The following is a 124,674-nucleotide window of genomic DNA, read 5'->3' on the forward strand; positions in this document are numbered from 1 at the left end:
TACTTCCTGAACAGGCTGAAAATTGACGTCCTTCAGCCCCAAAAACCCACGAGCTGAGCAATTCCCCTCCTCCAGTCTGGGGCCCCTTTCTTGTACACCAGAAGCTGGATGAAAGATCAAGTGTTATGTGCGGTATTTTATTTTTTTACCTCCAAGGAATGAGAACAGTAACATATTTAACTTGTAAAGTAATTTTATTTTTAAAAATATGCCATGTGTATCTGACTCCTCTAAGAGAAGCAAACGCTGCATTCAATGAAAATATTTTTAACAATAAAGAGAATGACCTTTCCGTAGTCTCTTTTTGGTCATTGTACCTACCGGAGTGGAATCAGGGCTGCTGGGACTGAGACCCGGGAGGTGAGGAAAAGACCCCCCCCACTCCCGAACCTTTTCCAAACCAGGAGCAGCCCGGCACTTATATTCCATTATTAAGAAAAGGCCCGGCTGGGCAGCTTTGCTTAGGAATGTGGGGATTTATTTTTTAATGCGTTACCAGCATAAAAGAGACAGCTTTCTATTGTGCTCACCTAAGTGCGTCTTTGTTTAAAAAAAAAAAGGTTTCTGTGTTATGTCAGTCAAGTTTCATGAGTCTAGAGGACCCACCCCATTTGGCCCATCTAATTAGAGTACTGAAGGCAGAAATGGGGCGAGGTTTGCTTATATTCTTTATAAATGCATACTTTCTAATCCTGCCCTATTTGGACAGAGTGAAACTGAAAAGATAGAGTTTGATTCTGAATAAAAAGGCTGCCAAGTTAGGAAATGAACATGTCCTGGGGGAGGCTGGATTCCAAGAGCTGTTCTCCTTACCAGCTTGCCTAATGGGGAGTGAACACTGCTGATCCGCTGGGTTTTAAACTCTCGGGGAACCAAGTTTGAATAGAACTAGTCTTTGTGGGGCTGGGAGATTGGAGACTAAAGTTCTTTTCTAGTCCTACATTTACAAATCCTAGACTCCTTCTTAGCACCGTGTGTGTGTGTGTGTGTGTGTGTGTGTGTGTGTGTGTGTGTGTGTGTGTGTGTTCCCAGACATCTCAAATAGGAGAAATCTCAAGTTTGCCACATTATCGACAGTCAATCTTGGAACATCAGCTGTAGGCACTTAGCATGGACCCTCCAGCATGAGATGACTAAATACCCCATGAGATGATGTTCCAATGATGCCTTTGGATGCATGATAAGGTGACTTCACCAACTCCTTTTATCCGCCACCTCTCCAGGAATGACCTGGACCAATTCCTCCATCTGTATCTTCCCTTTATTTTGGGGTTGTCCCATTCAAAGTTTAGTATCCTCACACTACTTTAAAAACAGCTTCAAAGGGGGCAGCTAGGTGGTGCAGTGGATAGAGCACTGGCCCTAGATTCAGAAATACCTGAGTTCAAATCCGGCCTCAGACACTTGACACTTACTAGCTGTGTGACCTTGGGCAAGTCACTTAACCCCCACTGCCCCGCAAAAAAAAAAAAAAAAAAAGAACAATGGCTTCACCAAAAACCAAAATAAACAAACAAAAAAACAGCCTTAAAGTTGTGTTTTAAATGCATATTGAAAAGCATATTTCCCATCATTGACATCCTTCAGCTGAGAGAGAAGGCTAACAATTTTTTTGTTCAGTCATTTGTCAGCCAGGAATTATCTCAGCTGCTCTCTTGTAGTTTTTAGAGTTTATGAAGAGACTTTTTTTTTAAAACAGAAATAGAATATTTTTTTAAAAAGGGAAATCAAGGCCTCATCCATAAGAGCTAAAAATAATTTTTTGCCTCCAGGTTCTGAGCACTTCTGCCTAGAGCCAGCAAGGTCTGGGCCGCAGACCGTAAAGCTCATCTCTCCTCCACGATTCCTCTCCTTGCCCATCCCTCTTCCTTCCTCCCTGCAAAGCATTTTCCTCCAGATTTCCATTCCCACCATCAGAGACGTGCACGGGGCTGTTCTGTGGTCCTGTTGCCATTTGCTCGGTGTCTTTTTCAGAATCCATTAGGAGCAGGTTCGTTATTCTAGGCCTTAAGCAGAATCGTCATGTGGGATGGGGAGCAGAATAAATAGAATGTGTTAGGAGCCTGGGCACACCAAGACAGCAGCTGAAGAGGGAGGGTTGAGAGCCAAAGGGGTCTTTGGACACAGGAGACCATCGTCCATTCAGAGGATGCTTAGATGGGTCTTGAAGATACTCATGCTTTCAGGGTCCTTGGGTAAGTGTATTCTTGGGACTATATACTCTATCAGCCGGTGCACCAATTATTTTAGTTCAACAAATGTTAATGTAGAAGATACATCATAGTGGGAAATGGGAATACAAAGATTTTTTTTTAATACGTGATCTCTTTCTACTGAGTGGGGTAGGGGGTAGGATAGTCATATGTACACAGATAAATATAGAGCCCATTCAGTCATTTTGCAAATGAGATATCTGAGGCCCAAGGAAGGTTAGTGGAAGAGTCAGGATTTGAACCCAAGTCCTCTGATTTGAAATCCAGGGATCCTACTTTGGCACAATGGGGAAAGCTGCATTTCTTGCCTGGCACAGGGGAGGAGGAAATTATAATACTGTACAAGGGGGCAGCTAGGTGACGCAGTGGATAAAGCACCGGCCCTGGATTCAGGAGGACCTGAGTTCAAATCCGGCCTCAGACACTTGACACTTACTAGCTGTGTGACCCTGGGCAAGTCACTTAACCCCCATTGTCCTGCCCTCCAAACCCAACCCCCCACCCCAAACAAATACTGTACAACAAATACTTATTAAGCAGCTACTATGTACTTGTGCAGTGAATAGAGGGTAGGGTGTTAAAAAATGTAAATACAAACAGGTCCCTGCCCTCAAAGAACTCATCACCCAACTGAAAATGCATAACATTACATAAAATCATTAAAGGATTACAAAATAAATTGTGATGCCTGAGCAGGATGGGCACTAGAAGGAAGTGACATTTGAGTTGGACTCTAAAGGGTGGGTAGGAATTCACTAGGGAGAGGGGAAGAGGAATTACCAGGAAAGGAACGTTTTTATAACCAGAGGAACTGTCCAGAAATATAAAGGACACCCCTTGAGAGGGCTGGGCTCCCTATACCTAGAGGTCTTCAAGCAGATCTGAATGACCACTTGGTACAGGCTGGACAGGGTGGCCTCTGAAAATCTGGGGTTCCATGACCAGGACCATGTGTAAGAGAGATTACTTTGCCAATGGTATAAAGTCAGAATTGGAGGGTGGAGAATGTGAATGAATGTAGGAAGGCTTTTTTGTGACTTCATTTGGGGTTTCTTGCAAAGAGACTGGGATGGTTGGCCATTTCCTTTTCCAGCTCCTTTTACAGATGAGGAAACAGAAGCAAACAGGGTTAAGTGACTTGCCCAGAATCATGCAACTAGTAAGTGTCTGAGGCTGAATTTGAACTCAGGTCTTCCTTACTGGGGGCCAGGTTATCTAGCTGCCCACCTACAAGGAGGATATTGCTGTTAATTGAGAACATGGTAATAGCTTCATAAGGGCCTGGACCTTGATTTTGTTGGGAACTCCCAGGTGAGGAAATTCCCTCTACCCATGCATGCCTCCATCTTCTCTGGAACTTCTGGTCTTAGAGAGTTGCCTAAAGCAGTCTTGCCCAAGATCACATATGTTAGGACCTGAACCCAGATCTTCCTGGCTTCAAAGTCAGCTCTCTACCAGCTCTCTATGTTGCCTCTGGACTAGGGTCAAATCAGTGGGAATGCAGGAGGGGTCAGATTCAAGAGAAGTTGGGGAGGTGAAATTGAGAGGACCTCATAACTGATTGGATATGAGAGGTCTAAGGAAGAAGGCAGAAAGCCCCCTGGTTTTGAATATGGCTAGGGCCACTGGAGAAGGAAATGGCAAACCCCTCCGGTATCTTTGCCAAGAAAACCACACGGACAGTACCGTCTACAGCATCACGAAGAGTCGGACACAGCTGAATGCCAGAACAACAGAGCTGTATATGGGCTTGTCTGTGGGGTGAAGGAGGAATGGGAAAAAGAGAGGGGGCAATTGGCTTAGAAGGATTAAGGAAAGCCCTTGCTGAAGTATTGGGGAGATGCTGGGTCTTTTGTAAACATGACCAATGGGAAGTGGAAGACGCATGAGAAAGGAGATGAGGAGAGAGGCAGGTGCAGGAATGAGCAATAGTAGGGACCGTGACCTTTGGAGAAGGAGGAGACGAGCTGAGGGATGGATGGCAAGTAGGAGGCCAAGTGATCTGCTCTAAGGACACCTAAGGAGCAGGGACGGAGCCCGGAGATGGGAAGGGCGCCTCGTTGGGGTCCAGGTGTCAAGGGAAGGCCTTAGAAGATGACCAGTGGGGGGCGGGGAAGGATGGAAGATGCAAGGAGGGGTAGGGTTTGATTGATGGGGGCGGGAGTGGGAGGAGCTCTGGGTCAGGTGCGGCGGCGGAGCCCTTCCTCGTAGAGCCCAAGGAAGGAGGCGTGGCGGTGATGATGCTGGGGGCGTGGCGCCCGCCGCGAGGGCGGACCCTGGGCGGGGCCTAGGGAGGCGGGGCCGCGCGGGTGACGCGCTCGCTCAGTCGCGCTGGGCTCTGGTGAGGAGCAGACGGGCCGTTCCGGGTCGGCGAGGAGCTCGCGGAGCTCGCGGGCGGGGAGGATGAACACGATCAAGAACGTGCCGGCGCGGGTGCTGAGCCGCAGGCCCGGCCACAGCCTGGAGGCGGAGCGGGAGCAGTTCGACAAGACGCAGGCAAGGGCAAGGGCAGGGGCCGGGATGGGAGCGCCGGGAGCGCGGGCAGCAGCGCGCCCCGGGCACGGCAGCGCACCCGGGGCGCAGTGCGCCGCGCAGCGGGGCCGGGGCTGGATCGGGGCCGGGGCGGTGAGGGGAGCGCTGAGCCTCGGGGTCCCCGCGCGCGCCAGCCCCGCGGCTCCGGGCCGGGGGCGCCCGCCGCTCCCTCCTCATTGTGAGGCCGGGGGTGCGCAGCGCGCCCGGGCTCCTCTCCCCGGCTCCGGTGTCCCGACGCCCCGCCGTGCACCCAGCTTGTCCCCAGCCGGCATCGTGGGCTCTGGCGCTGGAAGGGACCTTGGAGGTCAGCTAGGCCGGCGGTGTCATTTTACAAAGCAGGAAACTGAGTCCCAGGGAAGGGAAGGCGCTTGTCAGGGGGGCTCACACCAGCTTTCCGAGCCTGGCCTCCTGACTCCGGGTCTGGCACCAGCCACCCCCCTACCTCCCCTTCGACGCGTGGGGACTCCACCATGCTTGTGTGTCCATGTGACTGGATGTCATTTCTCGTGTGTGCTTTCCCACCGATGTAAACGTGTTGGGGCTTGTGTGTGTGGCCCCCGGTGTTTGTTTCCTTCCATAAATGTAGAGAGAGCGGGCAGCCTGGACATTTCCCCGGCTCTGAGCTCTCCGCATGGATGGGTGATCATGTGTGAATGTGTAGACCCGTCTGGACATCTGGGTGTCTGTAGATGGGAATGGTCCTCGGTGTGTGTTTGCTACATAAAATGTTTGGCCACCCAGGGGAACATTTGTATCTTTGTGAGCTTGTGTCACTTTCAGTGTGTGTGTGTGTGTGTGTGTGTGTGTGTGTGTGTGCACATTCCCATATGTAAATGTTTTCCTGTCCAAACAGCTCATTGTTTTTAGATGTTTCTATGTGGATCTCAGTATGTGTGTTCATATGTAAATGTCCAGCACCATCCAGACATTTCAGTGTAGTTGTGGGCCTTTTGTTCAGGGCCCTATGTGTTTATTATCTCTGGGTATTTGTGAGGCAGAGCCTGGGGAAGGGGCAAGGGGACAGTGGGGTGGGGTGGGGTGGGGTGGGGTGGGCTATCTAAGAGTACTTGCCCCTTTCCAGGGGTCTTGAGACTGAGGAAGGGGCCTGGTCGATGTGAGGGTGGGGGAGTGGGGCAGGTCATCCAGTCACCCCCTGCTGTGTCTCTGGACCCTTATTCCTCTTCCTCTCCTAACCCAAAGCTCTCCCAGAAAAAGGAATGTCCAGAGGTTTTCTTGGCTTGAGTAAACACGGAAGCCCAGTTGGGGCTCTGCTACCTCATGTCAGATGACCGAGGCCCTGGCAGCTGAGGGGAGCAGAGGTGAGGGCTCTCTTGCTCAGCCCCCTCCCAAGGAGAGCCAGCCCAGGTGCTCAGTCCACAGGGATTCTGGCCTTCTGGGCTATGAGTTCATCCATTCTATGATAGTAGCTGACATTTACATAGCACTTTAAAATTTGCAAAGGGTTTTGCCTACATGATTTCATTTGAGCCCCTCAAACAGTGTGACTTCCTTCCTCACATGTACTTGGGAAGGGCGGCCAGGCTGTCCAAAGCATCCCGGATGGTTTGATTGGCTGACAGCCCTCTGCTGACCCCTCCCTGCCTCTTAGGCTCCCAGACCCTGATCTGGAAGAAATCCCATTGAGGCCAATCCCTTCCTTCTACAGAAAAGGAAACCGAGGTGCAGCAGGGTTATGGAATTTAGGATTAGAGGCAGAGCTGGTTAGGGACCTCAGTTGCTCCCTGCTCCAAGTCCTTCTGGTGAGGAGATCTAGGCCCAGAAGAGTGAAGGGGCTTGCCCAGAGGCACCCACTTTGTGAGCATCGGTGCTGGGATATATAATCCAGCTCCTTTGACAGTGATGTGACGTGTTGTGGAAGGGGGGTGGGGGGGTGTCTCTGTGGCCCTAAAGGGCAGGACTGGGAGCAATGAATGGGTGGAAGTAGACAATAAGGACTGTCCCAAAGTAGGCCGGGTGGCCTTTGGAAGGCCTCCCTCACTGGAGGCCTTCCTGCAAAGGCTGAATGGTTAGGGATATAACGGAGGAGATTCTCAGTCAGCTGTGGGCTGCTTTTTTAGCTCTCTGAGCTCTGAGATTCTGTCAACACCTCCTGGGAGGCAGCGGGACCAGGGCGAGAAGATAATGCCCATTTTACTGATCAGGAAGCTGAGGCTCAGAAGAGTAGTTGTTATAGTAAATGTGAGAGCCATTGGGAACCCAGGCCCACCTGACAGCTCTATCCACAGCACCGCACTGCCTCTTGTCCCTTCTCAGATGCCTTCATCGTTGTGTCGGGGAGGTTTGGCAATCTCAACCTTTTGTATTTGCAAAGAGAAGTTGGAGCCTCTTTTCCAGGCTGGCTCACCAGGAATTACAAGGCTCTCTTGCACTCTCTCTATCTCCCCCTCCGGTCTCCAAGGTCTTTGATTCTCATGGTAGGACCATATTTCCTTAGCGGAAGCTTCTCGCTTCCTTTCCTCTGGACTGGAGTTTACCAGAGAAGCCCATTATCTCGTCAGTGCCAGGGTGAAAAGTTTTACGCATGTGGTCAGACTTGTTTGCCTGAGCTCTGGCCCAAATACAAACATGTGCACACCCTCTTATTAAATACCTGCTCCTCACAAACACTTCCGGTCCCATGCAGGCTTCCCCCAGCTCCTTCCTGGGCTCCAGAGCCTGACAGGCTGGGACAGTTCTGAAGCCTGTGTATGGTTAAGTGATGGAGGAGCCTTTACTGAGAAAGCACCAAGCACCAATCAAGTACCAAGCAGTTATTAAGCACCTACTGCATGCTGTGCGTTGTACTAAGCCCCATAAATACAGAATCATTCAATTAACTAGCCTTTGTTGAGGGCCAACTATGTGCCAGGCAACCCCCCCCCCCACCATGTATGCAGTCTCCTCTATTAGAATATTAAACCCTTTGAGAGCAGGAATTATCTGACTTTTCTGTGTATATTCCCAGGACCTAATAGTGTTTTGCATTTATAAGAGCTTAATGAATGCCTTCTATTTGTTCACTGTGCTAGACCCTCTCGAGAGGGACCAGGCTGGGACTATGATTTCATTGGTTTGGGGTCTCCTAGATGAGTCTGCTAATGCAGGTTAGTGCCTAGAGCCCAGGGTCACACTTGAACCCAGGTCTCCCTGGCTTTGGGGCCAAGCACTGAAGATACAGGCACATAAATGAACTCATCCCTGTCCTTCAGGTGATCCTGTTCTGTCGGGACAGGGGGGTGGAGGGGCACACGATGTATATTTGTAGGTGATGGGGTGGGAGACAAAGAGCCAGGATGATGGAGCCAGAGCTAGAAGGGGCCTCCACCATCATCTAGTCCCCATTTTACAGAGAAAGAAACTGAGGCCCAGAGAAAGGAAGAGGCTTGCTCCAGTGACCGCCAGAGCCAGAATGAGAACCCAGGGCCTGTGGTCCTTGAATCTAGCATCCGTGCCTGCATCGTCGTCCAGTCCCCTTTTGTTTGACATCCTCGGCAGTGTTGGCGTGGCTGGGGCTCAGAGCTCTGTGTGCTCCTCCAGGCCTGGAATGTTCCTCCTTCAGACTCTGAAGCTTTCCTGACTGCCCCCCCCCCGCCCCTGCCCCTGCCCCCAGAAAAATTACTTTATTTTAACTTCTCTCTTGTGACCTTGAGCAAATTCCTTAGTTCCTTTGGATCTCAATTTCATCCTGTGTGACATGGAACTAGGCGACCCCTCTTCTGGGGTTCCTCTGTCTCGGAATCTGGCAGCCTGTGTAGACATTCTCTTTATTTCCATAGAGCTGGAAAAGAACCTCAAAAACCACCCCGTCGAACCTTTGCATTTTTCATTTCATTTTATTTTTTGGAGAGGTGATTGGGGTTAAGTGACTTGCCCAGGGTCAGTCAGCTAGTAAGTGTTAAATGTCTGAGGCCGGATTTGAACTCAGGTCCTCCTGAATCCAGGGCTGGTGCTCTATCCACTGCACCACCTAGCTGCCCTGAACCTTTGCATTTTTTTTTTTTTTAGTGAGGCAACTGGGGTTAAGTGACTTGCCCAGGGTCACACAGCTAGTAAGTGTTAAGTGTCTGAGGCCGGATTTGAACTCAGGTACTCCTGACTCCAGAGCCAGTGCTCTATCCACTGCGCCACCTAGCTGCCCTGAACCTTTGCATTTTACAGATGAGGAAACTGAGGCCCAGAGAAGTTAAGTAAAGTCACCCAGGGGGTCATAACAGGTGGAATTCAAACCCAGGTCCTCTGACTCCAGAAGGGTCATAACAAGCAGTTATTAAGGGCCTACTGTGTGAAAGGCCTCGTGCTAAGTCAGCGCTGTGCAAATATTATCTCATTGATTCCACTGCCTGCCCTTTGTGCCCATCCTGTCCCCCTCATAGAATGTAAATTACTACATGACAGACCGTGTTTTCTGATTTTCTGTCTTGGTTGTCTAGCCCAGTGCCTGGCACACTGTAAGCACTTCATAAATATTGAACTGAATTGAACTGAATTTGTGTTTACCTAACCAAGTCAGCTGAGAACTGAAGTCAGCCATTAAGGCTACTGTCCCTTCTTATCAGGACTTGGAGTCAGGAAGACTTTGAGTTCAAATCTGACCTCCTACACTTATTAGCTGTTTGACCCTGGGCAAGTCACTTTGCCCCATTTGCCTCAGTTTCCTCATCTGTAAAATGAGCTGGAGAAGGGAATGACAAAATGGTCTTTGTCAAGAAAACTCCAAAATAGGGTCACAGAGATTCTGACACGACTGAGCAACAATCCCACCGAACTGAGGTTGAAATATTCCTTGTGTCAAAGGCACCTGTGAACAATTGAGACTGGCCATCAACAAGTTGCTTCCCAGTCTTCCATGTTTGCAGAGAGCCAGCCCTCTGACTTCTTTGACCAGTTAGAATCAAGTCCCTACAAGGAACCTGTGCCCCCATTTTCACTATGAAATGAGAAAAATGCAGTGGAGCCACCCCCTTCCTCACACGATTAACAGTAACAACTTAGGTGTAAACCTTGGGATGCCAGCAGGCCCCCACCTGATGAGCACTGAGAATCACCTGCCCAGAAATGGCCCTGGAGATTATTAATTTATCACCATGATTACCATCGTCAGCCTACGGTGTCCTGCATGTTCTTGGCCCTGACGTCCAATTCATAAAAACTGAATGTGGTTTTTAAAAATTTAAGCCCTTTTAAAGGTACTGGAGCGGTGGCCCTGAGAAACGTTGATTGTTTGGACATAATGTCAGATAGGCAAGGATGTTCCATAGGACTCACCATCTCTGAGAGGAGTCAGGACATGGTCCTCCGTTCAGATTCTATTTTTGATCTTCCTTCCTTCCTTCCTTCCTTCCTTCCTTCCTTCCTTCCTTCCTTCCTTCCTTCCTTCCTTCCTTCCTTCCTTCCTTCCTTCCTTCCTTCCTTCCTTCCTTCCTCCCTCCCTCCCTCCCTCCCTTCCTTCCTCCCTTCCTCCCTTCCTCTTTCCTCCTTCCTTCCTTCCTTTTTTTGGAGATTGGTTCTTTCTGTTTTGCATAGGCTAGAAATTCAGTGGCCATGCATGGATTGATTCCTACGTTAATTGGCCCAGAAACTTTAACCTGCTCCATTTTTCTGACCTGGGTTACTTCATCCCTTGGTCCTGTGCTCCCAGAGGTCACCATATTGGTGCAGGACTCATTGAGGACACCTGATTGGCTTTTGCCCCATTGTAGCCGAGTCCTCCCAAACTCAGAGATCCTCTCACCTCAACCTCCCCCGGTAGCGGGGATCAAAGGGGCATGCCACTGTGTGTCTGGCCTTATCCTTTTTTTAAAAAAAACTTGAATTGATAGCACCTGCATTTCCAAATAGATCTTTTTCTCTTCCCCTCCCCCAGTGAACCATGCCTTGTAATCAAGATAATAACAGGAGAAAAAAAAGCAGTTCAGTGAAACTGCGATATTTTACATTCTTAGTCCCCTCCACACCTCTACACAGAATCAGTCAATCAAAAAACATTGGCCCAGTGCTTTCTCTATATGTCTAGCACCATGCTCGGTGTTGGGGATGCAAAGAAAACCCCAACAGTCCCTACCCTCAATGAGGGTAACATGTAATAAGTATATACACATACACACCATGTATACAGAGTGGACAAACACCTCTGACCCCTTTAAGTTGGGTTGATACCGTGGACAAGTCACTTTCCTTCTGGGCCTCAGTTTCCCCATCTGTAAACCAGAGGAGATAAAGCCCAACTCACAAAAGGATGTTTGGGAGGATCAAACGAGGAGGGAGGGGGAATTCCTTTGCATTTAGAGGCTCTAAGTGTCAAATGCTTTAGCAGTGTTTAAACTCCCACTGAATGCCATTTGTTATTGAGACAGTGGGTCAAAGGTGAATCTGGCAGCTGATTCTGGACCTAGGTGTTCTCCAGGACTCTTGGTGTGTGATAGCTAAGGGACTTGGTGGAGGTGATGATTCTGGGGTGCCTCTGGGTCCCACCCACTGTTTTTCCAAGGCCCTGGTGAGATCATGCTGGGAAAGATCTCTGCCAACCTAAAAACCCTTGGGAAATGTCAGCTCTCACTGTTGTTTCTGGTGCCCTTTGGCCAAAGTTCTGCGATTTCAATAAGCCCCTCATTGTCAGCAGAGGTGGCAGCCCACCTCGAACCTATCAATCCATAGGCATTTATAAAATACCTACTGCGTCCTAGGCACTGAGGGGACAATTGGAAATAAAAAAAAAACACCTTCTAAAAGTTTACTTTCCATTGGAGGAGACAGCATGTGGGTGTATAAACAGATACATAATTATGCAACATCAATGCTATACCAATACATAAATACAATATAAAAACCTTTTTGGGGGGAGGCCCAAACTGCTATGGGGGTGGGGGTGGGAGATCAGGAAAGGGCTCATGTAGAAGAAAAAGAGGCTTGGGCCAAGCTCTGAAGGCAGTTAGAGAGGCTAACTGAATAGGTCAAGTCAATAAGCATTTATTTATTAAACCCTGACTGTGTGTTAGGCTCTGTGCTAAGGACTGGGGATACAAAGAAGGGCAAAAATAACAACAACAAAAACCCAACCTAGCTAAGTCTTAGGGTGTTGCTTAAGGCTCAGAGGTAGAAGGACTTGCCCACGAAGCTAGTCAGTGTCAGAGGCTAGATTTTCACTTACTAGTTTATATGTCACTTGTTTGGACACATGGCTTATCTCCCTTATTAGATTACCCTCCGTTTTCTTTTTTTCCTTTCTTTTTTTTTTTTGCAGGGCAATGGGGCTTAAGTGACTTGCCCAAGGTCACACAGCTAGTAAGTGTCAAGTGTCTGAGGTCGGATTTGAACTCAGGAACTCCTGAATCCAGGGACGGTGCTTTATCCACTGTGCCACCTAGCTGCCCCATTTTCTTTTTTTAAGGGATGGGACTCGGTGAATGTTTGGAGGGAGCAGGGAAAACCGTTCATTGGCTCAGGAAGGTCAGAGAGTTGTCAGACACGCTTTCGTTCATTCGTTCTTCAGTAAGATTCATGCTGCCCCTTTTGAAGGCTAATAAATAACAATAATGTGCGTAGTGTAGTGGATATAGAGCCAAGCTTGGAGTCGGGATTCAATTAGTCAACAAGAATGTATTGAGCGATCACTAAGAGCTGGGTTCCAGTTCCACTGTTGAGGTATGTTGGCTTTGTGAATCTGGGCAGGTTCCTAACTTCTTGGGGCCCCGGGCAATGCTCAAAGATGACAAGTTATACAGTCAGTTGATGAGTACAGGAACTGTCCACCAAGTGTGCTGTGTTCCTTACTGCCCTCCCCTCACAGAATCCCTCATCTGCCCAGAAAAACCCATTGATCTTACCCTCTACTGTGTGTCCCCGAATATCAGTCACCACAACCCCGGGAGATGGGTACCTAATTTTACAGATTAGGAAACTGAGGCTTAGAAAGGCCAAGTGACTTGCCCAGGGTCACACAACTAGGGAATAGAGCCTACCTTGCCCTGCTTCCAAGCCTAGCATTCTTTCCACTCTACCATGAACAAAAGGGTTCAAGTTGAGGAGATGGAATTTAAGTCCCATCACCTCGATCTCATTCCAACAATATCTTAAAGCATAGACATCTCCCTCAAATGGAGTTGGGATGGGGAGAGGGAGGAAGATCCATGAAATGAGATCTCCCTAGACGGCCAGTCTGGTGACAAGGAGCCTGGAGGGTGGCTTGGCTTATTGGGTTTTGTTGTGTGTGTGTGTTTTTTTTTCCTGGTTGGGCCTCACTTGGGAACCCGAGAGATGAAACAGTTGCTTGCATATCATTTTTCTCGAAGTTTCCCAGCCCTCTACCCCCCTGGAAAGCTGAGCAAAAACACCTCCCCCCCCCCCACCCGCTCCACAATGATGTCTTGGCTGGGTATGGAGCCTGTGCTTTCATTTAAAACTTTCCAAGATGGATGGGTGAGGGGCTGTGGGAATGAGGCTTTGTAAGTGGTTAATATTTAATAGGATTGCTCCCAGGAATATCAAATGAATGCCCTTCCAGATTGAATTGCCGGGAGGAAGCCTGGAAACTGAATGTATATATAAGTCAATCAATAGAACATCTGTCTATCTAGCCATCCATCCGTCTGTCTGTCTGTCCATGTATCTATCCATCTGTCTGTCGGCCTAGCCCTCCATCCATCTGTCCAGCCAGCCAGCCGTGTGTCTACCCCTTCTATCTACCCATCTCTCTGTCCACACATCCATCTGTCCAGCCAGCCAGCCATATATCTCTCCATCTCCCTGTCTGCGCCTTCTTCTGTCCATTTGTCCAGCTCCCTGCTCTGCTTGTTGACTGACTGACATGGTATCATTCTTCCCTTCCTTCCAGCAGCCATTGTCTAATCCTTCTGTCTCCTAGCAGGGTGTTTTCAGGTGACAATCTTGGTTTCCTGAGAACCCAAGGGCTTGGTAAACCCCAAAGTGCTATTTCAGGGGTTATTATTATTAGCCACTCAGCTGCTCACCAGACTCCCTTTCTTTCTCCTTTTGGGCCCACGTTGGGCTGGGAGGAGGGGGGAATGTTGTGGTGTAGGGTTTCTGGCTGGGGCAGCCTTTTCAATGTGCCCATCTCAGATGCTGATAAAGCTGCAGAAATAGGAAGCTTTGGGGTCAGTCCTAAGCTGTGAGGTGGGGTGGGGGTGGGGCGAGGGCTGTGAAGTCATATCTCACTCTCTCCATTGCTGGGGCTTATGAAGGTCGCAGTCTGGGGGTGGAACCAGCCGGGAACTGAACTCTGTGTGTGTGTGTGTGTGTGTGTGTTTATCTGAGGTGGGTTTATCTGTGTGTATATAATACTCAGGTGAGTTCCCAGAAACCCTGCTCTGTTCTGTCCTTCCCAGTCCCCTTGGTGATAGCATGCACTTTAGAAGTGAGAGGGCCTCACTGGATGCCTTGGGAGGTGCCTGCCACCCCTGTCACCGAGGGCCTCAGACTGAGATGGGGGAGGTGATGCCATCTTCTCTCTGGGGAGGGAGCTTCTCCCTTCCCCTGGGATGGGTTGGGAGCTTCAGAAACTCCAGGCTCAGATCATGTTTCTGACCCCAGCTGTGACAGAGGGTCTTTGCTTATTCCAGCCTCAGTTTCCCCATGGGATTCAATTCTACTGATTAAGTGTGTATTAGTCACTAACTCTGTGCTAGGCCTTCTGCTAGGCACTGGGCACATAAAGACAGAAAGAAACTGTCTCTGTCTTCAAGGAGCTTATTTTCTATCAGGAAAGAACACATGTATGTAGATAAGGAAACAGAAAGCATTCACAAAATCATTTCCAAAGGGAATAAGCTCTAGCAGGTGGGGAGATCAGGAAGAACCTCATGTGGCCTCTAAATGGTGCTTTGAAGGAAGTTAAAGGGTTTGAATAATTTGAAGGATTCTAAGTCATATAGGTAAGGAGGGAGGGCATTCCTGGCAGGGGGGACTGCCATGCAAAGGCGCGAAGGTGGGAGATGTACATGTCATATATGAGTATATACTGACAAACGGCTACCTCTCAGGGTCAGAGTCCAAGGGATGGCCTATAAAATATAGTAATTAGGAAGTGCTCTGTGACTTTTGCATCAGATTCAGCCAAACTGGGCTGGTGGGGGCTAGGTAGCAGGTAGTGGGGGGGGGTGGAGGGCGCTGAAATGACAACTTATTGTCACAGCTGTTTTTGAACAATCTGATTCTTCAAGGGATCCTTCCTTTAGGAAGGAGCTTTAGCAAATTCATTTGGTTATGGTGCGGTAGAGTTGGTTAACAAGCATTTATTAAGCTCTTGTAGTGTGCCAGGAAGAGTGTAAGGGAAAGAACACTGTATTTAGAGTCACTGGGGCCTTAGCTTGAGTTGTGGCTCTCTTGCTAACTGAGCAAAAGGACTCAAAGATTAAAAGAAGGTTGCGGACTTTAGATGTTATTTTACAAATGAGGAAATAACCCCAGAGAGGGATGCAGCAGGATAGGGAAAATAGATAAGGATGTGCAGCCACCAGACACAGATTCAGAACCCCTGCCTGCCACCTCCTGCCTGGAAGCACATTTGGACAAATTTCTGAACCTCCTTGGGCAGCAGTGTTCTCATCTGTGGAATGAAGGGGCTAGAAAAAAGCCCCCCCCCCCTTAGAAATCACTGATCCTATGCTCCTCAGTCAAGTTCAAACAGGGAAGAAGTAGCAGAGTTGTGATTTAGACTCATCGAGGTCCCCTGACTTCAAATCAGCTCCCACTTTTTCCATGCTAATTACCCTGAGAAATTACATCTAGAAACAGGGTAGGAGCTCGTGTCAGTATCACCTACTCCAACCATCCGTTGGAGGAGATAACCAGCTGAGCCACTTTGAGCCAGTTCTTCAATCACTCCTGTTCCCTTCCCTTCTCTTCTCTTCTCTTCTCTTCTCTTCTCTTCTCTTCTCTTCTCTTCTCTTCTCTTCTCTTCTCTTCTCTTCTCTTCTCTTCTCTTCTCTTCTCTTCTCTTCTCTTCTCTGCTCTGCTCTGCTCTGCTCTGCTCTGCTCTGCTCTTCTCTCTCTCTCTCTCTCTCTCTCTCTCTCTCTCTCTCTCTCCCCCCCTCCCTCTCTCTCCCTCCTCTCTCTCTCTCCCTCTCTTCTCTTTTCTCTCTCTCTCTCACTGTCTCTTTCTGTCTTACCTCCTCAGTTTTCTTATCTGCAAAATGGGGGTACTCCCTTCCCTGCCTTCTTCCCCAAGTTGTTGTGAAAAGGAACCAAGATTATGTGAATCACTTTGTAACCACAAAGCATTAATTATACACGTATAAGTCATTATCATTATTGTTCTCTCTTTGCCTTGGAATGGTTGGGGACAGGCCCTGGTGGTTCACTGGTCTGACCTGCCCTGCCAATGACACTTTCACTCTGATGGCTGCTAGAGCAGAAATCTGGTCAAAGATTAACTAACATTTATGGGCTCTCTAGCTGAAGGGCTTAGGAAACAATGGGAGAGAGGAAGGAAGGCAGCCAGCCAGACCCGAAGAGGAGCTGGGTGCCCCACGTGAACCAGCTATTTGCCAATCTACCCCCTCCCTCCTCCCCTCCCTTATTTATTTTTTCTTCCAGTTAAGCAAAGCTCTCTGTTACACTGACCTCCACTGAGCATATCACGGGCAACCAGATGGCTCAGCGTCTAGAATGTTAGGCTTGGAATCAGGAAGACCTGAATTCAAATTCTGCCTCAGACACTTAGTAACTCTGTGATTCTGGGCAAGTCATTTAACCTCTCTTTGCCTCAGTTTTCCTCATCTGTAAAATGGGAATACAAATAACAATACCTACTTCCCAGGGTTGTTGTGAGGATCAAATGAGGTAATAATTTTAAAGCACTTACCACAAAGCCTGGTACATCATAACCTCTATAATTTTGTCATTCGAGTCTTTTTTCAGTCATGCCCTACTCGTTGTGACCCCATTTGGGGTTTTCTTGGTAGAGATCCTGGAGCAGTTTTGCCATTTCCTTCTCCAGCTCATTTTACAGATGAGGAAATTGAGGCAAACAGGGTGAAGTGACTTGCCCAGGGGCACAGGGCTAGTAAGTGTCTGAGGCTGGATTTGAACTCAGGAAGATGAGTCTTCCTGACTTCAGGCCTGGCACTCTATGCACTATGCTGCCTAACCTTTATATAAACATTAGCTGCTACTGTTATTATAATTACTAAAGGAAAGGGAGCTTTGACAATTTGTTAAGCACCTATTACTACGGTTCTTTTTTTTTTTAACCTTTTTTTTTTTTTTTTTTGGAAAGCCAATGAGGGTTAAGTGACTTGCCCAGGGTCATACAGCTAGTAAGTATCAAGTGTCTGAGGTCGGATTTGAACTCAGGTCCTCCTGAATCCAGGGCCAGTACCCCATCCACTGTGCCACCCAGCTGCCCCCCCCCCCCATTCCTCGCGTTCTTAATCAGTCTAGTGAAATCTTCGGAGCTCCATGGCTTCTTGTTGCTGATGACATTAGTAACTGAAGGAAATGCTACATTTCAGTTAGAGTTTAGTAAAAATAAAGATCTTCAGTTTTTCCCCATTCAGATTTCCAGGCCCCTCATCTCTCACAGACCCCAAGTTCAGAACTCCTAATGGGGAGTCAAAGGGGGCCCTTGGGATACAGAGTGTCCTCTGACCTACTTTGGGGCTAGGATAGAGCATGAAGGGCCTTAAATATACTAAAAGGTAAATTGAGGAGGAGGAGAAGACCACCCATTACTGGCTGAGTGCAGAGGAATGAACTCTGGTTGTGGAGTCAGGACCTGGGTCAGTACTACTTTGGGGAGGTCACATAACTTCTCTGGGCCAGTTTCCCCTTTTGTGAAATGAAGGGGTTGGCCTGAAATCCCTTCCAGCTCTTCCTCTTTGATACCCAAAACATAGACAGTGGGTAGCCAAGATACCCCAGGTCCTATCCAAACATCTTGGCAAACTGGGGATGGCCTCATAGGAAGAGAGAAGGCACAAGGTTCACCCCTGCACTCATGCAAACCCCAAGAAAGATTTTCCCTCTACTGTGTGTGCATGGATGGATGGATGGATGGATGGATAGAGGGCTGGTCTGCTGTGCCCTCCTTCCCTCAGGATCCGCCCAGGCTGCTAGCTGGGTGACTGTCACTTGCCATACTGGAAGGCCTAGCAGAACCCTCCCCCCAATGGGATCCACCGCCTTTTTCCATGGCATCGTGGGAGATGACTACTCAAGGTGGGAAAGCCCCCTTGGTAGGTGTGGGGGGAAGACAGGATGTGACTTCCTTGGCAGAAATGCCATCTGGCCCTCTTGGGATCATCATGCTAGGTTTGGCAACGCTGCCCTCCCTGACTCTGCCCTGACACCTCTACCCTTGGACCTCAGGGCTGCTGTGACTGTTTCCATCTGAAAGTGGCCAAGTGACTGGAGATAGAATCAGGTCCGGTCCTGGCCAGCTGCAGGACAGAGCTTCAGTAAACCAGCCTTGGAGCCTGGACGGAGAGAAGTTTTGAGTCCTTCCAGATAGCCCTGGGGGATGGGGGATCTGACCTGTCTGGGCTTTTAGGGGGAAGAAGGATTAGCCATGGTCTGCTTGACCCCAGGGTGGAGTATCAAGTCAGCAAGCATTTATTAAGTACCTACTGTGTACCAATGTTTTGGGGGTGGGGGGGGAAGGGGAGTTACAGAAAAGCAGATTTTGCCTTGGTGAATGAGAGCTGTTGAGAAGTGAGACAGGCTGCTTTGGGGGTGCGGTCTCCCCCTTCCTCCCCCAGAGGTCTCCAGAGAGAGGCTGGATGACCACTAGTTCGGGTGTTGTAGAGAGGATTCTTGGTCTGCTGTGGGTTGGACTAGATGCCTCTGAGGTCCCTTTTAAATCTGATTGTTCATAAAAAACCCAACTGACCAAGTCATAGCAGCAAGCATTTATTAAGCACCTACTGTATATCAGACATTCTGGTGGGGATACAAGAAGGGGCAAAACCCCCCCACAAAACCCCAAACAAAAATCAGCCCCTGCCCTCAAGAAACTTATCATCTAATTGAGCAGCTCCCTTCATGGGAAGATGTTGAATTCTTTCTTATTGAAGTCTTAGAAGCTCTGTGGCTCTCCAGAATCCTTCCTTTGAGGATATAATAATAATAATAACTAATAATAGCAGCTAGCATTTTTATCATGCTTTAAGGTTTACAAAGAAATTTACATTACCTCATTTGATCCTCACAACAACCCTGGTAGGTAGGTACTAAGATTTTTCCCATTTTATAATTGAGGCAGACTGAGGTTAAGTGACTTGCCCAGGGTCACACAGATAAAGCGTCTGAGACTGCATTTGAACTCAAGGTCTTCCTGACTCCAGGCCCAGCAGTCTCCCAGTCGGGCCGCCTCACTGCCTTGGATGTGCTTAGAGAAAGGAGCTATAGAAGAAAATGGAGTCTATTTGGTTTAAAAACAAGATCCCTGTCCTCCCAGGAGTTTGCTTCTTTCGCCATGACTCAAGCAGCGGGCCGTGGGCCACCGGGCCCGGGTGGTGATGTCACCTGGGGTCAGGAATGAGGCTGAACAGCCCGTCACCCTGTTTGTCTCTGATTCATCATTCCATTGGAGTCCCTCCAAGTTGGCCAACCTGTGGGAAGACTGACTCCCTTGTCTGGCCCAGGGATAAACCGTGGGATTCTGGGCAAATCATTTCCCCATTCTGGGTCTCAGTTTCTTCATCAGAACAATAGGCTTGTTGAGGGGACTATTTGTCTCCCACCTGAATGAGCGTAAATGTCCACACATCATAGAAATGGGAGTCAAGATGAGAATTTAGGTGCAGATGGGTTTGAAGGGGGGAGTTTAAGTAGAAAAAAGGAGGGAGGCAGCCTGGTATGAGGGAAAGAACACGGACTCTGAAGTCAAAGGACCTAGGTTCTAATTCTGCCTCTTCCCCTTACCAGCTGCGTGACCTTGGACAAGTCACCTAACCTATTTGGGCCTCAATTTTCTCATCTGAAAAATGATTAAATGGTTTTTGGGGTCTCTTCCAGCCTGGTTCCTGTGACCTCTGAGGACGAAATCCTCACTAGGTCATAGGGCATTCATCCTTCAGCCATCTTGGTCTCTTGAGATTGTTTACACCCTTCCATGCTCTTGAAATAGCATTTGTATAAGAGGATCAAGTGTTGGACTCAGGAAGGCCTGAGTTCAGATCCTGCCTATGATAGATACCTCATAGGAATGGCTTGACATTCTACAACCCATTAAGACTGGCAAAGTATTTACTAAATCCAGTGTCTTATTCAGTCCTCACAGCAACCCTGGGAGGCAGGTGGGGGTGTTATTGCCACTTTTGTTGTTGTTAAGTCATTTCAGTCATGTCTGACTCTCCATGCCCCTATTAGGGTTTTTCTTTCTTTTTTTTTTTTTCTTTTTGCAGGGCAATGAGGGTTAAGTGACTTGCCCAGGGTCACACAGCTAGTAAGTGTCGGGTGGCTGAGGCTGGATTTGAACTCAGGTCCTCCTGAATCCAAGGCTGGTGCTTTATCTACTGCACCACCTAGCTGTCTCCTAGGGTTTTTCTTGTTAGAGCTCCTGGAGTGAACTGTAGCTTCTCCAGCTCATTTTACAGATGAGAAAACTGAGGCAGACAGGGTGAAGTGACTTACCCAGGGTCACACAGCTAGGAAGTATCTGAGGCTGGATTTAAATGCAGGTCCTTCTGACTCCAGGGCTGGTGCTCTATCCACTATGGTGCCACCTAGCTGCCCTGTTGCCATTTTACAGATGAGGAAACTGAGGCTGACGGGGTGAAGTGTCTTGCCAGGGACCACACAGCCAGTAGATGTCTGAGGTGGGGATTCAGACTAGGCTCTTCCTGACTCCCAGGTCCTGTGCTATCCCTACTATGTGCTGCTCTGTGGAGCTGTAGAACCATTGGTTGTTATTGTCGGTTGTTATTGTCAGTTTTTTCCCCTGAGGAGCAGGACAGTTTAGGAGCATGGGACTCCCCTTGACCTTATGCTAACACTGACTCAATAGCAGATTGAGAGCAGGAAGGGACCGTAGAGGTCATCGAGTCCATTGCTTTCATCTTACATGGGAGAAAATGAGGCCCAGAGAGGTCTACCTATTTACTCAGGATCACACAGCGCTTAAGGCTTGGGACCAGGATTCAAACACAGGTCTCGCTTCTTCAGATCTGGCCCAGAATGCACTGCCCACTGCACCTCCCTGCTCAAAGAGACCAGCCCACAGGGACTGAAGAGCAGGGGACACAGGTGAGGACGCCTGCCTGCTTACCTCTGCTAGACCTGAAGCGTCAACACCCCAGTTAACTTGTTAACCTGGCTCTGGGTGGCAGCCGCAGATTCTAGGCTTTGTTAGGGGCAGAACCTCCAGGCTTGCTTTTGGGGTGCTAGCGGGCTACCTTGCATGTGGACCTCCTCCAAACGTCATGGTGAAAACATTCAGGGAGCTTGTGCGTGGTTTTGTCTGTGTATGAGCCTTTTACCCTCCCAGGCCTGTGGAAGGAGGGCCGCTCCTCCCTCTGATGTTTAATAAGCATAATCATAATCACAATAATAGCTAATACTTACCTAGAACTTACTATATTCCAGGCATTGTACCAAGCACTTTACAATTATGATCTCATTTGGTCCTCATACCATCCCTGTGAGGTAGGTGCACTTTCCCGAGGAAGAAACTGAGGCAGAGAGAGGTAAAGTGACTTGCCCAGGATCACACAGCTAGTCAGTGTATGAGGCTGGATTTGAACTCGGCTCTTCCTGACTTCAGGCCCAGTGCTCTCTGGGAGGCATACCCATGTGTCTCTGAGGCTCTCTGACATTCAATCTCATTCTAGAGCAGAGGTTCCTAATTCAGGGTCCAAGGACCTGATTTGGGGTTCATTTGTTTTCATGATGTTTATTATTCTTTGGATTACTGTGTTTCAGTAGAATTGGTTTCCTTTGGAATCTCTTGCATTTTTTTTTTCTTTTTAGGGCAATGAGGGTTAAGTGACTTGCCCAGGGTCACACAGCTAGTAAGTGTTAAGTGTCTGAGGCCGGATTTGAACTCAGGTCCTCCTGACTCCAGGGCCGGTGCTTTATCCACTGCACCACCTAGCTGCCCCCATCTCTTGCATTTTTAATATTTTCTTTGATGCATTTTTAAAATGGCATTCTGAGAAGGGACTTGGCCGGGCTGTCCAGGGGATCCAGAAACCAAGGGTTTGGGGTGTAAACAAAAACGCTTAGGAAATCCAGAATGAGTTCAGTGGTCCTGTGAATTTAAATGTAGATACCAAAGGAAACCCAGATCCTGCCCTCAGGAAGCCTTTGCTCTCCTGGGTCTGGGAAGTAGCCTAGAGGGTTTCTTTCATTCCTGGGGAAATGGAAACTCCCAAGGTCAGTTTCACTTCAGTCTTCATATGGCTAGTTTCTGGCACGTAGTAGGTGTTTAAAATTGATTGATTGATTCATGTACATGGAATTTCAGAGTTGGGAGTCAATCAGTCAAGTCAACAAGCTCTCATTATTAAGCACCTGGCATCAGTAGGGCACTCTGCTAAGTCCTCCATATATAAAGAAAGGCAAAAGACCGTGCCTGCCCTCAAGGAGCTTACATTCTAGTGGGAGAGACTGCATGCAGTTAAGTACAGGTCCACCAGATGTGTACAAGATAAATTGGGCCTCAGAGGCCATGGTGTCCAGTCCCTGCCTGAACAGACGCCTCATCCGTGCTTATGCAGCTTTTGCTGCTCATTTGAGAATGAGCCCATACATCAGTCCAGCCCGACGGGCTTTGGGGACGCTCTGACCCTAAGCTCTGTATGTGTCATCTTGGGTTTCACCAAATCCCCAGGCTCTCCCCAGCAGGAAGTAGGGCTCAGGAGAGCTTAGAGCATCTGAGCTAATGAGGCCGAGTGAGAAGGGACAGAGCTCGGCCTGGACCAGGCCGGGAAGAGGGAGGCCCTTTTAGGCTCCCCTGGGGGTTCTGAGAAAGGCTGGTCAAGAGAAGGGCTCTTGGTCACAGGAAGTTCCACACACTGTCGCCTCTCAGTAAGGCCAGATGAAACACTAGCGGGCCATGGGCTCAGGAAGACCTGGCTTCAGATGCCAGCTCCTACATTTACTAGATGCATGACCCTAGGCCAGGCAGTTGGTGTTTCTGAGCCTGTCTGTCAGATGGAGGTGTTATCTGTAGCACCTGCATCAAAGAGTGGGTGTGAGTCCCAACAGGAGATGATTTCTGAGATAATTCTGCCCTTTGCAAACTGTAGGTGTTCTCCAATCAATCAATCAGCAAGCATTTATTAATTTACAACTGGGTGGTTTAACTGGATAGAGCTCTGGGCCTGGACTCAGGAAGACCTGAATTCAAATCACTAGCTGTGTGACCCTGAGCAAGTCATTTTACCCTGTTTGCCTCAGTTTCCTCTTCTGTAAAATGATCTAGAGAAGGAAATGGCAAACCCCTCCAGGATCTTTACCAAGAAAACCCCAAATGCAGGTCGTGACCCCACTGAAATGACTCAATAACAGCATCATCTTCTATTTTAGTTATTTCAGTTAGAAATGATTCTGAGTCACTATCCTGCTGTTATTCTTTGATTATTAATAATAACATTAATAGCTTATATTTTTATGTGAAGAGAGCTATGTAACTATAAGCTGCTATTGTTGTTATTAATAATCAAGGAATAAGGGGCAGCTGGGTGGTGCAGTGGATAGAGCGCCGGCCCTGGAGTCAGGAGGACCTGAGTTCAGGTCTGGCCTCAGACACTTGACACTTGCTGGCTGTGTGACCCTGGGCAAGTCACTTAACCCCAATTGCCTCACTAAAAATTAAAAAAAAAAAATCAAGGAATAATAGCAAGATAAGGTTTGCAAGGCATTTTACATATGTTATGTCATGATCCTCACAACAACCCTGGGAGGGAGGTGCTCTAATTATCCACACTTTACAAATGAGAAAACAGGCTTCCAGAGGTGGCTTGCCCAAGGTTGCCCTGTTGGATTCGCACTCAAGTTTTCCCAACTCCCCCAGGGCTCTACCCACTGCACCATCCTGCCCGTTAAACCCAAAGCTCTAGATAAATACTTGCTGTTGTTATTCTGGCCACACATTAGTGTCTGTCTAGGTATTCAGTAGGTGCTAAATGTTTGCAACTTCCTGCACCGTTTCTATTGATCCCTCCCACAGTGTTCCTTGATCAATCACTAAGTCTGGGCTTCTCATGAACCACCTTTCTATAACGTCTCGTGTCAATGACCTGGTCCTGAACAATTGTCCTAAATCCTTGCTTTTGATGATGATGAAGATGAAGAAGAAAGCAGGAAACAATCCTGAAATCCTCAGATTGGGTAGGGGAGGTTTTGTGTTCCAAGATGGGTCAGCTTAGAGAGAGGGTCTCTAGAAGGGGCTGCTGAGGCTGCTCTGTGAGTGTGAGTGTGTGTGTGTGTGTGTGTATGAGTGTGTGTGTATGTATGTAGGAGTGTGTGTGTGTGTGTGTGTGTGTATGAGTGTGTGTGTATGTATGTAGGAGTGTGTGTGTGTGTGTGTGTGTATGAGTGTATTTCATGGTGCACAGATTTAGAGCTGAAGGGGCCTTAGAGGCCACATAGTCCAACCCCCCTCATTTTACAGATGGGGAAACTGAGGCTCGGGGAGGGTTCAGGCCTTGCCCACAGTCACACAGAGTATGACAGAAACCAGATTGGAATTCCTTGGATTCCAAACCCAGCCATCTTCCTGATGTTGGGAAAGAGCCATCTCGTGGCATCTCGTGTCCCTTGTGACTAAGAAGGCAAAACTGCCGCCCAATTCTGGCCCCATCCCGGGTGACTTCCCCTCCCCTTCCTTCCTTCTGCTTCCATTGTCTGGCAGTGACTGTTCCCTGAGTCAGGGGGGGGGTGGTCTGGCCTCCATCTCGGGCATTTGCCCTCTCCCCCAGGCCAGGACCTGCTTGTCACCGGACCTGCAGAGCCAGGGGAACCTGTGCAAAGAGCAGAGAACCAGTCAGGGCAGAGCAAGAGGCTTACTCAGCTTCCGCGGGTACCCGGCGTTGGTCAGAACCCTTCAAGGAGGCGGGAGCCACTCATTCAACCCAGCACTGAGGGCCTGGAACTCTGCAGCCATGGTGGGCTTCCTGCCTCCTGCAGCTTACACTCACTTATGTAAATACAAAAGAGATGCAGAGTGATGGGTGGAGGGGTCAATGGAGGGGGGGGGACACCAACAGCCAAGGAGATTCAAAAGGGCTTTTTGTAGGAGGTGCCAGAGTGAGTTGAATCATGGATTGAGCTAAGGATTCTGGGAGCCAGGGGTGAGGAGAGCATTCTGGGTATAAGGGTAGCTTGTACAGATGGGGAAACTGAGGACCAGGGAGGTTTCGTGCCTTTCCCACGGTCACACAGAGAAACATACTCAGGGTATGCTGATAAAGGGTTACTTCTCAGAGGTGGCTTGTAGAGTAGAGAACCCAATTTGGACCCAGGACCCACATTCTAACAACAACAACAACAATAATAGCTAGTATCCTCACAATAACCCTGGGAGGTAGGTGCTCTTACTATCCCTATTTTACAAATGAGGAAACTGAGACAGGTAAGATAGTTACACAGATAGTGTCTGGGATAGGTTTTATTTTGGGTTTTTTGGGGGTTTTTTTTGGTTTGGGTTTTTTTTTTTTTTTAGTGAGGCAATTGGGGTCAAGTGACTTGCCCAGGGTCACACAGCTAGTAAGTGTTAAGTGTCTGAGGCCGGATTTGAACTCAGGTACTCCTGACTCCAGGGCTGGTGCTCTATCCACTGCGCCACCTAGCTGCCCCTGGGGTAGGTTTTGAACTCAGGTCTTCCTGATACCTGTGCCAGCCCACCTAGCTGCCTCCCATTCTGCTTCTGTATGACTCTGAGCAAGTCACTTCATCTCTGTGCCTCAGTTTTCACCTCTGTGAAATGGGGGGAGTTGGACCACATCATGATCATGATGATGATGATGATAAATAGCACTTTAAAGTTTGAAAAGGATTGTGGACATCATTTCATTTGAGCCTCACAATATCTCTGCAGGCTAGGCCCCTATAGGTATCACTGTGACCATTTTACAGTTGAAGAAACTGAGGCCCTGGAGCTGTCAGTGGCAGGATTTGAGCCTGAGGATTCCTGACTCTGAGGCGTTTGGGGACCTGTGATCTTATGCTGCATGTGGCTTGCTTTGTAATATTTGCTTGCACGATGTTCCCCACCACCCCCCTGTTAGACTGTAAGCTCCTTGAGGGCAGGCGCTGTCTTTTGCCTCTCTTTGTATCCTCAGCACATAGTAGGTGCTTAGTCAATATCTGTCACTTAATGAAAGTCTGAAGAAACTGCTTTGAAGATGCCCACGTCCCACCTGCTCTGGTCCTGTGCCCAGGGCATGCCACGTCTCTGCAGTACCTCCTAGATGGGAGCTTGGCCACCTGACCCGAGGCTGCTTTTTCCTTCTATGGCAACAGTGTCCCTTAAAATGCTCACTGGTTCGTTTTACACAGTTGGTCGTCATTCCAGGAACTGGTTCTTTTGGCACCTGTGAGCCTCCTTGGAGCCAATCAGCTGGCAGGGGGAGGATGGGGGCTATCCTGGGTAGACCTGGGGAGGTACCAAATTACCACCTCCATTCCAGTGCCCTGGGCACCTGCTGGCACCTGGGTGGTTTTTTATTTATTTGGATAAAAAAACAAAGATGGGTTTGTTCCTAGAAGCATTGGCAGGCGTCTCTCAAGGGGTTCAGACTCCCATGAGCAAAGGACGGTCTGTGCTTCTCAGAATCACACGGCTAACAGGCACCTCATCGGTCATTTAATTTAGTCCAGCCCAAACCTGAACGAGGATTTGGAACCTGGATTTCACGGGGTGGCTATCCAGCCAGAGTTCTCTAAGAAAATGAATGGATGGATGAGCAAACATTTATTAAACACCTACTATGTGCCAGGGACTGTGCTAAACACTGGAGATGAAAATACAAAAGCAAGATGGTCTCTACACTCAAGGAGATGATGTTCTAAGATGCATATGGGAGGGAGGTGTTAGCCAGAAGTAGTGGTTTGGAAAGTTACAGGGATGGTGAGAGAAGCCACAGAGGGTGGATTGACCTCTTTCTAGTAGCAGTGTCCATGTTGATTTGATTATGCTTCCCCGGCCAAGGAGTGAAAAGGAGGGGAAAGGCAGTGTGGTTTGTGCCCCTGGCAGCAGGGGGAGGGAGCAGAATGTGCCCTGTGTCTGGAGCTACCTGGAGTGAGTGGGTAGGATCCCTTTCAGCTGGGGAGGGGTCTCAGAGGAAGCAGTCCCCACCCCCCCAGCCTTGAAGAAAGAGCAGTTGAGAGGGAGGAAAAGAGCCCGTTCCAGGCAAGAGCCAATCAGAAGTCCCTTTGAATAGACGTAAAGCATATCTTGTGCCTAAGAGCCGGAATGTGTAGAGCCTAGAATGCCCCACTAGAATTGGAATCAGGAAGACCTGGATTCAGATGTTGCCTCTTATTTCTTACTGTGAGACTATAGACAAATCATGTCTCTCAGGCTCCATTTCCTCATCTGTAAAAATAACAATAGCACTTCCCTCCCAGGGTCCCTGTGAGGATCAAATGAGATAACATATGCAAAAGGTGTTGCAATCCTTACATTATTATTACAGTTGTTGTTGTTGTTTGACCTTCGACAAAACTGAGCATCCCTTTCCTCATCTGGGAAATGGGACTGTGGTTGCACCTGTCTTGAGGGGTCACTCAGAGGATCAGAAGAGACAGTTTATGCTGAGTGCTCTGCAGACCATAAACCCCTGATTTAAATGCCAGTTCTGACTGATGAGTCAGCAGGTTGAAGGTGAGCGTGGCAGTGGATTCTGGACTCAGGTCTCCTGAGTGTTCCTGGTACAATTGCTCTCTGTGGGTCCAAGTATATTCTGCAGCTAGGATTTACTTCCTGTGTTGTATTGTGAGGCCTGGGGACCCTGGGGAGCCTGGGTTCCTGTTGTGGGCCAGAGAAGGATGTTTGTCTGCTGTGGGGGGCTCCCAGCTGCCCTTGGCCAGGGGTTCCGCCCCACCCCCCTCTTGTTGCCTTCCTCCCGTCACACGTACACAAATACACCCTGTTTATCCTACAGGTCAGGACTCCCCTCATTCTGCAGAAAGTGGATAAAATACTGGACTTGGAGTCAGGGAGACCTGAGTTCAGATCTTTCCCCAGACATTCACTAGCTCTGTGACTGACTGCACATGTTACATTTTCTCTCAGCTTCAGTTTCCCCCTTTGTAAAATGAAGGGGTTGGGATTTGATCACCTCAAAGGTCCCTCCCTTCTAGCTCTGAATCAGTGATCTTACCTCTCCCCCTCCCTGTGCCGTAGTCCCCTTATCTGTAAAATGAGAGGATTGGACTCAAGGCCATCAGAAGTCCCACCAGATCTGAATGTTAGACTCCTGTGATCCCTGGGCATAGCAGAAAAATAGTGGAGAGAGGCAGCCACTGGCCTCTGCCTGACTGTAGATCAACAGTCATCTCTTTCCTCAGGGACCAGTGGGCCCGGGGTATCTCATGTATTCCTCCAGGGGAGAAATGTGGCCAGAGCCTTGGAAACTACTTGATGCGCTGGCTCTTTCTGCTGGGCCTCAGATGGCAAATGAAAGGAGCAGAGAGGCCTAAATGTTAGAGCTGTCCCCAAAGCACAGTGTGGTGTCTCGAGAAACAGGGCTCATCAGCCAGTTGTTCTGAGGCGTGTCTGTGGTATTGAGCAAGGAAATTTGCCTGCGGGCTAGAACAGCAGAGGAAACTCAGAACCCTCCAGTTTGGGCTCCTGTGTTTCTGTGAGTCCCTACTTCCGGTCTCGAGTGCAAAATGGAGAGACTCATTCATTCAGTAAGCATTTATTAAATACCTACCATGCATGCCTCTGTGGAAAGTCTTCCTTCAGTGTAAGAGGTGATCCTATGTTCTTGGTAGTAAGTGGATGAATGGATGCAGGGGTGGACAAAACAAAGAATGAATGAATGACACAGCATTTTTTTGGGGGGTGAGGCAATTGGGGTTAAGTGACTTGCCCAGGGTCACACAGCTAGTACGTGTTAACTTTCTGAGGTCAAATTTGAACTCAGATCCTCCTGAATCCAGGGCCGGTGCTCTATCCACTGCGCCACCTAGCTGCCCCCCCCCCACAAAGCATTTATTAAGCACTTACTGTATGCTAAGCCCCGAGCTAAGGACTGGGGATACAATAGTAGACCTTGCATCCTAGCAGGAAGAGACAGTGCTTCATAGGGGAGTTGTGTCCAGGAGGGGGCATTTGGGTTTGGAAACTTACCAGCTTGGTGAGTGGACTCATCCAGTGACTAAGCTGACACACCCTTTCCAGTCATGATGGCAGTAATGATTTGACTATATATTCAGAGCTGGAAAGCAAGAGTGGGTTGGGAGTAGTGCTTGAGGAGTAGGTTCATGGTGACAAGAAAGAAGATGATGGCTAAGGAAATTGAAGCGTGTCTGACCCAGCCTCCCGACCTGCCAACTGGATTCAATTCAATGAGCGCTTATCAAGCACCCCCTCTGGGCACCAAAGACATAAAGGAAAAAGTCAAACCAAGCCTAAGGTCCCTGCCCTCAGCAGGCCTACAGTCTAAGCAAAGGATTTGTATCCAGAGGCTTCTCGTTGTTGTTGTTCAGTCATGTCTGTTTTGTGAACCCATTTGGGGTTTTCTTGGCAGAGATACTGGAGGGGTTTTCCATTTTCTTCTCCAGCTCATTTTACAGACGAGGAAACGGAGGCCAACAGGGTAAAGCGCCTTGCCCAGGATCATATAGCTAGTAAGTATTTGAGGCTAGATTTGAATTCAGGTCTTCCTGACTCCAGGACTGGTGGCTCTGTGCACTATGGCACCACCTAGCTGTGCCTAGTCAGAGGACCCAGGTTCAAATCCTGCCCTGGCTTATTACCTATTGACACTTGGGATAGGTCGCTTCACTTCCCCGACCTCAGTTTCCTTATCCATAAAATGAAGTTGGCTCTAGAGGTTCTAGATGATTCCTAGAACCTTTTCTGCTCTAGAACTAAGACTCTTTGCTTGTGTGAACACTTTTAGCTGGGCACATCAAGGAAGGCTTCTGGGAAGAGGTGCCATCTGAACTGAACCCTAAAGATTGAGGAGGAGCCTGAAAGTTAGAGAAGGAAAGAGACTGAAATCTCCCCCATCATCTCCTTGAGGATAGGGACCATCTTGCTTTTGTATTTTCATCTCCAGTGTTTAGCACAGTCCCTGGCACATAGTAGGTGTTTAATAAATGTTTGCTCATTCATTCATTCATTTAGCCCCTTGGCGACCTGGCCTCACTCAGTTTATAGAGGTCCTCTGCCCCCAGAAGATTAGACACAGCAACCCATGAAGGGTAGGGTCTTCGGAAGCCAGAAAGCCAGAAGGATGGCTGCCTGCATCATTGAATGGAGTACTCCCATCAGGGAAAGCATAGCTGCTGAGTGCTAAGGACACAAATAAAGGCAAAAACATGGTCCTTGCCTTCAGAGAACTCAGTCTATAGAGTTATGGTTAGATGGTTAGATACAGCTAGTGTGTGTGTGTGTGTGTACACACAAGGGAAGGGAAGAAGCATCTATCAAATACCTACTGCTTGTGAGAGATACTGCTGAGCACCATACATACACACCAGTGTGTCCATACACACATATGTATATGTATGTAGGTATATGTGTGTGTATACTCACACATACCTACACAATGAGGCAGCGAGGTGGTTCCACGTATAAAGTGCTGGGCCGGGGGGCCTGTTTTTCATTGATTTTTGTCTCCTCACATAGTTCCTGTCACAAAGCAGGTGATCAGTAAATGCTGCTCAGATTGCTTGGGTCAGGAATCTTCTTCCATCCCCTACTCTCTCATTGGGTAAGAGAGGGACCAAATGCACATTAGAATAGAATTATAGGAGGGGCAGCTAGGTGGCACAGTGGATAAAGCACCAGCCCTGGATTCAGGAGGACCTGAGTTCAAATCTGAACTCAGACACTTGATACCAGCTGTGTGACCCTTGAGCAAATCACTTAACTCCCATTGCCCCGCTCCCCCCAAATTTTTTTAATTAAAAAAATAGAATTATAAGATTGTTGATTTTTTTTTTTTTTTTTTGCTGGGGGGGAACCTTAGAGGTCAGTAAGTCCAACCCACTCATTTTATGGATAACAAAACTGAGGCCTTGGAGAGATTAAATGACTTGGCCAAGGTCACACAGCAAGATGCATAGGACCATGGATTTAGACCTGGACAGGATCTCAGAGGCTACCGAGTCCAAGCCTTCCCCCGCTCCTATGAAGCAGCTGAGACCCAGGAAGGTAAGTGGTTTAGAGGCCATAGACCCCAGTTCAGAACCTCTGCTCCTCACAGCCTGTGAATCAAACTGTAAATCTGGCATTTCCTTCATTCCATTCCCTCTCATTACCTTGTCCTAGGCAGATTCTGTGGTCCAGGGGGGAGGAGGGGAGCCAAGGGGAGGGCAGGGCCTATGTCCTTTCACTCCCTGTTGCGGCCCTGCCCTGGCTTCTCCTGGGACGAGGTTTGGCCGGCCCAGCCTGTTTCCAATAGCAGGGCCCTGTGAAATGTAACAAGCCCCCACTATGCCCAAGGACTGTGCCTCCTTGTGTATGGTTTCCTGTGCCTGGGGAAGCCGGGGCCCTCCTTCCCTCGGAGCCGCCCTCCTCGTCCTGAGACATCTGCCTGCCCAGCACACAACGGGGCTGTGTTTGCCAGGGGGGTGGCAGGGCAGGGAAGGCATCCAGCCTGTCTCCTCCAGCGCGTGCACACACACACACACACACACTCGCACGCACACACTGTCACACAGTCACGCTCTTCACAAGACACTGGGCTGAACTGGGCCCTGTTCTCTGCCCCTGCCCAGGGGCTGAAGCCATAGTCTGGGATGGCCCCAGAGAAGCAGGGAAAGGTGGGAAGAGATCCCACAGGCTCTCAGCCAGAACATTCCCCTCGGTCCCCCTCTCTTACCTGGCCTCCCACACCTTCCCTTCTCTCCCCTTTGCCCCCTACCCCCGCCCCCCCCATCATTCTCTCCACCTGACCCAGCCAGATTTTCTCTAAAGGCATAAGGAAATCCTGCTCCTGGGTGACCTGAGATGTGGGGGGAGGAGGGTGGAGAGGCCAACTGATTTCTGATGATGCCTGAGACGGTGGCTTCCTCGGTCAGAGCAGCCCTCGCCATTGGCTGGCATGGGGAAGGAGCTGGCAGTGAGGTGACCACACACCACCAAGGACCCAGGACATGGTGGCTTCTTCCTCTGCCCCTCTTGTGGCAGATGCTCTAAGACCAGATCATCTCTCTGAGCTCAGATCCCTTTGTAGGATCCTTGACTTTAGGGTTGGAAGGTACCTCTAAGACCACATAGACAAGACCCACCATTTTACACATGATGATATGATGAGAACCATTGAGCCACAGAACTAGGAGTTCCTTGGGAGGGGACCTTGGAAGTTGTTTAATACTCCTCCCCACCCCCATTTTAGAGGTGAAGAAACTGAGGTCCAGAGAGGTTAAGGACTTGGCCAATCTAGTAAGTGACGGTCAGAATTCAAACTCAGATCCTCTAAGTCTAAACACAGTGCCCCCTTCTGCTACATATAATAACACTAGTTTGCTTTTGTTCAATTCATGGAACTTTTCATTGGTTATTTTATTTAATCCTCATTACTGTTCTGTGAGGTGATTGTAAGTTTTATTATCCCCCTTATTCAGATGAGCAAAGTAATACTAAGGAAGACCAAGTTGCATGTTGTCTCCTCCATTAGACCGCTGAAGTCAGAGACTGTCTTTTTGCTCTTCTTTGTATGCCCAGAAGTTAGCATGGTGCCTAGCACGTTGTAGGTGCTTAATAAATGCTTATTGACCTGACTCCAATAAATGGCTGGAGATCTCACTCACTTGATAAGGCTAAAACTGGCACACAGGTCTTCTTGACTTCAAGTCCAGGGTCCTTTGGGCTAGAGCACCACCCACATTATAGCACAGTGGAAAGAGCAGTCAGAAGAGCTGGGTTCACATTCTGCCTCCGATGTTTTCTGCTTCTGTAACCTTGAGCAAACCTTCAAACTTTCATGGACCTCGGTTTCCTCTTCTGTAAAGAGAGGGAGTTGGACTAAAAAGGCCTCTAAGCTCCCTTCTAGCAATAAATCTCTGAGCCGAGCCTCCCATCCCTATCACGAAGGACTTGTCCTTCTTCTAGATCTGGAGTCCAGGGGTCAGGGGTCCAGGATGAAGGAGACCAGAGCTAGGTGGTTCTGCCATGTTGGTGAGGTGAGAAGGAGCCGTCGCAGTCTGCAGAGTTGGTTTAGACAGGAAGATGCTTGACCCCCGGGGGAGACTGGGAAGGAGACCTTTAAACAAGAGAGATGGCCATTGATAGCAACCTGAGAGATCGGTGTGATGTGGCTGCCGAGAAAGCTGATGCGATCTGGGACTGCATCAGGAGAGTCGTGGCATCCAGGGGATATAGTTGCCTTGGTCAGACCATACTGCGCTGTTGTATCCAGTTCTGGGCACCACATTTTAGGGCACGTACAGGAAGTCACTTAGCTGGTGAGGAGCCTAATAACAAAGATAATGATGGTGGCAATGATGCTGATGTCAGCTCGCATTTATATATAGCATTCACTTTGTGCCAGGCACTGTTCTGAGTACTTTACTATTATTATTTCATTTGATCCTCACAACAACCCTAGGAGGGAGGTGCTCTTTTACATTTATGGGGCAGTAGACAAAGCACCGGCCCTGGATTCAGGAGGACCTGAGTTCAAATCCGGCCTCAGACACTTGACACTTACTAGCTGTGTGACCCTGGGCGAGTCACTTAACCCTCATTGCCCTGCAAACAACAACAAACCGATATTGCTAACAGCAGTATTGTAAGATGGTCTGCTGTGAATGACTTAGTTATTTTCACCAATGCAATGAGCCAAGGCAACTATGAAGGACTTATGAAAAATGCAGTCCATCTATAGAGAAAGAACTGACGGTACCTGAATACGGATGGAAGTATATTTTGTTATTGTTAGTTCCTTTTTCTAAAGTTTTTTTGTCTGCTCTGTTTTGCACAACTGCACATGTATAACTTATATTGAATTGCTTGAGTTCTTAAGGGGAGAATAGGGAGGAAGGAAGAGAATTTGGAACACAAAGTTTTTAAAATCAGTGTTACAATTTGTTTTTACATGTGAGGTGGGGGGGGATTCTAAATAAATAAATATTTTACATTTACATGGCCATTTTACAGATAAAGAAACTGAGACAGACAGAGCTGTCAACTTGCTCAGGGGTCACAAAGCTCCTAGCTGAGGCCGGATTTGAACTTGGATCTTCCTGATTCCTGTCTTGGTTCTCTCTCTACTGCACCATCTAGCTGCCTGGAGATGGGTTAAGGAGCCAGAATCTCAGAGTGGACTTCAGAAAGGCTTGATAATAGCTCTTTGTGTATTTGAGCACCATCACAGGGGTTAAGGGATCTGTGTATTTTGTCTGCATGGGGAAAACCTTTCTGGTGAGAGCTGGCCCACCTTCGGGGGGCGGGGGCGGGGCTTCCTCTCCCTGGAGGGTCTTCCAGCAAAGTTGGGGTGACCACTTGTCAGAGCAGATGGATTCCTGTGGAGGTGGAAGATCTGCCAAATCTGGAATCTTCTGTTTAGATCCAGACGATTGGGCTGGGTGATCTGCCAAGGAATCAGTCTTAGCCAGGATGCTTCACTTGCTGACCGTGGCTCTGTGCTAGGTGCTATGGACTGATAAGTTGCACAAGACACCCAGGCTGTCCTCAGGGAGCTTCAATCTAATTGGAAGGAAGCACATCCACAGAGACCAGAAGTGGGAGCCTGCCCAGGAGGGGCTCAGACCAACCCTGGAGAAGGGAGGGTGTTTTCACTCTGGGAGGGAGGGAGGTCAGAGAGGCTTCATGGAGAGAGCAGACCTGAGCCAGGCCATGAAGGAAGGAAAGTGGGGAGGGTGGGGGGGACATCAAGAGAAGGAGATGGGTTGGAGGACTGAGAGAAGAGGCTCATCCCAGCCCATGGAGGCAGGAGAGGGCAAGGTAGGAAAGGTGACAGGATTCCACTTGAGAGAACCCTGTCAAGTCTCTGGGGGAAGACCGAGGCTCATGAGAAAGGGGAGGGCAGTTTTATCACAGAATATCAGAGCTGGAAGGGGCCTCAGAGACCCTGTGATCCAGCCTACAAAAGACACAGCCCCCAAGAAGCACCCATCCAGGGAAGGGGAGCTGCCCCGTCCAGAGGCAGCCCATCCACTTTGGGTGACTAGGGTTGTTGGGATGTCTAATTGAGTAGCCCCTGCAGTTTCCTTGGCTGCCTCTGAGCACAGCCCCTCTGCCAGGCACTTACATAGTAGGTGCGGGAGATACAAAAACAGAAATGAAACTAGTTCTTGCCCTGGGGGAGAGCTTACGGTTCTGTCTGAGGAGACACGTGCATTTATATTTTCCAAGTAGAAACAGAATGAATACCCACTGACGAGTCTTCTCTGTGTCTAGCTGGTATCGTATTAAATAAAACCCACTCTATGTTTGATGTCTTGTAAGCCCAAGGGCTTGCAAGGGAGCTGCGGGCACCCCTGGCAGGGAAGTTCCAGGCATTCGTGTTTCCAGGGAAGAGCAGTTGAGCCAGGCTAGTGTGATGAGGGAGATCAGGGCTACTTTAGAGGAGTTCCCAGGGTTACCTTCAGGGGAGGATGCTTGAAGGATTTGAGAAATCTGCAGAGCAGCCCAGGTCCTTCCAGTTCCATCAGTATTCAGTCCTCCTATTAAATAAGAGCCCCCCATGCAGGACTGAAAAGACCAGAGCATCCTGATGTTTTGAGATGAATCAGGGGAAAGCTGGCATCCCTTGGGGTTCAGTGCCCAGTGGTGCCCTGGGTGGGTGGGGGGGATCAAGGCTTCCAGTAATTTATACAGTTGAGTTACAGCCTCAGATCTCAGAATCTAAATGAATCAAGGGCACAATGGGCGCCTGTGTGAAAGGAGGTCAGAGTGACTGAGAGCTGGTGTTGGGAGGGCCTGGGCAGAGCGGGCTGCGCTGTGGTCAGCTGAGGGCTTGGCCGTGTGGCATGGAGAAATACTAGAATGTTGTGGGAAGAAGCCCGGGATTTGGGGTCAGAGGACCTGCTAATTCTAGCTCTGCCACTCACCATGTGGGGGACCTAGAGCAGATGCTCTAACCTGGCTGGACCTCGGTTTCCCTCTCTGTAAAAGGAGGGAGATTGCCACGATAACCTTTACCTCCAAATCGATGATTCTTCTCCCTCCCTCTGTCCTCTGTGGTTCTGTGTCTTCCTTGTAGGTCTCTGGGTTGGTTCTGAAATGGTGGGAGAGTCTTGGACTGACCTCCCCTGGTACTTCTCATAAGAGTAGCTAACATAGGGGCAGCTAGGTGAAGGATTGGGTAAAGCACCATCCCTGGATTCAGGAGGACCTAAGTTCAAATCTGACCTCAGACACTTGACACTTACTAGCTATGTGACCCTGGGCAAGTCACTTAACCCTCATTGCCCCACCAAAAAAAAAGAGTAGCTAACATTGCATACATTGCATACATCATCTTGTTTGATTTTCACAACAACCATAGTCAACAGTATGTCCATTTTACATGTGAGGAAACTGAGGCTCACAGAAGGTACAGTGACTTAAATTTGCCCTAGTAAATGTCAGAAGTGGGATTTGAACCCAGGTCTCTGCTGACTCCAAGTTCAGTGGTCTACCTACTGTAGCACACTGTTATTTATAGGGAGGCATACAGGGAGATCTATATGAGCAGAGAGATGTCGAGGCAGTAAACTGGACAAGATTTGGCAGCTGGTGGATTCTGGGGTGAGGGGTGTGGCTTTGTACCTTGATTTGAGCCTTGCTCTGAAGGCCCATCATCCCCTGGGCTGTCTGATACATAGCCTGGAGGAGATCGCGTCTACCGGGCATTGGCCACACTCTTGTGCCGCCTTCATTATTTATTATTTTCACTAACCAAGAGCTGATTTGTTCATTGCTCCTTGGCATGAATCTCATGTTCTCCGCCCGCTTCGACCGCACCCCTCCCTCAACCTTTCCCCCATTGCTGAAGGATGGGGTCAGGGCGGGGCCTGGGACTTGGGGTCCTCTTGCTTTTCAGGACCTGCATTGGCTGTGGGGAAGATGGGTTGACCTTTGGGGCTGTGGTAGAAATAGAAACCGAAATTGTTCTCTCCCTCCTCCCCGTCCACACAGCCCCAGCCCATCATTCTGATACAGCTGTGATAAGTGAAGGCCATCTGTCCAAACCACGGGAGCCGTGTCTGGGGAGGTGTTTGTTTGATGCTTGTCCTCCAGCTGGAGCTTGGCCACACAGAGCACACCCAGCTTGTTTGCCCCTCAGCCTTGGTCTACTCTGACAGACCTCCTGAGCCTCACAGATTCCCTTGGGGAGGGGCGGTCACATCTCAGTTTCTTCATCTGTAATATGGTAGGGCTGGACTTGACAGCCTCCGAGATCACTTCCACTGGACATCTGTGGTCCTAAGGCATCTCACCGGTCTGGACCTCAGTTTTCTCATCTTTAAAATGAAAATTTTGCCTTATATCAGATGGTCTCTGGGGTCCCTCTTAGCTCTGGGCCTTGGCAAGCTTCACCTCCTCTGGCTCTCAGATGATTTTAGCTTTAGAGGGAAAAAAGTACCAAGACATCTTCAAGTGTGACCCCCTCATTGTACAGAAGGGAAATTGAGACCCGAGAAGGTGACTTACCTACAGTCACACAGTGTCTGAAGTGGGATTCGAACCTAGATCTCCTTGACTCCAAATTCAGTGCTCTATCCACTACACTGTGCTGATGTAGTCAATAAACATTTTATTTTTGAACAAGACACTTCCCCACCCCCTTTGTCTCCTCCTCCTGGCCTCCCTTACTTCCTTCTAGTATCAGCTAAAATCTTAGCTTCTGTAGGAATCCTTCCCCAACCCCTTTTGATTCCTGTGACTTCCCTCTGTTAATTATCTATTTATCCTGTAGAGAGCTTGATTGGACATATTTGCTTGCTGCCTTGACCATTAGACTGTAAGCTGCATGAGGTCAGGAACTGTCTTTTGCCTCTTTTTGTATGGAACTTAGCCTAGTGCCTGGCACATAGTAGGTGCTTAATCAATGTTTATTGACTGACTTAGTTAAACTATCTGGTATTGCACGTCCTTGTTTTTCCATGCTTCTGTGAGCTCTTTCACGGTGTTCATTTCAACGCAGAAAGCATGTAAGTACCTACTATGTGCTGGGGTAGATTAGGGAGGAGAGAGACTTAAGCCTGGGAAGCCAATGAGGAGCCTGGGGTTCTGGGAGGATGGTAGTGCCCTTGACTGTAGTTGGGAAGAGGGGAAGTTTGAGGGGGGAAAGGGAATGAGTTCTGGGGAGTCAGGGGCCAGGAGATGTGTGAAGGAGGGAGGTTAGGACTGGATAAATACCTCCCTCTGCCACCATCCACTTCTAGATGATAATTGAACTTGTGGGAGTTAATGGCGTCACCAAGGGAAGGAGTGCCAAGGGAAATGAGAAGAGGGCCCAGGACAGAGCCTGGCCAGCTTGGATGGATGCCCAAAATGCATTGGAGCTAAAAATGGGAGGGGGGGACAGAGAAGGGAATGAGCATTTTTATGATGCCTACTATGTGACTGGTACTAGACCAAGCTCTTTAAAATTATTATCTCATTTGTTTTTATTTTTTTGTTTTTGTGAGGCAATTGGGGTTAAGTGACTTGCCCAGGGTCACACAGCTAGTAAGTGTTAAGTGTCTGAGGCCAGATTTGAACTCAGGTCCTCCTGACTCCAGGGCCAGTGCTCTATCCACTACGCCACCTAGCTGCCCCCAAAATTATTATCTCATTTGATCCTCCCAGCAACCCTGTGAGGTATATGCTGTTACAATCCCCATTTTGCAGTTGAGGAAACTGAGGCAGACAGAGGTTAAAGTGATTTTCTCAGGGTCACATAGCTCCTAAATGTATGGGACCAGATTTGAACTTAGGTCTTCTTGACTCCAGGCCCAGCTCACTCTATCAACTGCACTGCGTATGTGCCTCATGATAAGAACCCTTCTCACAGTTGCCAGTAGGGGATGATGAATTTTTAGCCACAAGAACTCTCAGATTCATTTCAGTTCAATCATCAAGCATTTAATGCCCTACTATGTGCTGGGCACTGCAGGTACAAAGACAGTATAAACTCCTTGTTCTCAATATTCTTTTGAGGGAGTTGTTGTTGTTTAGTCTTTTTTGAGTCATGTCTGATGCTCAGTGACTCCATTTGGGGTTGTTTCAGCAAAGATACTGAGCGGTTTGCCATTTCCTTCACTAGCTCACTTTACAGATGAGGAAACTGAGGCAAACATGGTTAAGAGACTTGCACAGGGTCATAAAACTAGTAAGCATCTGAGGCCAGATTTGAACTCAGGAAGATGAGTCTTTGGCACTCTGTGCCCCATGGCGCCACCCAGCTTTCCCTAATTCACTTCTAAGTTCCCTTCCAACTCAAAATCCTATGATCCTCTTAGTGAAAAAAGACTTTTGCCTACTCAAGATCTAGCTGGGAAAGAAATTGTGGGAGTGCAGAATCGCTGGGAGTCAGACAGACCCACCATATCCTGGCTGTGTGACTCTGGCCAAGTCACTGCTCATCCTCCTGTGACACGCTGAGATGATGTCATAGACAAGTTACCCATCTACATCAGTCAAGAGCTTCCACACTGGGAGTCTCCTGTATCAGTGTAATCACCAGTCAGGTTTAAAAGAGAGATCTCTGCTGGCTTTCCAGCCTTTGGTTCTTCTTTGCTGTGATTGTGTCTTGTGGGAGTTCCCTCCCTCCTCCTTAAACTCCTGGGTAGAAGCAGAATTTGTGGTTTTCTCTTGTCGGGGTGAGACACGTGGGGCCTGTGGATGGCTTGGTTTCCTGGGAGGTCCATAACCATGCAAGTGAGAGGCTGTGGGGGTGATAAAGAGGAAGGAGCACCAGCTGTGAGCTCCTACAGGCTGTGGAGAGAGGTGGCTAGGAGGTAGCTTTGCCCCAGGGGTGGAGACCAGTTATCACTGTGGTGTGACACTGAGCCATCTGTGTGAAAAGAAACAACAAAGCTGAATCCCTCCCTTCCTGGGGGGAGGACAGAGAAGAAGGGGATCCTTGTGTGAAGTGTTTGGCTCCTGTTTGGGGAGAGTGGGATGTGTGGACTTCAGAACTTGGATCATCAATGGCTCCTGGTTTTTCTAATATCTCCTGGGCCCTGACAGCTCAGGTGTGGGTGTCTGTCTGTGTCTGTGTCTGTCTGTCTCTCTGTCTCTGTGCCCGGGAGAACACTGGAGAGGAGGACAGAGAGCAGAGAATGAACACTTTGGCATTATTTAGGCAGAGAAACGATATCAGGACCCATTTATCCAGAATATTGCTATTTCTCTGCTATCTCCATCAATATCTGGATGTCATGGGGCAGCTAGGTGGCGCAGTGGATAGAGCACCAGCTCTGGAGTCAGGAGGACCTGAGTTCAAATCTGGCCTCAGACACTTAACACTTACTAGCTGTGTGACCCTGGGCAAGTCACTTAACCCCAATTGTCTCACAAAAACAAAGCAAAACAAAACAAAAACAAATATCTGGATGTCTAGCTGGAAGAAGGAATTTAATTTCTTTTCTCAGCTCTGGGGATGATTCCTTTTGTGAGCAGGTTAGGTGGCAAAGTAACATGAATGAGCCTCTGGATTAGTAAGCTCTGGTTTTGAATCCTGTCTCAAACACTTACTAGCCTTGTGACCCTGGGCAAATCACTTAATAATCTCTCTCAGCCTCAGTTTTTTACATTTATAAAATGGTGATCATGATAGAGCCTCTCTCCCAGGGTTATTGTGAGAATCAAAGAAGATAAGGCCTATAAAATGCTTTGTAAACCTAGAAATGTCTGTTATAAATGATGGTGGTCAGGAATGGCCATTTTGGACAGATAGCTGACCTCTGCTGTTTTCTCTTTCATAGGCGATCAGCATAAGCAAAGCCATCAACACCCAGGAAGCTCCAGTGAAGGAGAAGCATGCACGCCGTATCCTTCCCAGAAGTCTCTGCTCTGGATCGGGGCGGGGGTGGGGTAGGCAAAGGGGCGGGCTGGAGGGAAAGGAGAGAATGTCATCACAATTCCTCTGTCCCTGGCTTGGGGAGGGGGATATTGTAGTAGGGTTGAAGTCTGAGGGATGAAAGAAAGCACACCCATCAAGAAATCCATTCTTTCTGCAGTTTGGTGAGGCTTTTCATCATGACCATCATGGGATTCTAGGCTTAGACCCAGCAGGAACCTAGGGAGCCATCTTGTCCACCCTGTCATTTTGCAAAAGAGGAAACTGATTCAGCCCAGGAATGTTAAGTGATTTGCCCAGTCACACAGCTGGTGACTGCTATAGGGAGAATTTGAACCCAGATCCTGTGGCTCCAGAATCCTAGAACCTTTTCTCCTATACCAAGCTTTCCTCATCTCCTTCAGGCTTTCATTCCAGTAACAGAAAGAAGGTGTTTCCTCAGGCCCATGAACTTCATCAGCACTGACCCTGGAAGGAACTTTGACTCAGCCCTGGGCATTCTGGGGTAGTCTGTTAGATTCAGATTTCCACTGAACTTATTCCCACCCTTTAGTTCATAGGATCCTGTGATTTAGAGCAAGACCTCAGAAGTCATCTAGTTCAGGCAGCTGAGGAAACTGAGGCCTGGGAGGATTAAATCATAGGGACCTTAGAGGCCACCCAGTCCAACCCCTTCATTTTACAGTAGGGGATACTGAGGCCGACAGCAATGAAGGATTTACCTAGGATGACACGATCATAGATTTAAACTCAGAATGGACTCCAGAGTCCACTTAACCTCCTGAGGAAATGGAGATCCAGAGCAGCAGACTTACCCAAGGTCACACAAGGAGTACATCACAGAGATGGGTTTGGAACCTGGGCCTTCTGACCTCCCACCCAGCTCTCTGCCCTTTGCTGCCACAGGTGGTCAGTGACAGAGCTTGGCCTCAGACTCCAGGGTCTCCTCCAGACCCAGGTTCTAATCCTGCCTTTAGTAGTATGAGCTGTGTAACCTTGGGCAAGTCACTTACTCAGTCAGCAGACATGTATAAAGTCCTTTCTGGGTTGCAGGCATTATGCTCGGAGCTGGGAACATGAATATGAAGAATGAAAGGATTCCTACCGTTGAGGAACTTACATCCTAACAGGGGAGATGACAAACACATATAAGTATATAAACATTCAGTATAAAGAACACAAATAAAAACAAAGGGGAAAGAAATGAGCATTTATTATGCACTGCCTGTGTGCTGGGCCCTGTGCTAAGTGCTTTACAAATGTTTCATTTGATCCTCACGAAAACCCTGGGAGGAAGGTGTTGTTTGTTATCCCCATTTTACAGATCAGGAAATAGAGGCAAACAGAGGTTAAGTGACTTGCCCAGAGTCATACAGCTGGATTTTAACTCAGCTCCCTGACTCTAGGGCAACTGTCCTATTCACTGGGCCACCCAGATGCCTACATCTAGTAAACAAGTTAAGTCAGGGAGGGCACCAGCAGAGGCTTCATGTACAAGCTGGCCCTTCATTTCTTCTTCTTTGTAACAAGGGGTTTGGACTGGATACCCCTTAAGGTGCCTGTCAGTCCTAAATCTTTTTTTTTTTTTTAATACCTTTCTACCAGTGGACAAGGGTAGGGCAGGAGACGTCAGGGAGGACAGCGACTTGCAGCCTTTGACTGAGCACCGAAGCTGTTCCACCCATCTTCTATTACCCCCCTAAAAGGTTAATTCATTCCCCAGACCCTTATTAAGTTTACCTACTGTGTACATGCACCCTTGGATGTCTGAGCGTGAGCCTCTTCCCTCCCAAATTGACCTTGACCTCTGAGAAGGCATCATTCTGGGCACCCACCACGAAAAGGGGGCCTTCACCTTTTGGTCCTATGCCATCGGCCTACCCCTGCCCAGCAGCTCCATCCTCAGCTGGAAGTTCTGTCATGTTCTCCATAAAGTCCTTCGAGACGGACACCCCAACGTGAGTAGAGCGCCAGCTTCCTCCCGCCCCGTGGGGAGCCCGGGTACAGTGGATAGACTTCCTGCCCTCCCCTGGGCCGAGGGGAGATGTCATCCTGGAGGACCTTGGGGTCTGCCCTTCCCCTGGTCTCAGGGCAGTGACCGCGCCCCGATGGCCCCTGGGGTTGGCCCTTGGGGACAGAGATGGCCAACCATTCTCTGCAGCCACACTGAGAGCTAGGACTGGGGAAGGACCCCAGACCGGGCCCTTCCTCTCCCTACAGTGGTCAATTCTCTGCCCTCCTAGGTTCTCCATGATTGCCAAAGGTATCGGAGCAATATCCGGGAGATTGGAGATCTGTGGGTAAGTGTTGAGAGCCAGGCTTGGGGTGGGGGGAACATAGCAGAGGGCAAATCCACTGGCTCCCTTCCCCCTTCCCTTTCTACCCTCCACATGGTTTTTAGTGGCCATTTACTACCTCACTGTGACTTTGGGTTCACTGAAAGGCAGTGTGGGGTCCTGGCTGTGTAACCCTGGGCAGGTCACCTCCCTGTCCCTCAGTTTTCCTCATCTGTGAAATAGGGATCACCTATCCATAGAGAGTGAAGTTCAGACAGGATTTTTGTGTGTGTGTGTGTGAGGCAATTAGGGTTAAGTGACTTGCCATGGGTTACACAGCTAGTAAGTGTTAAGTGTCTGAGGCCAGATTTGAACTCAGGTACTCCTGACTCCAGGGCCAGTGCTCTGTCCACTGCGCCACCTAGCTGCCCCAGTTCAGACAGGATTAAGCCTTTGGCAAACCACAAAGCACTGTTGAGGCATCGTGGCTGAAGAGAGAGGGATGCACCCGGAGTCAAAAAACCTGGGTTCGAATCCCACCTCTAACACATAGTAACTGGGACTCTGGGTAAGGCACGGAACCTGTCTCTACAAAGTAGATTTATGTAGCCCTGGCCCCTTCCCATACTTGGGTTTCTGAGTCCTTTCCAAGCCCCAGGAGGAAGCAGAACGGTCTCCTGAGTGAAGAGGCCTTTTTTCCTAACCCCAGCTGGCACAGGGGAAAGAACCCTGTCCCTGGAGTCAGAGAACCTGAGTTCAAAATGAGAGGCCTGAAGAAGACAGCCTCGGAGGTGGCTGCTCCTCCCTTGAGATGGTTTGTGTTGGCTCATCTTGGGATGGAGGATGGGAACAGCTCATTAGCAAGTTGTGGTTTAACATGGGAGGGTCCCTGCAGGAGGACTTAGCCTAATGGAATGTCATAACCTAGGAAAGGGCGTGCCCTTCTTAATGCCTTTTTAAAAGAACAAACCAACACTGCTGGAGGCCCAAGGCCCATCTTGGAGTTTAAGCCTGGGTAGCTGCCCAGACCCCGAGGGAACTGGGGGCGAGAACCCCTCAGTCTGGGGTGCCCACGTTGGCCTGTGTCTGGGATGTAGGCCTGGGTCTGTTTGTCACCCGTCAGTCCATATAGGTCTGCCCACTAGCATTCTTAATAAGGCATCCTACGCAGAGCTGGCCCATTGCCAGGGGAGAGGCACCCTCTCTTCCCACGTGTTTCTGGGGTGATGGGCAGCTAAAGAGGAGGGCAGAGAACCTTGGGAGAGAGCAGTGAAGGTTACAGGGGGTTCCTGTTCCTACCAGCAAGGAATCTCACGATCCAGAACTGGGAAGGACCCCAGAGCAGACTGCCAGAGCTGGGAGGGGCTGGGATGGTGTCAGAAGAAAGATGGGTCCTAGGACATAGGATGTCAGAGCTGGGAGGGGCCTTAGAACAGGGAATATCAGGGCTGGGAGGGGCCTTACAACAGGGGATGGATGTCAGGGTTTAGAAGGGCCTTTAGAACATAGAAGTTCAGAACTGGGAGGGCTCTTCAGTGGCAGAAATGGAAGAAGCCTTAGAACACTGAATGTCAGAGGTGGGAAGGGCCTTAGAACAGAGAGGGTCAGTGATGGGAGAGAGGGATGGGAAGGGCCTGAGAACAGGGAATATATATGTATACATAGAAAATCTAGCCTCGTACACACATGTCATTGGAAAAGGGAGTATTTTAATACATAAATAATGTCTTGTATTATGATGAAAACAGTTTTGGCCTCAAGGACCCACTGGAAGGGTCTTGGGGATGCCCAAGGTTCCTCAGATCACACTTGGAAAACGGTTTTATCTAGTCCAATCCTCTTGTTGTACAGATACGGAAACTGAGGCACAGGGAAGGTAGGGGATTTGCCCGAGGTCCCAGGATCACAAATGCTTAAGGGGAGAAGGGGGCTCAGGGGCCTCCCCTGTAGCCCTTGCCTCCAGTGTTCCCTCTTTAACACCGCCTGCCAGTGCTTGAACACCTCCGGGGTGGGCCCCAGGACCCCTGGAGGCAGCCCCTGCAATGCTGGGTCAGCCTCAGTCTGCCTCTTGTAACCTCCACGCCTGAGAGGAGAGCATTTGGCCACCTGACAGTGTGGCACAAACACAGCAAGAACACAGAGTCTCTTGGCTGCTTCTGTTCCTCTGTCTCTGACTCAGTTTTCCCATTTCTAAATCGGCCTCATAAGGCATGATATTGCAGTGCATGACCAGGCACATTCCCAGGTTAACTTGTTCTGATTCTGCTGATTTCTTTTCTTTAAAAAAAAAAAATGTGGGGCAGCTAGGTGGCACAGTGGATAAAGCACTGGCCTTGGATTCAGGAGGACCTGAGTTCAAATCCAGCCTCAGACACTTGACACTAGCTGTGTGACCCTGGGCAAGTCATTTAACCCTCATTGCCCCACAAAACAAAAAAACAAAAAACAAACAAAAAAAAATGTGCATGGGGCAGCTAGGTTGCACAGTGGATAAAGCACCAGCCCTGGATTCAGGAGGACCTGAGTTCAAATTCAGCCTCAGACACTTGACACTTACTAGCTGTGTGAACCTGGGCAAGTCACTTAACCCCAACTACCACACACACACACACACACACACACACACACACACACACACACAAAGAAAAAAAATGTGCATATTTCTGTAGGCAGCATGACTTAGGAGGTAGAATCAGCCTGCAGACCAGGCGGTCCTGGATTCAGGTCCTGCCTCTGACACATCATAGCCGTGTGATCTTGGGCAAGTCTCAGTAGTACCTCAGTGGCTGTCCCGGGAGAGCCTGGAAGGCCTTCCCTCCTCATCTCTGATTCCTGGCTTCCCTGGCTTCCTTCAGGGCCTAGCTCTAGCCCCACCTCAAGCCCCACCTCCGGCCAGAAACCTTCCCTCGGAAGTGATCTCCAATTTATCCTGGTCACAGCTGGTTTGTGCATGGCTGCCCATTAGACTGGGAGCTCCTTGGGAACAGGGTAGGGCCTTTTGGTTTTCTTTCTCTTTCTTTTCTTCCTTCCCTCTCTCCCTCCCTCCCTCTTTTCTTCTTTCTCTTCTTCCTATCTTTTTCTTTCTGTTTCTTTTTCTCTTCCTTCACATCTTTCCTTTTCCCTTTCCTTCCTTCTCTCCTTCTTTCTATGAATCTGCCCCCTCTTCCTCCCTTCTGTCTACATAGATGTTTATACACATATACATCTCTATATATTATGTGATGTATGTGTTGGGTGTACACATATTTATGTATGTTAAATGTGTACACATGTACATACGTTTTTTTATATCACACATACATACACACACACACTGCCCTATAGAGCACCCCCCCCTTGTAACCAGGAAGTACAGCTTAATAAAACAAGGCAAGTCTAACAGTGTATGCCCCATTCTGCTCCCATGTTCCACCACCTCTCTGGGAAGAGGAGGCAGGCTTGCTTCCCCTTTTCCTGAAATCACGGTTAGTAGCTGCATAGACTGGGTTCTTCATTCAGGGCTATTTTCTTATACGTTTATGCAGTCGTTGCGTGAATTACTCCCAGCATCAGTTGATCCAAGTCTTCCTAGGTTTCTCTGACTTCCTTGTATTCTCTGTAAGTTCTCCCAGCACTGTGTCGTTAAGCCATTTGTCCAGCCACGCTTGCCTTTTCTCTTGGCAGGGCCACCTCCATGACCGCTATGGACACCTTGTGACCATTTACACCAAACTTCTGCTGACCAAGATCTCCTTCCATCTCAAGGTAACTGGCTTTCTAGACTCTGCGGGCCAGGAGGGAGGGGGCCTGCTGGGGTCTTCTCAGCCCAGTTTCAGAGTTCCTCAGGTTAGGGCAGAAGGAAGGGTCCAGCTACATCTGTAGACCCCTCAGGTGCTCCTACGCCCCCACGTTGTCATCGCTCCTCCATCTTCCCAACCATTTCCTCCAGTTAGACATTGGCAAAGGGACATGAAGAAACCAGGGCCATCATAAAACTGGACAGAAGCCTCAGCCCACTGTCCCCTTCAAAGTGTCATGTCAGTGCTGGTCAGGGAAGAGTGATTGAGCCCATTCCCCAGCATCCAGACAGGTTCAGAAGGTGGGAAAGGAAATGAGCACTTATTAGGCACCTATTGTGTGCTGGGTACACAATAGGTGCTTTAAAAGTACACACAAAGGAGGCAACTAGGTGGTGCAGTGGATAAAGCACTGGCCCTGGATTTAGGAGGACCTGAGTTCAAATTTGGCACTTACTAGCTGTGTGACCCTGGGCAAGTCACTTAAATCTCATTGCCCTGAGGGGGAAAAGTGCACACAAAATCCTGGAAGGTTGATGTTGTTATCATTCCTATTTTAGAGTTGAAGAAACTGAGTCTGAGAGAGCTTAAGTGACTTGCCCAGGATCAAACAGCTATTAAGTCTAAGGCCAGTTTTGAATTCAGGTCTTCCTGACTTCACCTAGTGGAGAGAGAGTGTTGGACTTTAGGGTTAGCAAGACCTAGGTTCAAATCCCACTTCAGACACTTGCTCTCTGTGTGTCCTTGGGCAAGTCACTTGTCTCAATTTCCCCATCTGTGAAATAAGGGGCTTGAATGCAATGGTTCAGTTCAAAATCTACCATCCTGTTATGTTTGATTCTAAGCTATTTGAGAAGGATTCTGTTATTTCTCAGCTTTGTTTCCCTAGTACCTCACATGGAGCCTTGTTTTTGTTTTTGTTTTTGCTTCTCAACCCTTTAAAAAACATTTTATTGATACATTTGTTTCAATACATCATGGAAATTCCCATTATACTTATAATTGATGTTTCTCCCACCCCTATACTATCCATGATAAGTAAAACTTTAGACCAATAATTACTTGAAGCCAAAGTTGTAACAAGGGTGAGACAGCTGGGGCTTTTCCCATGGCACTGAAATTTAGAAGGCATGAATAGTGCTTGCACTCCTTCAGTAGGCTAGAAATAATTGAGTTTAGCAGCCAGCTAGCAAGAATAATTAGCCTTATCCTTCCCTGCCCCTCCCACCCATTCCAGATGAGCTTCTCCCTGCCACCATAATGACAGCCTCCCCAACAGCAGCATGCTGGGGGCCTGGGCTCTGTACCAGGGAGGCTGGCGTCCCAGGTTCTCTGTCTGTCCCACTCCTAGGCCTGGTGTCTCAAGGTTTTTCTTATACCCCAATGGAATTTGTTTTAAAATGTTTATTTGAGGGTGGATTTCATGCTACTTGGACATTATTATCCCCATTTTACAGATGAGGAAACTAGGATAAATAGAGCTTAAGTGACTTGTCCAGGATCACACAACTAGCCAGTGTGTGATACTGGATTTGAACTCAGCTATTCCTGATTCCAGGCACAGTTCTCTATCCACTGAGCCACCTGGCTGCCTCGAAATGAAGATATCTACAAAGTAATGAAATGTGAGATCGTTTGGGAGGGAGGGCACTGACAGGGAAAGTTTCATGCAGATGTTAAAGAAGAAATAGGGGCAGCTAGGTGGCGCAGATATTCAGATCCTTTTTTTTTTTTTTGGCAGGGCAATGAGGGTTAAGTGACTTCTCCAGGATAACATAGCTAGTAAGTGTCAAGTGTCTGAGGCCAAATTTGAACTCAGGTCCTCCTAAATCCAGGGCCAGTGGTCTATCCACTGTGCCACCTAGCTGTGACCCTGGGCAAGTCACTTAACCCTCATTGTTCCACCAAAAAAAAAGAAGAAGAAGAAGAAGAAATAGGTAATTTTGTTTTTTGTGGGGAGGAGATGCTAATGGTTGGAGGGAGCAGAACCTCAGGTAGAAAGTAGTATTTGAGCTAAGCTCCGAAGGGCACCAGGGGATCCAAGACGTGGAGATGAGGAGAGAAAGCCTGACACACATGGGCAACGACCTGTGCAAACACATGGAGGTGGGAGATGGCCAGGAATTATAAATGTATTGTTTTGGTTTTTCTCCTCCTGAGTTCACCTTGCATTGGTAAATGTTTGTATTTAATTTACTATAGTGTTTTTGTTTTTTGTTTTTTGTTTTTGAGGGCAATGAGGGTTAAGTGACTTGCCCAGGGTCAACACAGCTAGTGTTAAGTGTCTGAGGCTGGATTTGAACTCAGATCCTCCTGAATCCAAGGTCAGTGCTTTATCCACTGCACCACCTAGCTGCCTACTGTAGTGTTTTAAGAAGCTGCACTTGACTTTAGAATCTGGATGTCCTTTCTGGAGTTGCGCCTGGCCCTCCTGGTCAGTGTGTACTTCCTGGCCGTGTTTGATTGGCCTTGGGAGCCAGCACAGTGGTTTATCCTGCTGGAGCTGCCCAAGAGGCTGATGAGATCTGGGACAGGGCTAGGCTTCCTCTAGGGATGTGGGACAGAGGGGCGGCATGAGGCTTCTGAGTCACAGCCCAACCCCACTCACTCTCTCTCTCTCTCTCTCTCTCTCTCTCTCTCTCTCTCTCTCTCTCTCTCTCTCCCCCCCCCTTCTCTCCCCCCTTCTCTTCCCCTTTCCTCTCCTCTCTCCCTCTCTCCTCTCTCTCTCCCTCCTCTCTCTGTCTCTCCTCTCTGTCTCCCCCCTCTACCCTTTTCTCTTTCCCCTCTTTCCTTTCTTCTCACTCTCTCTTCTCTTTATCTCTTCCTTCTCTCTCCCTCTCCTCTCTTTCTCCCCTCTTTCCTCTTTCTTCTCACTCTCTCCCTTCTCTCTCCCTCTCCCTCCCCTCCTCTCCTCTCCTCTCCTCTCCTTCTTCCTCTCTCTCACCACCCCCTCTCTCGGCAGCACCCACAATTCCCCCCTGGCCTGGAGGTGACCGATGAGGTGCTGGAAAAAGCAGCTGGGACAGATGTCAACAACATGTGAGTTTTCTAAGGGCTCTGGGACTTGGCCACCAAGGGTGAGGCCGCATGAGGGCCTGGGGCAGGGGCAGAGGAGGGGGGTTTCTTTGGGCGCACAGTCTCTGAGACAGAAGGAAGTGATGCTGGACTCATCCGTCATCTAGACGTGTTTATGGGCCCACTCATTCATCTTACAAAATGTTCTGCTTCCCCTGGTGTTTCCCTGCTTGTTGTCCTGGGGCCCTCAGAGCTTCCCTCAGAGCCGTTCCCACAGGCTCCTTCGGCCTCCTCTTAACCAATGACACACATGTGCTGGCCAACGATGCATCTGTGTAAATGAAAGAGGACAGGGATCTACCCTGGGCAGCTCCTTGGCCCCAGATGGGCTCATACCAAGCTCCAAAAAGGAGAACAGTGCTGGATACAGAGTCAGGAAGAGCTGGTTTTACATTCTACCTGTTCTGCTTCCTAACGGTGTGACCCTGGGCAAGTCACTCACCCTCTCTCTGCCTCAGTTTCCTTATCTGTAACCTGGGGATAATAACGGCAGCTCCCTCCCAGGGCTGTTGTGAAAAATCAAACGAGATAATATCTGTGAAGTGCTTTGCAAACCTTAGAACAGTTGTGGTGGTGATGATGCCCCTGCTCTTTCCTGACTGTGTGAAGTGGGCAAGTCACTTTTCTCACATTTAACATCGGAATCATCCCAGCACTTACCTGACCAGGCTGTCTGCTGGGAGGCTCAGAGGAGGGTTTGTCAACTTAGGTGCTCTGTCAGTGGCAGTTATCCTAGAGAAGGGAAACATCCCTTCTGGCCTTTTCTAGCCCTAAAGCCCGGGGCCTCTGGACAGAAAGGGGCCAGAGAGCTGAGACCAGGAGAGAGCTAGGCTAAGAAGGGCCTGAAGGATCCGGGCCATTGGGAGGAGAGGAGAACCCCAGACTCCCAGGAACCTGGTCACTGGCCTCCTCCCAAATCCAGCCATCAACGAGCTTGGGGAACTCTGCCCTTAGCTTTTCTTTTCTTTTTTTTTAATTTTTAATTTTTTTATTTTTGCAGGGCAATGAGGGTTAAGTGACTTGCCCAGAGTCACACAGCTAGTTAGTGTCAAGTGTATGAGACCGGATTTGAACTCAGGTCCTCCTGAATCCAGGGCTGGTGCTTTATCCACTGCACCACCTAGCTGCCCCCTGCCCTTAGCTTTTTTTTTTTTGGTGAGGCAATTGGGGTTAAGTGACTTGCCCAGGGTCACACAGCTAGTAAGTGTCAAGTGTCTGAGGCTGGATTTGAACTCAGGTCCTCCTGAATCCAGGGCTGGTGCTCTATCCACTGTGCCACCTAGCTGCCCCCCTGTCCTTAGGTTTTAACAACAGCAGCACCAGTAGCAGCCACTCCAGAGCCCAGAGAACCTTAGAATGTCTCTGATGCTCATGGTGGTGTAGCCTGGGTGGCTTCCTAGGGAAGGGAGGGCTTCCAAGTCAGCCCCCTTTGACTGATGCTTGAATCCTCACTGAGAGCCACAGAGGAGCATTTCATGGATGGGAAACTGAAAGATAATAACTCAGAGATATCAAGTGACTTGACCAGTGTTACTCAGACAGAAAACATCTGAGGCAGGATTTGAACCCAGGCCTTTAACTCCAAATCCAGTACTGTTTGCACCATGCTAGGCTGCCTCATACTTAGGAAACACACACACACACACACACACACACAGAATCTCTTTCCCTCTTCTTTCTGTCTCCTCTCTTTTCTCTGTCTCTTCTCTTTCTTCTCTCTGTCTTCTCTTTCTCTTTCTCTCTCTCCTCTTTCTCCTCTCTCTCTTCTCTCTTTACTCTCTCTGTCCTCTCTCTCGCTTATTCTCCTCTTCTCTCTGTCTCCTCTCTTTCTTTCTCTGTCTTCTCTCTCTCTGTCTCTCTCTCCTCTCTTTCTTCTTTCTTTCTTTACTCTCTCTGTCCTCTCTCTTATTCGCCTCTTCTCTCTCTGTCTCTTTCTTGTAAACTTAGTTATGAAGTTTTAAGAAAGTTTTATTTAGGGGGCAGCTAGGTGGCACAATGGATAAAGCACCAGCCCTGGATTCAGGAGTACCTGAGTTCAAATCCAGCTTCAGATGCTTGACACTTACTAGCTGTGTGACCCTGGGCAAGTCACTTAACCCTCATTGCCCCACAAAAAAAAAAAGAAAGAAAGTTTTATTTATGCCTTTTGTTTTTACATAACAAATTATTTTCAAATCACTCTGTCTTATTTTCCTTTGTAACAAGGTAAAAATGTGGTAAGGTAGGAAGAGCAGAATGGATTTGGAATGAAAAGACCTGAGTTCAGATCTCACCTCTGATGTTGACTTCCTATGTGGTCTTGAGCAAATCACTGAAGCTCCCTAGGCCTCATTTTCCTCATATAAAATAACAGGGTTTGACAAGATGGCCTATAACGACCCTTTGAGTGCTCTAGAGTTATTACCCTGAGCAAAGTCAGCTAGCCAATGTGCACACCATTCTGTATCCATAGGCCCCTAACTGGACTAGATGATCCCTAAGTTCCCTTCCACTTATACATCTTGAATCCCCCGACCTGTGCAGCCCCCACTAGGCTATACCACCACAGGCCTGGCCTCCCCCAATCCTGTTCTCATCTTTCTCTCGGTCTTTAGATTTCAGCTCACCGTGGAGATGTTTGATTATATGGACTGCGAGCTGAAGCTCTCGGAATCAGGTGAGCCCTCCCAGGAATGGTGATCCAAGGTCCGGGTTTCTTGGATTCCCAGAGTTAGGATTGGGGCTGGGGTGGGGAGAGAAGAAAGAGGGTATGTTGCCAGCCCTGTTAGCTCAGCCCTGAATCCGTACAAAGCAGTGAGTATGTGAGGCCCAGGTAAAGGAGGGACAGCATCTCCTCTCCTGGGAGCAGGTTGGACAGATTTCCAGGAAGGTTGTTCACTAGGCCACATTTCCCAGGATGGCAGCCTCTGCTATACTCTCCCTCTCAGACAAGGACAAAAAGATGCAGGTTACTCCTTCAGGCCCCCGATCAAGCAAATAAGCCAGGGAACCTTAATGCTGATGACTGCCTGACATGGTGTGGTCAGAGGGCTAGACATGGAGACAGGAAGTCCTGGAATGGAATGGAGACTTAGTAGTGTGTTCCCAAGAAAATCATTTCCCTTTTTCCATGCCTCAGTTTCCTCATTTATACAATGGGGATAATAATAGCACCTACCAGACACAGGGCTGTGAGGTTCACACTTAAGTAGCTAAATCCAACCTCAGACACTTACATAGCTGTGTGACCCTGAGCAAGTGACTTAACCTCTCTGTGCTTCACTCTCCTCATCTATAAAATTGGGATGATAATAGCACCCTACCTCCCAGGGTTATTATGAGGACCAAATGAGATAACCTAGTTGAAGTGCTCTGTGAACCTTAAAATGCTATCAAGGGGCAGCTAGGTGGAGCAGTGGATAAAGCACTGGCCTTGGATTCAGGAGTACCTGAGTTCAAATCCAGCCTCAGACACTTGACACTTACTAGCTGTGTGACCCTGGGCAAGTTACTTAACCCTCATTGCCCCACCAAAAAAACAAAACAAAACAAAAAAAACCCCGCTATCTAAATGTTAGCTATCATTCCATGGAGATAATGTATAGAGAGTATTTTGTTAAAAAACCAAAAAGATACTAGTCAGTTCCCTCAAGGACTACATTTGAACATGGTCCTATCTGATAAAGACCAAGAAAGGAAAGAGGCAGACGAGACAGAGAGAGGCCTGAGCGAGTTTATAGGATCAACTTCTTCCCCTGTCCCTAGCAGCAGGCATCCATGTTCAGACTTTCCCAGGCAGAAGGGCAGGAACAGCAGCCCTGGGGGGAAGCTTCCTTAGTTTGACCTGCCTGGGCCCAGACAGAGTAATTGGGATTTTTTAGGTGGCAACTTCAAAGCCATTTGTGGCGATTCAGTTTTGTTTTAAAGAGGAAGGGAAGGGGCAGCTAGATAAAGCACTGGCCCTGGATTCAGGAGGACCTGAGTTCAAATCCGGCCTCAGACACTTGACACTTACTAGCTATGTGATCCTGGGCACTTAACCCTCATTGCCCTGCAAAACAAAACAAAACAAAAAAATTTAAAAATTAAAAAATAAAATAAAGAGGAAGGGAAGAGGCAAATTGGGCTTGGGGTTGGAGGTGCCTTTTGCCCTATACAGTGACATTTGTGGGATCTGGAGAGGACAAGAGTGTCTGGTTGGCTCTCCCATAGGCCTGGGAGCTGTGGCCCGGAATAGTCACAGAGCTGGGAGGGACCCCAGAAGCTATCTCATCCCACCCATCCCTGACCAGGAATTCCCCTCCACCACATACCTGATAAGCCCTTCTCTGCTTGAAGACCTCCAATGATGGGGAACCCACAACCTCTTACATCTGTCCACTCCCCTTTGGGAAGGCTCTGGTTGTTGGGAAGCTGGTCCTCATCGAACTAGTGCCCAGGCACATAGTAGGTGCCTGATAGATGTTCATTGATTGATTACTCCATTGCAGCTTGCCCCACATTGCTCCTGGGTCTGTCCTCTTGAGCCAAGTAAAGTTAGTCTAATCCCTCATCTTGGCTCCCAAGTGGGCTGAACTGGGGACGCAAGTGTCCCATCCATGCCTTTGATACCTTGCAGACAGCCTGGACTTGGAGTTGGGAAGACCTGGGTTCAAATTCTATTTATTACATGACTTTGGACAAGTCACTTCGTTTCCCTGGGCCTCAGTTTCCTTTTCTGTAAAACGAGGGCCTCGGGCTAGATGAAGTTCCATCTGACTGTAGCTAGAGTATGCTAAGAGCCCTTGGCTACCTGCTCCTCCCCCTGCCCTCTTACCGAGGCTTTCTCGTTTGTCAGTCTTCCGACAGCTCAACACAGCCATCGCCGTGTCTCAGATGGCATCGGGCCAGTGCCGCCTGGCCCCCCTCATCCAGGTGATCCAGGACTGCAGCCACCTCTACCACTATACAGTCAAGCTCATGTTCAAACTCCACTCCTGTGAGTCCTCCTTGCTTCTCTCTCAGCCTCCCTGACTCCTCTCTCTGCGGTCTCAAGTCCCCCCGGGGTTTGCCATCCATGCAAGTGGCGGGCCTCAGGGCCTGGTTCAAGGTTCCATGAGAGCCTTCCAAGCCTGGATGAATGGGTTAGGCGAGGCAGCTCCCGCCAACCTCATTTATCCATCTCCTACTTTGTAGATTATAGGGGGCTACTGTTTTTTTAGCCCTCCCTGAGCCTGAGCTCCCCCTCCTTCTTACTCACAAACACAGCCATGCCCCTCTGACCACAAAGCCATCAGCATGAGCTCCTGAACTGTAGGCTCATTTTGATGACTTGATTTTAGTATTATTAATGACTTAGTAACATTAATAACTCCATAACTTAATTTTAATATTAACCCATGCCAAGCATTTATTTTTTAATAAACATCGTTTTCTTAATTGCATAGTGCACTCCAAAGACAGCTAGGAATTAGGTTTGAATCATCTACCATTTTTGTAATACCTGTATCACCTCTGCCTTCCGTTATCACAGATAATTAATAAGTGTTTGTTGAGTGAAAGAATAATTGAGAATTGGCTGTTAAGTTCATGTCAATTTAGCAGACGGTCACTGAACACCAGTAAAAAAAGAATGCTGGGCTCTGAATTAGGCCAGACCTGCCTTTGAATTCTTCCTCTGAACACTGTTTCTCTGTGACCCAGGAGAGGTCATTTCTCTTCTCTGGAACCTCAGTATATTCATCTGTAAAAGGGACGTAATGATACATGTGATATCTGCGTCCCAGAATTGTTGTGATGCTCAAAGGAGAGAGGGCAGCTAGGTGGTACAGTGGATAGAGCACCAGACCTAGAGTCAGAAAGACTCCTCTTCACGAGTTCAAATCTGGCCTCAGGCACTTAGTAGCTGAGTGACCCTTGGCAAGTCACTTCACCCTCATCTGTAAAATGAGCTGGAGAAGGAAATGGCACAACACTCCAGGATCTTTGCCAAGAAAACCCCAAATGGGATCATGAAGAGTCAAGACAGGATTGAACATCAAAGAAGAGAGCTTACGGGAAGCATTTTGCAAACTTTAAAGTACCATAGATGTAGTGGTGGTGTTGTTAATAGCCCACCTGCCTGGACAGTAAGTTGAGGGTTTTTATAACCAAGTTATTACTATTTGCCAGGCCCAGAGCTGATCACTGGGTATATAGAGACAGACTGCGACAGTCCCTGACCCTCAGAGATGGGCTATAGTTGTCATCATCCCCTTTTTCCACTACAGAGATGGAGAGGCAAGGGAGGGAGGAGAAGGGCTTTGTGTGGGAGTTGGGTGGGGCCAGGTGGATTCCTGTTGGGGTCTCCATCCTCCCACCCCCAGTGGCTCCATAGAAGTTGACATGATGCCTTCATGTCTAAAGCAAATGCATTTGCAACATGTGGTTAGTGGTAAGAGCATCGGACCAGGAGGTTATCCTGGTTGAAAGTCAGCAGAGCATGACAGGTAGATTCATGGACCTAGAGACAGGAAGACCTGGGTTCAGATCCCACTTCTGACACTAGCTGTGCAGTTAGGAGCCTCACATTCTGAATCTAGAAAATGGAGGTAATGAATACCCTGTGCTCAGCATGGCATACTGATAGGGCTCCAGCCTTGGATCAAAGAAGACCTTGATTCAAGTCCTGGCCATGGCACATTCTGGCTCTGTGACCCTGAGCCAAGGTACTTAACCATTCTTAGCCTCAGTTTACTTATCTGTAAAATGGGAATTATGATACCTGGAATACCTTCAAGTCAGCATTCATGAGTATTACTATTGGGAGAACCCAAAGTCCTATGGTTGGCTTCAGTACTTACTGGCCACGTGCCCTAGGACCCATCACTATTTTTATCTGAGTCTCAATTTCCTGATCTATAAGATGGAGGAGGTAATATAAATAAGATTGTAAATGTATATAAAGTGTCATTCTCGCTCACCCAGGTCTGCCAGCCGACACACTACAGGGACACAGGGATCGTTTCCACGAGCAGTTTCACAGGTAACAGGAAAGAGCAATGCCCTATGGCACGTACAAGAGAAAAGTGGTCTGGGTTGCCCTCTTTGGCTCCTGACCTGACCCCCCTACTGTGGGGGTTCCAGGAAGGGGGAGGTATTGGGATTTGATAGGTCAGCACTTGTATGAAGGAGGCCTGTGTACAGGCTTCCCATCATGTTTGGAACACACTCGGTCCTCACCACCACCTCATAGAATCCTGGGTTCCTCTGAGGCTCAGCTCATGAGCCACCTCCTCTGGGAAGCCTTTCCTAATCCTCTTCATCTGTTAGTTCTCTATCCTCAAATGATCACATATATCTGAGGCTCTTCACAGTTTTTGTATCACGATCCTCTCTGGCCATCTGGCGGAGCCCTTCTCAGAATAAAGTTTTAAGTAACTAAAATAAAATATGTAACATTACAAAAAGAAAAGCCATATGTTGAAATAAAACTATAAAAATATTTTTAAAAACAAGTTCAGGGGCAGCTAGGTGGCACAGTGGATAGAGCACCGGCCCTGGAGTCAGGAGTACCTGGGTTCAAATCCGGCCTCAGACACTTAACACTTACTAGCTGTGTGACCCTGGGTAAGTCACTTAACCCCAATTGCCTCACTAAAACAAAACAAAACAAAACAAAAAACAAAAAAAGTTCACTCACCTCTGGTCAGGAACCCTTATCTGCATACATTCTGTTTTGTGTCCCTACCCCACAGTAGACTATAAGCATCTTGAGGACAGGAACTAGTTCATCTTTTTTATCTTTGTATCTCCAGTGCCTAGCACCATTTCTTGGGCATGGCAGTTGCTTAATCAATGCCTGTTTGAATTGAGTTCATTTTGAAGTATAGAAGAAGAAATCTTGAACATTAAAGGAGAAAATAATAAACTGAAAAACTAAAGGCAGGTTCTTTCAGAGTGCTAATAATAATTATAAACCTTTATCTAACCTCATTGAAAAGAAAAAGGAAGAGGAGCAGCTAGGTGGTGCAGTGGATAGAGCACCGGCCCTGGAGTCAGGAGGACCTGAGTTCAAATCCGGCCTCAGACACTTGACACTTACTAGCTGTGTGACCCTGGGCAAGTCACTTAACCCCAGTTGCCTCACCAAAAAAAAAAAAGAAAGAAAGAAAAGAAAAAGGAAGAAAATCAAACTACTAAATAAAAAAAAAATGAACAAGGATAAATTGCATTGGAACTCCTTATTCTGCTAGTTATATCCCAGACCCCTTTGGCAGTCAGTCTGATGAAGCCTATGAACCCCTTCTCAGAATCATGTTTTTACATGCACAAAAATAAAATACACAAGATTACAGAGGAAACCAATTATATTGAAATGCAGTTGCTAAAATGTAAAAAAAAAAAAAGTTCACAGACCCCAGGTGAAGAAGCCCTGCTCTAATCTAACCCATCCAGTTTCTAACCATCAACCTCTCTCTATCCATAGCCTCAGAAACTTTTTCCGGAGGGCCTCAGACATGCTTTACTTCAAGCGCCTCATCCAGATTCCTCGGCTGCCAGAGGTATCTTTGCTCCTCTCCCTGAAAGCGGCAGTAGACCCTTAAATGAGGCTGTGAGGTGCTGACCCTGGCTAAGTGCAACACAGGGATCTGTCCTTCCCTCCAGTTAGGGTGCCCAGAGATCCCCAAGCAAGTAGGGTGGGATGGATTTTGGATTCTCAGCTCTAGGAAGGGATTTGTCATTTCAGGTGGTTCTGAGATAGAGTTAGGGGAACAGTGAGTGACAAGTGACTGAGACCAGGCCATACAAAGATGAGTTGAAGATTGTGGAGCCACTTAGCCTGGAGAAGAGAAGATTTTGGGGACCATGTGAGCTGTCTTCAGATATCCAAAGGGCTGTTGGATATGAGAGGGATTGGTCTTGTTCTAATGGGTCTAGACAACAGAACCAGGAGCTATGCGGGGGAAGGGTGCGGGGACAGATTTTGGCTGGGTGTCAGGAGTATCTTCCTCCCAAGGTAGAATGAGCTGCCTTGTGGTGGGGTCCTGGGTTCCTGTCTTTAAGAAGTGGTGGGTTGGTTAACCATTTCTTGGAAATGTTGTTGAGTATACTCTTTACCAAAAAAGTGCATTGATGTCTTGTTTTTTAACACCACTTTGATTTCCAAATATGCTCCTCCCCTCTACCCTTCCCCAGAAGGCCAGCTCTTGTAACAGAGGTGGGGGAAGCAGCTTAGAAGTGACCAAGTCTGATAGTGTATGTAGTGCTCCATACTCACAGCCCCCCACATCTGCAGAGAAGGGGGGAAGGTGCTTTTTCTTCCTGAGAGGGGATTGTTGTTCAGATGACCATTGAGGTCCCATCCAACTCAAAGGCTCTCACTGACCGTCATGCATTTTTTTCCTTCCCTAGGGTCCTCCCAATTTTCTGCGGGCCTCGGCTCTGGCCGAGCACATCAAACCAGTGGTGGTGATTCCTGAGGAAGCCCCTGAGGATGAAGAGCCAGAGAATCTCATTGAAATCAGCACCGGTCCCCCAGCTGGAGAACCCCCGGTGAGAGCCTGTTAGCCATCAGTTCCTTTAGAAGGTTATCACATGTATGGCCTAGCTGTGGCATGGGGAAATGGAAAAGGTGGAGAGTAATCCCAAGAGGGTCTCTCTGTTAGGCCCCCAATCTAAGCCCCTGATGGATTTGTTGAATGAATGAATGAAGTGAGTGAGTGAATGAAGTGAATGAGTGAATGAATGAATGAATGAAATGAGTGAATGAGTGAGTGAATGAATGAATAAAAGAATGGAGTGAATGAATGAACGAATGAAAGAATGAAGTGAGTGAATGAGTGAGTGAATGAATGAATGAATACTGCTACTATCCCTTATATCTCTCCTGGAGTGGAAGGAGTGATGCTAAGTGGCTAAAAAGTAACCATGGCGATCTGATTTGACTTTCTGCAGGTGGTGGCGGACCTCTTCGAGCAGACATTTGGACCACCCAATGGCACAGTGAAGGATGATAGGTGAGGAGCCCAGAAACTCAAGGAAGAGGAGGGGAGACTCCATGTGCAGAGCTAGAATTGAGACTCCTGCTTCAGTCTGGAAGGATGCAGGCTGAATGGGGATGCCTCTCTCTTCCCAGGGTTTAGTAAACTCATGAAGGTGACATCATGGTATAATGGATAGGGCATTGGGCTTGGAATGAAGAAGACCCGAGTTCAAACCCTGCCTCAGACATTTAGTAGCTGTGTGACTGTGGGCAAGTTTTTTAACCTCTCTGGGCCTTAGTTTCCTCATTTGTAAAATGAGGGGGTTGGACTCAGTAACGTATGGGCGGTCCCTTCCAGTGCTCTGAAGGGCAGGGGGGTGGGGAAATAGGAACTGTTCTCGAGATCCCAGTTACCCCTTGTAATCTGAACAAATAAACAGGTACACAGTAAATTCACAGAACAGTTTGGGAAGAGGGGGTTTCGGTTAATTTTATGCCCTGCTAGATGGAATGTTTGTTAACTAAAGACCTCTTTTGCTTCACTCCTTGTTAGAAATTTTTCTATCCAGTGTGAGCCCATTTTCCTTCCCTGGCAAACAGGGAACAAGGACTTTAAGTGAATATTTGCTGACTGAGGATCTTATGGTGTCACAATTCTGAAGATCCTTTCTCATACGTTTTGATTCAGAGTCATTAACTAGTGGCTCTGGTACCCAGGGCAATCACCACATTATGTGGAATCCTTCAGGTTAACCATTTAATCAATAAACAAGCATTTGTTAAGAGCCTACTATGTGCCGAGAGGAGTTTATGGAGTAGGGGGATGGGAGTGGGGGCAGGGTGATGCAGACCTGCATTTAGTAGAGTGGAGGCAGTGGGGCCGAGTGCCCAGGACAGAGCCTCCGTGGGAGACCCACCGCTAGGATGGGGTATGAATGCCACCTACGCAGGGCCTCACCCCAATGCAACCTGACCTGCCGTGTGCCCACAGGGACCTCCAGATCGAGAACCTGAAGAGGGAGCTTGAGATGCTCCGGGCTGAACTAGACAAGATCAAGCTAGAGGTGGGTTTCCCCCCTTGATGCCTCAATCATCATCAGCAGCGTCTGGGGGGACAGGGGGTTGCAGTGGAAGGAGTGCAAAGTCACCCACCAGCCTGGGCATCTGCAGAGACCTGGGTTCAAGCCCTGCCTGGTCTGACCTTGGCCCTGGGCATCTCACTTAAATCCTTTCTTAGCCTCCATTTTCCCATTTACAACAAGGGAGTCTTGGCCCCTGTTACACAGACCTCGCTGAGTTATTCTGGGGCTCAAAGGAGATGATGCCCACAAAGTGCATTGTGGTTGTTGTTATCATTATAGTCATCATGAATTATTTTTATAGCAGTTGTGAGAATCTCAGGAGATAATGGATGGGCTGTGCTTTCTAAGCTTCAATGTGCCATAGAAACGCCCGCTATTGTTCTTAGAGACAGTTCCTAAGAGCCAGGAAATCCTGACTTCAAGTTCTGGCTCTCGGCTGTGTGACTCGGCAAGTCACTTAATACATCTCAGTGCTCTCAGACTACTTTGGACATTTTTAAGTTGCAGAGCAGGTGCTGGCCCTCATTGGTAGAGGGAAGACTAATAGCCTCCTAAAAATAATAGCCAACCTGCATATAATAATTGAGGCAGCTGGGTGGCTCAGTGGATAGAGCACCAAGCGTGGAGTCAGGAAGATCTGAGTTCAAATTTGGCCTCAGACACTTACTAGCCACGTGACACAGGCAAGTTTGCCTCAGTTTCCTCATCTGTAAGATAAATTGGAGGGGGCAGCTAGGAGGCACAGTGGACAAAGCACTGACCCTGTATTCAGGAGGACCTGAGTTCAAATCTGGCCTCAAACACTTGATACCAGCTGTGTGACCCTGGGCGAGTCACTTATTGCCCCGGAAAAAAACTGGAGAAGGAAAGGGCAAACCACTCCTGTATCTTTGCCAAGAAAACCCATGAACAATATTGATGTGATATGGTCCACAGAGTTGGACACGACTGAGTGACTGAGCAACAATATAATAATGATACTGTGTAGCAATATATATTCAAACTCGTAATGAGATAGGGACTGGAGCTGTGACCTCCCAGAAAAGGAAACTCCCTCTAACAATGCAGGCTGGCACCCGCTCTGTGACCTTAGAAAGTGTTGCCCGGGGGCACCTAGAGGTGAGGAGATTTGCCCCCCCACACACACATACACTCGGAGGCCCTGGGGATGGAGGGAAGGGGGTGCACAAGGGACCCAGACTCTCTCCTTCCCCACCCCCAGGCCCAGAGGTACATCACGCAGCTGAAGGGGCAGGTGAATGGGTTGGAGGCCGAGCTGGAGGAGCAGCGGAAGCAGAAGCAGAAGGCTTTGGTGGACAATGAGCAGCTGAGGGACGAGCTGGAGCAGCTGAGGAAGGCCCGGCTGGAGCATGAGCGGGCCCAGGGCCTCTACCAGGAGGCCGAGAGTAGGTCCTGACCCTGGGCTAGGGGGGGGCCAAGCAGAACATGCACGCACACGCACACACACATACATACCACACCCATGCACATGCATACACACATGCACACCACCTCCTTCCCCACCACAGGAGGGGACTCTCCCTCTGCCGGGGTGGTCAGTGCTCAGCCCTCCGGCGCCTGCCATTGTCTCATGGGGAGAGCCTGGAGGCCCGAGGTCGATGCAGTAATCCAGGCATGATGAGGGCCTGCACCAGAGTGGTAGCGGTGCGTTTTGAGGATGGGCAAGAAACGGGCACAGTTGTAGGTAGTAGGAAAAGAGGCAGGAAATATGGAGAGACCAAAGATTAGTGAGCGTGGGGATAACAGGGGGTGATCTCTTGGAGGAGAGGAGATGGGATGGGCTGGGCTCATTCATGCAGGTAGAGGAGTTATCTTTGGTCAGAAGAAAGGCCTCCCTCATCACGGGAGATGGGTGAAGGAGAAGAAAGGCATGGAAGGGATATGAATGCGCACAGAACTTTGTCCTTGGGAGTTAGATCTGAATTCAAATCTTGCCTCAGATTCTTACTGTGTGACCCTGGGCAAGTCACCTACCATCTCTCAGCCTCAGTTTCCCCATCTTTAAAATGGGGATATAATGATAGAGCCTACCTCCCAGGGTTGTTGTTGAGGCTCAGATGAGATAACATACATATGTAAAGTACTTTGCAAACCTTCAAACTCTCTATAAATGTGTGAGGAGGATTGGTCATTGCAATGATGCACTGCCTCCCCAACCTGTATTTCCCCCCTTATTCCAGAGAAGGCCAGTGCAACCGAGACACGGTACATCAAGCTGAAGGAGAAACACAGTGAGCTGATCAATACCCACGCTGAACTACTCAGGAAGGTACAGGCTGCCCCCCACCCTCAGCCCAGTGAGACCCACTGAAAGAAGGGCAGCAGGCAGGGCCCTTGAGCCGCTATTGGTCACTTGATGGCTGACCTCAGCCAAGTTACTCCTAAACTATAAGCAAAAATAAAACTAGACTCGGCATGGGTCAACAAACACCTACTATGTGCCAAGCACTGTGCTAAAAACCTAGGATCTCTGCCCTCAAAGATCTTCTGTTCTAATGGGGGAGACAACATGCCAATAGCCATGTACATTGATCAGTCAATCAGCAAGCCTATATGAAACATGCTCCCTTGTCCTAAGGCATTGGAGATGGGCAAAGCTGGCGGGGCAGAGCGGGGCTTTCTGGACAGTGACCTCATTCTCCCTCCCCATCTGATCTCAGAACGCTGATACGGCCAAGCAGCTGACGGTGACCCAGCAGAGCCAGGAGGAGGTGGCCCGGGTGAAGGAACAGCTGGCCTTCCAGATGGAGCAAGTGAAGCGGGAGTCGGAGATGAAGGTATGCGTCTCCCTCCCATATGCTCCCTGGGCACCCTGGGTCCCTCGAGCCAAAGACCAAGGAGGGAGTGGCTCATAGATCACTGCCCCTGGGGAGCCCCCAGTGGGGAGGTGCCTCCCTTTCCCATGCCTCCCCAGACCCCAAGCCCACAAAACATCCTTCCCTGGTCTTGGATTGGGATTAGATCATGCACTTGAATAAAGTCCCCAAACAGTGGAGCCGCCCCCATGCTCTGTGCTCCCCCCACCATCCCCAGTGGCCCCCCACTGCCTTGGGTGACACCTTCTCCTGTCCCAGTTAGAGGACCAGAGTTACCAGCTGGAGAAGCTAAAGAGAGAGCTGGAGGCCAAAGCAGGAGAACTGGTCCGGGTCCAGGAGACACTGAGCCACAAGGAGCAGGTATGAGAACCTGGGAGGCAGATTTTGTTCTTAGACTCATTTTATGGATGGGAAAGAGGTTAAGTGACCTGCCCAGAGTCAAGGTTGGATTTGAACTCAAGTCTTCCTGGCTCTTTAAGCCCCGTGCTCCACCTAGTGGCTACTTAAAGAGTTTATTTGGTCTATTAGAGAGGCTGGGCCACATGTAGATAAGTATTGTATAAGGGAGGGAGGGAAGGGGAAAGATTGAAAACACATGCACACTACAAAGATTTGGGGAAACAACTTTCACCTGGGAAATTAGGGAAGGCTATGTGGGGGCGGGGAGGGGAGGGCTGAGGTGAGCTTTGAAAGAAGCTGAGGATTCTTTTTTTTTTTTTTTTTGGCGGTGGGGCAATGGGGATTAAGTGACTTTCCCAGGGTCACACAGCTAGTAAATGTCAAGTGTCTGAGGCCAGATTTGAACTCAGGTCCTCCTGAATCCAGGGCCAGTGCTTTATCCACTGCGCCACCTAGCTGCCCCTGAAGCTGGGAATTCTTAAAGGTGGCAATGAGGGAGGGCATTCTAGGCATGAGGGATGGACTGGACAAAAACATGGAGATGGGAGATGGCAAGTTGAGTTCAGGACCCAAAGAATACTCTAGTTTGGCTGGACTGTGAAACACATGATGGGGAGGGGTGGAAGTCAGATTGTGGAGGACCTGAAATGCCAGCCTGAGTCTGTATTATCCAAGAGACAAGAGGGAGCCAGGACTGCATTATATAGTGGAATTAAGTCCTGGACCCAGAGTCAGGACACGAGTGCTCTCATCCTGACTACCTATGGGACCTTGGACTTTTAGGGCACTGAGCCTCAGTTTCCTCATTTGTTAAAAGGTTGGACTAGATGGCCTCCAAGATCCCTTCTAGCTCTCGATCTATGGTGCTGTGACACTGAGTCATTTTGCTTCTCTGTGCCTCGGTTTCCCCATGTGTAGAAAGAGGGGGTTGGGCTCTATGACCTCCAGCTCTCCAGTCCACCTCAAACAAAGGTCTACCCCTAGGGACAGGACGCCCCTCTTGGTTCTGGCAAGGGCAGGCTGGGGTTCCTCCAGCCCACACGGTAGAGAGAAGATGGGGTGCTAGCAGAGAAATAAGAAAGCAGAAAGCCCCTTCCCATGGGTAGCTTACTCTAGTCGGGTATGGTTGGATCGCCCCCTGGTGGAAGACTGTGCTAGGCAGCCAAAAGAAATGAGATGGGCCTTGCCTGGTGAGGAAAGCGCTGGACCTGGAGACAGTAAGACCCAGGTTCAGATCCTCCCTGGAAGACTTTCTAGCTGGGTCCCTGATGCAGGCTCTCTGAGCCTCCCTTTTCCTCTCCTGTGAAATGGGGATCAGAATACCTGTGGGGGGGGGCAGCTAGGTGGCCCAGTGGATAGAGCACTGGCCCTGGAGTCAGGAGGACCTGAGTTCAAATCCGGCTTCAGACACTTGACACTTACTAGCTGTGTGACCCTGGGCAAGTCACTTAAGCCTCATTGCCTTGCCCAAAAAAGAAAAAGAAAAAGAATACCTGTAGGGTTGTTGTGGGGCCCGACCTGTAGTCAGGAAGACTTGGCCTAAATCCCGCCTCTGACACTGACAAGCTGTGTGAGCTTGAGCACTTAGTTTCCTCACGTGTAAAATGGAGACGATGTCTGAGAGGCAGCCCCGGGGTTAGGAACACCCGAGTTCAAGTGCTGACTCTAACATATACTGGCTGTATCACCTAAGGAAAGTCACCTGACCTGTCAATACCCTGAGCAGCTGTCCTCTAGACTTTGGAGTGGCAGAGAAGGTAGCAACCTGCATTAGTAGAAAGAGTTTCCTACCTGGGAGTTCTCTACCTTCATGACATCCTGGTTAACAAAATGTGCCTATCTGGGCATGGTTGGGAGGCTCAAAGGAGAGAATGGATGGATGAATGAAAGAAAAAGCATTAATTAACTGCTTACTACATACCAAGCACCAGGATTACAGCTAGGAAAGCAGAAAAGTCACTGGTCTGGAAGCTCTTGTGCTCTAACAAGAGTCGAATGTTAGAAAGCACTGAATAAATGTGGGTTAATATTATAGTCCCTGCTCCTGGGAGCTCCTCTGATGAGGGGAAGAGGGACTGCTATCAAATGAGTGTGGGGGGGGCAGCTAGGTGGCACAGTAGATAAAGCACCGGCTATGGATTCAGGAGGACCTGAGTTCAAATTTGGCCTCAGATACTTGACACTTAATGGCTGTGTGACCCTGGGCAAGTCACTTAACCCCCCCCAAAAGCAAACAAAAACAAACGAGTGTGTGTGCATGTATGTCCACACACATGGATATACATATTTTATACATACACATATGTTTTATATACATACAAATGTATACGTGTTTTTATATATACTCTCTTTGCTGTTTCTCTGTCACTAAAGGAATGTTATATGTATGTGTATACACATGTATCTATAAAATGAGAGCTCTATAGATATATATTTTATGTTTATATGTATATTCTACATATATATGTTTGTGTGTCTAAAATGAGAGGAGACACACACACACAAACACACATACAAGGTGACACAGTCTTGGATTATGTGAAGAAATAAGAGCTGGCCAAGACTCAGGAGGGTCTGGGGCCTCTAAACTCCCACTTTAGAGGGCCAGTCCGTCAACAACAAGCTGCCTACTATGTGCCAATGGGGGGGGGGCAAAGTCGGTCCCTGGTCTCAAGGAACTCACAGTCTAATGGGGAGACAACAACCAACCATGTACCAAAAAGACATATATGAGATTAATTGGGAGCAATCTCATAGGGAAAACACTCCTTCCTCCTCCTCCTCTTTCTCTCTCTCCCCCTCCCTCCCTCTTCCTTTCCCTTCTTTCTCCTTTTCATCTTTCTCCTTTTCTTCTTCCTCATCCTCCTTGTCCTTTCTCCTCCCATCCCTCCTCCCTCTCTTCCTCCCCTTCCTCTTCCTTGTCCTTTCTTTCTCTCTTCTCTCTCTCTGTTTCTCTCTCCCTCCCTCTCTTCCCCTCTCCCTCCTTCCCTCTCTCTCCTCTCATCTGAAATGCCGTCCCATGCTGGAGGAGGGCTTAGATGGGCTTGTTCTGCTGTACTGCCCCAGAGAGCAGAGCTGGCACCAGTGGGTGGAAGGCGCAGACTTAAGCTTGCTATAAGGACGGAGTCAGCAGCAGTCAGAGCCCTCCCAGAGGGAGTGAGCTGCCTCAGTGCTGGGGGCTGCATGGGCTCCCTTCACTAGAGGTTTTCAGACAGCCCAGATGACCACCTGCCTGGGAAGTTGAGGAAGAGACTCCTGGTCAGGAACGGCTTGGATGACCCAAGCAGCGCTGATACTCTGTGACATTAGAGCCGGGAGGCAGCAGGCATCGTGAAGGAGTAGGGGTGATGCCCAGAGCTGAGCCGGGCGGGCCGGGGCCTCACTCTGTCCCCTGGTGGTGTTTGCAGAGTGGGTCTGAACTGAGCTCCAAGCTGGATGCCCTGTACTCGGAGAAGGAGTCTCTGTGCAGCACAGTAAGGCAGCGGGAGGCTGAGCTGCAGTCCGCGCAGAGCCTGGTGCAGGAGAAGGAGGCGGCCCTGAGCCGGGAGCAGGAGCGGAGCAGCCGGGAGATTGGCGAGCTGCAGGGGAAGCTGGCAGAGAAGGTAACCCCTGCTCTTTACCCAGTGGTAGGACTTTCCTCCTGAGTGGAGGGGCAGGTGGGGGAAGGAGTGCTCTCCAGCTGCTTCTCTCCCAGGAAGCCTGCATTTGGGGCAGTTCACTTCACCTCTTGGGCCTCAGTTTCCTCATATGTAAAATGAGGAGGTGGGACTAGATGGTTTCTGAGGTCTCTTCCAACTCTGGATCTAGGATCCTGTGACTCTCAATCACTTCATTTCCCAGTGCCTCAGTTTCCTTGACTGTAAAATGAAGGGGTTGGGCTAGATGAGGTCCTAAGGTCCCTTCCAGCTCCAGGGATATGACCCCATGGTGGCTTTCCTGGTTCTTCTAGTCCTAATCTAGAAGTTTAAGGTACAGGGCAGCTCTGGAGGGAAAAGGAGGCATGGGTGCCCCCTTGTGGTGAGAGTCCTTTGTATGTTGCTGCTTTAGAAAATGAGCCTGAGGTCTGAGTGGGACAAAGGCATCTACCTTAATGGTATAACAGAGCTCCTCCTGGTTGGGAGCAGAAGACCTAGGTTTGAATCCCATCTCTGCTACCTTCTCTATGACTTGGGCAAGTCACTTAATTTTTTCCCAAACCTTAGTTTTCCTACTCTATAAAATGATATTCTCGTTCCCTGAGATATAACACTGTGCACTGCAGAGAGTACTGGACCCGGAGTCAGGTTCAGATCTCAGGTGACACTCACTTAGTTGTATGACTTTATACAAATGTCTTCACCTCTCTGAGCCTCCCTTTCCTCCACTGGGCTAGGTGTCAAACACAGGGGGCCAGAACCAGGTTAAAATGGTGTTGGGGGATATTTAACAAAGTAAATAAAAACACAGTAAAATGTAGATGATGTTAATAGGTGATTTTCTAAGTCAGTACGTGACCTGCATGTATGGCAGCATGGTTCCAATATGACCTGGATGCCGCCAGGCTAGATGACTCCCGTGGTCCCTTCCACACATCAGCCTGTGCACACTTAAATCTTGACCTTGGAGAAGTCAATCCCTCAACCTCAGTTCTCCCATCTGCTAGATAGGGATAATACCACCCACTCCCACCTACCTCACTCACGGGGTTCTCACTGAGCACTCTGTAAACTTGAAGGCGCTTCATCCAGGTGGGTGGTTTTTGCTGTTCTTTCCCAGGAGGCTCAGCAGCAGGGTCTGCAGCAGAGACTCCTAGATGAGCAGCTCTCCGTGCTCCAAGGCGCCGTGGCCGAGGCAGAGAACACCATGAGGGATGCTGTGAGCAAGCTGGACGACCCCCTGCACCTGCGCTGTACCAGCTCTCCAGGTTGGGAAGGGAGGGAGGGAGAAATAGAGAGAACCTCATCTGTGGAGGCTCGGCCCCACTTTCTTTTTTGTGTGTGACATTTTCTTGATACCTTTAAAATTGTTACACTCATCATTTCTGGATATGCCCCTCCCTACCCTTACCCTGGCCAGAGCTGGGAAGCAGTTAAGCCAAGCCAACTGACATATCAACCAGTATCAAAGAGTGTATGCACCTTTCTATCCCCATAGTCCCCCACCTCTCTGACAAGAAGAGGGCAGTGCTTCTTCTGTTCTCCAGAGCCAAGACTGCTCACTTTTAATTTACATATATAATTTTAATTAAATTTAATTGACATATATGAATTATTATATTTAAATTAAATGAAGTATATGTCTAAATGAAGCCTTTTGGCTTCATTTTAGTGTTCTTTCCATTCATTTTGTCGTGGACATTATATACAGCCAGGTCCCAATTAGAGCAAATAGAGAATTGTGTAACTCTTAATCATTCATTATTAGAATTTAGGTTCGATTTGTAACTTCAAATAGTGCTAATTCAAAGACACGTGGCTACTTTGCAGGATTCCTTGTTTGCACTCATTAAGACCTCACTATGTGTTGTTTCCCTGGGTCTGACTTCCTTCCCTCTGCATCAGTTTAGATAATCTTCCCATGCTTTTCTGCATCCATTGTAGGTGTCATTTCTTAGGACACGGTGTTGTTCCTTTACATTCACGAACCATACTTTGTTCAGCCATTCCCCAGGTGATGTGGAACCCCCGCTCTGTTTCCAGATTTTGGCTAGCACAAAAAATTCTGCCCCCACACAGAGCAGAATTTGAGAGGAAGACCTAGTTCTATGGGTTGGAGGAAACAGGCTTTCTCAGACCTCTGGGTCCCTGCTGGGCTGGGGTCTGTGGGGGCTCTTTATTCCCTTGAGCCCCACCTCTCAGAGTACAGTGAATTGGGTCCCCACCATGGAAAGGCAGCTACTAGAAGGGTCCACGGGCCTGGCCAGGCCAGGAGTCGTGATGATGGGAAGAAGCGTCAGCTGTCGGTCCTTTGTCCTTCACGGTCCCTGTTCCCTGTCCCCTCCCCTCTGATCTATGTTTTCAGATTACTTGGTGAACCGGGCCCAGGCTGCCCTGGATGCCTTGAGTGCCCTGGAGAAGGGGCAGATGAAGTACATGGCATCGATGACCGGTAAGTGGACAGGAGGAGCCGCTGGGTCCCAGCCTGGGGAGACAACAGCTTCTCAAGGACCTCAGAGTCACTTTAGGGGTGAGAGGGATGGAACTGCTGCAAGCAGAGTCAGTCAGTAAGCATCTGTTAAGCACCTGCTATCTGCTGTGCTAAATACTGGGAAGGTAAAAAGAATCAAAAGACAGCCCTTCACCCTGCAGGTGCTTCCAGTCTAATGAAGACCATAGTTATGGCCTTGGTTAGGCTGAGGAGTGCCCAGTAGTGGGGACAGCATGCCCTGGGCCTTTCAACAAGCATTTTTTAAGTACCTACTATGCTTCAAGCATTGTGTGCTGCACTGGAGATAGAAAAACAGAAGCCAAACAATTTCTGTCCTCAGGGAGATTACAGTCTAATGGGAAGTCAGAAGATAACATGTCCATACATTGGTACCTACTAAAGGGGGAGTAGATACTAGGTCATTTTAGACACTTGCATCTGGAAGGGAGGGGAGGGAATAAACATTTATGTAGTGACTACTGAGTTCTAGGCACTGTACTAAGCACAAATATTATCTCAAATATGTCTCTGGAGGGACCAGAAAAGGGCTTCCTACACAAGAAGGTGCCTGCTATGTGCCACACTGTGCTTGGCACTGGGGGTACAAAGAGAAAAATGAAAAAGCTCCTGCCCTCAGGGAACTTACAGTCTACACAGGGATTCACATTCTAACATCCAACTTTCAGATCTGTTGTGCCTTCCTTAATCCCAGAGTTTAAAAGGGGGGGCTTCCTCAAGTTGAGGGAAATGCCCCAACTGTTTCCATCCCTTTTACTCCCCGCAAAGAAGTCCAGTCTCACTATCTGGGCTACAAGGAAAAATCAAACAAATTTCTATTTTGGGGACTTAATTTGTACCCTTTTATTCCTCTCTCTCTCTCTCTCTCTCTCTCTCTCTCTCTCTCTCTCTCTCTCTCTCCCCCCCTCTCCCTCTCCCTCTCTCTCTTTCTCTCTCTCTCTCTCTCTTCCTCTCCCTCTCCCTCTCCCTTCTCCCTCTCCATTTTCACAGATTCCTCCGCGCTAGTGGCAGCACTGGCCCAGTTTTCTCACCTGGCCGCGGACACCATCATCAATGGGAGCGCCACCTCACATCTGGCTCCCACAGACCATGCTGACCGTGAGTGGCAGGCTTTCTCCCCATCCTTCTCTCCAGGTTGGGTGTGGCAAAGAAAAAATGTTAAGGAGAGCCTGGGCTCATCCAATCCAGCCTCAGACCCACTGGGCCTTAGTTTCTGCAGCTGTGAAGTGGAATCAATCACAGCATGTCCATCACTGTGTTGTGAGGAGCAGTGTGTGAAAAGAGGTTTGCACAGGGCAGCGAGGTGGCACAGTGGATTAAGCACCAGCCCTGTATTCAGGAGGACCTGAGTTCAAATCTGGCCTCAGACACTTGACACTTACTAGCTGTGTGACCCTGGGCAAGTCTCTTAACCCCCATTGCCCTGCAAAAAAACAAAACAAAACAACAAAAAAAAGAAAGGTTTGCAAGTCTTAAAATCACAATGTATCACCTTCTATTACCATGACTGAGCCTGGGCTCAGAACTCAGTTCCAGGGGCCAGCAGTCTGTGAGGCCATCCGCTCCTGGTGCCCACCATTGCCTGTTCCTGGGGACCACCAGCTTAGGAGTTTGGCCAAGACCTGGATGTCGCAGCCCTGCTCTGACCACTGTGCCCTGCCCCTCCTTCCCATCCCTGCTCCCCTCCTCCCCCTCTCAAAATAACTGCGTAGATGGGGCAGCTAGGTGGCACAGTGGATAGAGCACAGGCTCTGGAGTCAGGAGTACCTGAGTTCAAATCCGGCCTCAGACACTTAACACTTACTAGCTGTGTGACCTTGGGCTAAGCACAAATATTATCACTTAACCCCAATTGCCTCACTAAAAAAATAAAAAATAACTACGTAGATGCCAGAGAACTCCCAGAGTTTTACAGCCCATCCTAACAGAGCCACAGAATTTAAGGGCTTAACGGGATCTGAGCCATTATCCATTCCAGCCCATACACCAAAGGAATCTCCACTCTAACATCCCCTACAAGTGGTTGTCCAGGGGCAGCTAGATGGCGCAGGGAATAGAGCACCGGCCCTGAAGTCAGGAGGACCTGAGTTCAAATCTGACCTCAGACACTTGACACTTACTAGCCGTGTGACTCTGGGCAAGTCATTTGACCCCAATTGCCTCACCAAACACAAAAACAAAAACAAAAACAAAAACAAAAAACAAGTGGTTGTCCAACTTCTGCTTGGAGACCTCCAAGGTGCACAGAACTCTGAGTCTGAAGTTGAAGACCTGTATTCAGACGTGACTGTATGACCCTGAGCAAGTCACTTCACTTCTGCCTACCTCAGTTTCCTCACCCGTAAAGTAGAGATAACAATAGCACCTCTCTTGCAGGGTGGTTGTAAGGCTCAAATGAGACAACACATGTAAACTGCTTTGCAAACCTTAAAGCATCATGTCGGTGATATTAGCTATTATTAAGACCATTGGGTTGCTTTATTAGCTATTATTAAGACGGCTAGAGGGGGCAGCTAGGTGGCACAGTGGATAAAGCACTGGCCCTGGATTCAGGAGGACCTGAGTTCAAATCTACCCTCAGACACTTGACACTTACTAGCTGTGTGACCCTGGGCAAGTCACTTAACCCTCATTGCCCTGCAAAAAAACAAATAAACACAAAAATAAAACAAAAACAAAAAGACTGCTAGAGTCAGGAGGACCTGGGTTCAAGTCCGTGGTCTGGCATTTTTTTACTTATGTTGCCTCAAGTGTGGACCTCTTTGGGCCTCAGTTTCCCCATCTGTAAAATGAACCCAATAATAGGGACCCTGGCAGGAGACAGAACAGTATAATGGTCTGGCTTTGTCCAGTGTCAACCTCCCACTGGGCCCTGAAAGGGGAGGGAGTGGTTGGAGACAAGGGGACATGAGTTCAGGTCAGAGTCAAGACCTGGGTTCATATCCTGCCTCTGATGTGTCTTAGTGATGTGACCCAGACCAGCTTACTTCAGGGTAGCCACCCAACTCACTGACAACCAGTTTTTAAGTCTATAAGGGATGATGGGTTTCCTGTCTGCACCAAGTTCCACATCACAAATTCCCAACACCCCGGGGGGCCACAGGTCCGGACCATTTGCGGGAGTGGTTGTGTTGTAGGGAATCCCGTTATCTAAGGGAGAGGAGTTGTCACTATCGTTATCATTCTTGTTGCCACTCTTTCCCATAGGACTGACTGACACATGCAGGGAGTGTGGGGCCCAGAGCCTTGAATACCTAGGGCTGCTCAAGGACAGGCAGTCCCTGAAACAGGCCGACCCCAGCCGGATGAGGGGCCCCCTCCAAGGCATCCTCCAGCTAGGGCAGGTAAGGGAGCCAAGGAAACAGGGGTGGGTCATTCTTGGAGGCAGTGATTATCAGAAGGACCTGGGTTCTAATCCCAGCTGGACTGCTGTTTCCAAACCATGTGACCATGTTCAAATAGCTTCAGGTGCCAAAGTCTGTAAAAGGGAAATCCTGATGTTCCCCCAACATGAGCCCTTCGCATGCCTGGGCACCTACCTCGTCTCCCTCAACTGCTCACGTGCCAACCCTCCCCCCAACAGGAGCTGAAGCCCAAAAGCCTGGACGTGCGGCAAGAAGAGCTGGGTGACTTGGTGGACAAGGAGATGGCTGCCACGTCAGCAGCCATTGAAAACGCTGTTCGACGGATCGAGGTGAGCCAGGGCCCCGTCCATTCACCCCGACCCCCTTAGAGGTGTGTGGCTGGGCCTGGCCAACCAGGCTGTGAGCCAGAAGACCCCGAGGATAACTGTGGGCAACCTGACCTCCCCTTCCAAGAACATTCAAGAACCTGCCATTCTGGGGGCAGCTAGGTGGCGCAGTGGATAGAGCACCGGCCCTGGATTCAGGAGGACCTGAGTTCAAATCCGGCCTCAGACACTTAACACTTACTAGCTGTGTGACCCTGGGCAAGTCACTTAACCCCAATTGCCTCACTAAAAAAAAAAAAAAAAAAAAAAAAAAAGAACCTGCCATTCTCCAGTGTGGTTTTGGGGGCCAGTCAGTGAACTGGATGGCCACCTTCCCCTGGGCTGCTTGGCACCTTTTCCTAGGGTAGATAGGACGGTGCCGAGGAAAGCCAGACTTAATCTCTGGGCTTGCTCAGAAGTGTTGGGTTCGTCCACTGGGGCTCAGATGATTTGTAAAGCCCTCCCCTGAGCCTCAGTGTCCCCATCTGGGTTGGACTGGATGAGCTCCAAACTGCCTTCCAGCTCTGAGGCCGTCATCCGCTTCTCCCCAGGATATGATGAACCAGGCCCGTCACGAGAGCTCGGGAGTAAAGCTGGAAGTGAACGAGAGGTGAGGGGCCCCCCACTCCCTGCCCCACTCCCGGGCTGGTGCTCTGGTCACTGGCAGAAGGCCAGTCCTGCAAGAGGGGAGGTTTGGGCTGGGGTGTGGGGGGACACTTTTCAGTCAGTCATGATTGTGGATCAGAAGGAACTGGGTTTCAGACCACGTTCCAACCTGGGGCTGGGGGGTGTCTCCCTCTTCTTTCTAGGATTCTCAACTCCTGCACTGACCTCATGAAGGTAACCAAGGCATTGTGCCCCCCACCCCCACAGCTTTGGGAGGCGGGGAGGCACAGCCCGGGGGGAGAGGGACTGGAGGGAGGGAGGGGGCCCTCTCCGGGACTGGCCTGCTCTAGAATAAGATGTGGTTCTTGACCTTGCCAGGCAATCCGACTGCTGGTGATGACATCCACCAGCCTGCAGAAGGAGATTGTGGAAAGCGGGAGGGTGAGTCTGGAGAGAGCCCACCCAGAAAGGGAAAGGGCCCGGGTGGGCTTGGGGAACACAAGAATGTGGAGGGCCCGTCTTTTCCTGCCTCCTCTTGAAATCTGTAGCTTCCTTCAAGGCTCAGATCAGGGGCCACCTCCTCCGGGAAGCCTCCCCTGCCTGAGTCATCACCCAGAGCATCAGAACCAGCAGAGGCCTCAATGGCTCCACCTGGGAGGAAGGGAACGGGCCTAGAAATGTTTCTGAAGCTGGGCATGACCCAGAAGTGGAAGAAGAAGAAGAAAATCCTAATTGTTTAGAAGAAAGGACAACTCCAAATTATTTAGGGTTTTGGGTTTAAAACAAAAAACCAACAACCTAAAACAAAATAAAACAAACCCTTATTTTAAGACAGAAAACAGACATATAATGTTAGGGCAGAAGTATACTTTAGGGAGGATATCTGCCTCGTTTCCCCCCACATACACATTTGTTAGCTTCCCCCACTTTGTACCTACTTGTCTGTCGAGGTTTGTAGAATGTAAGCCCCTTGAGGGCAAGCCTTGTTTGGCCTTTTGTCTTTATAGCCCACAGCACCTGGTGTCCATGAGACACTTAGTGTAGTTTGGATTGGACTGTTGAGGTCATTTAACACATGGAACTGAGCTTCCCACAGGGCCAGAGGCTGGTGCCTTCTGCAGTAACCACTGCCCTGCCCCACCTCGTGAAATGTTATCCAGCCCTGATTGTCATCAGCAGCTTCTAAAACCCTCCAGGAGATGGGAGTCTTGAATAGGATGATAGGGTTACGGATTGGTGGCTAGAAGGGACCTTGGTAGCCATAGACTCCCTTCCTCCCCCCTCCTTTATTTTACAAATGAGGAAACTGAGGCACAGAAGTGAAGTGACTAGTCCAGGGTCATACCTCTAATAAAGCCAAACCTCTTATCCAAATTGCTAGGGGTAAGAGGGAATGGCGTCGTGAATGGACTTTTGGATTTGGAATGAGGAAGACCTGGGTTTAAAGCCCGCCTCTGATATTTCTGAGCCTGTCTCCTCATCTGTAAAATGGGACTTTGGACAGCATCTACCTCACAAGGGTATCGTGATGCTCAAATAAGACAGTGTTTAAAGGGCTTTGAAAACTAGAGTGCTATAGATATGTTGTGGTGCTAGGTGGCGCCATAGTGCATAGAGCGCTGGGCCTGGAGTCCTGAGTTCAAATGTGACCTCAGACACTTACTGGCTGTGTGACCCTGGGCAAGTCACTTCACCTTGCCCACACTTGCCTCAGTTTCCTCATCTGTAAAAATGGGCTGAAGAAGGAAATGGCAAATCACTCCAGTATCTCTGCCAAGAGAACCCCAGATGGGGTCACAGAGAGTCTGACATGACTGAAATGACTGAACATCATTATTTTTTTGTTTTGTTTTGTTTTGTTTTTAGTGAGGCAATTGGGGTTAAGTGACTTGCCCAAGGTCACAGAGCTAGTAAGTGTCAAGTGTCTGAGGCCAGATTTGAACTCAGGTACTCCTGAGTCCAGGGCTGATGCTCTATCCACTGCACCACCTAGCTGCCCTGAACATCATTATTATGATCTTACAGACTTACAAATTGGGAAGTGTCTCAGAGTTCTAACTCCTCTATTTTGGAGATTAGAAATCTGGGGCACGGAGAGGTTCAGTCATTTGTCCAAGGTCATACAGCAATCAGCAGAGCTGGGATTTGAACCCAGGCCTCTGACTATATCCATTGCATTTTCTTGGTATCATGTTGCCTCCCTTTTGCTAAAAGCAGGAGCTCATGACCCCAGGCTCCTCACTGAGCCTCAATTTCGTCATCAGTAAAACTGGGCTCCTTATAACTCCCTGTTGTTGTTTGGTGAACCCATGCTAAGTCCTGTTCCAGGAGCTGCGGGGGGCGGGGTACAGAGACAGAACCACAACAGTCCCTGCCCTCAAAGAGCTTACTTTAGAACTAGGTAGTGACTAGCGAGAGAGGAAGATAAAATAAAGTGATTCTGGGGGTTGAGGGAGGGTCAGTTTTAATCCACAAACCCTACAAATTAAATCATCCCCTAACACCCCCACTCCCCAGATAGCTGAGAGCCCCTTGTTTTGAGAATAAAAGCCTCAGGGGAAAAGGATTCAGGGTTGAGGTGCTGACTTCACTGAGCTTGTCTTGTCCTCCTCTTACCACCAGGGGGCAGCAACCCAGCAGGAATTCTACGCCAAGAACTCACGCTGGACTGAAGGCCTCATCTCGGCATCCAAGGCTGTGGGCTGGGGAGCCACCCAGCTGGTGTAGGTCCAGGCTGGGAGAGGGAGGAAGGTCATGGTGAGGCCTCTGGCTGCCTGGGTGGGAAAAACAACTTCTCCGTCCCCCTCCACCCCTCTTCCTGGCATCCTTGGCCAAGGCAATGAGAAGGAAGCTTGGAGCCAGCCGGCTGGACTCATCGATTGAGATGAGAGCCGGGAGAAGCCCAGGAGGCCGCCCAGCCCCGTTTTTATCAGGGAGGAAACGGAGGCCCAGCGCTGTTCAGTGACTTGCCCAGGGTCTCACAGCTAGTATCAGAGCAGGGATTGAGAGCCAAGTTTCCTGATCCTAAATTCAATGTTCTTTCCACTGTGCCTTGCTTGGGGGCTGTGAAACTTGGGTGTCTGCCATCCCTGGGTGAATCATCCCAGGGAGTGTGGCCTGGAGCTGAGTTTCTGGGGAAGCCAAAGCCGTGGGACTGATCATGTTTGGGACATGGCTGACCACCCTGACCCTATCACACTCACACGCATACATGCACGCACATGCGCACGCGCGCGCACACACACACACACGCACAGCCTGATGATCTGCTTCTCTTCTAGTCACATTACCATAGGAGTCTTGGGGCTTAGGGAAGGACATTAATAAACCAGGGAAGGGGGGTAATGGAGAACCCTGAATCCATGGCCCATGGGAGAGATTGAAGCAATGGGGGTGCTGTTGAGCCTCGGGGGATGGGCCTTGCTGTCTTCAAGTATTTGAAAAGCTGTGATGTGAATGAGGGAGATTTGAGCTGCTGGCTCGGTTTCCCCGACCTTGCCCTGAGGTCTCTGCCCTTGGGAGCCCTGGGCTGCTGCTTGTGAGTGAGTCTTGGCCAGGCTTCTGGAGAGCAAGAAGCAGTTAGTTACAGGTGTAAGCCTATCTCTGGTATCAGGTCTGATCTTGCCCAGCTGTCAGACAGACAAAGCCAGCAGGCCAGCCTGAGGAGTCTGGGAAGGGAGACAACTCTGTTCCTGTTGGGTGGAAGGGGGAACGGGTATTTAGCCTAGAGGAGAAAAGACTTAGGGTAGCTGTCTTCAAGTATTGGGCATCGGCTGCCAGGAGGAAAAGGACTAGCCTTGTCCTCCTGGGCCCCAGTGGGCAGAACTGGGAGCAGACAGGAAGGCCTGAGGCCAGACCCTGTGCCTCAGTTTCCTCATCTGTAAAATAAAGAGGTGGGCCTCTTCAGCTTCTAAGGTCCCTTCCAATGATTCCAGTAGCAATGGGGGAGAAGTTGGAAGGGGACAGATTTAGGCTCGGTGTCATCGGTGAGAACTGTCCCAAATTGCTGTCCAGGGAGGTAGTGAGTTCGCCGTCACTAGAAGCTGGATGAGCATTTGTTGGGGATGTTGAAGGGGGGCTTGTTGGTCAGCTCTGAGCTTCGGTGTGATTCTCTGCCCCTCCCCCTCCACAGGGAGTCTGCTGACAAGGTGGTCCTGCACACGGGAAAGTATGAGGAGCTCATTGTCTGCTCCCACGAGATTGCAGCCAGCACAGCCCAGCTGGTGGCTGCCTCCAAGGTGAGGCCCTGAGCGCAGCCCCAGCAAGGTCCCCTGGGGTGGCTCTTTTCCCCCAGGTCCCTGGAGGAGCTGCCCAGGGGCCCCTCTGGAGGCTCTGAGAGATCTTGCCTTCTTCAGCAAGTGATAATTGCCTCATCTTTGTCCGGTTCATTGGAGCATAAGATTGAGTCTGGAAGAGACCTTAGATCTAGAAATCTAATCTGGCCCTTTTCATTTAAAGCTGAGGAAACAGAGAACTCAAGGCTTAGTAGAGACTACATAAGATCCTTAAGACCTGGATTCAAATTCTGCCTCTGACACTGACTAGCTGTGTGCCTCTGGGTAAATCACTTAACCTCTCTGTGCCTCTGTTACCTTGTTTACAAAAAGATGGAGTTGGACTAGATGGTCTCTGAGTTCTCTTCCCACCCTATGCCTGTGACCCTCTGAGGTTCACAGAGACGTGACTTGTCCAAGGTTCCACAGTAAGTGGATTCATGCCCAGGTGCTCTGAGTTCAAATTCAGAACTCTTCTTTTTAAAATTTTTTTTAATGTTTCATGATAATCACTTCTCTCTTTTCACATCACTGTCACTTTCTAGTAGAACCCTGCCTTGTAACAAATAAGTACATTTAGTCAATCTGTAAACATATATGTATGTGTACCATATGCCTGACACTGTGGTAAATACTGGGGATTCTTTTAAGATGTATAATTCATCCTGACCCGCACATCCACCACCTGGGTTTCACCATCAGCCCTGTGGCCTTTTGGAGGGATTGATCTCACCCTCAAGGAATCTCCCTGCTATCGCCTTCTTGGGTCATCTATCTCTCTGCTGTATTGTGGGCTGCTAAAAAAGAGTTCTCAAATAAAAGTTAGAAGACCAAGAATTCTGAAAACTCAACCACTTACAAAGCACAGGACCTATGATTAGAGGAATAGACTGCCAGAGCCAGAAGGGAAGGGGAAGCCATCCAGGCCAACCCCCTTTGTTTACAGAGGGAGGAGACTGAGGGTGCCCTGGGGCAATCATCCGACTTCAACATGATGCTTGAAATCATGAAGTGCTGGGTTCTGATCCCACCTCAGACATTTAACTGACAGGAGGCAAATCTCTGAACCTCAATAATCACCATATACCCTATCTATTTTAATTAATTTTAATTAATATTTTCTCTATTTGTTTTTATTTATTGTATTCTATTTGTTTTGTATGTTCATAATATTTGTTTCTATTTAATAACTCTATTTATTTATAATATATTTATATTTTATTGTTATTTAAATGTTATATTTATTATTATTACTTCATGGGGTTTTTCTGAGGAAAGTGCTTCCACACCAGGAATTCTTAACCTTCTCTGTGCCACAGACCCCTCTTTCAGTCTAGTGAAGCCCCTTCTCAGAACCATGTTTTTAAATGCACAAAATAAAATTCAGGGAATGACAGAGGAAACCAGTTACATTGTAGCACAGTCTGGGATTTCACAGTATAGCTAGCGCCAGTCTTGCAGGAGGTGATGGCTCCTGCTTGATGGGTCCCCATGGCTTTTGGCAGGTAAAAGCTGACAAAAACAGTAGGAATCTCAGCAGGCTTCAGGAGTGCTCGCGGTCCGTGAACGAGATGGCCGCCAACGTGGTGGCCTCCACCAAGTCAGGGCCAGGAGCAGATCGAAGACAAAGGTAAGATACCGGCATAGCACAGAGGAGAGCCTGTGGCAGGCAGGAAGAGGGATGGGCAGGGGTCGGATGCCTCAGGGCTCCTTCTGTGGGAGCCATTAGGTCCAGCTAGAAGCAGGAGTGGAAGGGGGGGGCAGTCTTTGACTGGCACAATAGGGGAGAGCTGCCTCCTTACCAGCTTACTCTATTCTCCCTGACACCCAGACACCATGGATTTCTCGGGGATGTCGTTGATCAAGCTGAAGAAGGAAGAGATGGAAACTCAGGTAGGGCACAGGGCCCTTCCCACCCCCGCCTCCTTGCAGGGTCAGAGTCCCAAGGGTGGAAAGGCAGGGGTATCCATCAAGGGACTACATGTCTATAAACCCCTCCTTTGTGTCCAGTCCTCTGCTATGAATTATGGAGGATACAGAGAAGTATAAGGCACAGCCTTTTGGCCTGAGAGAGTTTACAGTCTTGTCGGAGAGACCAGGTTGACTTGAATTCATTCAGCAAACATTTTTTCAAGTCATCCTAGGCAATGGGCTAAGTACAAGGGGAAGATAAAACCATGTGAATATTTTCACTGTGTGTATCGACATGTAATCTTTAGTTAAATAACCTTTATGTAAACCAACATGTAAACATATAAGTATTATCATCTCTATAAAACAGTCTTTGTATTCATGCAACCATCTGAAGCAAGAATTCACTTCAGCAAACACAAAGCTTGTCCAATGTCTGAGTGAGGGCCGGAGGCAGTGGACACCCCACTCCTGAAATGACATAGACAGATAAGGATAATATAAGGTAGGGTGTGAAGGGGAAGAAGGAAGACTCCAGGGAGTGAATCTAGGAAGATTGACCCTTCCGTTTCGAGGTGGGGAAGGCATCAGGGAACACTGAGCTGAACCTTGAACAAAGGTAAATTATGTGGGGGGGGGGGCAGCTAGGTGGCGCAGTGGACAAAGCACCAGCCCTGGATTCAGGAGGACCTGCGTTCAAATCCGACCTCAGACACTTGACATTTACTAGCTGTGTGACCCTGGGCAAGTCACTTAACCCTCATTGCCCTGTAAAAAAAAATAAATAAATAATTTTTTTAAAAGGTGGTGGAGGGGCGGGGGGGGGGGGTTGGAATTATGAATGGGAGAGGCAGAGATGAGGAAGGAAGGAAGGCCTTGTGGGTGGGGAGGACAGCCAAGGTGGGAGATAGCACAATGACTTTAGGAAATATGTAGTAGGAATGCAAAATAACACTGGAAAGGTAAGTTAAAAGCCGGCTCCTTGGTGCTGAATTGTGTCATTGGGGGGGGGGGGTCTTTGTTGGCTGGACTAGTCAGGAAGGGCATCACGGAGACACCTCTTGAACGTGGCCTTGAATGATGGGCACTATGATAGACCCCCTCGGGGGCTGACACAGAGGACTGACTGGGCTCGGGGGGGTCCCTCCAGGTGAAGGTGTTGGAACTGGAGAAGAAGCTGGAGAATGAGAGGATGCGGCTGGGGGAGCTCCGGAAGCAGCATTACGCGCTGGCCGGGGTGATTGACGAGCCCGTGGAGGAGGAGCCGCCGCCGTTCAGCCGCCCCGTGGCCAGCCCTCGACGGGGTATCCTGAAGAAGCCCCCACTAGCTCAGAAGCCCACCCTGGTGCCCAAGCAAGACTACCAGGTACCCTTGAAGACGTGGCTCTCTGGATAGACCAGGCCATTCAGTCAAGTGTTGTGGTGTGGGGGAAAGATTGTGGGACCCTGATGCAGGGGAGACCCGCATTCAAATGCTGCTTCTGACATTTACTAGCTGGGTATCCTTAGGAAAGTCACTTCAAGCTTCTCTGAAACGGTCTTCTCATCTATACAAAATAAAGACTGTAGCACCCACCTCACAGGGCTAGTGACAAGGCTCAAATGAGATAGTTAAGTACCAGCTTCGCCCTGATATCAGGCATGGACAAAGGAAGGAGACACCCCTCTGAAAGGGTGTGGGGCTTGGAACTTAAAAAATCCCCAGGGGGCATCTAGGTGGCACAGTGCATAGAGCACCGACCTTGGAATCAGGAGGACCTGAGTTCAAATATGACCTCAGACACTTGACACTTACTAGCTGTGTGACCCTGGGCAAGTCACTTAACCCCAATTGCCTCACCAAAACAAAAAAAAAACAACGTGGGTCCTGCCACAATATAGGATTTTTAGCAGGTCACTTTTCTACCTCAGTTTCCCCATGTGTACAATGAGAGAGTTGAACTCTTTTTATCTGTGATCCTTGGAGAATTCTCGGTCTGGCGGAGAAGGCTCCTTTCTTTTCTCATCCCCTCAATCCTGAGAAAGCCCCCCAGTCTGATGCAGGAGCCATCGGAGGAACATCCTCTCCTAGAACAACACGTGTACCCATGTACACTCGCACACGTACAACCCAAACACTTAGGATTCAGTCAAACATTTATCACGCGTCGGTGTTTCATGTCGTCCGCGATAAGGGAGGGTGTGGGGTAACCCTGTGGATCCTCCCTTTCCACAGCACCTTAGTGAGTCCGGATGCTGAGAATAAACAACAGGAGTCAGTGCAGAGTTTTATTGGCAAACACTGGAAAGGGAGAAGGGGACCCCATGTACAACTCAGATACACACACACACTAACAGAGTTCAACATAGTCACAAATGGTTGGTGCTGTTTGAGGGAGTCCAGAGACACGAGTCCATTCAGCCAGACAGAGCCTCAGGTGCACTTCTGAAAATGGGGTGCTTATCCCCTGATAGTAGTGGTAGCCTGAAGCTGGCCGCTTTGCAAATCAGGGCTTGGGGCACACAGGGCATTTGTGGGGTACCGGGAGAAGAGAAAGCTAACTGTTGGAAAGATTTGGGGGGTTCACAAATGCACTAACCTTTAAAAAAAGACCATTGTATTTTTCCATGAATAGATGCTATAAGCTATTCTTCCTTAAGGGGAGAGACTGTCATGGTGGTCTCAAGACTATCAGGCCTAGTCTTTGACAGTCAAGCACTGTGGCAGGGGCTGGGACCCAGAGCTTCCATTCTACTGTCTGAAGAGCTGTACTTGGGACTGAGCTAGGCAGGGCTGGACTGGGATTGGCTGGTAGAGGCAAAGGCATTCTGGAGGTGGGAGGTTTAGGAAGCAGGAAAGGCCAAGGGTTATGAGGAAAGAAGGGTAATAAGCTCATTCTGCTTGGATTGAGGTCCCCGAAAAACCCCAAGGCATGAGCAGGGAGGAGGTTGGCACCGGGTGGCTCCTGGATCCATCCATGCTGAGCTAATTCACTCTTGTCATTTCAGCTCCAGAAGGAGGATGGTGTCTACCAGGCCCGGCTTATGAACTCTTAAGGCCACTCAGCTCTGACTTTGAAGAGAAATGAGGCTGGGGAGGGGGAGCCCTCCCTGGTCCCAGGGCAAATGGGAAGGCTCCCTCCTGGCTCCCCTTTACCCAAATGGTCAAGGAGACATCCCCCCCAGTCCCCAGGCCCTGCAGGGCTTGGGGATGGGGAAGAAGAGTGGATCCCAGAGCCAGGAGCTATCTGTGTTTTAAACAGATCCAGCTGGATATCCCATTTGCTGTGGCATCTTCACCCCCAGTGGTTCTGAAACCCTGCAGGGCCGTCCACTTACTGGACCTCTGTGGTCAAGCAGGGGGTGGGGAGCAAACTGAGGACTTTGGTGGCTCAAGAGATGTGCTGGACAGTTCTCCACCCTAGATGTGATTATTTATCTGCAATAAGAAAAACTTCTTAACCCAGCAGGGTTCCCCAACTGACCCAAGCTGGAACCCTTCAGGAGAGACACGTTTTTAAAATACGGAATTACATCTTTTCTCTACCATTTTATATTCAGCGTGTTGGGTACAGGGGCTGCATTATTGGCAGGGGATGCTTTGGGAGGGCCTGGCCCTTTTCTGGGACTCTGAATCTGTGATTATGGCTTGTTGCGGGGAGGAAATAAACATTAAACAGAATCTCTAAGGAACTCATTGGCTATTGGGGTAGAGGTGAGATACTTCCCTCTGACTGGGTCTTTATTTAGAGCAGCAAATGGAATTGGGTCCTGTCTTCTCAAGGCTCTGCTGTCCGATGGGAAGAGCCCCTCAATTCAACAAGCATTTATAAAATACCTACCATGTTCCAGGCACTGGGATAGAAAGACAACAGAACAATCCTGCCCTTGTGGACTTTACATTCCATTGGTTTGGGAGAAGAGCTGAGTAGTTCTTTTTTTTGCGGGGCAATGACGGTTAAGTGACTTGCCCAGGGTCACGCAGCTAGGGTCACACAACTAATGTCAAGTGTCTGAGGCCAAATTTGAACTCAGGTCCTCCTGAATCCAGGGCCAGTGCTTTATCCACTGTGCCACCTAGCTGTCCCCAAGAGCTGAGTTGTCAGTCAACAAGCATTTATAAAGCACTTACTATGTGTCAGGGACCCTACTAAGTGCTGGGAATAAAAGTCAAAAACCCATTTTGTGCCCTCAAGGAGCTCACTTTTTATTGGGAGAGGCAGCACGCAAACACCAACATCTAAGATCTATACAATGTAAATGAGAGGTCATCTCAGAGGGAAGGCATCTTGCAACCCAATTTGTACTTCTTGAAAACTCCTCCCCTCCTCTCTCCAGGCAGCTCCAGGGCTGCTGGGCTGCTGCAGTGAAGAAGGAGTAATAGATTTGGAGTCAAGATGTGGGTAGGAATCCTGACTTTTTTTTGGGGGGGGGGGGTGGCAGGGCAATGAGGGTTGAGTGACTTGCCCGAGGTCACACAGCTAGTAAGTGTCAAGTGTCTGAGGCCAGATTCAAACTCAGGTCCTCCTGAATCCAGGGCTGGTGCTTTATCCACTGCACCACCTAGCTGCCCCCTTTGGTTTGGTTTGGTTTTTTTTACTTCTTATTGCTCAGGTGGCTTCGGGGAGATATTGAATGTCCTTGAACCTTGTCTTCGAAAACAAGTTTTTTGGGACAGATGGTGTCTTGGAAGAATCTTCCAGGTGTGGAGTTCTACGATCCCCTGAAATGCCAAAGAACCAGGGGTGCCTTCTGAGAGCATAGGTACCCAGGAAGAGAAATGTCAGACCCGGCCTTGGTGTCAAGGAGACTGGACCAACTCTTCTTTAGAAAAGATGACACACCAGGAAGAGTCAAGGCCATTCTCACCCTAGCACGGGGTCTTGAGTTGAATTTGCTCCCTGGTGGGGAGTTTGCCTCCCCCTTGGTCCTTGGATGGCCAAATATTTCACTGACACCGCCTGAAAATCCTGGCCACCTCAGTGCCAAGATAAGGCATTTGAGGCAGGAGGACAAGTAAAAATGGACTGAAATTCTAGCAGGAGGGGTTGCAGTTAGACATTACCAAGAACATAGGGGCAAGGAGACAGGGTGTGTATATATAAAGACTTCCTTTTCTAGGGCAGTTTGAGGGGGGAAAAGAGGGCTCTAGCTGGGATAGTGTGAGAGCCACCCTCTGGAGGGAGGGCCATCTATAAGCCCCTCCTTTTAAAAGGCCTTGCCTTCCCTTCCCCCTATTCCCCGTGGAGTGGGCTCAGTCTGCCTTTCCCCCATCCCCATTTCCTGTTTTTCCTTCCTTTGATGAGGACTGACCTCCCCACTGGGAGGCCCGAGTCTGCAGGCCAGCACCTTGCCAAGAGCACTTTTCAGGGCTGGCAAAGGGAAAAGGGGGGAAGGGGGGAGGTTGTTGGGGAGGGAAAGAAGGGAACTTGGCAGTGAGGCCAGGGAAAAGGGACAGCGGGAGAAGCAGCTGGCCTGGCTACCCTTCAGCAAGACAAGGGAGAGCCATATGCTGGCAGGAAGTTGTGCCTCAGCCTCATTAGAAAGGGCAGGGCCTCTGCTATTTGCTTAAGCAAGGAAGTGATGCAGTCCCAATTCAGTCTGGCTGGAAAGGCTCCTGGGAGACCAAGCCCTCCTATGGCAGAGACTCAGGGCTGGCCAAGGAAGCAGCTCGCCCAGAGTCACACGGGCACTGGGACGGACAGGGTGCCAGGCAACATGAGACCCTGGTTTCCTGACTTAGGTTGGGGACGTCTAACTTGCTGGGGGCGGAACAGGAGACAGACTTCATGATTCCTTGGGACCCTGGGTTTTAAGAGCTTTTCCCACTGACTTTGGAAAGCCCTTCTGGACTGCTCAGGAGTCCGCCTTTGCAAAACTCCTCTCTGATCTGGTCGGCTCAAACCAGGTAATACAGGAAAGCACTTGGCAGACTTTAAGGAGCAAAATAAAGGTTGGCTGTTGGTATCAGGTCTTCAGGTTTGAAAGCTAGGAGGGGCCTTTAAGGCCAGTTAGCTCAGCTCCTTTATTTTACCACCAGAGGAGCTGAGAATTGAGCTGGTCAAGGGGGTGGGGGTAGGAGGGAGAACCAAAGCCTGAAATATATGTCTATTGCTGTGGGGCGGGGTTGTTAACTTTGACCTTTGCAACTCCCTCCAAAAAGACTAGGAAAAAAAAAATCCCAAGCCGCCACCCCCCTCCCCCAATATGTGTGGTTAAAACAGACCAAGTAGGTTGTTAAAACTTGCCCAAAGGGGCGGCTAGGTGGCGCAGTAGATAAAGCACCGGCCCTGGATTCAGGAGTACCTGAGTTCAAATCCGGCCTCAGACACTTAACACTAGCTGTGTGACCCTGGGCAAGTCACTTAACCCCCATTGCCCCACAAAAACAAAACAACTTGCCCAAAGAGGCAAGACCTGGCTCCACCCACTTGTGATACTTAGCTGGCCAAGTCACTTAACTAGCTGCTGTGCCACCCCCCCCCCACCCCCCGAAAACTCTGACACTAGACTGCAAAACAGCAGCTGTGTGTATCAGGAGGACCTTCCCATCCTGGGAATTTCCTACATGGAAAAAATCATGCCTGGATCATAAACACCTGACGCTTGCCCCACATGTGCTAAGACTCACAAAGCCTCAACCGCTTTGTCACCCCGCTGTCCCCAGGTTTACCTTGCAGGAAACCAAGGCTCCAAGTGGCAGGAATGGGTGAGTCACTGGAAATGTTCGAGCAGAGGCTTCACACCATAGGGATGCCCACTGAGTGGGATGTTCCACATAATGAACTCAAACATTCCTTCTAGTTCTGACATACTGTCAGGTATCTGACATTATTTTTTTAATTTTTTGTGGGGCAATGAGGGTTAAGTGACTTGTCCAGTGTGACACAGCTAGTAAGTGTCGTGTCTGAGGTCGGATTTGAACTCAAGTCCTCCTGAATCCATTTATCCACTGTGCCACCCTAGCTGCCCCTTTTTGATTTTTTTATTATTATTATTTTTAAATTCTGACGTTTACTCAATCACTGCTTGGTTCTGGGGGAGGGCCAAGAGTTGAGTGGCTAGGGGGGTGCCATAGTGGATAGAGCTCCAAGCCTGGAGTCAAGAAGACATCCTCGAGTTCAAATCCAGCCTTGGACATGTACTAGCTGTGTGAGCCTGGGCAAGTCACTTAACCGTGTTTGCCTCAGTTTCTTTATCTGCAAAATGAGCTGGGGAAGGAAACGGCAAACCACTCCAGTATCTTTGTCAAGAAACCCCAAAAGGGATCAGGAAGATTCAGACATGACAACAAAAGGAGTAGAGCTGTTTCTCCAGCATCTCCTCCACACCCAGCAGCCATGGACTGTGATGGATAAACTGTTGATAATAGATTAGTTAAATCCAGAGAAAATGAACCAGTGCTGCCTCTAGCTCTTCTTGTCACATGACTGTCCTGTATAAACTTTGCCCTGTACAAAAGGCCTGAAGGAAAGACCAGTGGGGCATCTCCACCACCACTCCCCTTGGCTTGCTGATCAACTTGACCAGAGTTAAGTTGGGCCCAGGCTTCCCTCTCCCCACAACTCAGGGAGTGGCTGAGGCAGCTTCTTAGGGAAGGGAAAAGGAACATAAATAGGCCATCCTGGCCTAGCTCACACTAGGAAAAAGAGCTAAGAAATGGTACATTTTCAGGTTGTTTACAAACGGAATCCTCCCATTACTTTTTTGGGGGGGGGGCAGCAATGAGGGTTAAGTGACTTGCCCAAGGTCACACAGCTAATAAGTGCCAAGTGTCTGAGGCTGGATTTGAACTCACATCCTTCTGAATCTAGGGTTGGTGCTTTTTCTACTGTGCCACCTAGCTGCCCCCTTCCCATTACTTTTTTTTTTTGTTTTTTGTTTTGTTTTTTGCAGGCAATGGGGGTTAAGTGACCTGCCCAGGGTCACACAGCTAGTAAGTGTCAAGTGTCTGAGGCCAGATTTGAACTCAGGTACTCTTGAATTCAGGGCCGGTGCTTTAACCACTGCGCCATCTAGCTGCCCTCCCCATTCCTTTTAAAGGGGTGATAGATCAGCTTTGCTCCCTTCTAGCCAGTTTGGACTTGTTAGAGAGAATTTTAAAGCCTCTCATTTTCGGAGTACAACTGGCTTTGAAAAAATTTCCTTTAATGATAAGGACACACAGATTTGTAAGATAAGGTTTGTGGTGATCCTAAGGGATGCTTTCCTGGGAAAGGGACCCCTTTGAGCCTAGGTTTCAGTGACAAGAAAAAAATCTGGCATAGCAGAAAACACTCTGGATTGCAGATTTTTTGGTTTCTGCAATTTATGAGCAGTGTGACCATGGGTTGGTTTGCAATTTCCCATCTGTAAAACAGAGATATTACCTGCTCCACCCATCTCCTGAGGTCACTGTTTTGAACAAAGTGACAGGTGTGGAAAATTCTCTGTAAAATATACATCATAGATAAATATGAAAGGATTATGATAAAACAATGGAGGGTTGGGTGGTCAAGGGAAAGTGAGAAGAGGCCATTTCCTGAAATATCTATTTAAAAATAAATGGCAGGGGCAGATAGGTGGTGCAGTGGATAGAGCACCAGTCCTGGATTCAGGAGGACCCGAGTTCAAATCCGGCCTCAGACACTTAACACTTACTAGTTGTATGACCCTGGGCAAGTCACTTAACCCCAATTGCCTCACCAAAAAAAAAAAAAAAAGGCATCAGACTTATTTTTTTAAAACAAACAGCAATAATGGAAAGTGTAGGAAAGTAAGAACTAGTTAAGGTGTATACTTTCCCATTTTACTATAGAGTCGCACAATTGAAACCTAAGAAAATACCTCTCAGAGTCCTCACTCATTGAACTCTTACTACAGTCAGTGGAAGGAATTCTAGACAATTAATAACTTTTATAGTCCTAAGTATCATTTACTAGCTCTCTGGTCTGAAGCCACCTTGGATCTCAGTTTCGTTTCCTCTTGGTAAATTGGAGATTGTAGTCCCTACTGAATCTACCTTAACAAAGTTGTCAGGATCCAATCAGGAAAGTCTCCTTGAAAAACAGAACAGGTAATATAAACAGAGGGTCGTCTTCTTAACTGTGCCCGGACAAGCAGCCTTTTCTGTGCTGGGGACAGGCACCCTAAATGAAGTCAAGGCAGCTGGATGACAAATGCACATGGAAGGTGTTTCAGTGCAGCCTTTTCTGAGATGGGCTGGTCATTAAATACTCATCTAGAAACGAGTCTAGTTCCCAGCCAACAAAGCCACAAAAGTAACTGATTCAACTCTACTGACTGTACCCGTGGACCCCAAAACCAAAATAAAATGTCAACACCGCTTAAGTCCCATTGTTTATTGGAAAGAACCAGAGGTCACCTTAACCACAAAAGTCTCTTAGTTACAAAGCTCAGATCAAGCCAGTCTCAGGCTTTCACATTTGTCTAACCTGACTGAAGACTCTCCCTGGCCCAGATGACCTGGCCCTGTTTTATCAAGAGGCCAGTGACCCAGGCTGGTGTTTGGGACCATGGTTGCTGATTTACAAAAACCTGGCCTTTGCCACTCCTCACCAGAATGATATGATCTCTGTGAAGCCACCGCCGTCAACCACCATTCTCTGTTCCTGGGGTAAAAGGGAAGTTCCCTATTGTAAGAGGAAGGGAGGTGGTTGTTGCTGCTTTTTTTAAAGGCAGTCAGTATGAAGGGCTCCATTACTCAGGGGCACTGAACAAGAGATAACAAGCAAACATTAGCACCATCAGTGTCAGCTCTATTGGAGGAGGTGGCATACATTGACTAAGCTCTTTGGATCATCCCGTTTCTTCAGAACTTTGATCGCTGGAATTCAAGAACAGAACATGTGAGTATTCCCCAGGCAAAGCAATGACAAGATCATTATTAATCATTTCTTTTATTAAAGTTTCCTACAGACCTACAACTCCCACTTCCAATCCAGGCCCCTGGAACGAGAGGGCAAAGCCAGCCTCTCTGTGCCATTTTTGCCATCTCAGAAACAAAACACAAAGGTAAATACTCTGGGCTGCTGACTCAACTGCTGAGCCAGCTTTTCTTGAAGAGTGGAGCCCAGCTAAAGAGGTATAACAAAAACACTGGCATCTCAAGCCATAGAGACAACTGGCAAGTCCACTTGACGGGTGTGGCACCTAGCATCCTATTACAGTTTATTTGCTTTAAAAATGGTTGGCCATACAAGTGGAGTTCAAGTATGGAATCATGACTGTTTATGGGAATAAGTACAAAAGTTGGCACCAGTTACCAGCAATCACAGACAGAAAGGAACTCAATTTCAGCTCTACCTCTTTTCTAACTTCCAAAACACCTTGGCCAAGGCCCTGCCTCCAGTGTCGGGCTGAGGATGCTCAGAGATACCACGGACAGAGGCCTTTGGGTTAACAGCTGTGCAGGACCCTGGCCACAGCCAGAACGGAACACCGAGGCTGAGCGAGGGCTCAGCCAGATGGCGTGGTACAGAATGTACAACCCATCAATGGCGCTACTAAGAGCCTTGGCCTCACCCATCCAGCAGTCCTTCCCACAGACCAATTTGAAATGTTTTTCCATGGTCCCTTCTCCCCGCAACCCCCCAACACTGTGTCCCTGCAGCACCATATTCAGAACCTAGCCCCATCTGCACGTCACACGGAGTGCAGAGAATAATGCTAAAGACATTTTGGGCTCAATGGGACAGGAATTTTCTTCTGTTTTTGCAAACGGATGAACATTAGCGCCATGATAAGAAAAAGCCTTTCCCTGAAAGGAGAGCCACTGAATGGGGGGGGAGGTGCCCCCAAGCCAGACTAAGACAAAGTCCTCCCTAGCAGCCTATTCCAAGCCCTTTGAGTCAAAAAGGTGCCATCAGGTGATTGGAAAGGCTACCAAGAATCACAGGTCAATCACCAACAGTGATCCTAAGGCACGGCACAGACGTGCAACAATGAGGAATTTGCTTTTATCTGCATGATAAGTATTTAATATTTTGATAGTTTCCCTGAATGGTGCTGTGAGCATCAGGCTCTTTTTTTAATAGAAAACAGGAGAATCTCACAAGTTGCAAAAATATTTCTGGAATATTTCTTAGCGAAATGATTGGGAGTGAGCTCTTTGGGGTCAGGTATGGGAAGGAGAGGGATGAAGAGGAAGTATCAGGTACAGAACCCTTACTACAAAAACCCCAGTCCAGCTCTCTCCTGCAATGCTGTCCACAGGGCCTGGATTCTGAGGCTGTGGAAGTGTGAGACAGCGTGTAGGCCAGTGCAAACTTTGCAGTGTGGCTTCTTAAAGCCAGCAAGGTTTGGGGAGTGGAAGGTGAACGGTGCTAGCAATGATTCTCCCCCAAAAGCCGATTCCATGGAAAAAGTAAATAGACCCAATGTAACACTGCTGTGCCCGTTTGGGATTTGACAAGCAGCAGAGAACCCCAATCTTGCTTTGCCCCTAAGCAAAGACAGTGCCCATCCAATACTAGCCCGATCAACTGTGAATTGGCCTTTGAAGACAGAACTAGATGAAACATGCTGAAATGAACTGCAATGGGAACACAACTCTGAATACGGCTGGAATAATGGCAGGTAGGGGAAGGTTTTCTTCTACCCCGACTAATCAGCTATCAATACTAGGACGTTAAGACATCTCACTGAGAGCTGCGACAAACTCTGAGGATGTTGGCTTCATTCTCCAGCCCAGCTTATACAACCCGTTGGAATTACACCAATCACAGTTGCGTCACACTACCTCCCAAAGAAACTATGATTCTAAAAACACAACATGTTCTGGGCCCACAAGAAATGGGGGCCCCAGACAAGGACAGTCTGACCATTTTCCTCCTCCCATGCGTGCGAGGCCCAGAAGGTACCCCATGGATTGGGGAAGTTTCATGGGAAGAGGGAGCAATACAACTCCTTCAAAGCACTGCCGTAGGGATGGAGGTGCGCTACAGACTCACTGAAGATGAAGCCAGGGTGTGGAGGCAGCCTCGGAGAGTCTCTGAGGGAGGGCCGGGGGGAACGGTGAGGCAAACTGAGGAGGGTATCCTGGCTGGGGGTTGTGACTAAGAGATGGAAGGCCCATCCTGGGGGGGGAAGAGGAGGGCCTGCAATCCTGGTACGGAAGAGCCTGTCCTGATCCCATGGGCCACTGTAAATGGAGTCGCGAAACCGTCCAGCAGGGACTGGGGGTGGTGGTGGAGACTACGCCGAGGCACAACCGAAGGGGGCACACTGGCATCTGAAGCTGGGTAGGGTCACCATGGGGGCTGGTGTTGGATCTGGCACCCCTGGGCTGCAACTGGACTTGGCCTTTGGAAGTCTCTGGCCCTTGAGCACCATTTCCTGAAGTTTCTCAATTTTTACTCGACGTAAATGGGCTAGTTTCCGTTGTTCTGATATTCGTCGATGAAGCAATCTAGAGGGACCTCTCCATCAGGAACTTCTCCGCCACTGTTCTGAAATAAGGAGTAAATTACCGAGTTAGAGGGTCTGGGATCAAAGCAGAAGCTACGATTCTGTGCTAGAGAGCCTCCGAAGCTCCCTGGCTCCCACATGAACAAACAAGGTGGAGGAGAAGAGAGCAGCAGCCTTACGTTCAGGCAGTTGGGCCCATCACTTTGGGGACAGCCTCCTGAAGGAGGCCAGGTGGCCAACAGAGAAAGAGGGCTCTGAGAGTTCCCTGAAAGGTCTCCTCTTGTCTGCTCTCTCATGGCAGCTGGCTACAGAAAAAGGAAGACAGCCAGCTGTGCTCTGCTCCATACCATCTGCACTCCCAACCATCCGCATCCGCCTGAACAGCCCCTGGCACCACACCTGCACCCTGTAGCTCTCCGCAAAAATGCAGAAATGCAGTTTCTAAAGGATTGGCCCTGACGCCATTGGACAGGGACCTCTCTGTTCTACTCTGGAGACCTTTCCCAGTGCTGCAGCTTAAAGGGAGGGAATAATGCGATGTTCGATTCAACATGTATTGAGCACCTACTGTATGCAAGTATAAGGTCTTTATGCCAGGTGCTGGGAATACAGAGACAGAGGTTCACCTCACCTCAGTATCTTCTTCATCTTGGCTCCCTCTGTTTGAAGAAGGGCGAGCAATGTCTCCAGAGAAGCATTGCTGGATTGCCGATCTGTAAGAAGCAAGAGAAAGGAAGGTGAGGGCACCGAGACATTTCTTGGGAGTCCCTGGAAACACCCCCCCTCCTCCTTGGAAGGGTACACATACCTTATTCTTTATTTTAATTTGTGTGTGTGTGTGTGTGTGTGTGTGTGTGTGAGGCAACTGGGGTTAAGTGACTTGCCCAGGGTCACATAGCTAGTAAGTGTTAAGTGTCTGAGGCCGGATTTGAACTCAGGTCCTCCTGACTCCAGGCTGGTGCGCTATCCACCGTACCACCTAGCTGCCCCAACACCTTACCTTTTACAGAGTTTACTTTAAATTGGGAAGTCAATGGGAGTCACATGTTCCTGCTGATAATTAACTAACTTCTGGGAAACAGGTGCTTCCCATTTGCTCAAGAAACACAAATGCTACTTGTGCTAATATACCACGATAGGCCACGGTATTAACAAAAAGAAACTGCTCAAGCCAAATTCACTGTCTCTCTGAGTACCGTTAGAGTACTCAATACTCAGACCAAATCATTTCCTGAACTTTTTTTCATAAATAAAATATGAAATTTCATATTACAACAAAAAGTTCTAAGCAGAAAGGTTTGGGAGAAAGGCAAAGGGAACAGTGACAGTAATTCTTTTTTACACATTTAAGGAAATAGATTTGTCAATATTATGCTGGGGGGTTATATTCCATTACATGGGAGGAGGCCACAATGACAGCACGCCAATTCTGTACCTCCAATTCTGTTTCCAGAAGATTGCCATGCCCCTCTGTAGTCTAGGGAAGGTTATATAGTCTTAGATAATTAAATAAAATCTGATTGAAAGAGACAACAAAATTGCAAAAATGACTTCACACTGACACTGAATGACTGCTAGCATCTAAACTTTGTCTAGGACTACCACCTACCTGGAAAACTCCCTCCCTTGCCTTTTTATTCTTAAAAAGGCTGCCCCAGGGAAGTGTACCTAATTTGGTTTTCTTGATCTGATAGGCTTCAAAGAGAACCTGTAGCTCTGGTATTTCTGGGTCAGACTGGCTTTCAAAGTGTCCAGTTGTGGTTGGTATAAAAGATTTCCTTCTGCCAGGCTCCGGTTGTTGGCAAGAGTCATCTCTTTGTTAAGCTGAACATTCTGTGTCTGCAGAGGACATGGAAACATGAGAAGCAAAAGCGTATTATTTTAATTTATCAGCAAGTCCCACAAGGCCTCTCTCTCACTCCAAATGCCCCCACATCCATGTGGTTCTGAGCATCTTTACTCCAGGTGTCTACAGGGGAGGCAGGTTTCAGGTCATACATACACAGTCCTACTGGTTCATATACAGTGTTAGGGCCACTTCAATTACTACTCCCCTCCCCCAAAAAAAACTTCTTTAAAAAAGAGAAATGGCTTTTCCTGCATCTTTCAGGGCACTGTTTGAACCATTCTCAGTTATGTCTTTAATTTAAATATCTGCAGTGTGCCTCAAATTGCTGAATTTCCAGAGCCACCTCCTACTCCCACTCTATGGATTTAAGACTAGATTTTTTTAAAAAAAGAGGTTTAAGAATCAATTTCTTTCAGGGGGCTCAGAGAGTAATTTGGGGGTGGAAAGTGTACAGTGTCAACTCAGCTTTTAATAATCAGATTTCGAGATCAAAGGAAAAAATGGGAGAGCCTAGGATTTCGTTAAATCTGAAGGGGCATTGATTCACCTGATCTTCAGCAAGGGGGACGAGGTGGGAGTTGATGCTTCTTTCAGACCCAGCTCTTTAAGCTGTTATAGTCTAATACAAGATGACACAAAGTTGGAAAGATCTTTCTTCTCCTTTGGTTCATCAGGCCAACCCCCCTGCTTTTCTGTAGTCTCCAATAAATGGGAAATTATTCAGTAGAACATTAAAAAACCCGCTTTCTTAAAACTTAATACAAACAGCTGGGAAGTAGGAAAGAAATCAGTCAATAAAGATTTATCAAGTGTCTACTATGTGCCTGGCACTGCATTAAGGACTAGAATAAAGAAGAAAAAAAGTCCCAAGCCTCCAACAGACATTTACCCAAAGTCAAAGCTTACCACCTACTCAAATATTTTGAGGGACGTAGCAGAGTGCAGATTATGTTAAAAATAATAATAGGGGGCAGCTAGATGGCACAGTGGATAAAGCACTGGCCCTGGATTCAGGAGTACCTGAGTTCAAATCCGGCCTCAGACACTTGGCACTTACTAGCTGTGTGACCCTGGGCAAGTCACTTAACCCCCATTGCCCCACCAAAAAAAACCAAACAACAACAACAAAAAAACATTAAAATAATAATAATAATAATAATAGGCATCTATACTTGCAGTTCTCCTTTTCTCTTTCTGAGGATCTCTTATATACCACAAACAACCCACAGTGACCTCTCTAGGTTTTTCATTTCATCAGGACAAGATTCCTTACCAGTTATTTGTGAGAGTTTTCTGTCCACAGCCTCTGGTCCAACCCAACCTAGACCTCTAGTTTTCTCCTTGATATTTCTTGCAGCCTGGTCATCTGATCTATTTTAACTGCTATTTGCTTCCTCTCCCAAGAATTTAGCTTGCTCATATTCATTTATAGACCATGCAGAAAGCAAAGTATATTCAAAAGAATGTACCCACAAAGGAACAAAGACAAAAGCTTCTCCCTAGTTTTCTCCAAGATATCCACAAGACACCATAAAATGACAAAGCTCGGCTTTCAACTTTCCATACACATAATACTATCATGCAAATTAGCTGAGCCCCAGGCAGAGCTACAAAGAAATTAGGCCCAGCATAAAATCAATCAAGCAATAAGATAAAATTTAAATTAAAAGTAAGACTAGTCACCAGGCTCTGGGAAAGGAGGCAGTGAATATTTCAAATTCAGGGCAGCCAGAGGAATTAATCTACCTCCCCTGCGGTTTTCAGTGATAGACTCATACCATTCTGTACACAGGGGGAAGTGACCAGGAAAAAAACCCAGGAGGATCAGAGCACTAAGGACGGAGTTCTAAAAACCTTGATCTTTAATACACATCAGTTTATTCTCAGGACACCTTACCTCCACAAGTATAACTGAATTCATAAAAATACAAGAGCATTACAGGGGGCGTGATGGTAAAGAAACATGCCTAACTGACATTGTTCCTTTCAAAAGCCAGTTTATGAGGCTTTTAAAATTTTCCAAAGAACAAAAACACCTCAAGCTAAAAGATGAACTTGTCTGACTGGAAGTTTAATCAAAGGATAACTCGCTTTGACTATGCATTACAGGCTCAGAAGTACCTTTCCCCTTAGCCCACCATACCTAAGAGTTCATTTCAATAATTTAAGGTAGGGCAAGGCAAATAGTCTAGTATCAATTATAAGTTCAACAATAACTAAAATCGTGCTCTACCAGAACATTCTATTACTTGACACTTACTTAGCCTGTGTGACCCTGGGCAAGTCACCTACCATCTCTCAGCCTCAGTTTCCCCATCTTTAAAATGGGGATATAATGATAGAGCCTACCTCCCAGGGTTGTTGTTGAGGCTCAGATGAGATAACATACATATGTAAAGTACTTTGCAAACCTTCAAACTCTCTATAAATGTGTGAGGAGGATTGGTCATTGCAATGATGCACTGCCTCCCCAACCTGTATTTCCCCCCTTATTCCAGAGAAGGCCAGTGCAACCGAGACACGGTACATCAAGCTGAAGGAGAAACACAGTGAGCTGATCAATACCCACGCTGAACTACTCAGGAAGGTACAGGCTGCCCCCCCACCCTCAGCCCAGTGAGACCACTGAAAGAAGGCAAGCAGGCAGGGCCCTTGAGGCCGCTATTTGGTCACTTGATGGCTGACCTCAGCCAAGTTACTCCTAAACTATAAGCAAAAATAAAACTAGACTCGGCATGGGTCAACAAACACCTACTATGTGCCAAGCACTGTGCTAAAAACCTAGGATCTCTGCCCTCAAAGATCTTCTGTTCTAATGGGGAGACAACATGCCAATAGCCATGTACATTGATCAGTCAATCAGCAAGCCTATATGAAACATGCTCCCTTGTCCTAAGGCATTGGAGATGGGCAAAGCTGGCGGGGCAGAGCGGGGCTTTCTGGACAGTGACCTCATTCTCCCTCCCCATCTGATCTCAGAACGCTGATACGGCCAAGCAGCTGACGGTGACCCAGCAGAGCCAGGAGGAGGTGGCCCGGGTGAAGGAACAGCTGGCCTTCCAGATGGAGCAAGTGAAGCGGGAGTCGGAGATGAAGGTATGCGTCTCCCTCCCATATGCTCCCTGGGCACCCTGGGTCCCTCGAGCCAAAGACCAAGGAGGGAGTGGCTCATAGATCACTGCCCCTGGGGAGCCCCCAGTGGGGAGGTGCCTCCCTTTCCATGCCTCCCCAGACCCCAAGCCCACGAGAAAACATCCTTCCCTGGTCTGGATTGGGATTATAGATCATGCACTTGAATAAAGGGTCCCCGGAAAGCAGTGGGAGCCGCCCCCATGCTCTGTGCTCCCCCCACCATCTCCCAGTGCCCCCCCACTGGCCTTGGGTGACACCGTCTCCTGTCCCCAGTTAGAGGGACCAGAGTTACCAAGCTGGAGAAGCTAAAGAGAGAGCTGGAGGGCCGAAAGCAGGAGAACTGGTCCGTGTCCAGGAGACAGCTGAGCCACAAGGAGCAGGTACTGAGAACCTGGGAGGCAAGTTTTGTTTACTTAGACCTCATTTTATTGGATGGGAAAGAGGTTAAGTGACCTGCCCAGAGTCAAGGTTGGATTTGAACTCAAGTCTTCCTGGCTCTTTAAGCCCCTGCTCCACCTAGTGGCTACTTAAAGAGTTAATTGGTCTATTAGAGAGGCTGGGCCACATGTAGATAAGTATTGTATAAGGGAGGGAGGGAAGGGGAAAGAGCTTTGAAAACACAGTGCACACTACAAAGATTTGGGGAAACAACTTCACCTGGGAAATAGGGAAGGCTATGTGGGGCGGTAGGGGAGGGGCTGAGGTGAGCTTTGAAAGAAGCTGAGATTCTTTTTTTTTTTTTTTGGCGGTGGGGCAATGGGGATTAAGTGACTTTCCCAGGGTCACACAGCTATTAAATGTCAAGTGTCCTGAGGCCAGATTTGAACTCAGGTCCTCCTGAATCCAGGGCCAGTGCTTTATCCACTGCTCCACCTAGCTGCCCCTGAAGCTGGGAATTCTTAAAGGTGGCAATGAGGGAGGGCATTCTAGCATGAGGGATGGACTGGACAAGAAACATGGAGATGGAGATGGCAAGTTTGAGTTCAGGACCCAAGAAGAATACTCTAGTTTGGCTGACTGTGAAACACATGATGGGGAGGGGTGGAAGTCAGATTGTGGAGACCTGAAAGGCCAGCCTGAGTCTGTATTAATCCAAGAGACAAGAGGGAGCCAGACTGCATTATATAGTGGAATTAAGATCCTGGACCCAGAGTCAGGACAAACGAGTGCTCTCATCCTGACTACCTATGGGACCTTGGACTTTTAGGGCACTGAGCCTCAGTTTCCTCATTTGTAAAAAGGTTGGACTAGATGGCCTCCAAGATCCCTTCTAGCTCTCGATCTATGGTGCTGTGACACTGAGTCATTTTGCTTCTCTGTGCCTCGGTTTCCCCTGTGTAGAAAGAGGGGGTTGGCTCTATGACCTCCAGCTCTCCAGTCCACCTCAAACAAGAGGTCTACCCCTAGGGACAGGACCCCCTCTTGGTTCTGGCAAGGGCAGGCTGGGGTTCCTCCAGCCCACACGGTAGAGAGAAGATGGGGTGCTAGCAGAGAAATAAGAAAGCAGAAAGCCCCTTCCCATGGGTAGCTTACTCTAGTCGGGTTATGGTTGATCGCCCCTGGTGGAAGACTGTGCTAGGCAGCCAAAAGAAATGAGATGGGACCTTGCCTGGTGAGGAAAGCGCTGGACCTGGAGACAGTAAGACCCAGGTTCAGATCCTCCCTGGAAGACTTTCTAGCTGGGTCCCTGATGCAGGCTCTCTGAGCCTCCCTTTTCCTCTCCTGTGAAATGGGGATCAGAATACCTGTGGGGGGGGGGCAGCTAGGTGGCCCAGTGGATAGAGCACTGGCCCTGGAGTCAGGAGGACCTGAGTTCAAATCCGGCTTCAGACACTTTGACACTTACTAGCTGTGTGACCCTGGGGCAGAGTCACTTAAGCCTCATTGCCTTGCCCAAAAAAGAAAAAGAAAAAGAATACCTGTAGGTTTGTTGTGGGGCCCGACCTTTAGTCAGGAAGACTTGGCCTAAATCCCGCCGTCTGACACTGACAGAGCTGTGTAGCTTGAGCACTTAGTTTCCTCACGTGTAAAATGGAGACGATGTCTGAGAGGCAGCCCCGGGGTTAGGAACACCCGAGTTCAAGGTGCTGACTCTAACATATACTGGCTGTATCACCTAAGGAAAGTCACCTGACCTGTCAATACCCTGAGCAGGCTGTCCACTAGACTTTGGAGTGGCAGAGAAGTAGCAACCTGCATTAGTAGAAAGAGTTCCTACCTGGGAGTTCTCTACCTTCATGACATCCTGGTTAACAAAATGTGCCTATCTGGGCATGGTTGGGGAGGCTCAAAGAGGAGAATGGATGGATGAATGAAAGAAAAAGCATTAATTTAACTGCTTACTACATACCAAGCACCAGGATTACAGCTAGGAAAAGCAGAAAAGTCACTGTCTGGAAGCTCTTGTGCTCTAACAAGAGTCGAATGTTAAAGCACTGAATAAATGTGGGTTAATATTATAGTCCCTGCTCCTGGAGCTCCTCTGATGAGGGGGAAGAGGGGACTGCTATCAAATGAGTGTGGGGGGGGGCACTAGGTGGCACAGTAGATAAAGCACCGGCTATGGATTCAGGAGGACCTGAGTTCAATTTGGCCTCAGCATACTTGACACTTAATGGCTGGTGTGACCCTGGGCAAGTACTCTTAACCCCCCCCAAAAGCAAACAAAAACAAACGAGTGTGTGTGCATGTATGTCCACACACATGGATATACATATTTTATACATACACATATGTTTTATATACATACAAATGTATACGTGTTTTTATATATACTCTCTTTGCTGTTTCTCTGTCACTAAAGGAATGTTATATGTATGTGTATAACACATGTATCTATAAAATGAGAGCTCTATAGATATATATTTTATGTTTATATGTATATTCTACATATATATGTTTGTGTGTCTAAAATGAGAGGAGACACACACACACAAACACACATACAAGGTGACACAGTCTTGGATTATGTGAAGAATAAGAGCTGGCCAAGACTCAGGAGGGTCTGGGGCCTCTAAACTCCCACTTTAGAGGGCCAGTCCGTCAACAACAAGCTGCCTACTATGTGCCAATGGGGGGGGGGCAAAGTCGGGTCCCTGGTCTCAAGGAACTCACAGTCTAATGGGAGACAACAAACCAACCATGTACCAAAAAGACCTATATGAGATTAATTGGGAGCAATCTCATAGGGAAAACACTCCTTCCCTCCTCCTCCTCTTCTCTCTCCTCTCCCCCCTCCCTCCCTCTTCCTTTCCCTTCTTTCCCTTTTCATCTTTCTCCTTTTCTTCTTCCTCATCCTCCTTGTCCTTTCTCCTCCCATCCCTCCTCCCTCTCTTCCTCCCCTTCCTCTTCCTTGTCCTTTCTTTCTCTCTTCTCTCTCTCTGTTATCTCTCTCCCTCCCTCTCTTCCCCTCTCCCCTCCTTCCTCTCTCTCCTCTCATCTCATCGAAATGCCGTCCCATGCTGGAGGAGGGCTTAGATGGGCTTGTTCTGCTGTACTGCCCCAGAGAGCAGAGCTGGCACCAGTGGGTGGAAGGCGCAGACTTAAGCTTGCTATAAGGACGGAGTCAGCAGCAGTCAGAGCCCTCCCAGAGGGAGTGAGCTGCCTCAGTGCTGGGGGCTGCATGGCCTTCCCTTCACTAGAGGTTTTCAGACAGCCCAGATGACCACCTGCCTGGGAAGTTGAGGAAGAGACTCCTGGTCAGGAACGGCTTGGATGACCCAAGCAGCGCTGATACTCTGTGACATTAGAGCCGGGAGGCAGCAGGCATCGTGAAGGAGTAGGGGTGATGCCCAGAGCTGAGCCGGGCGGGCCGGGGCCTCACTCTGTCCCCTGGTGGTGTTTGCAGAGTGGGGTTCTGAACTGAGCTCCAAGCTGGATGCCCCTGTACTCGGAGAAGGAGTCTCTGTGCAGCACAGTAAGGCAGCGGGAGGCTGAGCTGCAGTCCGCGCAGAGCCTGGTGCAGGAGAAGGAGGCGGCCCTGAGCCGGGAGCAGGAGCGGAGCAGCCGGGAGATTGGCGAGCTGCAGGGGGAAGCTGGCAGAGAAGGTAACCCCTGCCTCTTTTACCCAGTGGTAGGACTTTCCTCCTGAGTGGAGGGGCAGGTGGGGGAAGGGAGTGCTCTCCAGCTGCTTCTCTCCCAGGAAGCCTGCATTTGGGGCAGTTCACTTCACCTCTTGGGCCTCAGTTTCCTCATATGAAAATGAGGAAGGTGGGACTAGATGGTTTCTGAGGTCTCTTCCAACTCTGGATCTAGGATCCTGTGACTCTCAATCACTTCATTTCCCAGTGCCTCAGTTTCCTTGACTGTAAAATGAAGGGGTTGGGCTAGATGAGGTCCTAAGGTCCCCTTCCAGCTCCAGGGATATGACCCCATGGTGGCTTTCCTGGTTCTTCTAGTCCTAATCTAGAAGTTTAAGGTACAGGGCAGCTCTGGAGGGAAAAGGAGGCATGGGTGCCCCCTTGTGGTGAGAGTCCTTTGTATGTTGCTGCTTTAGAAAATGAGCCTGAGGTCTGAGTGGGACAAAGGCATCTACCTTAATGGTATAACAGAGCTCCTCCTGGTTGGGAGCAGAAGACCTAGGTTTGAATCCCATCTCTGCTACCTTCTCTATGAATTGGGCAAGTCACTTAATTTTTTCCCAAACCTTAGTTTTCCTACTCTATAAAATGATATTCTCGTTCCCTGAGATATAACACTGGTGCACTGCAGAGAGTACTGGACCCGGAGTCAGGTTCAGATCTCAGGTGACACTCACTTAGTTGTATGACTTTATACAAATGTCTTCACCTCTCTGAGCCTCCCTTTCCTCCACTGGGCTAGGTGTCAAACACAGGGGGGCCAGAACCAGGTTAAAATGGTGTTGGGGGATATTTAACAAAGTAAATAAAAACACAGTAAAATGTAGATGATGTTAATAGGTGATTTTCTAAGTCAGGTACGTGACCTGCATGTATGGCAGCATGGTTCCAATATGACCTTGGATGCCGCCAGGCTAGATGACTCCCGTGGTCCCTTCCACACATCAGCCTGTGCACACTTAAATCTTGACCTTGGAGAAGTCAATCCCTCAACCTCAGTTCTCCCATCTGCTAGATAGGGATAATACCACCCACTCCCACCTACCTCACGCACGGGGGTTCTCACTGAGCACTCTGTAAACCTTGAAGGCGCTTCATCCAGGTGGGGTGGTTTTTGCTGTTCTTTCCCAGGAGGCTCAGCAGCAGGGGTCTGCAGCAGAGACTCCTAGATGAGCAGCTCTCCGTGCTCCAAGGCGCCGTGGCCGAGGCAGAGAACACCATGAGGGATGCTGTGAGCAAGCTGGACGACCCCCCTGCACCTGCGCTGTACCAGCCTCTCCAGGTTGGGAAGGGAGGGAGGGAGAAATAGAGAGAACCTCATCTGTGGAGGCCTCGGGCCCCACGTTCTTTTTTGTGTGTGACATTTCTTGATACCTTTAAAATTGTTACACTCATCATTTCTGGATATGCCCCTCCCTACCCTTACCCTGGCCAGAGCTGGGAAGCAGTTAAGCCAAGCCAACTGACATATCAACCAGTATCAAAGAGTGTATGCACCTTTCTATCCCCATAGTCCCCCACCTCTCTGACAAGAAGAGGGCAGTGCTTCTTCTGTTCTCCAGAGCCAAGACTGCTCACTTTAATTTACATATATAATTTTAATTAAATTTAATTGACATATATGAATTATTATATTTAAATTAAATGAAGTATATGTCTAAATGAAGCCTTTGGGCTTCATTTAGTGTTCTTTCCATTCATTTTGTCGTGGACATTATATACAGCCAGGTCCCAATTAGAGCAAATAGAGAATTGTGTAACTCTTAATCATTCATTATTAGAATTTAGGTTCGATTTGTAACTTCAAATAGTGCTAATTCAAAGACACGTGGCTACTTTGCAGGATTCCTGTTTGCACTCATTAAGACCTCACTATGTGTTGTTTCCCTGGGTCTGACTTCCTTCCCTCTGCATCAGTTTAGATAATCTTCCCATGCTTTTCTGCATCCATTGTAGGTGTCATTTCTTAGGACAAACGGTGTTGTTCCTTTACATTCACGAACCATACTTTGTTCAGCCATTCCCCAGGTGATGTGGAACCCCCGCTCTGTTTCCAGATTTTGGCTAGCACAAAAAATTCTGCCCCCACACAGAGCAGAATTTGAGAGGAAGACCTAGTTCTATGGGTTGGAGGAAACAGGCTTTCTCAGACCTCTGGGTCCCTGCTGGGCTGGGGTCTGTGGGGGCTCTTTATTCCCTTGAGCCCCACCCTCTCAGAGTACAGTGAATTGGGTCCCCACCATGGAAAGGCAGCTACTAGAAGGGTCCACGGGCCTGGCCAGGCCAGGAGTCGTGATGATGGGAAGAAGCGTCAGCTGTCGGTCCTTTGTCCTTCACGGTCCCTGTTCCCTGTCCCCCTCCCCTCTGATCTATGTTTTCAGATTACTTGGTGAACCGGGCCCAGGCTGCCCTGGATGCCTTGAGTGCCCTGGAGAAGGGGCAGATGAAGTACATGGCATCGATGACCGGTAAGTGGACAGGAGGAGCCGCTGGGTCCCAGCCTGGGGAGACAACAGCTTCTCAAGGACCTCAGAGTCACTTTAGGGGTGAGAGGGATGGAACTGCTGCAAGCAGAGTCAGTCAGTAAGCATCTGGTTAAGCACCTGCTATCTGCTGTGCTAAATACTGGGAAGGTAAAAAGAATCAAAAGACAGCCCTTCACCCTGCATGTGCTTCCAGTCTAATGAAGACCATAGTTATGGCCTTGTTAGGCTGAGGAGTGCCCAGTAGTGGGGACAGCATGCCCTGGCCTTTCAACAAGCATTTTTTAAGTACCTACTATGCTTCAAGCATTGTGTGCTGCACTGGAGATAGAAAAACAGAAGCCAAACAATTTCTGTCCTCAGGGAGATTACAGTCTAATGGGAAGTCAGAAGATAACATGTCCATACATTGGTACCTACTAAAGGGGGAGTAGATACTAGGTCATTTTAGACACTTGCATCTGGAAGGGAGGGGAGGGAATAAACATTTATGTAGTGACTACTGAGTTCTAGGCACTGTACTAAGCACAAATATTATCTCAAATATGTCTCTGGAGGGACCAGAAAAGGGCTTCCTACACAAGAAGGTGCCTGCTATGTGCCACACTGTGCTTGGCACTGGGGGTACAAAGAGAAAAATGAAAAAAGCTCCTGCCCTCAGGGAACTTACAGTCTACACAGGGATTCACATTCTAACATCCAACTTTCAGATCTGTTGTGCCTTCCTTAATCCCAGAGTTTAAAAGGGGGGGCTTCCTCAAGTTGAGGAAATGCCCCAACTGTTTCCATCCCTTTTACTCCCCGCAAAGAAGTCCAGTCTCACTATCTGGGCTACAAGGAAAAATCAAACAAATTTCTATTTTGGGGACTTAATTTGTACCCTTTTATTCCTCTCTCTCTCTCTCTCTCTCTCTCCTCTCTCTCTCTCTCTCTCTCTCTCTCTCCCCCCCTCTCCCTCTCCCTCTCTCTCTTTCTCTCTCTCTCTCTCTCTTCTCTCCTCTCCCTCTTCCCTCCTTCTCCCTCTCCATTTTCACAGATTCCTCCGCGCTAGTGGGCAGCACTGGCCCAGTTTTCTCACCTGGCCGCGGACACCATCATCAATGGGAGCGCCACCTCACATCTGGCTCCCACAGACCATGCTGACCGTGAGTGGCAGGCTTTCTCCCCATCCTTCTCTCCAGGTTGGGTGTGGCAAAGAAAAAATGTTAAGGAGAGCCTGGGCTCATCCAATCCAGCCTCAGACCCACTGGGCCTTAGTTTCTGCAGCTGTGAAGTGGAATCAATCAAGCATGTCCATCACTGTGTTGTGAGGAGCAGTGTGTGAAAAGAGGTTTGCACAGGGCAGCGAGGTGGCACAGTGGATTAAGCACCAGCCCTGTATTCAGGAGGACCTGAGTTCAAATCTGGCCTCAGACACTTGACACTTACTAGCTGTGTGACCCTGGGCAAGTCTCTTAACCCCCCATTGCCCTGCAAAAAAACAAAACAAAACAACAAAAAAAAGAAAGGTTGCAAGTCTTAAAATCACAATGTATCACCTTCTATTACCATGACTGAGCCTGGGCTCAGAACTCAGTTCCAGGGGCCAGCAGTCTGTGAGGCCATCCGCTCCTGGTGCCCACCATTGCCTGTTCCTGGGGACCACCAGCTTAGGAGTTTGGCCAAGACCTGGATGTCGCAGCCCTGCTCTGACCACTGTGCCCTGCCCCTCCTTCCCATCCCTGCTCCCCTCCTCCCCCTCTCAAAATAACTGCGTAGATGGGGCAGCTAGGTGGCACAGTGGATAGAGCACAGGCTCTGGAGTCAGGAGTACCTGAGTTCAAATCCGGCCTCAGACACTTAACACTTACTAGCTGTGTGACCTTGGGCTAAGCACAAATATTATCACTTAACCCCAATTGCCTCACTAAAAAAATAAAAAATAACTACGTAGATGCCAGAGAACTCCCAGAGTTTTACAGCCCATCCTAACAGAGCCACAGAATTTAAGGGCTTAACGGGATCTGAGCCATTATCCATTCCAGCCCATACACCAAAGGAATCTCCACTCTAACATCCCCTACAAGTGGTTGTCCAGGGGCAGCTAGATGGCGCAGGGAATAGAGCACCGGCCCTGAAGTCAGGAGGACCTGAGTTCAAATCTGACCTCAGACACTTGACACTTACTAGCCGTGTGACTCTGGGCAAGTCATTTGACCCCAATTGCCTCACCAAACACAAAAACAAAAACAAAAACAAAAACAAAAAACAAGTGGTTGTCCAACTTCTGCTTGGAGACCTCCAAGGTGCACAGAACTCTGAGTCTGAAGTTGAAGACCTGTATTCAGACGTGACTGTATGACCCTGAGCAAGTCACTTCACTTCTGCCTACCTCAGTTTCCTCACCCGTAAAGTAGAGATAACAATAGCACCTCTCTTGCAGGGTGGTTGTAAGGCTCAAATGAGACAACACATGTAAACTGCTTTGCAAACCTTAAAGCATCATGTCGGTGATATTAGCTATTATTAAGACCATTGGGTTGCTTTATTAGCTATTATTAAGACGGCTAGAGGGGGCAGCTAGGTGGCACAGTGGATAAAGCACTGGCCCTGGATTCAGGAGGACCTGAGTTCAAATCTACCCTCAGACACTTGACACTTACTAGCTGTGTGACCCTGGGCAAGTCACTTAACCCTCATTGCCCTGCAAAAAAACAAATAAACACAAAAATAAAACAAAAACAAAAAAGACTGCTAGAGTCAGGAGGACCTGGGTTCAAGTCCGTGGTCTGGCATTTTTTTACTTATGTTGCCTCAAGTGTGGACCTCTTTGGGCCTCAGTTTCCCCATCTGTAAAATGAACCCAATAATAGGGACCCTGGCAGGAGACAGAACAGTATAATGGTCTGGCTTTGTCCAGTGTCAACCTCCCACTGGGCCCTGAAAGGGGAGGGAGTGGTTGGAGACAAGGGGACATGAGTTCAGGTCAGAGTCAAGACCTGGGTTCATATCCTGCCTCTGATGTGTCTTAGTGATGTGACCCAGACCAGCTTACTTCAGGGTAGCCACCCAACTCACTGACAACCAGTTTTTAAGTCTATAAGGGATGATGGGTTTCCTGTCTGCACCAAGTTCCACATCACAAATTCCCAACACCCCGGGGGGCCACAGGTCCGGACCATTTGCGGGAGTGGTTGTGTTGTAGGGAATCCCGTTATCTAAGGGAGAGGAGGTTGTCACTATCGTTATCATTCTTGTTGCCACTCTTTCCCATAGGACTGACTGACACATGCAGGGAGTGTGGGGCCCAGAGCCTTGAATACCTAGGGCTGCTCAAGGACAGGCAGTCCCTGAAACAGGCCGACCCCAGCCGGATGAGGGGCCCCCTCCAAGGCATCCTCCAGCTAGGGCAGGTAAGGGAGCCAAGGAAACAGGGGTGGGTCATTCTTGGAGGCAGTGATTATCAGAAGGACCTGGGTTCTAATCCCAGCTGGACTGCTGTTTCCAAACCATGTGACCATGTTCAAATAGCTTCAGGTGCCAAAGTCTGTAAAAGGGAAATCCTGATGTTCCCCCAACATGAGCCCTTCGCATGCCTGGGCACCTACCTCGTCTCCCTCAACTGCTCACGTGCCAACCCTCCCCCCAACAGGAGCTGAAGCCCAAAAGCCTGGACGTGCGGCAAGAAGAGCTGGGTGACTTGGTGGACAAGGAGATGGCTGCCACGTCAGCAGCCATTGAAAACGCTGTTCGACGGATCGAGGTGAGCCAGGGCCCCGTCCATTCACCCCGACCCCCTTAGAGGTGTGTGGCTGGGCCTGGCCAACCAGGCTGTGAGCCAGAAGACCCCGAGGATAACTGTGGGCAACCTGACCTCCCCTTCCAAGAACATTCAAGAACCTGCCATTCTGGGGGCAGCTAGGTGGCGCAGTGGATAGAGCACCCGGCCCTGGATTCAGGAGGACCTGAGTTCAAATCCGGCCTCAGACACTTAACACTTACTAGCTGTGTGACCCTGGGCAAGTCACTTAACCCCAATTGCCTCACTAAAAAAAAAAAAAAAAAAAAAAAAAAGAACCTGCCATTCTCCAGTGTGGTTTTGGGGGCCAGTCAGTGAACTGGATGGCCACCTTCCCCTGGGCTGCTTGGCACCTTTCCTAGGGTAGATAGGACGGTGCCGAGGAAAAGCCAGACTTAATCTCTGGGCTTGCTCAGAAGTGTTGGGTTCGTCCACTGGGGCTCAGATGATTTGTAAAGCCCTCCCCTGAGCCTCAGTGTCCCCATCTGGTTGGACTGGATGAGCTCCAAACTGCCTTCCAGCTCTGAGGCCGTCATCCGCTTCTCCCCAGGATATGATGAACCAGGCCCGTCACGAGAGCTCGGGAGTAAAGCTGGAAGTGAACGAGAGGTGAGGGGCCCCCCACTCCCTGCCCCACTCCCGGGCTGGTGCTCTGGTCACTGGCAGAAGGCCAGTCCTGCAAGAGGGGAGGTTTGGGCCTGGGGTGTGGGGGGACACTTTTCAGTCAGTCATGATTGTGGATCAGAAGGAACTGGGTTTCAGACCACGTTCCAACCTGGGCTGGGGGGTGTCTCCCTCTTCTTTCTAGGATTCTCAACTCCTGCACTGACCTCATGAAGGTAACCAAGGCATTGTGCCCCCCACCCCCACAGCTTTGGGAGGCGGGGAGGCACAGCCCGGGGGGAGAGGGACTGGAGGGAGGGAGGGGGCCCTCTCCGGGACTGGCCTGCTCTAGAATAAGATGTGGTTCTTGACCTTGCCAGGCAATCCGACTGCTGGTGATGACATCCACCAGCCTGCAGAAGGAGATTGTGGAAAGCGGGAGGGTGAGTCTGGAGAGAGCCCACCCAGAAAGGGAAAGGGCCCGGGTGGGCTTGGGGAACACAAGAATGTGGAGGGCCCGTCTTTTCCTGCCTCCTCTTGAAATCTGTAGCTTCCTTCAAGGCTCAGATCAGGGGCCACCTCCTCCGGGAAGCCTCCCCTGCCTGAGTCATCACCCAGAGCATCAGAACCAGCAGAGGCCTCAATGGCTCCACCTGGGAGGAAGGGGAACGGGCCTAGAAATGTTTCTGAAGCTGGGCATGACCCAGAAGTGGAAGAAGAAGAAGAAAATCCTAATTGTTTAGAAGAAAGGACAACTCCAAATTATTTAGGGTTTTGGGTTTAAAACAAAAAACCAACAACCTAAAACAAAATAAAACAAACCCTTATTTTAAGACAGAAAACAGACATATAATGTTAGGGCAGAAGTATACTTTAGGGAGGATATCTGCCTCGTTTCCCCCACATACACATTTGTTAGCTTCCCCCACTTTGTACCTACTTGTCTGTCGAGGTTTGTAGAATGTAAGCCCCTTGAGGGCAAGCCTTGTTTGGCCTTTTGTCTTTATAGCCCACAGCACCTGGTGTCCATGAGACACTTAGTGTAGTTTGGATTGGACTGTTGAGGTCATTTAACACATGGAACTGAGCTTCCCACAGGGCCAGAGGCTGGTGCCTTCTGCAGTAACCACTGCCCTGCCCCACCTCGTGAAATGTTATCCAGCCCTGATTGTCATCAGCAGCTTCTAAAACCCTCCAGGAGATGGGAGTCTTGAATAGGATGATAGGGTTACGGATTGGTGGCTAGAAGGGACCTTGGTAGCCATAGACTCCCTTCCTCCCCCCTCCTTTATTTTACAAATGAGGAAACTGAGGCACAGAAGTGAAGTGACTAGTCCAGGGTCATACCTCTAATAAAGCCAAACCTCTTATCCAAATTGCTAGGGGTAAGAGGGAATGGCGTCGTGAATGGACTTTTGGATTTGGAATGAGGAAGACCTGGGTTTAAAGCCCGCCTCTGATATTTCTGAGCCTGTCTCCTCATCTGTAAAATGGGACTTTGGACAGCATCTACCTCACAAGGGTATCGTGATGCTCAAATAAGACAGTGTTTAAAGGGCTTTGAAAACTAGAGTGCTATAGATATGTTGTGGTGCTAGGTGGCGCCATAGTGCATAGAGCGCTGGGCCTGGAGTCCTGAGTTCAAATGTGACCTCAGACACTTACTGGCTGTGTGACCCTGGGCAAGTCACTTCACCTTGCCCACACTTGCCTCAGTTTCCTCATCTGTAAAAATGGGCTGAAGAAGGAAATGGCAAATCACTCCAGTATCTCTGCCAAGAGAACCCCAGATGGGGTCACAGAGAGTCTGACATGACTGAAATGACTGAACATCATTATTTTTTTGTTTTGTTTTGTTTTGTTTTTAGTGAGGCAATTGGGGTTAAGTGACTTGCCCAAGGTCACAGAGCTAGTAAGTGTCAAGTGTCTGAGGCCAGATTTGAACTCAGGTACTCCTGAGTCCAGGGCTGATGCTCTATCCACTGCACCACCTAGCTGCCCTGAACATCATTATTATGATCTTACAGACTTACAAATTGGGAAGTGTCTCAGAGTTCTAACTCCTCTATTTTGGAGATTAGAAATCTGGGGCACGGAGAGGTTCAGTCATTTGTCCAAGGTCATACAGCAATCAGCAGAGCTGGGATTTGAACCCAGGCCTCTGACTATATCCATTGCATTTTCTTGGTATCATGTTGCCTCCCTTTTGCTAAAAGCAGGAGCTCATGACCCCAGGCTCCTCACTGAGCCTCAATTTCGTCATCAGTAAAACTGGGCTCCTTATAACTCCCTGTTGTTGTTTGGTGAACCCATGCTAAGTCCTGTTCCAGGAGCTGCGGGGGGCGGGGTACAGAGACAGAACCACAACAGTCCCTGCCCTCAAAGAGCTTACTTTAGAACTAGGTAGTGACTAGCGAGAGAGGAAGATAAAATAAAGTGATTCTGGGGGTTGAGGGAGGGTCAGTTTTAATCCACAAACCCTACAAATTAAATCATCCCCTAACACCCCCACTCCCCAGATAGCTGAGAGCCCTTGTTTTGAGAATAAAAGCCTCAGGGGAAAAGGATTCAGGGTTGAGGTGCTGACTTCACTGAGCTTGTCTTGTCCTCCTCTTACCACCAGGGGGCAGCAACCCAGCAGGAATTCTACGCCAAGAACTCACGCTGGACTGAAGGCCTCATCTCGGCATCCAAGGCTGTGGGCTGGGGAGCCACCCAGCTGGTGTAGGTCCAGGCTGGGAGAGGGAGGAAGGTCATGGTGAGGCCTCTGGCTGCCTGGGTGGGAAAAACAACTTCTCCGTCCCCCTCCACCCCTCTTCCTGGCATCCTTGGCCAAGGCAATGAGAAGGAAGCTTGGAGCCAGCCGGCTGGACTCATCGATTGAGATGAGAGCCGGGAGAAGCCCAGGAGGCCGCCCAGCCCCGTTTTTATCAGGGAGGAAACGGAGGCCCAGCGCTGTTCAGTGACTTGCCCAGGGTCTCACAGCTAGTATCAGAGCAGGGATTGAGAGCCAAGTTTCCTGATCCTAAATTCAATGTTCTTTCCACTGTGCCTTGCTTGGGGGCTGTGAAACTTGGGTGTCTGCCATCCCTGGGTGAATCATCCCAGGGAGTGTGGCCTGGAGCTGAGTTTCTGGGGAAGCCAAAGCCGTGGGACTGATCATGTTTGGGACATGGCTGACCACCCTGACCCTATCACACTCACACGCATACATGCACGAACATGCGCACGCGCGCACACACACACACGCACAGCCTGATGATCTGCTTCTCTTCTAGTCACATTACCATAGGAGTCTTGGGGCTTAGGGAAGGACATTAATAAACCAGGGAAGGGGGGTAATGGAGAACCCTGAATCCATGGCCCATGGGAGAGATTGAAGCAATGGGGGTGCTGTTGAGCCTCGGGGGATGGGCCTTGCTGTCTTCAAGTATTTGAAAAGCTGTGATGTGAATGAGGGAGATTTGAGCTGCTGGCTCGGTTTCCCCGACCTTGCCCTGAGGTCTCTGCCCTTGGGAGCCCTGGGCTGCTGCTTGTGAGTGAGTCTTGGCCAGGCTTCTGGAGAGCAAGAAGCAGTTAGTTACAGGTGTAAGCCTATCTCTGGTATCAGGTCTGATCTTGCCCAGCTGTCAGACAGACAAAGCCAGCAGGCCAGCCTGAGGAGTCTGGGAAGGGAGACAACTCTGTTCCTGTTGGGTGGAAGGGGGAACGGGTATTTAGCCTAGAGGAGAAAAGACTTAGGGTAGCTGTCTTCAAGTATTGGGCATCGCTTGCCAGGAGGAAAAGGGACTAGCCTTGTCCTCCTGGGCCCCAGTGGGCAGAACTGGGAGCAGACAGGAAGGCCTGAGGCCAGACCCTGTGCCTCAGTTTCCTCATCTGTAAAATAAAGAGGTGGGCCTCTTCAGCTTCTAAGGTCCCTTCCAATGATTCCAGTAGCAATGGGGGAGAAGTTGGAAGGGGACAGATTTAGGCTCGGTGTCATCGGTGAGAACTGTCCCAAATTGCTGTCCAGGGAGGTAGTGAGTTCGCCGTCACTAGAAGCTGGATGAGCATTTGTTGGGGATGTTGAAGGGGGGCTTGTTGGTCAGCTCTGAGCTTCGGTGTGATTCTCTGCCCCTCCCCCTCCACAGGGAGTCTGCTGACAAGGTGGTCCTGCACACGGGAAAGTATGAGGAGCTCATTGTCTGCTCCCACGAGATTGCAGCCAGCACAGCCCAGCTGGTGGCTGCCTCCAGGTGAGGCCCTGAGCGCAGCCCCAGCAAGGTCCCCTGGGGTGGCTCTTTTCCCCCAGGTCCCTGGAGGAGCTGGCCAGGGGCCCCTCTGGAGGCTCTGAGAGATCTTGCCTTCTTCAGCAAGTGATAATTGCCTCATCTTTGTCCGGTTCATTGGAGCATAAGATTGAGTCTGGAAGAGACCTTAGATCTAGAAATCTAATCTGGCCCTTTTCATTTAAAGCTGAGGAAACAGAGAACTCAAGGCTTAGTAGAGACTACATAAGATCCTTAAGACCTGGATTCAAATTCTGCCTCTGACACTGACTAGCTGTGTGCCTCTGGGTAAATCACTTAACCTCTCTGTGCCTCTGTTACCTTGTTTACAAAAAGATGGAGTTGGACTAGATGGTCTCTGAGTTCTCTTCCCACCCTATGCCTGTGACCCTCTGAGGTTCACAGAGACGTGACTTGTCCAAGGTTCCACAGTAAGTGGATTCATGCCCAGGTGCTCTGAGTTCAAATTCAGAACTCTTCTTTTTAAAATTTTTTTAATGTTTCATGATAATCACTTCTCTCTTTTCACATCACTGTCACTTTCTAGTAGAACCCTGCCTTGTAACAAATAAGTACATTTAGTCAATCTGTAAACATATATGTATGTGTACCATATGCCTGACACTGTGGTAAATACTGGGGATTCTTTTAAGATGTATAATTCATCCTGACCCGCACATCCACCACCTGGGTTTCACCATCAGCCCTGTGGCCTTTTGGAGGGATTGATCTCACCCTCAAGGAATCTCCCTGCTATCGCCTTCTTGGGTCATCTATCTCTCTGCTGTATTGTGGGCTGCTAAAAAAGAGTTCTCAAATAAAAGTTAGAAGACCAAGAATTCTGAAAACTCAACCACTTACAAAGCACAGGACCTATGATTAGAGGAATAGACTGCCAGAGCCAGAAGGGAAGGGGAAGCCATCCAGGCCAACCCCCTTTGTTTACAGAGGGAGGAGACTGAGGGTGCCCTGGGGCAATCATCCGACTTCAACATGATGCTTGAAATCATGAAGTGCTGGGTTCTGATCCCACCTCAGACATTTAACTGACAGGAGGCAAATCTCTGAACCTCAATAATCACCATATACCCTATCTATTTTAATTAATTTTAATTAATATTTTCTCTATTTGTTTTTATTTATTGTATTCTATTTGTTTTGTATGTTCATAATATTTGTTCTATTTAATAACTCTATTTATTTATAATATATTTATATTTATTGTTATTTAAATGTTATATTTATTATTATTACTTCATGGGGTTTTTCTGAGGAAAGTGCTTCCACACCAGGAATTCTTAACCTTCTCTGTGCCACAGACCCCTCTTTCAGTCTAGTGAAGCCCCTTCTCAGAACCATGTTTTTAAATGCACAAAATAAAATTCAGGGAATGACAGAGGAAACCAGTTACATTGTAGCACAGTCTGGGATTTCACAGTATAGCTAGCGCCAGTCTTGCAGGAGGTGATGGCTCCTGCTTGATGGGTCCCCATGGCTTTTGGCAGGTAAAAGCTGACAAAAACAGTAGGAATCTCAGCAGGCTTCAGGAGTGCTCGCGGTCCGTGAACGAGATGGCCGCCAACGTGGTGGCCTCCACCAAGTCAGGCCAGGAGCAGATCGAAGACAAAGGTAAGATACCGGCATAGCACAGAGGAGAGCCTGTGGCAGGCAGGAAGAGGGATGGGCAGGGGTCGGATGCCTCAGGGCTCCTTCTGTGGGAGCCATTAGGTCCAGCTAGAAGCAGGAGTGGAAGGGGGGGGGCAGTCTTTGACTGGCACAATAGGGGAGAGCTGCCTCCTTACCAGCTTACTCTATTCTCCCTGACACCCAGACACCATGGATTTCTCGGGGATGTCGTTGATCAAGCTGAAGAAGGAAGAGATGGAAACTCAGGTAGGGCACAGGGCCCTTCCCACCCCCCGCCTCCTTGCAGGGTCAGAGTCCCAAGGGTGGAAAGGCAGGGGTATCCATCAAGGGACTACATGTCTATAAACCCCTCCTTTGTGTCCAGTCCTCTGCTATGAATTATGGAGGATACAGAGAAGTATAAGGCACAGCCTTTTGGCCTGAGAGAGTTTACAGTCTTGTCGGAGAGACCAGGTTGACTTGAATTCATTCAGCAAACATTTTTTCAAGTCATCCTAGGCAATGGGCTAAGTACAAGGGGAAGATAAAACCATGTGAATATTTTCACTGTGTGTATCGACATGTAATCTTTAGTTAAATAACCTTTATGTAAACCAACATGTAAACATATAAGTATTATCATCTCTATAAAACAGTCTTTGTATTCATGCAACCATCTGAAGCAAGAATTCACTTCAGCAAACACAAAGCTTGTCCAATGTCTGAGTGAGGGCCGGAGGCAGTGGACACCCCACTCCTGAAATGACATAGACAGATAAGGATAATATAAGGTAGGGTGTGAAGGGGAAGAAGGAAGACTCCAGGGAGTGAATCTAGGAAGATTGACCCTTCCGTTTCGAGGTGGGGAAGGCATCAGGGAACACTGAGCTGAACCTTGAACAAAGGTAAATTATGTGGGGGGGGGGCAGCTAGGTGGCGCAGTGGACAAAGCACCAGCCCTGGATTCAGGAGGACCTGCGTTCAAATCCGACCTCAGACACTTGACATTTACTAGCTGTGTGACCCTGGGCAAGTCACTTAACCCTCATTGCCCTGTAAAAAAAATAAATAAATAATTTTTTTAAAAGGTGGTGGAGGGGCGGGGGGGGGGTTGGAATTATGAATGGGAGAGGCAGAGATGAGGAAGGAAGGAAGGCCTTGTGGGTGGGGAGGACAGCCAAGGTGGGAGATAGCACAATGACTTTAGGAAATATGTAGTAGGAATGCAAAATAACACTGGAAAGGTAAGTTAAAAGCCGGCTCCTTGGTGCTGAATTGTGTCATTGGGGGGGGGGGGGTCTTTGTTGGCTGGACTAGTCAGGAAGGGCATCACGGAGACACCTCTTGAACGTGGCCTTGAATGATGGGCACTATGATAGACCCCCTCGGGGGCTGACACAGAGGACTGACTGGGCTCGGGGGGTCCCTCCAGGTGAAGGTGTTGGAACTGGAGAAGAAGCTGGAGAATGAGAGGATGCGGCTGGGGGAGCTCCGGAAGCAGCATTACGCGCTGGCCGGGGTGATTGACGAGCCCGTGGAGGAGGAGCCGCCGCCGTTCAGCCGCCCCGTGGCCAGCCCTCGACGGGGTATCCTGAAGAAGCCCCCACTAGCTCAGAAGCCCACCCTGGTGCCCAAGCAAGACTACCAGGTACCCTTGAAGACGTGGCTCTCTGGATAGACCAGGCCATTCAGTCAAGTGTTGTGGTGTGGGGGAAAGATTGTGGGACCCTGATGCAGGGGAGACCCGCATTCAAATGCTGCTTCTGACATTTACTAGCTGGGTATCCTTAGGAAAGTCACTTCAAGCTTCTCTGAAACGGTCTTCTCATCTATACAAAATAAAGACTGTAGCACCCACCTCACAGGGCTAGTGACAAGGCTCAAATGAGATAGTTAAGTACCAGCTTCGCCCTGATATCAGGCATGGACAAAGGAAGGAGACACCCCTCTGAAAGGGTGTGGGGCTTGGAACTTAAAAAATCCCCAGGGGGCATCTAGGTGGCACAGTGCATAGAGCACCGACCTTGGAATCAGGAGGACCTGAGTTCAAATATGACCTCAGACACTTGACACTTACTAGCTGTGTGACCCTGGGCAAGTCACTTAACCCCAATTGCCTCACCAAAACAAAAAAAAAACAACGTGGGTCCTGCCACAATATAGGATTTTTAGCAGGTCACTTTTCTACCTCAGTTTCCCCATGTGTACAATGAGAGAGTTGAACTCTTTTTATCTGTGATCCTTGGAGAATTCTCGGTCTGGCGGAGAAGGCTCCTTTCTTTTCTCATCCCCTCAATCCTGAGAAAGCCCCCAGTCTGATGCAGGAGCCATCGGAGGAACATCCTCTCCTAGAACAACACGTGTACCCATGTACACTCGCACACGTACAACCCAAACACTTAGGATTCAGTCAAACATTTATCACGCGTCGGTGTTTCATGTCGTCCGCGATAAGGGAGGGTGTGGGGTAACCCTGTGGATCCTCCCTTTCCACAGCACCTTAGTGAGTCCGGATGCTGAGAATAAACAACAGGAGTCAGTGCAGAGTTTTATTGGCAAACACTGGAAAGGGAGAAGGGGACCCCATGTACAACTCAGATACACACACACACTAACAGAGTTCAACATAGTCACAAATGGTTGGTGCTGTTTGAGGGAGTCCAGAGACACGAGTCCATTCAGCCAGACAGAGCCTCAGGTGCACTTCTGAAAATGGGGGTGCTTATCCCCTGATAGTAGTGGTAGCCTGAAGCTGGCCGCTTTGCAAATCAGGGCTTGGGGCACACAGGGCATTTGTGGGGTACCGGGAGAAGAGAAAGCTAACTGTTGGAAAGATTTGGGGGGTTCACAAATGCACTAACCTTTAAAAAAAGACCATTGTATTTTTCCATGAATAGATGCTATAAGCTATTCTTCCTTAAGGGGAGAGACTGTCATGGTGGTCTCAAGACTATCAGGCCTAGTCTTTGACAGTCAAGCACTGTGGCAGGGGCTGGGACCCAGAGCTTCCATTCTACTGTCTGAAGAGCTGTACTTGGGACTGAGCTAGGCAGGGCTGGACTGGGATTGGCTGGTAGAGGCAAAGGCATTCTGGAGGTGGGAGGTTTAGGAAGCAGGAAAGGCCAAGGGTTATGAGGAAAGAAGGGTAATAAGCTCATTCTGCTTGGATTGAGGTCCCCGAAAAACCCCAAGGCATGAGCAGGGAGGAGGTTGGCACCGGGTGGCTCCTGGATCCATCCATGCTGAGCTAATTCACTCTTGTCATTTCAGCTCCAGAAGGAGGATGGTGTCTACCAGGCCCGGCTTATGAACTCTTAAGGCCACTCAGCTCTGACTTTGAAGAGAAATGAGGCTGGGGAGGGGGAGCCCTCCCTGGTCCCAGGGCAAATGGGAAGGCTCCCTCCTGGCTCCCCTTTACCCAAATGGTCAAGGAGACATCCCCCCCAGTCCCCAGGCCCTGCAGGGCTTGGGGATGGGGAAGAAGAGTGGATCCCAGAGCCAGGAGCTATCTGTGTTTTAAACAGATCCCAGCTGGATATCCCATTTGCTGTGGCATCTTCACCCCCAGTGGTTCTGAAACCCTGCAGGGCCGTCCACTTACTGGACCTCTGTGGTCAAGCAGGGGGTGGGGAGCAAACTGAGGACTTTGGTGGCTCAAGAGATGTGCTGGACAGTTCTCCACCCTAGATGTGATTATTTATCTGCAATAAGAAAAACTTCTTAACCCAGCAGGGTTCCCCAACTGACCCAAGCTGGAACCCTTCAGGAGAGACACGTTTTTAAAATACGGAATTACATCTTTTCTCTACCATTTTATATTCAGCGTGTTGGGTACAGGGGCTGCATTATTGGCAGGGGATGCTTTGGGGAGGGCCTGGCCCTTTTCTGGGACTCTGAATCTGTGATTATGGCTTGTTGCGGGGAGGAAATAAACATTAAACAGAATCTCTAAGGAACTCATTGGCTATTGGGGTAGAGGTGAGATACTTCCCTCTGACTGGGTCTTTATTTAGAGCAGCAAATGGAATTGGGTCCTGTCTTCTCAAGGCTCTGCTGTCCGATGGGAAGAGCCCCTCAATTCAACAAGCATTTATAAAATACCTACCATGTTCCAGGCACTGGGATAGAAAGACAACAGAACAATCCTGCCCTTGTGGACTTTACATTCCATTGGTTTGGGAGAAGAGCTGAGTAGTTCTTTTTTTTGCGGGGCAATGACGGTTAAGTGACTTGCCCAGGGTCACGCAGCTAGGGTCACACAACTAATGTCAAGTGTCTGAGGCCAAATTTGAACTCAGGTCCTCCTGAATCCAGGGCCAGTGCTTTATCCACTGTGCCACCTAGCTGTCCCCAAGAGCTGAGTTGTCAGTCAACAAGCATTTATAAAGCACTTACTATGTGTCAGGGACCCTACTAAGTGCTGGGAATAAAAGTCAAAAACCCATTTTGTGCCCTCAAGGAGCTCACTTTTTATTGGGAGAGGCAGCACGCAAACACCAACATCTAAGATCTATACAATGTAAATGAGAGGTCATCTCAGAGGGAAGGCATCTTGCAACCCAATTTGTACTTCTTGAAAACTCCTCCCCTCCTCTCTCCAGGCAGCTCCAGGGCTGCTGGGCTGCTGCAGTGAAGAAAGGAGTAATAGATTTGGAGTCAAGATGTGGGTAGGAATCCTGACTTTTTTTTTGGGGGGGGGGTGGCAGGGCAATGAGGGTTGAGTGACTTGCCCGAGGTCACACAGCTAGTAAGTGTCAAGTGTCTGAGGCCAGATTCAAACTCAGGTCCTCCTGAATCCAGGGCTGGTGCTTTATCCACTGCACCACCTAGCTGCCCCCTTTGGTTTGGTTTGGTTTTTTTACTTCTTATTGCTCAGGTGGCTTCGGGGAGATATTGAATGTCCTTGAACCTTGTCTTCGAAAACAAGTTTTTTGGGACAGATGGTGTCTTGGAAGAATCTTCCAGGTGTGGAGTTCTACGATCCCCTGAAATGCCAAAGAACCAGGGGTGCCTTCTGAGAGCATAGGTACCCAGGAAGAGAAATGTCAGACCCGGCCTTGGTGTCAAGGAGACTGGACCAACTCTTCTTTAGAAAAGATGACACACCCAGGAAGAGTCAAGGCCATTCTCACCCTAGCACGGGGTCTTGAGTTGAATTTGCTCCCTGGTGGGGAGTTTGCCTCCCCCTTGGTCCTTGGATGGCCAAATATTTCACTGACACCGCCTGAAAATCCTGGCCACCTCAGTGCCAAGATAAGGCATTTGAGGCAGGAGGACAAGTAAAAATGGACTGAAATTCTAGCAGGAGGGGTTGCAGTTAGACATTACCAAGAACATAGGGGCAAGGAGACAGGGTGTGTATATATAAAGACTTCCTTTTCTAGGGCAGTTTGAGGGGGGAAAAGAGGGCTCTAGCTGGGATAGTGTGAGAGCCACCCTCTGGAGGGAGGGCCATCTATAAGCCCCTCCTTTTAAAAGGCCTTGCCTTCCCTTCCCCCTATTCCCCGTGGAGTGGGCTCAGTCTGCCTTTCCCCCATCCCCATTTCCTGTTTTTCCTTCCTTTGATGAGGACTGACCTCCCCACTGGGAGGCCCGAGTCTGCAGGCCAGCACCTTGCCAAGAGCACTTTTCAGGGCTGGCAAAGGGAAAAGGGGGGAAGGGGGGAGGTTGTTGGGGAGGGAAAGAAGGGAACTTGGCAGTGAGCCAGGGAAAAGGGACAGCGGGAGAAGCAGCTGGCCTGGCTACCCTTCAGCAAGACAAGGGAGAGCCATATGCTGGGCAGGAAGTTGTGCCTCAGCCTCATTAGAAAGGGCAGGGCCTCTGCTATTTGCTTAAGCAAGGAAGTGATGCAGTCCCAATTCAGTCTGGCTGGAAAGGCTCCTGGGAGACCAAGCCCCTCCTATGGCAGAGACTCAGGGCTGGCCAAGGAAGCAGCTCGCCCAGAGTCACACGGGCACTGGGACGGACAGGGTGCCAGGCCAACATGAGAACCTGGTTTCCTGACTTAGGTTGGGGACGTCTAACTTGCTGGGGCGGAACAGGAGACAGACTTCATGATTCCTTGGGACCCTGGGTTTTAAGAGCTTTCCCACTGACTTTGGAAAGCCCCTTCTGGACTGCTCAGGAGTCCGCCTTTGCAAACTCCTCTCTGATCCTGGTCGGCTCAAACCAGGTAATACAGGAAAGCACTTGGCAGACTTTAAGGAGCAAAATAAAGGTTGGCTGTTGGTATCAGGTCTTCAGGTTTGAAAGCTAGGAGGGGCCTTTAAGGCCAGTTAGCTCAGCTCCTTTATTTTACCACCAGAGGAGCTGAGAATTGAGCTGGTCAAGGGGGTGGGGGTAGGAGGGAGAACCAAAGCCTGAAATATATGTCTATTGCTGTGGGGCGGGGTTGTTAACTTTGACCTTTGCAACTCCCTCCAAAAAGACTAGGAAAAAAAAAATCCAAGCCGCCACCCCCCTCCCCCAATATGTGTGGTTAAAACAGACCAAGTAGGTTGTTAAAACTTGCCCAAAGGGGCGGCTAGGTGGCGCAGTAGATAAAGCACCGGCCCTGGATTCAGGAGTACCTGAGTTCAAATCCGGCCTCAGACACTTAACACTAGCTGTGTGACCCTGGGCAAGTCACTTAACCCCCATTGCCCCACAAAACAAAACAACTTGCCCAAAGAGGCAAGACCTGGCTCCACCCACTTGTGATACTTAGCTGGCCAAGTCACTTAACTAGCTGCTGTGCCACCCCCCCCCACCCCCCGAAAACTCTGACACTAGACTGCAAAACAGCAGCTGTGTGTATCAGGAGGACCTTCCCATCCTGGGAATTTCCTACATGGAAAAAATCATGCCTGGATCATAAACACCTGACGCTTGCCCCACATGTGCTAAGACTCACAAAGCCTCAACCGCTTTGTCACCCCGCTGTCCCCAGGTTTACCTTGCAGGAAAACCAAGGCTCCAAGTGGCAGGAATGGGTGAGTCACTGGAAATGTTCGAGCAGAGGCTTCACACCATAGGGATGCCCACTGAGTGGGATGTTCCACATAATGAACTCAAACATTCCTTCTAGTTCTGACATACTGTCAGGTATCTGACATTATTTTTTTAATTTTTTGTGGGGCAATGAGGGTTAAGTGACTTGTCCAGTGTGACACAGCTAGTAAGTGTCGTGTCTGAGGTCGGATTTGAACTCAAGTCCTCCTGAATCCATTTATCCACTGTGCCACCTAGCTGCCCCTTTTTGATTTTTTTATTATTATTATTTTTAAATTCTGACGTTTACTCAATCACTGCTTGGTTCTGGGGGAGGGCCAAGAGTTGAGTGGCTAGGGGGTGCCATAGTGGATAGAGCTCCAAGCCTGGAGTCAAGAAGACATCCTCGAGTTCAAATCCAGCCTTGGACATGTACTAGCTGTGTGAGCCTGGGCAAGTCACTTAACCGTGTTTGCCTCAGTTTCTTTATCTGCAAAATGAGCTGGGGAAGGAAACGGCAAACCACTCCAGTATCTTTGTCAAGAAAACCCCAAAAGGGATCAGGAAGATTCAGACATGACAACAAAAGGAGTAGAGCTGTTTTCTCCAGCATCTCCTCCACACCCAGCAGCCATGGACTGTGATGGATAAACTGTTGATAATAGATTAGTTAAATCCAGAGAAAATGAACCAGTGCTGCCTCTAGCTCTTCTTGTCACATGACTGTCCTGTATAAACTTTGCCCTGTACAAAAGGCCTGAAGAAAGACCAGTGGGGCATCTCCACCACCACTCCCCTTGGCTTGCTGATCAACTTGACCAGAGTTAAGTTGGGCCCAGGCTTCCCTCTCCCCACAACTCAGGGAGTGGCTGAGGCAGCTTCTTAGGGAAGGGAAAAGGAACATAAATAGGCCATCCTGGCCTAGCTCACACTAGGAAAAAGAGCTAAGAAATGGTACATTTTCAGGTTGTTTACAAACGGAATCCTCCCATTACTTTTTTGGGGGGGGGCAGCAATGAGGGTTAAGTGACTTGCCCAAGGTCACACAGCTAATAAGTGCCAAGTGTCTGAGGCTGGATTTGAACTCACATCCTTCTGAATCTAGGGTTGGTGCTTTTTCTACTGTGCCACCTAGCTGCCCCCTTCCCATTACTTTTTTTTTTGTTTTTTGTTTTGTTTTTTGCAGGCAATGGGGGTTAAGTGACCTGCCCAGGGTCACACAGCTAGTAAGTGTCAAGTGTCTGAGGCCAGATTTGAACTCAGGTACTCTTGAATTCAGGGCCGGTGCTTTAACCACTGCGCCATCTAGCTGCCCCTCCCCATTCCTTTTAAAGGGGTGATAGATCAGCTTTGCTCCCTTCTAGCCAGTTTGGACTTGTTAGAGAGAATTTTAAAGCCTCTCATTTTCGGAGTACAACTGGCTTTGAAAAAATTTCCTTTAATGATAAGGACACACAGATTTGTAAGATAAGGTTTGTGGTGATCCTAAGGGATGCTTTCCCTGGGAAAGGGACCCCTTTGAGCCTAGGTTATCAGTGACAAGAAAAAAATCTGGCATAGCATAAAACACTCTGGATTGCAGATATTTTGGTTTCTGCAATTTATGAGCAGTGTGACCATGGGTTGTTTGCAATTTCCCATCTGTAAAACAGAGATATTACCTGCTCCACCCATCTCCTGAGGTCACTGTTTTGAACAAAGTGACAGGTGTGGAAAATTCTCTGTAAAATATACATCATAGATATAATATGAAAGGATTATGATAAAACAATGGAGGGTTGGGTGGTCAAGGGAAAGTGAGAAGAGGCCATTTCCTGAAATATCTATTTAAAAATAAATGGCAGGGGCAGATAGGTGGTGCAGTGGATAGAGCACCAGTCCTGGATTCAGGAGGACCCGAGTTCAAATCCGGCCTCAGACACTTAACACTTACTAGTTGTATGACCCTGGGCAAGTCACTTAACCCCAATTGCCTCACCAAAAAAAAAAAAAAAAGGCATCAGACTTATTTTTTTTAAAACAAACAGCAATAATGGAAAGTGTAGGAAAGTAAGAACTAGTTAAGGTGTATACTTTCCCATTTTACTATAGAGTCGCACAATTGAAACCTAAGAAAATACCTCTCAGAGTCCTCACTCATTGAACTCTTACTACAGTCAGTGGAAGGAATTCTAGACAATTAATAACTTTTATAGTCCTAAGTATCATTTACTAGCTCTCTGGTCTGAAGCCAACCTTGGATCTCAGTTTCGTTTCCTCTTGGTAAATTGGAGATTGTAGTCCCTACTGAATCTACCTTAACAAAGTTGTCAGGATCCAATCAGGAAAGTCTCCTTGAAAAACAGAACAAGGTAATATAAACAGAGGGTCGTCTTCTTAACTGTGCCCGGACAAGCAGCCTTTTCTGTGCTGGGACAGGCACCCTAAATGAAGTCAAGGCAGCTGGATGACAAATGCACATGGAAGGTGTTTCAGTGCAGCCTTTTCTGAGATGGGCTGGTCATTAAATACTCATCTAGAAACGAGTCTAGTTCCCAGCCAACAAAGCCACAAAAGTAACTGATTCAACTCTACTGACTGTACCCGTGGACCCCAAAACCAAAATAAAATGTCAACACCGCTTAAGTC

At 48.8% G+C, this 124,674-nt stretch overlaps 3 protein-coding genes across 3 annotated transcripts; 2 read left to right on the top strand and 1 right to left on the bottom strand.

Annotated features, from left to right (window-relative positions):
• Positions 1 to 4,544: 4,544 nt before the first annotated feature.
• Positions 4,545 to 84,112, top strand: HIP1R (huntingtin interacting protein 1 related). The gene is given in 33 exon segments (XM_043989392.1): positions 4,545 to 4,709; positions 40,746 to 40,809; positions 42,656 to 42,798; positions 43,084 to 43,140; positions 46,780 to 46,860; positions 49,855 to 49,931; positions 52,562 to 52,623; positions 54,784 to 54,924; positions 56,892 to 56,949; positions 58,393 to 58,468; positions 59,319 to 59,459; positions 59,862 to 59,923; positions 60,881 to 60,953; positions 62,194 to 62,377; positions 63,173 to 63,261; positions 63,653 to 63,769; positions 64,067 to 64,168; positions 67,615 to 67,809; positions 68,963 to 69,110; positions 70,208 to 70,294; positions 71,342 to 71,449; positions 73,559 to 73,695; positions 73,935 to 74,045; positions 74,633 to 74,691; positions 74,891 to 74,921; positions 75,066 to 75,128; positions 77,310 to 77,410; positions 78,820 to 78,925; positions 80,467 to 80,565; positions 80,567 to 80,591; positions 80,793 to 80,854; positions 82,023 to 82,238; positions 83,861 to 84,112. Coding segments are annotated over 33 exon segments (3,216 nt in total). The 5' UTR covers positions 4,545 to 4,616; the 3' UTR covers positions 83,909 to 84,112.
• Positions 84,113 to 92,731: 8,619 nt separating this feature from the next.
• Positions 92,732 to 95,259, bottom strand: VPS37B (VPS37B subunit of ESCRT-I). Its single transcript, XM_043990096.1, is given in 12 exon segments — positions 92,732 to 92,840; positions 92,842 to 92,987; positions 92,989 to 93,012; positions 93,014 to 93,048; positions 93,051 to 93,099; positions 93,101 to 93,234; positions 93,237 to 93,300; positions 93,891 to 93,907; positions 93,910 to 93,972; positions 94,928 to 94,978; positions 94,981 to 95,098; positions 95,179 to 95,259. Coding segments are annotated over 12 exon segments (891 nt in total).
• Positions 95,260 to 95,737: 478 nt separating this feature from the next.
• Positions 95,738 to 119,037, top strand: LOC122744571 (huntingtin-interacting protein 1-related protein-like). The gene is made up of 22 exons (XM_043990107.1): positions 95,738 to 95,747; positions 97,607 to 97,695; positions 98,088 to 98,204; positions 98,392 to 98,425; positions 98,514 to 98,620; positions 102,139 to 102,312; positions 102,951 to 102,985; positions 103,451 to 103,601; positions 104,537 to 104,636; positions 104,701 to 104,787; positions 105,861 to 105,947; positions 108,058 to 108,194; positions 108,434 to 108,544; positions 109,131 to 109,189; positions 109,389 to 109,419; positions 109,564 to 109,626; positions 111,807 to 111,907; positions 113,314 to 113,418; positions 114,875 to 115,080; positions 115,283 to 115,344; positions 116,510 to 116,725; positions 118,348 to 119,037. The coding sequence occupies exons 1-22, from the start codon at positions 95,738 to 95,740 to the stop codon at positions 118,393 to 118,395; spliced, it is 2,130 nt and encodes a 709-aa protein (XP_043846042.1). The 3' UTR covers positions 118,396 to 119,037.
• The last annotated feature ends 5,637 nt before the right edge of the window (positions 119,038 to 124,674 follow it).

The sequence above is a fragment of the Dromiciops gliroides genome, chromosome 1, assembly GCF_019393635.1.
Source record: "Dromiciops gliroides isolate mDroGli1 chromosome 1, mDroGli1.pri, whole genome shotgun sequence".
NCBI classification, from domain to species: domain Eukaryota; kingdom Metazoa; phylum Chordata; class Mammalia; order Microbiotheria; family Microbiotheriidae; genus Dromiciops; species Dromiciops gliroides.

Excerpts from the sequence above, each read along its gene's own strand:
- LOC122744571 (XM_043990107.1), top strand. Across the intron at positions 97,696-98,087 it reads ACGCTGAACTACTCAGGAAG|AACGCTGATACGGCCAAGCA; the intron begins GTACAGGCTGCC and ends ATCTGATCTCAG. Across the intron at positions 113,419-114,874 it reads CAGCTGGTGGCTGCCTCCAG|TCTGGGATTTCACAGTATAG; the intron begins GTGAGGCCCTGA and ends ATTGTAGCACAG.